We start from the raw sequence: 139,510 nt of genomic DNA on the forward strand, positions 1-139,510 counted from the left end.
GCCTCCCGTGGCAGCTCATCTGGAGGCCACAGGGCCCCAGCAGCAGAGAAATGAGAGAAGTCTGTCCCCAGACACCAGGGCCCAGTGGTCAGGGACACCGCCTCCGCTCTGGCGGGCACCAGCTCTGGCAAGGAAGGGGGACCTTGGCAGGCGTCTGGGCCGGGTTTCCTGACCTTGTCCCAGTGACAGCTGCACTTGTTAATTCCAAACGAGAACACGCAAAAAAGTTATGAGCGAGGGCCATGCTTTTTTTTTTCTTTTTTTTTACTTATTTAAAAAGGCCTTGGTGGCAGGAATATAGTGTAAAAATCATTGGAAAAACTAAAAGGCATCGATACATATCCGAATATACACTTTGTACATAAATTACATTTCCTTTAGTCTTTCTGAGTGAGGTCCTGATTCAGCACTGAGGTCTAGTAATTCAGAGGTCCCGGGAGCTGCACGTTCAAGCCGGCGTAGTCCACCATGTACATTGGCCACTGCTAGAGACAGGGGGACAAAGGGTCTGCGTTAGGACTCCAGGTGACGTGGAAAGACCGCCAGACCTCTTAGCAATGCTTTCTGAAGGGCCTTGTCAGATGCTATTCGTCTGGAGGCAGCTGAAGGTCCAGCTGAAGGTCCAGAGAGGGGACGTGACCTGTCCAAGGTCACAGAGTTCACCAGGGGCCAGGGAGCCCGGGCTGTGGCCTTCCGACCTGTTCCTACCTGTGTCCCAGGGGCTGTTTCTGTGGACCGGACGAAACTGAGGAGTGGCTCAGAACAGGTTGTCGGCTCTCCAGGCCTTATGCCCCAAAGAGTCTGTCCCTCTCCCTCCAGGCCGCCTCTGCTTGGCCCCCAAGACCTTCCACACAAGGATCTGGGATGTGGGAAGAGCTGGGGACCCTGTGCAGGCTCCCCTAGGTGGGGAGAATGGGATAGCCTGAATTTGGGGGGTTTTTCCCCAGGAAGGGGTTAAAGGGAGGCACGGTCAAACGATAAATCCCCACATAATTTTTTAAGGCGTCCCACTATTCTCCCCGCTGGACTCAGGATTTCAAAGCCGGTATTTTGAAGTCAGAAAGACCTCCCAAGCGTGTGTGCCCCTTGCGAAGTTTTCCTCGTGGAGGGGAGACAACCCAAGCCAAGCCCCCGGCGGGATGGGAGGAGGAGGAAGCTGTGGGTGGCGTCCTCCATCCACCGCTGACCACAGCGAGGCCGCAGTCAACCAGCGCTGACCCCCGCTTGCCTCCTCCACACCCTGCGGGTAACACCTGCACCTCACAGGGCTGTGGTGAGGCCCGGGGCCCGTGAGGGGAGCACAGAGATGAACCCAGCCTCTGACGGCCTGGGAACCTCGAGTCTGCGTTGGGTCCTGCTCTGGCACCACCCAGGGGAGTCCCCTACCCTCTCCAGGGGGGGCTCTCACCCGCCCACCTGCCCCAGGGGGTGTGACATCCTGCCTGGGGCGGGGGCATGAGCAGCCGGTGACAGGGTTGGGCTCTGTCTTGAGTAGATCAGGCGGACGTGTCTACAGCCCTGAGGCTGTGGAGCCCCACTCAGGGCCCAGCATCTCCCTGCATCCCAAACGCACGCCCCAGAGGAGACAGCCATGCCCGCGTGCGGCGGGGAGGTCAGGATCGGTGCCACCTTACCACGAGTGAGATCTGGTTGGTGGACGCCACGGACTCCGGGTTAGAGGACGAGGAGGAGGAAGATGAGGAGGACGAGGAGAAGGAGTTCCCTTCTGAGACCCGCTTTCTCTTGCGCTTGGGAATGCTACTGTCTTTGGCTGGTGGGAGAAAAGGGGCGCTGGGTCTCGGCGTTGAACCCCTCTGGAGAAGGCTTTTGTTTTCAGGTTTCAAGCCCCCTTCTCGGCATTCAAGGCTCCAGAACCCCCCAGGCCCCTGAGGCGCATCCCTCCAACCTCCCACCTTAACCAGGCCCCACAGCCCCTTGGGTCCCCTGCCTTTGCTAACACGAGCCTCACGCCCCGGGTATGCCTCCCCGAGTGGGTTCAGTTCAGGCCCAGGTCCCCCTTGTACCATCCCCAGACCATCCAGCCTTGGCGGGGGAGGGGCTGGCCGCCCCAGAACTCCCAGGGCCCAGCATCCTGCAATGAAGGGCTTGGCCTCAGGTCCTGGAGAATAGAACTTCAAGTCACTTGGCCCTGTGCCTTCATTTCCTCTGTTAACTGTGGACGTGTGATGACGCCGACCTGAGACTGCTGGGACAGGTGACATTGGTTTCCAGTCAGACGTCCCAGATTCCAATTCTCATTACTGCCAGCACTGGCTGTGTGACCCTGGGCAGATCGATTAACCTCTCTGAGCCAAATGGGGAAAACCGTGTGATGTGAGAGTCAGAGGAGATTACTGTGTATCAAAGAGCCCAGCATCCAGCCCAGCACGGGGCAGGACTCAGCTGGGGCCCTGCTGCTGCAGAATGAAATTGGTAGGAATACGTGAGACTTAGAAAATAGATTTGCAACTGCGTGTCACACAAGGAGGGTTTGGTGCTAGATTGAGCGGACAGTTCACGGAGTAGAAACCAGCGGGGCCCTAATAACAGCCTGAGGGCTGGCTGGGCCGAGGAGGTGGCTGTTTGTCCAGCTGGTGAAGACAAATCAGAGGCTGGGGGTCTGTGACTAGGGCGTAGACAGACATCCTGGGAAACCGAAGATACTGGAGGCGGAAGGAGCTCAGGGAATGGGCCGGAGGAAAGGGGTTTTGGTAGGGGGCCCCACATGAACAGGAAGGCAGAGGTGCTGGCCCAGGGTCACGGCCAACCGGGGTGCCTGGAAAACCCTAAAGATGGCCATGGTGGGGTAGGGGGAGTGGTGGACGCAAGTCATGGCATCTGCCCTGGGAGCACGTGGCCCCGGCTCTCCTCCGTGGGGCCTTCTGCATCTCTGCCTTCGACCTGGGAACAGCTCCCAAACCCGTCACCTCCCCACCCAAGAGTCTGGTGCCCCGCCCAGCCCCTGTGATCAGCGCAGGTCAGAGGGAGGCTGGCTCCTGGCCGGGCTGTGCCACCCTAGGCCGTGGCGTTCCAGTTGGACCCAGCTGGAGATGGGGCTTCGGGTCTCAGGCCAGGATGGGGGGCCCATCACAGTCCCCACTGGGCACCTGCTGGACCTGCAGTTCGGGCGGATGGCTCGAGGGGGCCACCAAGTCCCCCACATGGGCCCGCCAAGCTCCTTCCCCTCTCTGGGCCTCAGCTTTCCAGCAGCACACTGTGGCCAGAGCCGTGCCTCCCAGTCACCCCCGGGAACACAGCCCCGTTCCCGTAGTGCATCTTCTCAGGCGGAACCATTGTCTGCTGGACGGTCTCCCAGCTTCCTGTGTGCTCAAGGGTTCTAGGGGAGTTTCTGGTGCAGATGTGTGTTCTGCAAATGCAGGAAGGACAGTGGGGTGCCCCCAACCACCAACCCGCAGCCAGTCTCGGCCACGCGGCTGCCTCCCCCTGTGGGTCACCTCCCTGCATTTGTCTCCTCCCCAGGGGGGTTCCATGATCCCACCAGCACTCCTTCCCCACCCCACCCCCCCGTTCCAACCTGCCCATCATTATCTCCGGCTCATATGACATGCTCAGCCGGGCCGTGGCTGGGCACCTGTCCCCCACCCCTGGCGGGCACCTGCACCCAATCTGCCCACAGACCCTGGTCCCCGAGAGGCAGAGAGGTGGCCTTTCCAGCCTCTGCCTTACCTGGCACCTTGGCGTCATTACAGATTTCTGCAAAAGGTCTGAAAGAGAAAGAAATGAGGTGGCGGTTAGAAAAATGGGGTTTTCCCTCTTCCTTCGACCTGCCCCTGAAAAGAGGCTACACCTCTCATGAGAGGAGATGCTCCAGGTCTCAGGACCCCGAGATTAAGAGTCACATGCTCTACCGACGGAGCCAGCCAGGTGCCCCACAAAATCTTTCTTGTGACGAGGACTTTTAAGATCTACTCTCTTAGCAATTTCCAAATATGCAATCAACTATTTTTAACTATAGCCATATAGTGACTATGTGGTAATTTATTTGTAGTCTTGACTTTTTCTGATTTTTAATTTTTTTTTTAAATAACTGACTTTTTTTTTTTTTTTAAAGATTTTATTTATTTCACAGAGAGAGAGAGAGAGAGAGAGAGATCACAAGTAGGCAGAGAGGCAGGCAGAGAGAGGAGGATAGCAGGCTCCCTGCTCAGCAGGGAGCCCGATGTGGGGCTCGATCCCAGAACCCTGAGATCATGACCTGAGCCGAAACCAAGAGTTGGATGCTGAAGCGAAATGAGCCCCCCAGGCGCCCCGAGAAGATGGGTCATCCGGAAACTAGGAAGCGGGTCCTCACCGGACCCTGAACCTGCCACCACCTTCATCTCGGACTTCCCAGCCCTGAGGAACCGTGAAAACGTGTGTCGTACTGAGTTCCAGTGAGCTGGATGGAGTGGGAGAGCCTGGTTTGCCTCCCAGCTGACCCACCAGGACTGACCCCCGCCCTTTCCTCGCTCTGGGGAGTGGTTTCCTTTCGTTGAAGATGAGAGTGTTAAGCTACCTGTCTCCCGGATTCTGGGCAAGGAAGAGGCATCTGTGCGTCTATCTCTGCCTCTCTTGTCCCCCGGCTGCGACAGCTTTGGGAATCTCTCCACCCTTTCCCCCCCTCGGTCCCTGCTCTTTCTGCCCCCTCCACCCTGCCCTGAGTGTGGGGGCGGGGGGGCACTCACTGGAGCTGATTGATGATGACCATTCGCACGTGCTCACGGGCCTTCAGGATCTTCTCCAGCCGGTGGATGTCGTACGTGTTGGGGTTCCGGAACGGGATGTCGTCGGGCAGGCCCGTGACCTCCACGGCATCCGGGCTGTCCCGGATCAGTTTGTAAGGGACCAGCACAGGCCGGTTCAGGCCCAGGGCCTCGCCTACAAGACACGGTGGGTCAGCGCCAGGGGAAGATGTCCCCCGTGGGAGGCCACGTCCCCCGTGGGAGGCCACGCCCTCCGAGGACAGGGCTGGATCCCAGCGTGGTCCAGCTCCGTGGCCACCGCACTACAGAGTTTAAAAAATCAATACACACCCTTTTTAAAAATCTGCTTAGCAAGACCATAAATCTAATACCCAGCACTGACAATGAAACAGGCACTTGAGCGCGCCCACCTGGTACAACAGGTGTGTGTACCCACGGCAGAAAAACTACAAAGTCCTTCCTTATTATTTATACTTATATTAATCTATCATAAATTATTTATGAGTGATAGGATGGGGTGTCTTGGGTGTGTTTTCCAAGATTCTGAAGCGCGTTTGAGGACGCAGAGGAAGTCAGGTTGGCCAACGGCTGGCGATCACACGGGCTGGCTCTAGGTGACCGGGCGGGTCACCAGTGCCGTTCTCCCCGCCTTCATCCCTGTTCAAATTTTGATGTCACGATGACAAGTGACAGAGATGACCCCAACAACGGCCAGCAGAGTCGCTTGTCACTTTCAGGACGAAACCCCAACTCCTTGGTAGGCCTGCCTGCCTCTCCCCGCGCATTGGGGCCTCCCCCAGCTGCTTACTCCAGGTCCTCTGGCCTCCTTGCTGGTCCCCAGTCACCCAGCTGTCCCCGCCGCCCCGTAAGCTTTTCCTGGAACGCGTGTCCTCTCCTGACATTTGAGCATCAGCTAACTCATCCCATCCTCCCAGGGGCTTTCCTGCCCCACCCCCCAGGCCCGCGACCCTTTATCCTGCTCCTGTTTTGTCTTCTCTGTTATCACTCTCCTAAACTCTACTTAAAAATATTTTTTATTACTGTCTCCCTGCTACAGTGCAAAATGGAAATGATACTGAATTTATCACAAGTAAAGCATCTAGCACAGCTTGGCACTCAGTGACCTAAAAATCTCGACTATAACCATACTATTATTATTATTTTAAGAATTTATTTTATTTTTAAGAATTTACTTTTTAAGTATTCTCTACACCCAATGTGGGGCTCGAGCCTACGACCCTGGACCGAGAGTCGCACACTCCCCCCACCCACTGAGCCAGCTGGGTGCCCAGGAACCGTATTATTAACTGCCCCATATGGGCTGTGCCCTGGCACCCTGGATGCCTTCCCCCTAGCATGGCACGGCCCTAACCCACTCCGTGACCACCTCCCTGCACAGATTCAGAGCCCCAGGATGGCAGGGATTGGACCCCTTGCCCTGGAGTCCTCAGAGCTAAACGTGTGTTGGGCAGGTGCGCTCACCAGCACTTGGCCGTGGACCATGGCCTCTGCCGCATGACCCAGCCCTAGAGCAGTGGAATCACTGACTGCCACCACCGCCCTGGGCGTCCCAGATGGGCTCTTTCCCCTTCCTCCGACGGGGAAGTGAGGGGTCAGCTCCCACCAGTCATGGGCAGGGCAGCTGGCAGGGGCGGGGGGGGGGTGGTGGGCGGGACTGGAGGCGGCAGGGCTGGCTGTAGAGGGAGGCCGGCCCCGCAGAACCGACCTGGCCCACAGACCCGGCCCTGCAGACCCCACTCCTCAGGCACTGACCGTATTTCTCGTTGAAGAGCTCCTTCACCTGCTCGCGGAGGATCACCTTCTCCCCGAGTCTGTTCGCGTCATCTTCATCTACGAGAGGAAGACAAGGGGGCCGTGAAGGTCGGCCCGGGCCAGCCCCTGGACGGGCTCCCGGCGGTCAACACCCCCACTCTGCCCCGCCCACGGAGCTTAGTATCAGGCACCCTTGTTTCTGGCTTCAGTCGTCTGTTTTCCAATCCATCCGTTCCCCCTGCCCAGAACAGCTTCCCCGGCGCGGCCCCCGTGTCCGACCCGGAGCACCCGGAGGCCGGGGAGGCAGGGGACCTGCTTGGAGGAAGGAACTCCCAGCATAGTGTGGGTGGTACACACTCACAGTGCCCACCCTCAAGTGAGACGGGAGACCCGGGGCAGGAGTCAGGGTGCCCACCCCCATCTGCAAATCTGGGCGGGCTCCCTGGAGGAGCAGGCTGTTGGAATCTTCTCTCGGAAGGCAGGCAGGGGACTTGGGATGGATGGATGGGGTGAGGTGGGGTGGGAAGAACTGGCCCAGGCCGGTCTGCTGGACGTGGCTGGAGCATGGGGGCTAGACTGAGCTGGGCTGTCGGAAACTTGCCCTGATTGCTGGGGGATCCTGAGTCAGAGGCTCCTGAGCAGGGAGACAGGTGCGCTGCCAGAGCAGGGGGTCTGCACACGCTCCCCACCCAGGGCCCAGGGCAGACCTCCATAGGGACCTGCTGTTGGACCCTCGGCTCCCCTCACCCCTGTTCTGGGTCTAAAGGAGCAGCTGGGAGAGTCCTGAGACAGGGCCCAGGGGGCCAGCTGGCTGGGGGACGTGGAGGATGGGGATGGGACTCAAGGGTCCTGGGACAGAGGGGCCTGCGGGCTTGTGTCCGGGGCTGGATATCCAGGAGGGGTGCCCTGAGCAGGCAGGGCCTCCAGCAGACAGGGGTGGGGGCAGAGGGTGGAGCGGAAGCAGGCAGGGAGCCAGGGCCTGGGAGATGCGGGCTAGAGCAGACAGAATGGGTTTGTGGAGAAAAACAATTCCTATTTTAATCCGGAAAATCTCACAGAACTTAGTTCAAGTTCAGAGGCCAACGCAGGCACTGCGCCTGGCAGGCCGGGCCTCCCTCCCCAGTCTGCCTGCTGTCCCTGCCGCCCCGGCCTCCCGATGCCCCTCCCTCCCCCACCACCCTGTGCCCTGTGCGGTCCCGGTCATGCCTACGCTCCAGACTCTGGAACGAGATCTGCCATATCTCTGAGTTTCTACATGTGTCTCTTCAACCATGACCTTCCAGCCACCTGGGTGTCCCTGAGACCCTGCAGACGTCAGGCATCCCAGATAACAACACCCTTTTCCTGTGTCCCCCTCCCTGGGAATCACAGTCCCATCAGTCAGGCCAAGGCACTGAACTCAGCCCCCCTGAGAGCCCCCCTCCTCCCCATATCCCCCCAACACGGCCTTTTTAGATAGTCTTCAGGACCTCACAGTGGCAAGAGTCAATGTGACCCTTCTCCAGGTCCTGAGTGGACAACGTGACAGACTCCTGGGCCCAAGGGCCACCCAGAGCCTGTGGGGGAGTGGGCAGATGCTGTCCATTTCCCTCCTTCCCCCCCTGGCATTTCCCTGGGGCCAGGATTCCTCACAGACCCGGCGGCACCCATGGGGTAGGGAAGGATGGCCTGGTCTAAAGCAGGGGATTGGGAGGGACACTGGGTGGCCAGTGACCCACTGGTCTTGATGACTACCAGTGCAGGGCATGCGGTGGGGGGATCCTAACCCAGCTGAGAATCAGGGAGGGCTTCCCAGAGGAGGTGCTGCTGCTGGGTGTTCAGCACCTCCTATGTGCACAGTGCCAGGCCTCAGAAAGGATGCCTCTTGGCTCCTCCCTGCTCTTTGTTTTTATTCATTTTTTAATTAAAAAAATTTTTTTTGGTTTTTATTTAATTTGGAGGAAGGAAGTTCCATGTTTTCTTAAAGGGTACATTTTGGAGTAAAACAGGTGAGGGTAATTCTGTCGTGGGCTGGAGTGGGGGAACCCCTGCCCGGTCTGGGTGCTCAGAGGAGACCAGAGGCAGTTCCTCGAGGAGTGTGGGCAAAGGAAACCACAGGCGGAGCGAGGACCCCACTGTGTCCCTGCCAGCCCTGACGGGGAGAGCCAGGCTCCCTGCTGGACTGGGTGGCCCAGCCAGGTGACCCTCCAGGTCGGCCATAGGCAGGTCACGAGACCCCTCTGTGACAGAGCCAGGCTCTTGCCACCATGGTCGCACAGGTTGTACACTCACCGTTGGGAGAGGCTGTGGCCAGGCCTGCTGGTCCCCAGGGACTGTCCCCAGAACTGTTGGGGGGAGCAGCTGCCCTTGCTAGCCGGGGCTGGGGCAGGACAGGCCCCCGGGAACCGTCCCCTCTGAGTCTGGTCTGCATGTGGGCAACACAAACCCAGGAAACTGTCCCCGGGAACACAGGGTAGGGCAGGGAGCACAGCCACTGTGGGGCCGTGTGGGGCCTTGGCCATAAACCCAGTCTGAAGGGCAAGCCCTGCGCCCGGGAGGTAAGAGTGTTTATTTACTCCGCTATCGGACCGCTGGGGTTCAAACCCTCTGTTATTAGCTTGTGACCTTGAACGATTCTCCAAACCGCTGGATTTCCTCGTGTGGAAAGGTTTGGCACCAAACCTGTTCTGGGGGGAGCGGTCTGAGCTCCCCTGAACCCAGACTGACTATAAAGGACGCCAGAGTCTGCAGACATTTCAGAACATTCTCCACTTGGAGATGTCACACTTAGGGACCCACGTGGAGTGTGGGTCCCCCAGGGCACCTGTCTGAATGCCTACATGCATTGGGGAGGAAGGGGGTCCCCAAGGGCCTGTGACGGGGGGGGGGTCCCTGGCTGGGCAGACCGCAGGCAATCTTGGTTCTACCCCTAATGCTATGTGATGTTTGGAAAGTCACTCAACCTCTCTGGGCCTGTTCCCACATCCCTCAGCCGGGAAACCTTGGGGATCCCCTGATGTCACGTATAAAAAGCCAAAGGCCCCGTCACCAGAATCAGGTTGTCGCTGACGCTATTCGTAGGTCAATGCTTTCGTTATCCTGGGGTATCAGGGAATTAAACGTCACACAGGAGACTTCCGGATAACGGATGCTTATTCTCTCCAGTCCCCCGGGTTTGTCGTACCCATTCTGGGCAGGCCACTTACTAAAATGCATCGAGTACCCCTTTCTTAGGTAGCACGTGGTGGGGTAGAGTGGGGCGGGGAGGACCAGAGGTCCCCCTTGGGATCTCCCGGGCCAGAAAGTGCTGCACCTGCACCTGCCCCCGCAGAGCAGAGACCTGGACCCCCTCCACCCCTCTCCCCCGGCAGGGACCCCCTTCGAGGACAGGCCCACCCTGTCAGCATTTCTGCCCCCTCCCCCACCCCTGCTCCTTCCAGCTTATTGATCTCCGTCACTCCCGCAGCCCCAGTAGCTCTCATCTGGCTGTTTCTAATCTGCGGTCTGTTAGCCTGAGGATTAACTGAATTTTGCCCGGGGGAAGAACGCAACCAGGCTTATTAGATCACGGGCAAGCTGGGTCCACAATCAGAGACCAGCAGGCTCCGGGTGCCCACTGCAGGGGCCCCACAGTCCTCTGCCCGGGAGCAAAGTACGAGAACCCCGAACACGGGGGCCTCCCCGCACTGGCTGGAGGTCCGCAGCTCGGACTGATGTCTGTACACGGACCGTCAGGATTGTGCGGGGCCAGGAGGAGCCCGCCTTGAGGGACAAGCTGCTCAGAGGGACACGACTCCTCCCTCCCCTCTCCCAGCGCTTCCATGAGACCCCTCCTCTCTGCGAGGCCTGGGCTGGGCGATGCAGGCGTCACGCAGACCCTCAAGAGAACTGAGGGGGATATCCACGGGGCTCCCCACGTTGACGGGACAGCTGCCCCCGCATGCCCCCCACCCGGGCCCTGCGGCTTGCACACCTCCCTTTCCTGGCTCCAGACCTTCACCAGAAAGGGAAGGCACGCTCAGCTTCACCTGTCCACCCCTCTCAGCCCGGTGTGCAGGTGCAGCGGGAGTTCCATCGGTGGCTCCGAGAGGCCACGCGTCCACGGCAGTGGGGAGGGGACCCTTGCCCCCGTGCCCACTCTCCCACACCCCCGAGAAACTTCTTACACGTGCCAAAGGAAATAGGGTCCAGAGCGCTAGCGGCACTCATATTAACGGGAAAACCACCAAGCGCCCCGAGTGGCCGAGGACCACAGAGGTGCGGGGTCGCCGGCTGGAACCACACGAAGCAGTGGACACGAGCCGGAGCGGTGTCACACGTCAGTGTCGCCTTACGTAAGGCCGAGCGAGGAAAGCGAGTCCAGACTTGACACGCAAGGGCACACCTCGCTCATATAAGTAAAAAGCGGGGCGCCCGGGGGCGGGGGAGCTCAGTCAGTTAATCGGCTGACTCTCGGTTTTGGCTCAGCTCGTGATCTTGAGGTCGTGAGATCGAGCCCCACGTCGGGCTCTGCGCTCAGTGTGGCATCTGCTTGACAATTCTCCCTCCCTCGCCCTCTCCTTCCGTCCCCTCCCGGCCCCTCTCTGAAATAAATACATCTTCAGAAAAGAAAAAAAAGTAAAAAGCATGCAAAAGGAACAATTTTAGATTCGGCAAATATTACACATCACAGAGCCCCTTCAGGGGTCAGCCTGTGAGCCGTGAGCGAACCTTAGATACGCTGGACGTTTTCTTACACATACATACGGACTGTAAAGTCTAATTTAGAAACCGGGCACAGTAAAGAGATGAACAACGATGATGGTAAAACCGAATTATGACAACGTACGGTATTGTAATGAAAGTCACGCGAATGTGGTCTATTTCTCTCTGTGAACATCTAATTGTATTGTGATTCCCCTTCTTGTGATGATGTAAGAGGATAAGACGCCCACTGGGGGAGGAGCCTGACCCAGGGCAGCCAAACCGGGCAAAGGGAGGATAAGGGGAGTGGCTGTATTTGTTCCCGGGAGAGAGGAGGGCCGGATGAGGGAGTACATGGGGGTGGGGGCATGTTATCCACCCTGTTTTTTTTTTTTTTTAAAGATTATTTATTTATTTATTTGACACACACAGATCACAAGTAGGTAGAGAGAGAGGGGGAAGCAGCCTCCCCGCTGAGCAGAGAGCCCGATGTGGGGCTCAATCCCAGGACCCTGAGATCATGACCTGAGCTGAAGGCAGAGTTGCTTAACCCACTGAGCCACCCAGGCGCCCCTACCTGCCCTGTTTTAATTCTCTGATGGCAACGGGCTCACCGGGGTTCACTGCCAGTATCGCTGACCAAGCAGACACATGAGCAGGAATAGGAACGAAAAGAATTAAAAAAAAAAAAAAAAGAAGGTGTGCTACCTGCACTCTGGTATGTAAAAATCACTAGTGGAGGATCTCAAGACATCTAAACAGAAAGCCTGTGGTTTAGTTAAGCGTATGGTATCCACCAGGGTTGAATTCTTAGTGTTGACAAAGGTACGCGGTTCTGCCGACCCTGGGTGGGTCAAAGAGTCTATCTGGGGAGTCTAGGCTATCTTTGCAACGCTTTGGCGATGAAAAATGATCTCAGAAGAAAAAACGTAAGCGAACCATCGTCACATGCAGGGATGACCGATGGTAGAGCGGGTCCTGGACCCGGGATCAGGACTGATCTGGTCAGTGCTCGAGGTCCAGTGGGGATGGGGACAAGGGTTGCCTTCTTCCCTAGTCTCCTCGGACAGGGCTCTGCACCCACATCCGTCCATCTCCCTTCCCTGGTCGGGTGCTCCCTGCCCCTCCCTGGAGCCCAGCTTTGAGACCTCTAGCTGTACGGAAGGTCTAGAACAGAGGGTTCTCTGGCTGGAGCCTCCCCTGCTGGGGCTGGAGATTTGCCCTTCACGCCTCACGACAAGCCTGACCTCCAGCACACGGTCCCATTTTACAGATAAGGATGCTGAGGCTCATAGGAGTCAAGGTGCTCACTCAGCATCACGAAGGCCACAAGGTCTGTGATCGGCAGCACTAACACTAAAACCCAGTCCCTCTGACCCCTGGGTACTGCTTTCCCCTTGGAGAGCGGCCCAGCACCTTCTCTGGGTCCTTCGTACCAACCTGCCAGCCAGGCTTGGCAAACACCAGGTCTTCTTGTGGGGGTTCATCTGGGATCCTGGCTCTAGCCATGCACATGGCCCTTCCCAGGGGAAATCACCTCCTTCTCCCTCCTCTCCCGTTCCTTCCTCCCAGGTCCCAGCTATGCGCGCCAGACATCACTGACGTCACTGACCCAAGGCCGGGCAGGCCCTGGGCTGACCTGGGGCCGGGACCGGCCAGGTACACCGTGCCCTGAGTACCAGGAGCAGGACACCAGCGCCCCTCCTGGGAGAGACAGACAGATCTGGCCCCTCGGCTGCAGAAGCCAGGACACAGGGAACGCATTTCTGTGGCATCACCTGGGGTGCGGGGGCTGATTCCCAGGATGTGACCAGTGTTTGTACAACAGCAGCTCAGGCTGCCGCCAAACACGGGAGCACAGTCGCTCCCTGTCGCACGCACGCTGAAACGTGTCGGCTCTCACCCGTGTGTCCAAGAGATTAAAGCCCTAGTGCCCGCGACCATGCCCAACGCCAAGCGACTGAGAGAGAAATCAAGGTCTCGCGCGCGGCTGGGCACTGTTCTCACAGCTCCGCCTGGGTCCATCCCCTTAATCCTTCCAACAACCCTCTGTGGCTGGCCCTGGGACTACCTCCGCTTTACAGACAGGGAAACTGAGGCACGGAGCGATAAGCTACCTGGCCCAGTGACACAGCGAGTAAGCGGGGGCCGGGAATGGCCCCCAACTTCCAACCAGCTGGCATGAAGACAGAGTGTCCCAAACCCAGGCTTGTGGCCGTGCTGACTGCTGCTCAGGACCTTGTTTCCACGCATGGGGGAAGGAAGGAAGAGCATCCGTCTCCCCGTCTCTGCAGCCCCAACCCCCAACCCACATTTCCCACTGCCTCTCGGAACGCCTTTGATTCTGCACGTCCCCAAGCGGCCTCTCCGCGGCTCCCTCAAACCGGTCCCTCTTCTCTGGGCTTCCTTCCCTGGGGTCCCCCTCCTGGTCGCCCAGGAGAGACATCTCGGCTGCTTCCAACCTCGGAGCAGGCGAAGTCGTGGCCCCCCCCAAGCTGTCCCCGTCCCAGTCCCCGGAAGCCCGGGACTACGTTTCTTTACACGACAGAAGACACTGGCTGGTTCAGGTAAAGGTCTCGAGATGCGGGGGTCATGCTGAATTATCTAAGTGGGCCCTAACTGTGATCATGAGTCCTTCCGAGGAGGCAAGAAGGTCAAAGGCAGGAGGAGTTGGGCCAACAGAAGCAGAGGTCAGCGTGAGAGCTTCGGAGCTGGAGGAGGGGTTTCTAGAAGGTGGGAAAGACCAGAGCCTCCAGAGGGACCTGCCCGTCCACTCATCTCGGATTCCTTACCTCTGCAACTCATGGGGAAAAATACCCGTGTTGCTTCAAGCCACCATGTTGGGGTGATCTAGCCCAGCAGCCACGGGTTTCCCGTGCCAACCCCATGTGTCCCCGTCATCCACCGATGCAGGCGGTCACCATGATGGGCCACTTTCCCAGAGAAACCTCTGGCAAGCCCAGCCCATGGCGAGTTGGGCCTCAGAACTGCTCCTCTCATGACGGGAGAACTTCCCACTTGGCCTCCCCAAGACTATTCTCGGCTCTGCAAGTTACATCGATTGTTCTCAAGAGTCTAGGGGACCCCGTCCTTCCTTTGCTTGAAGCCTGCTGAGGACTCTGGTGTTGTTGTCCATGGGGCAAACCCCTCCTCCCTCCCCTGGCAACCGAGACCCTCTGCTGGGGCCACTCTTCCTGTTTCCCACCCCAGAGACGGCACCCTGGGAACTCGGGGCTCCCCTACATCACAGAGCGTGCAAGGGGACCTTTATCTCCTCCTCCACCTTGCGTGGCATCTGTAATCCTGTGGGGGGCAGGGGGCTGGGTCCTGCTGAGGAGCCACCACCGCTCGATCCCAGGACCCCGAGATCATGACCTGAGCCAAAATCGAGTCGGACACTTAACTGACTGCGCCTGCCCAGGGCGCCCCAAAAGTCAACGTTCTCATCCAGCCTCCCGCAGTCTGCCTCCTCTCCCCATTTCCACCTCATCTCCTACGACTTCCCCCACCTGCTTCCTCCGACACCCTGGCAGGTGACCCCAGGGCCTTTGCAGTCGCTCTCTCTGCCTGCACTACCCTTCCCTGGCCACTCTCCGGTTCACAACCTCCCCCTTTGAGTACTCCCCAGACGCCCTCCCTGAGGGCCCAGCACCTAGTTCATGTTGCAACCCCCTGAAAATAACCGCAACTTCCCCCCATCTGCTTCCCTGCCTCCCCTGAGCGCACATCTGACACACTTTAACACTTGGTGCGTGATTCCCCGCAGCTACACCAGAACGGCGTCTCCGTGAGGCAGGGTTTTCTTTTTTTTAAAAACTCGTGTTGAGCAAAAGCCCCGCACCCAGCCCAGCGGAGTGCCCAGCACCTGAGCTCCCAAAGAGGAATGTCCTGCTCTCTGTGCCTGAGGCGGGCTTCAGGAAAGGGCTGCCTGTCCCCTACTCCCACCTCCTACCGCAAGGCCTCTTTTGTCCCCAGAGCTGTCCTTAGCAGGCCAGGAAGACGGAGTCCCCCCCCTCCCCCCGTCAACGACGTGCGCTGAGCCCCCCCCACGCCTGTGGCCCAGAGACGCGTTTATCGGCCATCGAGAACTTCTGATCTGCACCCGGGACCCTCGGAGCCCATCTCAGTCCAGCCCCAATGTTCCTGTGAGCTTGGGTGGTCCCAGCTTGGGAACCAGTTTCAGTGTGGCTTTCTGGAATGTTGCAGAAAAGTCTGAAGCCTCCCCCCCACCCCCCTGCCTTCAAGGGGAGCCCTCAGCCTAAGGAGCTCTAGGAACCACAGGGTCCCCCTTCCCAACTGGCAGGGCTCCGGGAGGACAGGGCCTGGGGACGACTAGCCCAGTCAGGGGCGGGATGGGACTGCGGGGACCCAGCGAGGTCCTCACGGGCCAGGAAAGGGTAGGGGCCTCCCGACCCGACAGCGTTCCGCCCTCCCCTACGCCGCTGGGCCTGGAAGAAAGGAGGCAGCGGGCCAAGAGCGCGGGGGCCTGGCAGCCCCGCCGGGCGTCTGCCCACAAAGGCCTCCGGGCCCCGCCCTGCAGATGCCAGCTCTCCCCGGGAAGGCAGCGGGGAGGCTGTTCCTGGAGCCTAATTAACAAAGAAAAGCAGAGATAATTAAGTGGAGAAACATGTGGCTGGCGCTGGGACGGGGATATCTTTAGAAACGCGAGAAAGGACGGCTTTATTTTGAGCTCTCAAGAGTGGGACAGCATCGGAAGCAGAGAGAGGGGGTGTGGGGGCCCCAGGGAAGGGGCGGTGGAGCCAGAGGAGCAGGTGTGTGTGTGTGCACGTGCGTGTGTATGTGAGTGTGCGTGTGTGTCCACCCCGAGGAGGAAATGACCCTCGGGGGCTAAAGGGAGGAGGCAGGGGACCGAGGAGGGGTCTGGAGACCCGGGGTCACTTATCCACCATCACGCAGCTCAGAAGTGGTGGCACCGGTTCCTGAGGGGGCCGGAGGGGACTCTGCACTGCCCCCCGCTTTGTCCCCGTCCCCCTCCAACCTGTGCTGAGAGCAGCCCCATGCCGGCCCCCTTTTCTAGGAAGCCCACGCGGCACAGCGGCTGCTGCGCGGCAGGAAGCCCCCTTCCCCACCCGCGAACAGGACCCCAGCCCTCTGCCTGAGAGGCCCTGGGCCCACCCCGCCGCCGCGCTTCTCGGGCCGAGCCGGGAGCGTGTGGTGGGCCAAGCGGGCTGACTCCTTTCCCTCAGCGGAAGGCGGCCGACACCGCTGCTCCTTCTAAGGGCAGAGTTTAGGGAGCAGACGGTGTGGGGACTTCCGAGGTAGAGCGAGGACCCCCCCCCCAGCCCTTGGAAACCTCAGCCCTGCCCTGCAGGGGTGCTGGGCTCCGGCCGCGGGGACGTCAGCGGAAGAGCTTGCCAAGGCCGGGTCTGCAGGGCCTAGTCCACGCTGCAAAGCCAGGCCTTCCAGGCCCTCCACGCTCCGCCTGGCCGGCCTCTCCGCCTCGCGCCGCCTCCCGCGCGCCCCCGCCCGGGCCACCCGCTCCTCCCCGCCCTGCCCTGGCTGTCCGCGTGGGACCTTTCCGCTTTACAAGGAGGGAAACCGAGGCCCAGGCAGGCGAACCTGACTTCCTGGAGTCACACAGGAAGTCGGCAGCTCTGCTCTGTCTCCGGGACCCGGAGCCCCTGCTCTGGGGTTGGGGGGGGAGTGGGGAAAACGGGGAGCTGCTGCTTGGTTCCTGGCTGAGGGTCCCCTGGAGCCGGCAGGGAGGGCCGCGCCGCTGGGGGGGCGGGGACCGGAGCAGAGGACATGGGCCTGGGTCCCCGGGACCCTGCGTTTGCCCAGGAGGGTGCTGGGGTTGGGCGGCTGGGTCTGTCCCTCGCTCATGGTTCCCGAACACCAGAGCTGGGAGGCCCGGGAAGTGATGGGGTGGGTGACCACCTTGCCTCTGAGCCCTTCCAGGGCTCCCTCTCACCAGGCAGGGGACAGTGAAGCCAAAGGCGGCTCCTGCTGGGACATGGCGGCTCCAATCTCCACTCAAATGCCCCCAGTGACGGGGAGTTCACTACCCAACAAGGCGCCCCCCGCTCCCCGTTTTTGCCACTGCAATTCGAGAATAGTTCTAAAATGTTATTTTCTTGATCCCTCTTGTGTCTCCCAGAAGGGCCCGGCTCTCAGCTCTTCTTACCAGCAAATTCTTCCACTTCCTCCCCCCACCCCACCCTGTTCCTTCACAGGCTCTTCTGCAAGGTCTCCTAGTGGTCAGTGTGCCCCCTGGCCCATCTCCGCGGGCGACTCACTGGCCTGAGTGGTGGCAGCAAGTGCCACTTCCGCGTGGACCGTGCCCAGCCCCGTCGCCACCTTGCGCTAAAACACCGACCGGGTCCCACCAAGTGCGACGGGCCCCTGGATGTCTCTCCCGGGGCCAGAGACCCAGCGTCGGGCCTGGGTACCACCAGGGCTCTTCCAGAACTTTCCGCCCGGCCTCCCTCCCACACTTCGGACACCTCTAGATCCTAGCACCACCCACCTCTGGGGCCTGCTGCCTCCCGCCTGGGGTCAGCCTCCTCAGCCCTCCACGGGCTTCACCACCCCAGTTTTGCTTTTCCTATCCACCCCTGGTGGGCGGCAGCCTGGTTACCACGGTAACCCTAAGACAATGTGAGGCTGATCCTATCATTTCGTTGACTCAGAAAGCAAGCCTCCAGTGCCACCAGAGAGAGCCTGAATCACCAGTGAAGTTTCTGGTCCAGGCCTCTTCTAATTCTGGCCTCACTCTTTGGCCCCCCCTGCCCCCGCACCGCCCAGTATTTCCTGCTGAGGCTCCACAAGAGCCCAGACCTGGGTATGACTTGGGCCCCGGGTTAACCCAGGCTGCCGCCTGCAGCCTCAGTGTGCTCAGCTGTGAAATGGGCACGACCACAGCATCGACCTGACAGGCTTGAGAAGGGCTCCTTGCAGCCGTGTTGAGAGGCCTTGCCCGGCCTCCTGGCGGGAAGCTAGGTCTCCAAGGGGAGAAGGGCTGGTCTTTGCCGCAGGTGACACTGAGCTCATGACCTGGAGCTCAGGGACACCCACCCCGCTCCCATCACATTTCCTGGGGAGCAACGCATAGGCAGACGCACCTTCCGAGCCCCCGGCCCTCCCTGCCTTGACGGCCATGTCTGAACCTCTTGATCACCCATAGTGGCAGCCCCTCCATGGCAGCCCACGTCAGGATGGACGGGACTGTCCCCTCCCATCTTTCTAGCCGTTGCCTCTAGGACCTGACTCCGCCAGTCTCTCATCGGCGCTGGGACCCACAGCGCCGCCCCATCATTTTCCTGTCTCCCTAGGAGGAGTTAGCAGGGGCTCGGGCACCGGCTCTCAGCTCCCCTCTTCCACCCACCCTGTTTCTCCGGGGGGAGGGGGGCGGCAGAGTCCCTCCTTTTGCCCCTCCCCACTCCCCCATCACTCATTTCTCTAGAATTGTGCTGTGGCTCTTCTTACCTCTAAAACCCACTCCTATCCCACTGCAGCCGGCAGACCAGATCTCTCTCCTGCCCCTGGTGCGATCTATTTCTCTGCTCTCCAACCCTCCCGAGCCGGCCGCATCACCCAGGTGCCCTCCCTGGAATGGCTGCTAACTCCGCTGCCCACGACCTCTGGGGGTTGCTCAACCCCATGGGCCGGTCTCAGGTCTCCCGTACGTGACCTCACACACAGCATGGCTCAGGCACTTGGCTTCGGGCCGCCTGTCTCTCCTCATCACTCCAACACCTGAATGTGGGAGGGCCCAGGGCTCACCCTTGGGCCCCTCCAAACCATCCACACTCATTCCCATGGTGATCCAACTTCACGACCAAAACACACTGCATGTGGAATCGTCCCCACCCGCATGTCTCCAGCAGGATGCTCTCTCTGATTTACAGATCTGCCTGTCCAACCCGGCCACTTGGGTGTCTCATGTGCCTGACAGACCCTGACCCCTCTTGCCCTCCAGCTGCTCAGGACGAAATCTTTGGCTCATACCCCACACTTAACTGCATCAGCAATCCTGCTAGCCTTACTTCCAAAGTATGCCCAGGGCCTCAGGGCCTTTGCACTGACTCCCTCCCTAGACACTTCCGCTAGGATTTCTACATGGCTCAGACCCTCATTTCTTCCAGGTCTTAACTCCTGCTGGTCTATCTAAAACTGTCCTTTTGACAATCCTACCTGTGTTGTATGTCCCCATGGCATTCGTCACTATCAAATATGGTGCTCTTTTTCCTTATTTATCTTCCCCATTAAAAAACAACCTCCACCAAGGGAGAGACTTTTTTTTGTCTATTTTGTATTTCTAGATTCTGCTTGCCACAAGGCAGGCCATATATACAAATATTTAATATACATATGTATTTTACATATATATTTAAAGTTTGAGAGAGAGAGAGCGTGCGCGCACACAAGCAGGGGACAGGAGCAGAAGAGGGAGAAGCAGACTCCCTGCTGAGCTGGGAGCTCGCTGTGCACCGCAAGATCATGATCTGAAAAGAAGGCAGACGTGCGCCCTCATATATAATTTTTTTAAAGTAATATCTACATCCGACGTGGGGCTCGAACGCACAACCCCGAGACCAAGGGCCGCACGCTCTTCTGACAATATATTTTTGTCGTACGTATACAAAAACCCAAAGGATTAATTGTGAACCTGAAGGGTGAGAGGCAGGGCCCCTGTTATGGACGCTGGCAGCCAGAAGGGGGCAGCAAAGAGCCACCCAGCGCAGCTGAAAGCCTGGGGAGGCACCGGCACAAGCTGTGTGACCTTTAGCAGGTTTCTTAACCTCTCTGAAACTCGCGTTCTTCCTGTAAGATTGGTTACTGGGGGAGACCCCGTGTGCTGCTACGGGAAGGCTTTGTGACTGGCTGGATCATGCGCATGATGTAGAGGTCAGGTGTCCACAGTATGAGGAGCTGTCCGATGTCCCCGGCTGGGGGACGGCGCAGTAACTATGATGCAGCCTGACCAGGGAATGTCATCAGGCGCTTTAAAAAACATCAGAAAGTGGTTATGTTTCCAGCGTGTGTGTACGTAAATTTACAGAAAGAACAACAGCGAGATGTAAAGTTAATAAGCTTGGGAAAAATCCAGAAGAAATGTATCATCCTAAAACTGAACAGCCATCTGGGCACTTAGATTTCTGTATGTTCCAAACTTCCACCATGGACACATACTCGGCATTTCCCTTCAGGTTTTTATGACCTCCTAGAATGTTCTGTGGTTGTTCCTACACCAGCCCCCTTGGCGGAGGGCCTCTCCTTCCTGGGTCACCACTGCTGCTTCCCAGCATTACCCCAAAGAGCCTCTGCTGCTGTGCTGGTGTCCACGGCCGGGGGCCCCTCTGGGTCTGGCTCCAGGGTCACCCAGATCCCCTCCACAGCAAACACGCCCTCTGTGCTCTGTGGGGAACAGTGGCCTGTGGCTCCTGGTGCACATCTGTGCCCAAGAGCTCGATGCCGGGGGCTTTGCGGGACTCTGAGCGACTCCTAGTGCTGTTTCCAGGCACCTGCCTCCCAGCCCCGCTGGCCCGGCCTCCCTGCTTTAACGCAGTTCAAGCCCACTGAGGCAGCCAGCAGCTCCAACAGTGTGGACCTCTCCTGTTCTCACTCGCGACGGCTCCTGAGCTCACGCCTGGGTCACCCGGGCCCACTGAAAGGCAGGACTGGAGTTCACACTGGTATGAGCAGAGGGCCCAGCCCTACCTGCCCTCTGCAGTCCCAGGTCTCTCCACCAGGCCCCTCCAGCCAGCATGCCGACCCCCTAGGGATCTGTCAAGCGGCTGGCCCTCGGCTCCCCTCTCCACCAGAGGCCCAAAATCTCACCCACTGTCCTCTGAGACTCAGTCCAAGTCCATCATTAGCCAGGCGTCTGACCAATACTCAGAAGAAGGGCTACCAGACACTGGGGGAGGGGGAAACTGAGGCCCGGATGGCAGATGTGATGTACCCAGTTGGGATAACACTAAAGGCCTCTGGTATCGTCTCTTTTGCCCCAGAACAAAGCTGGCTCAGAAACGGCCATACCCTTGCCCCACTCTGGCCCAGCCCACGACTCTAGGAAGCATCATGAATGCCCCAGGTCTAACGACCCATTTATCTTCAAAGCATCATTTTCTTTAGAATTCACTTGTCTCGGAAGGTTCTTGGTAGGAAAGGCTTCTACGGGAGCCTTTGCTAAATCACCTAGAAAATCTCAGAGCTAACCTTAACAGGCCTCCCCTTCCAGGAAAGCCTCCCCTTCCCAAGCCCCACAGACCTGCACCTCTGCATGGCACCCGATCTGCCCCCTTCAACCCTGTCCCACCCATGGTCCAGGCCCTTCCCCAGTCACTGGTCTGCTCACACTCAAACTCTCTGTAGTAGGAAGTTGCTACACGGGTGGGCTTCCTAGAAGGTTCCAGGCCCTGGGGGACCTCAACAGGGAGGAGCAAGGGGCATCTCTCCAACCTTCTGCATGGACAATTGTCCATGACGTCTTGTAGGCGCCAACGTGGACACATGATAGTCAAGACTTGGTGGCCCCATGACCCTAACTCCTTGGCACTGTGAAGCCTTCTGAAACCTGGACACGAGCCCAGGGAAAAGGGGAGGAAAACGGACTCAGATTCTCCCGCTATGCAATGCGGCCTTTCCGTAGAAATCTGGTTTAATTTTACATGTCTTGCGCTTCTGAGTTTCTGGTTCCATATTTCTGGAAGAGGACGGAAGGAATAGGAAAGTGTCTTGACGGCTCCACTGTGCCCAGGAAAAGGCCTGTGTCTTTGCCATGACATGCCACACCCTCCTGGCCACGCTGGTTTCAACTCTGCTCCTGCCCTAGGCATGGCCCCCGATGTCCCCTGTGTGCCTTCACTTGGGCTGGGCCCTGCGTCTGGACCACACACTGTTCTCCTCGTCTCTGAGGCCCGGCTCAATGCCACCTCCTCCAGGAAGCCTTCCTAAACCCCAGGAACAACCGTTGCCACCACCACCCTGGCTGAGCACTTCCCATCACTGCCAGCCCGCGCTGAATGATGCACCAACGTCTCACTCAAGCGTCAGGATGAAGCCCCCAGGACAGCAGGGGGAAAACAGTCCTCTACAGCCCGCCGGTCATTGCCCACCATTTACCCAATTCTGATCACCTAAGGAGGCAGGTACGCCTTTCCCCATCACAGAGAGGAGCAAGCAGAGGCTTGCGGATGTGAAATAAGGCGCCCAGAGTCACATGGGTAGTAAGGGGGGTGGGGCAGGGATTTGAACCCAGGTCTGAGCACCAGGCTGGGCTTTCCTACAGTCTACGCGGTCCACGTGCCGCCACCGACCCACAACCCATGCCTGCCATCCATATGCCCTTGGGCACCCGTGTCCGGTTCAGCCCACCTTCCTCCAGACTACGGCACCTGCCAACGTCCCACCTCCCCCAGACACCTGAGCTCCCTCTCTGGTTCACCTGGGGACCCCAGGAGCTGCCCTGTGTCAGGCTTCGGCGACTGTCTGCTGGAGGGCTTGGGGACAGGCTGTGACCTCTAGTGAGCTCTCGGAGGCCCCCGTGAGCCTGGACACCTTCCCTGTGCAGCGTGACATGTGGCATGAGTAAGATGTCCCGGCCCTACCCAGGGGCCACCTAGCCTGGGATGCCAATGCCTGGAAAGGCACCGGCAGGTCCATCCCTGAGGGCTGGGCCAAGGGCTACTTTCCCATCTCCTCTTCCAGGCAGCCTGCCACCCTCGTCCATACCACATGGGCAGAAAAAGCATTTCCCAGGGCTCTCTCTGTGCACAGAGGAAGGAGCACAGGCCAAATGGTCCAGAGATGTCAGGAAGCTCCTCTAACTGCCAGTGGGCCACCGGGCTCCCTGGGCTGGAGGGGCTTGTCAGCGGGATGGCCCAGCCCTGTGGTCTGCAGGAAGGTCACCAGCGGAACTTCTGCCCCACAAAGCCTGACTTTACTCAACGGCTGCTGAGTTACGGACCACCCACATCATGGGGCCTGCCTGCCTGGAGCCAGGATTGGGACCCAACCGTCCCTTCACGAGACGTGGGCATCTGGGCGAGTCACTGATGTTCCCTTGGCCTCCGTTTCCTCCTCCGTATACAGGTCACAGGGCAAAGCCTTGTAGCCCGGGTCAGGTGTCAGAACTGAATTCCTTTCCTGCTCGGCAAGTTCATTAACGATTGTGTCTGCCCTCCACCCCAGGGTCCCTACACGCTCAGGCCCCCACAAGGACCCTGCCTTCTGGAAGGAGGGGCTGGGAGCACACAGACGCTCGCTGCATTTCTGCTCTCCCTCTGCAGGGATGGGGCCTGGGCCTGGGCAAGGCTGCAAGGCTTCCCGTCTCTCCATGCACAGGCTCTGGGGTCAAGAACTCAGCATAGGCAGCGTCAGCCCTGGAGACCTCGGGCAGCCCAGAGGGCTCCCGAGGCAGTCATGTTGCCCCCACAGGGACAGGGACAGTCTCTGCTCATTCCGGGTTTTCTGGTCTTTTTTTTTTTTTTGTAATCTCCATGTCCAATATGGGGTTTGAACTCACAACCCCAAGATCAAGGGTCACGTGCTCTACCGACGGAGCCGGCCAGTCGCCCCTCTCCTTCAGGCCTTGGGAGGGCCAGGACACAGCCCACGGAGGAAACGGAAGCGGCAGGGGCCTTGAAAGTCGGTCAGGAGAGACAGCTTGCCATCTGAGGCTGAGGAAGCACTCACCCAAGTCTGGGGGTCCTTATGCAGAAACCCCTCCCTCTGCGATTACGAACCACCCACCACCAAGCTCACCCACACACTGAGGTCAACCAGGTCCCTTCATCAGGAGCGGAGGGCACGGACCCGGCCCAGCCCCTCCCTCCTGAACCCTGGCCGGGTGAACACGCGAGTCACCGTGCCCCGCCGTCCCCCTTTTCTCGGCCCGAGGCTCCGCTGGGGCCTTCCTCGTCCCACCTGGGGCCGGTGCCCAGAGGAGGTGGGAGAGGAGAAGGGCAGGGCCTGGCGTCCCACAGTAAGCCGGGGCTCCGGCCTCTGGCCCCCAGCACGGCGGCCGGCCTCCCACGCCAAGCGGCCCCCCCACAGCCAGTGCCTCTTACCAGGCTTTGGGATGAGTCCTTGAAAAGGCCTGGAAGAGAAACAGAGATGGGAGTATCAGGGAGGAACCGGGGAGCTCTGCAGAAATGTCTGGGGCCCACACCACACGGGCTGTCTCAGGCCGGCATTTGAACAAGCTGCCCAGGGACTCGCCGCTCGGCCAGATACAGGGACAACGTGGCAGTGTGCTGTGCGGGAGGGGGACCGGGGCCTCCTGCTGGCTCCAGGACCCCAGGCGAATCACCTGCCTCCCTGTCCGCCCCTCTGAAGGGGGCTGACGGCCTCTCCCAGGGGCTGGGAGGGCAGTGAGTGGGAGCTGCAGGCAGGTAGGGTGGGAGGTGACAGGAAGGCCGCCGCTCTGCTGTGGGGGCTGACGTGGCGTTCCCTGCACCCTGGCTGGCCTGCAGTCACCCTTCTGCACCCCCTCCCCCAACCCGGGACCCAGGATGGCACCGGAGAGCGGAACAAGGCAGGACCAGATCACATGAAAGGCTCAGGGCCCCGCTCATACTGGTCTGGCCTCTTCACCCTTCCCCTGAGTACCTGGTGACCGTGAACTTGATCTTGTCAGCCACGGCGAGGATCCTCTCCAGGTTCTGGGAGCCAAAGGTGCAGGGCTTTCGAAACGGGATTCCCGGGGGGAGCCCCTCGATGATCACCGAGCCAGGGTTACTCTTGATCCGCTTGTAGGGGACCTGGACGGGGTACTTGATGCCCAGGGCTTCTCCTGTGGAAGAGGGACGGAGTGTGTGTCGTCAGGAGCCAGAGCAGGGCTGGTGTGTGGACGTGGGGGTGCAAACGTGATGGGAAGGCGTGCGTGTGGGGTTGGGGGGGTAAGCGGGCTGGCGTGTAGCCCCGTGGGAAGGGACGATCGGTGTGGGGCCAGGAGTTAGGGGGCGGGTCGTGCAGGGGTGCCGAGTGTGTCCACACAGGGCTGAGGAACAGGCAGGCACATGAGGCTTTGGCCACGGGGAGGACAGTGGCTTAGGTTCCTTGGTCTCTCCGGGTGGAGGATGGGACCTGTGGGCGTGGCTGGCCCTTCCCTACAACGCCTGACCCTCCGTCAGCACCCCCGGGACCTGCCCCGCCTGAGGACAGACTGCGTTCGGGGTCCCTCCTGGTCAGAGGGAAGGGACTCCCTGCCATCCGTCCAAGGGGCTCACTGAGAGCGTCATCCCCCGCGTTGGCAGGGGGGATGACGTGTCTTCTTTATGAGGACATGATGCAGAAATCTCCCGCTGTCTCAGCGTGAGGAGCTGAGCCTTCTCTGGGCAAGAAACTGGTTTTTATCTCAAGGACACCGGGACTGGTAACACCGGACTCATTTCCCTTTTTGCTCTGGCTCCCAGGAAACTCAGAGCCTCATCTGTCATCTGTATCCACCACTTACAGAATCTCGGTGGTTTCCTAGGACCCCTGACTTATGGCCATCATTCCAGCCTGGTTTTGTTTTTTTTTTTCATTGAGATATAATTTCAAAACCATAAAGCTGATCATTTTAAAGTGTATGATCCGGGGGGTTCCAGAGCACACACGAGGTTGTTCAAGTCTCACCACTAGCTAGTTCCAGGACACATTCATCACTCCGGGGAGAAACCCTGTGGCCATCAGCGGTCTCTCCCCGAGCCCTGGTGACTGTTCCTACTCCATCTTGATGGATTTGCAGCCTGTTTTTAATTCTTTATCCTGACTGTGCTGCTGACGAGGTCATAGGCGATGGCTAAGAGATCCTTTTTGAGAAGAAAAAATAATTGGACATACAGGAAATTTTATACCCGTGATCCATCAATGGGAGCACCGCTGTCTCCACTTCTTACCTCTCTGCTGGCCCTTGCTACAATGACAGATGGCCTCCGTGTGGCCAAATCCAGTAGACACCCGCCCTTCTCTCGACATAGTTCGGCACAGATGACCACGCTCCCCTCCCTGAAACCCTCTCCTTGATGTCCATGACCCCGTACTTTCCAGATTTCCACTCTTTCCGGTCACTCTGCTCCGCCTGGACCTGACCTCTAAACACCAGGGCTCCTTGGCCTTGGTCTGGGTCCTCTTTTTGACTCCTCTGCCCCCCTGGCCTAAACAGTAGACTGGATCCCCACTTGCCTATGGGTCTTTGCAAGACATCCAAGATGGCACCCATCCTCTCCCCGTCAACTTTCCCCCCCCCTTGGTGAGGGCACTGCCCCTTCTCTCTAGCTGACTGTTTGGGTGTCCACCTGTCAGGCGCATGCTCCATCCCTACCTCTCTCCCTTGTCACGGTGATAGGTCACGATCACCCAGTGAGCATGTGGTGTTTCTCTGCCACAGGGATTGGATGAGGAATAGACATGTGACTCAGTGGGGGCCAATGAGAAACAAGGGAGGGGCTCAAGGAATTCCAGGGAAAACAAACCCTACTCTCTGGAGAAAGCCTGTGAGACAGCCAGCCCTCTCCTTCCTTCCTCAGGGTGTAGGTGGGATAGCACAACCTGCTGTGGCCATTTTGCCACCAAGAGGGAAGCCAGCCTGAGACTGATGTCCACCTGGTGGAAAGACACCAAGGAGATCTCGGAACTGCTGGATCAAGCTGATCCTGAAGGCGTATCTACTGCTGGAATTTCCAGGCTGTGAGCTCTGGCTGATGATACTGCCCAGAGACAGCTGTACGAACATTCCTCCCAACCCACAGGCTCCTTTTAGTGTCGTCGACACTCCCCATGGAGAACTGGACCTATGTCCCCTCCTCTTGACCCCAGGCAGGACTTTGTAATCACCTCCACCAACAGAGGACTGCAGAGGCTCTCAAAGGTGACGGCTCCCACCTGGCTGGCAAATCCAGCCACCTTGGAGTTGCTGGGCTGGGGCTGGGGAGTCCACATGGGGAGATGGCATGGAAACAGGGACAGAGGCCTGAGCAGCCCTGCTCTTCCCGTGCCAGCTCTTTCCCTGGTCCAGCGATCCCATGTGAGCGAGGAGCCATCAAGGTGACCCCAGCTTCAGCCACCTTCCGACTACAACCCCAGGACAGACTCTGAAGGACAGAACCGCTCCCAGAGACTCCTGACTCACGGACACCACGAGGAAGAATAATGGCCTCTGTTCTTTAGGCAGCTAGGTTTGGCCTGGTCTGGTCTATGGTCCTAGGAGCTGAGCCAGGAGCCAACCAACACCCTTGTCTGGGGCAGCTGGAGTATTTGTTTTTGTTACTTGAGGCTGTAAAGCACCTGAACCACACAAGCCTGTTTTCTTCAAGTCAGACTCAATGGGAGGCCTCAGCCCCCTTCGCCGTCCTGCTCCCCACCAGCTGGGCACCTCCAAATCGACCTCCGTAGCTTGCCTCCATTCCATCCACCATCCTCTGGCACCCCTGCCGGGGCCCGGCCAGCCTGTCGTCGCTCAGGCTCCGAGCCAGTCGCCCAGCCCTGCCCTCTTGCCCCTGTTCACCTTCCTCGTGGGCAGCCAGGAAGACACTTTAAAACTAGAGTGCCTTCCGTCGCTTCAGTCCTCCCAACAAAACACAAAAGCGAGACCAAGGTTCCTTTGCAGGGCCTAGGGGACGGGTCTGTGTCCCGGCCACCGCTACAGGGCCCCGTCCCTCCAGCCCCATGTCCCCACTTCAGCTTCCGGTCCCTTCCTAGGACAAGCCCCAGGGCCTTTGCACATGCTATTACCTTAGCAGGCCTGCCCTTCCTTCTCCGCGAGATGAACTCCTTACCCATCCTTCAGTTCTTTCTTTAAAGAGGCCTCCCTGTCTCCCTCCCTAATCCAAGTTAGTCTCTCCTGAGCAGCTTTGCTCTTTTCCTGTGAAATGGTGGAACAGGCCCTTGTCGTTATCAGATTCTGTGTGTGGTGACTGAAGGACTGTCTCACCTCCCTGGCCTATGGGGCCCAAGAGGGCAGGGCCTCCGTGTCCTTCACTGCTGTTTCCCCAGCACATAGTAGGTGCACAGGAAATGTCCGTCAGTGAGTCCCTGTTTTTCCCAGAAGTGACCACGGCTACGAGCAGGAAGTTCCCACCTCTCCTCCCATGGTGGGCACCTCCCTGCCACCCGGGCACCGCGGGGCTCACCGTATTTCTTATTGAACAGATCCTGGACTTGCTCCCTCAGTGTGTTGGCGATGTCGATGCGCGACAGTCGAGCGTCATAATTTTCTGCAAAGGGAGAAACGATTATGGGTCGGGGCTGTTAAATTAAAAGGCACTTGGGGACTTTTAAGGGAGGTGATTTTCTAAGGGTGGGGAGGTCCCTCTCGGGCAATTATCAGACCCTTGGAGTGGGCCCCTCAGAGTCCCTCAGAAGGACTGTCTAGATGGAGATGTGTTTTCTGGAAGGACGCACACAGTTGTGCCAACAGCCGTGAGTGGGGAAATGAAGTTAACTGTCGGCATTTGAAAACCACCAAAGCAGTGAATAAGCCTGGGAGATGAGAGGCCCCATGAGCGGGGAGCAGGTTCTGGGGCTTGGGGGGGCCAGTGGGGAGGGCCACCCCAGGTCACTCCCCCAGCCGGGGGCATTGTCTAAGGAGCCCACGTGCCAGCCATGCCATGGGGGCCCCAGAAGGGCCCCTGACCTCAAGAGACTGCAGCCCGGCACTGCCTGGGGAGACAGAAAGGGGAGGGAAGGAGGGAGGGTCCCCAAGGCAGCTAGGGTGGGCGGGTGTGGTGAGGACCCCAGTCTGCTGTGAGGCTATGAGGAGCCGCGGGTGGGTTGGAAGCCAGGGGGTCCCTCATGGCAGCCACTTCCAGCTACCCGGGAGGCAACAGAGAGAGCGACAGGGCAAGGAGCAGCCACCCCTCCAGGATCTGGGTACCATCTCTGGGCGCCCCGCTCTCTGGGCTGACCCTTCCTGTCGCTGGTCTTGCTGACCTCTCTCCCCCTCCTCAGAGCCCAGGGACCAGCCAGGGGCCACCTGGGGAACGACCTGGCCTCGGGGACGTGTGGCCACCCCCTGGAGCTGTCCCCCGCCACACATGGACCTCCTGCTTCTGTCTCTCCTGCCTGCCCAGCCGCCTGCACTGCTGCAAGCTTCTCCTACCTTCCACCCATCCTTCTCCCTGCCTCTCGGCCCTTCTTGGCCGGCGATGTTCTCCTCCACAGAGCCCCGCCCTCGGGGCCCTCGCCGGCCTTTGGCTTCCGCCATCCAGGAGATGCTGACAGCCCGATACAGAGCGGGCCAGACGGACAGTGGGCCAAGTCCTGCGCCCTGCCGGCCACCCCCACGTCCTCCTGGAGCCTCTTCCTCCTGCCCCACCTGCCAGCCGGCCTCATTCAGACCCCCAGGCCCCAGTGTCGGGGGCCAGCCCCCCAACCCCCAGTCTGGCCCTCCAAACCCAAGCCAGGTCGAGGTCATGGCGCTGGGACAGCTGACCCCATCCTGAGCTGCAACCTTACCTTGAAAACCCTGTCTCTTCAGGCTCTCGTCCACAAGAGGGTCCCCGGAATCCCTCTCTGGGGGCGGGGGGAGGGGGAGAGAAGCCAGGGTGAGCAGCCAGCTCCTGGGACCCCCGGAGGGAGATGGTATCCGTGGGTGGGGTAACCCGACAGGGACGGCGGCGGGGGGGCGCCGGGAGGCGGGACTAGGCTAGAGGAAGGATGAGGGATGGGGGCAGAGCTGGGACCCCTTCCACAGCCGGCTGGCGCCTCGGCCCGTGACTCTGCCCGGGGTACCTTGGCTGTCCGTGATGGGCTCTTTGACTCCCTCGGTGAGCAGCTCGGGCCTGGAAAACACCACGAAGGGACAATCGCTCAGGTCCCTCTGGGCCTCCCTGTACAGGCCCTCCCAGCTCTGGGGTCCCCTCATCCCTTCCCCCCTCCACCTGAGCCCCCACACCTGTCCTGCAGACCCACGCTTGAGATTGGGGGGCTCTGAGGATCGAGCCCAGAGGGACGGCGGCCCGACCCAGACCAAGGGGACGCTGCCCACGGGGCCAGTGTGAAGCAGCCGGGGCTGACCATGTGGCAAGATCTCGGAGGGGCAGGCAAGGTCCGGGGTTTCTGGGGGACACCTCAGAGCTGCCGTGTCACTCGGGAGTCAGGGCCTTGGAGACCAACCCCCGCTTTCCACTCACATCTGTATCTCAAGACCACACAAAGCCCTTCCCAGATTTCTGGTGCCCTCTTGACATGCTGGAGGCGTGAACTGTTTCCATCGCCGCATTTACTGGGTGAGGACGCAGGCGTTGAGGAGGTGAGCAAGGTGCCCAAGGCCATGCAGCAGGAAGGGGCAGGGGTCCCTCAAGGCCTGTTCTGCTCCTGACTCGTGCAGGGGACAGTGGGGATGCCAGTCTCCACTTTCTGGGCCTCAGTTTCCCCACCAGGAGAAGGGGGAGAGGGAGTGTGTATGTGGAGGGTTCTACACGCAGTCTGAGGCCTTTTCCAGCTCCTGAGGCCATGCTCCAGGCCGGGGCTGTGCCTCCTCCCTCCTTTCTCCGGCCCTGTGAGCCCAGCTCTGGGCAGATACCCAGGTGCCAGGTGCCCGCTGCCAGGAGAGGCACCAAGTCCTCATCCACTGGCCCCCTTGTCTGGGGGAGGCATATGCCCTCAGAGTCCGGCCTTTGGTCTCCCTTTCAGGCCCGGTCTCCTCTGTGCCACTGCTCGGCTACCCCTGTGACGGGAAGCTCATTACCTGTCCAACAGCCTCACCCACAGACCCTAGTCCAGCACCCCTGTCTGGCGACACCCTTCAGGAGATCTGAAGGAGTGGTTCCACTACCTGTCCCACCCCATCGTCCCCTGTCCGCCTTCCTCTGGTCTGCGTGGCCCCCCCAATGCCCTCAGCCTGCCACAGATTCCAGACCATGCCTCCCTCTCTTAGAGCGGACAGGCCTACCCTAGCTCAACAAGTCTGCAGGGAAAACAGGGCACTTAGAGTCAGTACTATATAGTACTATATATAATAAAGAGTTTCGTCCTTGTCCCTGCGTCCTGGGACATAACCTCTCACCTTTGGTATTTCTCGAGGGGGCAGGAGTATCCGAGTTCTTATTCCTGGTGGGACCCTGGGATCACAGCTAAGTTTATGCTAATGAGGTGACTCGGGATTCTGGAACCCAGACCCTGCGATCAGAGGATGGGGGCTTTAGGTCACCCGATGTCCGCCCACCCTCCTGATTTCTGGGGTGGGGAGGGGGCCGCAGACGGAGCTCAGTCACATAGCCAATGACCCGAGCAAGCACGAATCCCAATAAAGACCGTGGGCACGGAAGCTCGGTGCTCGAGGGTGACATGTCCTGATACCGTGGGGACCTTGACTTTCACGTGTCTGTCTGGCTTGTCTTGATTACAGAATCCTTGATATAAAACTGTAACAGTAATACAACGCTTTCCTGAGTTCTATGAAGTGTTTTAGCTAATTACTGAGCCCCGGGAAGGATTCTGAGACCGCTGCTCAGAAGCGTGGGCGGCCCAGGGAACCTTGAACTTGCAGCCGGGGCCTGCTAACACCCGGTGGTCGTTATCAGAATGCACGGCAGCACCGCACGAGCCAGAACCTTCCACCACGACTTCCCTGGGTAGCCGTCCCCTGTCTGTGTGAATCCACATGTGATTTTCAACTTCCAAAGGGTTTCTTAACTTCAGAGAACTGAATGAAAGCAAGGGCCCATCTCCCCAGGAGGCACAGAAGATGAGAACTTGGCATTCAGGTTCAAGGACTGGGGTAAAGAACGCTTTTCGACCGGAGGTTTAGAAGGTTTAAATTGACTTTGTGCCACCCGTAACTGGCCGTGGTTGTCTGGAATATTGTTTAGAAGGAGGCGGAACTCAGAAAGAGTGAAAATCAAGGACGCCTGGGAGGCTCAGTGGGTTAAAGCCTCTACCTTCGGCTCAGATCATGATCCCCGGGTCCTGGGATCGAGCCCCGCATCAGGCTCTCTGCTCGTGGGGAGCCTGCTTCCCTCCTCTCTCTCTCCCTGCCTCTCTGCCTGCTTGTGATCTCTGTCTGTCAAGTAAATAAAGAAAATATTAAAAGAAAGAAAGAAAGAAAGAAAGTGACAATCAGGGAGTGATGTCTCCCGTAGGAGTTTCTCACACACATAAACACGCAGCTGACCGTTCAACACGGGTTGCGTGAGCCGACGTACAGTCATGGTTTCCTCGATACAGGACTGTAAATACCTTTTCTCTTCTTTGTAGTTTCTTCTCACATTTCCTTTTTCCTAGTTTACTTTATTGTAATAATACAGTACGTTACACATGTAACATATAAAAGACATGTCAATCGACTGTGTTATCGTTAAGGCTTTTGGGCAACAGTAGGTTATCAGGAGTTAAGAGTTTTTTTCCCTTCTTTGAAAATTGATTTATTTATTTTAGAGAGAAGGGAAGGGGCAGGGGGAGAAGGAATCTCAAGCAGGCCCACTATCAAGCATGGAGCCTGACACGGGGCTCGATCCCAGGACCCCAAGATCATGACCTGAGCCGAAGGCAGACGCTCAACCCACTGAGCCACCCAGGCGCCCCTAATCTGCTTACAGTGGACACAGAATGTTATGTTCGTTTCAGGTCTAAAGAGCTAGGTTTGTGGGGAGTGAGAAGTTATACGTGAATTTTCAACTACAAAGTGGTGCAGGGGGGCAGCACTCCTAACCCCCATATGGTTCCAGGGTAGATTTTATTTATTTGTTTGACAGAGAGAGACACAGTGAGAGAGTGAACACAAGCAGGGGGAGAGGGAGAGGGAGAAGCAGGCTTCCTGCTGAGCAGGGAGCCTGATGCGGTGCTCGATCCCAGGACTCTGGGATCATGACCTGAGCAGAAGGCCGATGCTTAACGACTAAACCACCCAGGCACCCTGGGTCAATTCTATATTTTTACAGGCTGAACTGTGTCTCCTCCAAATTTCATATGTCAAAGCCCTGACCGTCCAGGACCTCGGAATGTGCCTGCATCTGGAGATGGGGTCTTTAAACAGGTGGTTAAAATTCAATGAGGCCAACAGAGGGGCTCTCATTCCGGGCCGGGTGCCCTTCTAAGAAGAGGAGATTAGGTCCCATGGAAAGAGACACCAGGAATGTGTGCACGCGGAGAAAAGGCCACTTGGGAGGCACAGTGAAGGGGACCGGCGTCGGGAGAGGCCAAACCTGCCAGCACCTTGACCTTGGACTTCCAGCCCCCAGAACGGTAAGAAATACGTTTCCGTTGTGTAAGCCGCTCCCATCCGTGGCGCCTCGTTACAGAAGCCCCGTTAGGCCAGTATGCACGTGCACACGTGTATCCAGGAGATCGACGCGCATCCCTATTGAAATGGAACTCACGTGCCCCAACATTCAGTCTCAAAGTAAGCCCATTCCTGGTTTTCGGTACACTCAGGCACTAGTGGACACAGCTGTGCTTCTACCTGATCCCAGAACACTTACGTCACCCCTGCCCAAAGGCGCCCTTCTCTACGGTAGGATCAGTGACAAGCAGCTCTTTGGTGCCAAATATCCATTTAATGGTATTTTCTGCTGGTTTTTATTTTATTTTTTTAATTAATTTTTTTTACGATTTTATTTATTTATTTGACTGACAGAGATCACAAGCAGGCAGAGAGGCAGGCAGAGAGAGAGGAGGAAGCAGGCTCCCTGCTGAGCAGAGAGCCCGATGCAGGGCTCGACCCCAGGACCCCGAGATCATGACCTGAGCCGAAGGCAGAGGTTTTAACCCACTGAGCCACCCAGGTGCCCCATGGTTTTTATTTTTTTAATTCAATTTCATTTTTGTGCTGGACTTTAAAATGAGAAATAACAAAACACACGAAGGACCCAAATCTCTCAGAATCACCCAGCGAGGCCACCCCCTTCCCCCACCGAACACCGCGCCCGGCAAAGCTCATCGCGTTCTCCTATGTGAGCCCTCGTCCTTGCCTGGCTTTCTGGAGGCTGAAGTCGGTGAAACTTACTCCTTAAAACGGATCTATTTTTAAAGACACGAGATCCTCATCCAGGCAACCACACGAATGAATCTCAAAAGCTAAGTGAGAGAAGCCAACTCAAAAGGCAGCAGCCGAGTCATGGCACCTGTAGAACGTTCTGGAAAAGGCAAAGCGACGGCAGAGGAGAGAGCGGCGGTCGCCAAGGGACACAAGGGAAGGTTTTGGGGAGGACAGGGCTGTCCCGTCTCTTTTCTTCTTTTTTAAATTAAATTTTTATTGATTTATTTTTGATCATGTTACGTTAGTCACCATACAGTACACCATGAGAGCGGCCCCTATCTTCAGGGCGGTGGCGGTTATAGGACGCGTGAGCTCATCAACGTTCAAACGGGTACGTGTACACCTAAAACTGGGGAGTTTTACTGAATGTCATTAAATAAACCCGATGTTAGGGAAAAAAAAAAAAAAAAGCCGTCTCGATGGGGAACTTCAAGCGTGCCAGGCCCTTTGCTGAGCCGTGACCCCCACGGTCACTCCGGGACATGCTACGGTGCTTCCTGGTTAACAGGCCCTGAGAGCAAGCTGCCCAAGGTCACGGGGAAGAGCGGGAGGTCTGGCCAGGAGGCGGCCTCTCAAGTCCGCCAGAGAGTCACCGGGCTAACCCGCCTCCCTTTCTAAGTATAAAGTGGTGTGAAAAATGCTCGTGAGCACAGGAGAGGGAAGCCGCGTCTTCACTGATCGATGAGAGAAAGGTCAGCCCATGAGGCTATGCGTGAACTGGGCTCCTGCCGCCGGCTGCCCGAGTGCTCCTGATTCTTGGTTCGGAGGACAGATGAGGCAGGCGGCCCCCGTGTGGCATGTCCCCCCTGAATATGGATGTTCACATTCCGCTCCCCATGTCCTGTCCCCGCCCCAGCCTCTCCCCTGAGCGGGGTGGGGGGTGGTGAGTCCCATTATCCACCTGCCATCCCCTGCCGCCCCCACTCCAGATCGCGGCCTTCTCCTGCACCCGCCATCTCAGAGAATGGCATCACTGCCGCCCCAGGTGCTCAGCCTCGACCCCGAGCCATTCAGAACCCCCTTTCTTGCACACCCCATATCCGATGTATCAGCGAATTCTGACAGCCCATCTTCAGAACATGGCCTGAAAGTGACTTCTCACCAAGCTGCCAGCCTATCCCTGGGGCCAGCGCAAAGCCTCGTCCTTGGTCCTTGCTTCCGCGCTGCCCACAACCCCAAGGTCCCCTTCTATCTCACAGCAAGAGAAAAAAAAAAGACCAGATCATGTCATAGTCTCCTTGGAATCTTTCAGTGAGTTCTCATTAAATGTAAAATAAAATCCAAACTCTTTCAGCCAGGCCGAGACCCTCCGTGATCCGAACCCTGCTCCCTCCTGGGCTTTACCACCCTTTCCTCACTCACTGTGCACAGCCATACCAGTGTATCACGGGCCTTCGAACACGCAACCATGCCCTGCCCCAGGGCCTTTGCGCCTGCTCTTCCCGCTGCCTAAATGCTCTCTCACCAGATATCAGCATGCCTCACGACCTTAGGTTCCTCCTGCCCCTCTCTGTCCCCAGACCCCAAGTTCTAGCATTTATCTCTCCCTGACATTATATGATAGTCTTAGCCCACAAAACAGGCCAACTCAAGACATGTTTGCTGCAGGAAGGAACCCCAGGTGCATTATTTGAGTCTCTTGGAGCACCCTGGTCCCTGTTTCTCCTGGTGCAAACCAGGGCCTCGGGGAACAGCACCCTGCCCCATGCCCCATCACCCGCCATGAAGGTATGCCACAAATCTCCCAATTTGGGGGCCATCGCCGTCAGCAGCACCCCGATGCCCCCGGCCCTGGATCCCCACACACGCCCAGAGAACGTGCAGAATGGTCCAGGAGAGGTAGCTGGCGGGCAGATTCCCATTCCACGTGGAGACAAACGGGCGGGTTGCTTTGGGTCCGGCAGGCCCAGGCAGGGTCCGGGCAACCTCCCACTGGCCCAAGTGGGGCCAAACCCTACCTAACACCCCACTGTTCTAAAACACCAAAAAAGCCTGCCCCGATGTGAAGACAAAGATGGCGCTCTGGCACTCCTCCCCGGCACTGGACCCGCCCCCCACCGCGGACACCGCCGGGCCTCACCTCTTGATGACGAACTGGATGCTGTTGCTCGCCTCCAGGATCTTCCGGAGCTTGGCGATCCCAAAGCAGTTGGGCCTACGGAGGGAGATGCCTTCAGGCAGCCCCACCACAAACAGCTCCTCGGGGTACATCAGGAACTTGGAGTAGGGCACCTTGACGGGCTCCGAGATGCCAATGGCCTTGGCTGCGGAGACACGGCTGCTGTAGGGCCATCTGGGACTACGGGGGCCACAAGCCCCGGCTCCAGCCGCCCGCGTCTGTGCGGGGGTGGGGGTGGGGAAGCAGGTGGCAGGGCTCCCTCGAGAGTCAGTGCTGAGTTGACCCCCCCCAACCCTGAGAGGTGGGTACCGTGACCCCAGCCTGTGGGTAAGAGACCGGGAGTTCAGGGGGGATGGGACACAAGGACGCAGGAGTTTCGTAAGATGGGAGAACGTGTGTGAAGCCTCCGGCCAGTGCCCAGCAGACCACTGGGGCCTAATAAAAGAACAGCCTCCCCTGCCTGCCCCACCCCCATCCTCTTTCCCGGACTCTCGAGTGGGAAAGGTCTTGCTGGCATGTGTCCTCCTGAGGACCCCGAAGGAGGGTGTCCATGAGGACGGAGAGGCAGCTACGGCAGTGGACAGAACAGGTTCTCCAACTCGAGGCCAAGGCCGACTGGGAGCGTGCAGGTGGCAAAGGCCAGGGGCCACGTGGCAGGAGGAATGGTTTCCCTGGGTGTCCCCATCCCCTTCCCAGTGGGCCCTGGCTCCTCGGTCTCCTCCCCACCTTGTCCCAGGACAGGGAGCAGGAGGGACCCGAAGTCCCTCGGCAAACAGGGCCGCTGCAGGGAGGGTGCGCTGCCCGGGGCCCCGGCCGGCTCCTGGCTCACCGTATCGCGTGTTGAAAAGCAGTTCCACCTGCTTCCGTAAGGGCCGGATCACGTCACCGTGGCTGTCTGGAAGGCAAAAGGCAGCCTGCTGGGCCTCCCCGGGGGCAGCAGGACCCCGCTTCGCAGCTCATGTCCCAGCTCTGCCGGCACCAAGAATGACCCTGCATTGGGACCTTGGAATGGGGGAAGGCAGGGGTCGTGGTGGTAGCAGGAAAGCTATTTCCTCAGAAATGGCACCCCCAGATGGGTCCACAATTTCTGAACTCAGATGTCTGCTTCTAAAATCAGGTCTAAGGTGTAAAGATTTGGAAGATTCTGCTGCCTAAGCAGAACCACAGATCTTTCGAAGCCTGTGTCATTCTAGACCGGCTCAGGAAGTGACTTAGCTAGTGGGTGAATGGCAAGCCGGCACACTGAGTACGCTGCCACCAGGTGGCGGTGGACTTTTCAACCTCCCCCACACGGAGGTCAGGCTGGGTTTAGGGAAAAGACCCTTCTCTCCTCGCACACCCACTCCCATTCCGTTCCAGGGGCAGGTACTCCCAAGAGGAAAGAGACCCATCCCCACTTTGATCTCTCTTCCTGCTCAACTCTCACTCAGCAGGAAGGGAAGGAGTGCTATTCTGAGAATGAGCAGGGCTGTTGGACACAAAGCCAATTTTGTGCTTTCCGGCCTCAATACAACTTGCTCGGACTCCAGACTTAAAACTTTTGTGAAGCGGGTGCGTGTCTAAAAATAAAGATGGAAAATGCTCTGTATTTCCCTTACCAGAAAGAGCTACGTGTGCCTCTGACCAGGTATCTCCTCGTTCTAGAACACGGGTCTATAAACCTCCTCCCACTTTAGGCAGCCCATAGGACTCCCACCTCCAAACGGGGGGCTGGGGAGTGATGGTGTGGACAGAACCAGAAACACTGGGGAGAAGAAAAGCGGGGGAGGGGAGGAGAGATGGGGTGATGGGGTGGAAGGAGGTGGACGGCGGCTCACCCTCCACAGGCCTCTCCTCGGGCCGCGGGTCCTCGCTGGGGCCTTTCTCTGAAAGAGAACAGAGGATGCCAGGAAGCCACGGGCATTGTCTCCCGAGCCCTGTGCTGCAAAGGTCAGGCCGAACCTTGGGGTGCAGCAGGCTGACTCTGGGGCAGAGCACAGTGGCCCCCTGGATGAGGTCAGGGACCTTGATCCTGTACAGGCATCCCCACCCCTGTTTCCACACAAAGAGGCCAAGTTCAGAGCCACGTGTCCAAGCACGTTCGGTTCATACCCTCTGGAGACCAGACCCGTGTCGGTCGGTCCTTCTTTCCGTGTGCAAGGTTCTGCCCTCAACATGAGGACATGCAGGGACAAGGCAAAGCCCTATTCTCCTGCTGCGACACCAGATCGAACACGGAAGGCCAGTCAGCAGGGATGCCGCGAAGAAAGACGGTTCGATAAGGGAAGAGCAAATGGGGGCAGGGGCATGAAGGTACCCCAGGTCAGGGGGTCCGCGGGGCTCTCTGATGCGATGGCACTGACTTTTGCCTGAGCTCACAGCAACAGACCCATCCTTGTCCCCAGACAGCCAGGACGTGGCACGTCAACAAGGAAGGGGAGTACTGAAGCTGTATGGGGGTGGGGACCTCTGCTGGCCTGTTGTTGGGGGAGCAGAGAGAAGGCTTCCTGGAGGAGGGGAGCACCTGGGCTGGAGATGAGGGTCTAGGAAAAGCAGCGGGGGAGAGGGACGCAGGCAGGGAGGGAGGAGTAACGTAGGGGGGGCCGTGGCAACAGCCACGCTACACGGCTTCCCTCCGCAGCAGCCCTTTATGTCCAGGGCTGGGCCCAGGAAGGCCTCGAGGGCTGGTCAGCACTTGAAACCACCAGGAGGAGGCTCTAACTGGGAAAGCTCGCTGTCACTGTGTCTAAGTGCCTCCAAGGGCCTGTTTCAGCCCAGGACGTGCAGCGGAGCTAGAGGGTGGCAGGACAGTAGAGCCCAGGTCTGCCAGACAACCGGTCGCTGGCCCGCGCCCATGTGCTCTCCTGCTACCTCCTGGAGGGCGCACGTGGGGACAAGGGAGACAAGGCACAGTCCCCTGTCCTGGGCCGGACCATGAGCTGGAAGGAAAGGCGCTGATCCCGGAAGAGCTGCCAGGAGTCCAAATTCGCTCGGGACGGAGGGAAAAATGAGCCTGTACCTGGGATCCCCAGACAAGCCTGAGGCTTGGGGCTCAATGTAGAAGGCGCTGGAAGGTTCTGGAGGGCAGGAGAGGACCTGCCCCCGCCATCCCCCCCCAATCTGGGTATCCTCAGCCCCGCGAAGGAGGGGCTTCTGTAGGACTGAGGCCACTCCTGGGTGGGGGGCTGTGACCCATGTGCTTTGGGGTCCCAAATTCCAAACGTGGGGAACCTGCCAGATTTTTCACCCAGACGCGGGGGCTGGGTTATTGACCGGCTCGCCGCGCCCCCCATTTTCCACTGTGAGTAAGTGGCGACACCCTCCAGACACGATCGAGGGCACGCCGAGTATCCCTGTGCTCTAGAGATGTCCACGGCCTCTGGGAAGGGAGGGAGGGACAATGTGTGCACAATGGTAGCCACATGCATCTGCACACGTGCAGAAAAAGGACACGGGAAGGACAAAGGACACGAAATGGGCAGCGGCTCCAGGAGGGGGCGGGGAGCACCTCCTGGCTGGGTCGTCGAGCCCTGCATCATTTATTTCATAATGCACACGTGTCAGCAGAAAAAGCACACGCACGGGCACACGGACACACACACACACCCCGTTCTAAGGCACGGTGGTTCAGCATCTTCCTACTCCGTCGGTTTTGAGTGCGGTGCTGGGAAAGGCACCTCACACGGGCAGTCAGCAAACCTGAGCTCCAGCCCAAGGCTGGGTGCCACTGGGGAGGTGGACTGGCCACACGGGACCTCAGGCTCCCACTCTCTGTCACGCCAAAGAGGAGAAGCCATTCCCGTAGGTCTGCTGGTCCGCGGCCACCCAGCCCCCTGCGGTCCGGATGGAGATGGACACGCGCGATCCTCTCTAAGGGGCACTGCGACCTGGGCGGCCAGGCCCCTCTGTCAGCTCATGCCAAGCCTTGGGTCACCTGAACGTCCCCCACCCCCACCCCACTGCTCCACAGACTGTTGTCGAGTCCGGTCCCGTCCAGCCCAACAAGAACAATCTTTCTTCACGACCACAGTATCAGAAGCCCATCCCGACCCACGGAGCAGACGAAGAGACACGCCCCTTCACCTCCCAGAGGACCGTTCCAGCACTTTCTTCCCTCTTCCTATGCTTTCCACAGCTGCGAGAACAGCCCAGCGCCTTCACTGGCGCCCCCATCGCTGCCGATTTTGGGGGGCTGCTGGCAGTCCATCAGGGGGATGCCACCAACAGGTCCCCGTTCTTTGTTACCAGTGACATGGTCATGAACTCCTTCGTGCAGAAGACGCTGTCCGGGTTTCAGATCATTTCCAAGGACCGGACCGCGGGGACTCCCAGGGGTGCTCATTCTGACACCTCGTCACGTTGACCAATTTCTCGAAAAAACAACTCGGCACACTGCCTCCTCACCAGCACCAGAAGGGCATCCCTTTCCCAACACACACAGCAGAGGTCCCGCCCGATTCAGGGGTGCAGAAGAGGTGTTCTCCTTTCCATTCCCGAGGCTGCGCGTCGTCACGATGCCCGCTGTCTCTTCTGCGTGCGATTATCCATCCGTGTTGCAGCGGACACTGGGTTGCCCGACTCGGGTCCCCTTCTGGGGCGACTCCCGTCCCACGACCGATCGAAGATATCCCAGGTCAACTCTGAACACCACCAAGGGCCCGTTCTGGCCGCAGAGCTTCCCACGGGGTCGGCAGAGGCTGTCGGTGGGGCCGGGTCATGCCTCTGCCTCCCTCTCGGCCCCCCAAGCACCCATCCCCTATTACGTAGATGCTGAGCCCAAGGGCAGCCCCTGGGAACCCTCCACCTCTTAAATGCCAGCTCTGAGTCTGTTCCCTGGGGAGCATTACCTATGCGACATGTGTCCTCGGGCTGTGAATTTTCCCTGCGGGTTCCACACCAGCGTTCTGGTCTCTGAAGGCCACGGGAAACGTCATTCCTGGGTGCACCGCCTGTCCTCTCCCGGGGCACCTGCCAGTGCGGAATCTTGGGGCCTGAACTACCTCTCCCCGAATGACTAATCCATACAAGAGGAAGGACTGAGTCCCCTCCTGGGACACCATGGGAAAGCCCCCGAGAGGAGGCTGGGATCCCCGTGGCACCCCGCTCCTCCAGCTGGCCTGCCATTGGCTCCAGATCCTGGGGTCCCACGAGCCGACTAGGTCCCGATGAATGAGTCTCTTCTCGCGGTTTGGTCGTCCGTGTGGACACTGAATCCGGAACCGAACCTGGAACGGGCACAGGCTCTGCCTGTCTGCAGTTTGGACAAACCCTCCTCCGGAAGTCGGTTTTCCACGGTCGTCGGCTCAGACTCTGTCCCCGACCTCTCCGGTGCTGCAGGTGGGGGACCACAGCCCACAGACCCCACACGTCGCCTCACTGGGCGGGACTCCCGGGTCCTCTTCCTGCTCTTGTTTCCAGAACATTCCCCCAACAAAGACGGGAGCAGAGGAGGAGCAGAGACGTTCTGCTTTTACTCCGCCGCCAGTGAACACGGCGCCACTGGCCTGGGCCGGCAGAAAACCTTCTGTTTTTCCAGTCATGAGTCTATTTTTGGTGTGTGTGTGGGGGGTATGGATTTCCCAAGTGCAGCAAAGCACGCAGAAGACTATGGTAATAAACACCCGGGAGCCCACCGGCCGGAAGGAGTGTGTTACTAGCGTCTGGTCATTTCTGCACCTGATTTCTTAATGAAACATGCGACAACACTCTTTTGCGGTTTCCAAACTTCCGTCAATGCTGTCACTCCTGCCCTTCTGCAGGTGCGTTTCACGCTGAAAACCCTGTTTCTGAGACCTCTTTGCCCTGTTTAATTCTACTGTTTTCAGGGTAATCTCTATGCTCACGTGGGGCTCAAACGCACGGCCCCGAGATCAGGAGTCCCACACTCCACGAACTGAGCCAGCCAGGCGCCCCTGCGCTGCTCATTTAAATGCCACCCGCTGTATGCTTCTGAATGCTATCCCCGGGCACCCCCGTCTTCCGCCCCCAGTCGGGCCCACGCCGGATACTGTGCACACGGGAAACAAACAGAAGCCAGTCCAGTCCCCTTCTTTGAGTGTCGTGGCCTGGCCCTGCCGGCATCCCGTATTTACAAAGCTTTCCAGGTTTTAATTATTTGAGTACTAACGTCATTTTCTAGCCTCTCTGTGAACCTTGTGTCCCATACATAACATACCATCCGTCTTCCGGATAACCAACTTCTAAGAACTATCACCTAAGGGCGCCCAGATGGCTCAGTCAATTGTGTGCCCAACTTTTTGATTTTCGGTTCAGATCAGGAGCTCAGGGTCGTGGGATTGAGCCCCGTGTCGGGCTCCGCGCTCAGCATGGCGTCTGCTCGAGATTCTCTCTCTCCCCCCCCCCTCTCCCCACATGCTGGTTCACACTCTCTCTCAAAAAATCTAATTTTTTTTTTTTTTAAGATTTTACTTATTTGTTTGATAGAGAGAGAGGGAACACAAGCAGAGGGAGTGGGAGAGGGAGAAGCAGGCTTCCCGCTGAGCAGGGAGCCCAACATCGGGCTCAATCCCAGGATCCCGTCTGAGCTACCAGGTGCTGCTCAAAGAAATAATCTTTAAAAAAAAAAAAAACCTTTACCTATCATTCTTTTATTATCCATGATAAATACAGAACATCTGTTGACAATGGCTGGAGATGGCAGCTGGGTGCATGAAAGCTACTGGTTTCAATTTTGCGTGTTTTTGAACATTTCCAAAATGAATTTAAAAACACAAGACCTAGAGAAGCCCACACCTCCCCTGCCACCATCTACCTGCTGGGCCAGTCCTCTTGGCTAGGACACTGCAATAGTCTGTTCCTGTCTTTGTCCTCTGTCCCCTGCGGTTTATCCTGAACCCCATGATCAGAGTAAACATGGTTAAAATGTCACTCATTAGCTCCAACCACCATCCACCCCATGAGGAGGCTTCTGTCTCCGCGGAGTCATGCCCCCATTCTTTCCTTTGACATACTTACCCTGCATAACCCACACCATCACCTACCGCCTCCCCTGACCTCACTCTCCCCTGACCTGCACTAGCCACCCTGGCCACCTTGCTTCTCTTCGGACATGCCGGGCACAACCCACCACAGGGCCTTTGCACATGCTATTCCTGCCGCCTGCAAAGCTCTTTCCTGACATCCAATGGCTCCCACCACCTTCAGGTCTTTGCTCCAAAGTCACTTTCTCAGTGAGGTCCTCTCTGACCACCTAAGTCCTATAATAACAACTGTACCCCTGGCCCTCACACCTCCCCCTTCTGGCTTTGTGTCCCCCACTGCACTTACCACCCTTTCTCTTTCACCTCTTGATTTGCTTACTCTCTCTCCCTGCACTAGAAGCACATGGACCTTGGTTGTCTGGATACTTCTCTGGCCCCAGCACCTCGGACAGGACCTCCTGGGACACAGTAGGTGCTCAGCAAACAGTCACTGACTAATAGAACAAGTTAATTCACGTGGGGGTTCCTGGGGAAGATGCAGAAGCCAGACTTCATATAAACCAAGGCCGACTTCAAGTTTCCAGAGAGGAAACCAGCCTGCGCGGGGAGTCAGGCACACACTGGGTTTTCCCTGGGGGTGTCCTGGCCCACCCCTCTCCCTGTGGTGCCCCCGGGAGGTGGGCCCCAGTCCCTTACCAGTCAGCATCTCCATCCCGTAACCAGAATCTTCCGAGGGCAGATGCCCAGGCATTGAGTCTGTCATCTCCTCAGAGGTGGGTGAAGGGTCTGGAGACAAAATAACACCAGCATCCTCTGCCTGTCCTGCCCCGTCATGGTCCCTTGGGGACCCCCAGCCCTGTGCCCGCAGAGGGGGACCCTTCAGGAAGCCATGCCCCCGGAACTCTGGGAGGACAGCTTTAGTGACCAGCTATGTCCGAGGCCTGGCGGGGGCCCAAGGGGTGTGGGACCCCATACTGAGCCTCCAGGGACCACGTACACCCTGTTTTTCACAGACGTGGACACTGAGGCTCCCGGGCCTTCAAGTCTGACTCTCCTATTCCCATACCTCTCCTCCTCCCTCCTGCCTTATAAATCCCAGGGGAGCCAGGCCCGAGAGAGCAGGCTGTGCATGTAGGGGGCACCTTTAAGAAGGCTGGAGCCAAGAGACGGGACTGTCAGTGCAGAGGGGAGACCCAGCTGCGGAGAGGGCATGCCGGACCCCACCGCTCTCAGGACTGACTAGAGACCCCTTCTTGGCCCCAGGGAGACAGAGGTGATAGCCCAGGAGGGGACATGGTGGTTCCGGTGAGCCTGGGGGCGGGAGTTGCTTGGTTCCTGGGGGTCCATGGAGGGCACCCTTCAGACACCTGTCCCTTACCTGGGACGGTGACCTGAATAATATCTAGATCCTCTGGCTCAATTTTAATGGGCCTCAGCCCACTCAGCTCCCCAGAAGTTCCTGCGAGGAGGGAATGAGGGATCCAGTTAGGTGCAGGCATACGCTTGGCTGGGCAAAGCAAACCATTCTAGAACATTCTTCCATCCTCAACTTATTAGTAACGCCCCAGGAAGTCATGCCGGCCCCGAGTTCCTGCCCAGCCCAGGAGTGGAGGCTCATCAGGCAGGCCCTGAGTCCCACAGAGGAAACAACACTGTCAAAGAGTGGTGATGCTGGAATCCAGGTGTCCCGACTCCCCCACAATGCCACCCACACCCTGCCTGGCCCTCCACCCCCCCGGTGAGCTCCCAGCATGCTCAGAGGCCTGGGGCGTGGGGGGCAGGGATGGACAGTGTAACTCATTGGTACTGTGGCACATGGTCTGAGCTTGCCTCTCTCCTCCCCAAGGCTGCTGGGAGGGGAGACAGAGGGTGCTGGTGGACGCCCTCTCACCCCAGGACACACACAGCGGGGTCCTGTTCCTCCTCACCTGGCCCACAGTCTTCAGAGACACCGTTCTTGTCTGACCTGTGGGAAGGAAGGAGGCCAAGAAACGACCCAGCATCAGCCCTAGCCCCCTCCTCCAGGCAGTCGGGAGCCCACAGGGGCTGCCAGCTCCACAGCAACCCCCCGGACCATGTTCATGCCCCTGGTCCCCACACGACAGTCCTCCCTACGGGTAAGATGCCCAGGGTGGGGGTCTCCCAGGCCAGCAGTCACCCGCTGCCCCAGCTGAGATGCTCCGTATCCTGGGGTACACAGTCTGGGTGTCCACCTTCCCCACCAGCTGGAAGCGCCTGAGTCCTGGCTTGGGCCAGAGTGGGAGCCCCACAGCTGAGCACAGTGCGGTGCGATCGGTGCTTGCTGGGGGCGGATTGAGAGCGTAGGGGGTATAGCCTGGAGGGGCTACAGAAGCCTGGGAGGAGGGGTGGGGAGCAAAGGGGGGCAGGGCCCCCAGACAAATGATCCAATGAATTCACAGAGCACTGCTGGGGAGGCCCGGGCTGAGCTTGGTGCTTCTGGAATAAATGGCCGTCCCCAGCCCCCAGGAGCCCAGAGCCTGGGTGGGGGGCACTGGCGAACAGTGGTGACCAGGCCACGAGCGGAGTGCAAAGCCTTGTCAACTCACAGTGCAGACACCCGACCTAGTCCGGGGGCCAGAGAAGGCCTCCAAGACACGAGGCAACATCTGGCGAGATCCTGAGCGGGGACAGATCTCTCCAGGTGGGAAAAAAGTTAGCAGAGACTCTGTTCTCCTGTCCCTTTGGGTTCTCCTTGGCCCGCAGCGGGTGAGGACACAAGGGTGTGTATGTCGGGGGGAGGGGGTGTGTGTCTGTGCGGAATGACCCTGTGCTTACACATGGTGAGTGGGTGTCAGGAGCCGCTGGGCATGGCACCCTCTAGCCAGCCCCAGGCCTTGCTCCTCCCGCAGGTCACACCACCAGCCCCGAGTGGCGGAGGCAGTAGGCCAGGGGCTGGGGCGGGGGGCCTCACCGAGCAGTCCCGGGCAGCTCGAGGACAGCAGCACGCGAGATCTCTGCAGAGGTATCCTCTGGGGGGCTGGCTGGCTCCAGCTTCGTGGGGTCTTTGGTAAACCTGTTCCCTGGGTGGAGATGCGGGGGAGGGGAAAGTCAGGGCCAAGGGCTTCCAGCTGACCGTCCGCCTTCAGGGCACCTGGACAGCGGACTGTGGGAGGCTCTTGGGGTATAGTCTGGGCTCTGCCAAGCCAGGAATGGGTCCTGGGCAGAGAAGGAATGCAGGCCCCAGTGCCAGAGGAGGCCAGGGATCTGGGAGGACTGCAGGACAAAGCAGCAGTCAGAAATGACTGTCCTGACCTCATGTTCACTAGGAATGCTGAGGGCGCCCTCGGAAAAGAGGCCAAGTTGCCCCCGAAGGCTAAACTACGAAGCCGTCCTCTCATGTAATTATCCCAGGAACTCGGAGGAAAATGCATCTTGTTACCATCCCCATTTCACAGATGTGGAAACTGAGGCCCGGAGGACCCTGGCCAATGTCACAAAGCTGGGGGGATGGAAGGCCGGAACCGCGACCCAGTCACACTCCAAGATCTGTGCTCCCTTTGCTGCATCAGGCAGAGCCCGAGTCTTCCTCCTGGCGGGGGTGTGCTGCCCACTGGTGGGGGCCCCCGAGCCCTGGGTGTGCGGCCAGGCCTCACCCCGGACTAGCTGGGCTTCAGGGAAAAGAGCAGAACCCACTTCACAGTATAGCACATGTTAGCTTCGTTATTCCCAAGGGGCTGTCTCCACCAGGAAGCTGGGGGCTGCGTCCCCCCAGAGGTGAAAGCCACACCCAGGTGCCCTCCCTGCCCCAGGCTCCCGTCTGATAGTACAACTTACTCGGCCACTTCAGAATGGACTGGCTGCTCCCCACATACCTGTGAAAATTCGCTCATCAAACATCCTGGGGAGAGAGGAGAGACTGGCGTGAGGGCAATGCAGGCCTGGGGGACCCCCAAGCTCGGGAACAGGCCTCCACACCCCTTGGGGATGCTCACTTGAGTCCCACAACACACGACTACCGCTAGAGAGCTGGGTCCCGGGCTGGTCACACATGGGGGCAGAAGACGGCATGTTCCAGAACAGCCGGGAACCCCAAACCACTTCTCTGTAGTCCCCGGCTGGTCCTGGAGGCTCCAACCTGTTCATCGTGGGGCCCTGGGGGCTCTCTGTGGCCCACCCTGAGCACTCTGTGGCCACCGCTGGAAGATGGTCCGGGGGCCGACCTCGCTCCCAAGAAGCTCTCTGTTATCTGTGCAAGCCAGGCCTGTCACCAGATCACAGCCACTGCGGGGGAATCCACGGGACATGTGGATTGGGAGTCAACGGAACCCAGGCAGGGAGGCCGTCGGGCAAGTGGGCAACAGGGGAGCCCCTGAGGGCCATGCCATCAGCACGCAGACTGTAGACTGGAGGGACGGCTGGGGGCCTGTGGCCATTCGGGACCCCTGCATCGCCCTGCCAAGATGCCTGGAAGTCTGGGCCAGGAACGGGGTGGCAGAGGGAAGGTTGGCGAGGAAGCTGGGGTCACCCACCCCTCCACCTCCAGGGGCGGTTCTGCGGCAGGCCCCCCCCCCGGACCGGCCTGGACTCAAGAACCAAATGGTCCCCAAGGCGGGCCCAGTGGGAAATGTAAAGAGGGGCCACAGAGTCAGCGTGGGAGGCAGAGGTGGGGTCCCCTGCTGCTCCTGGGGGCCCCCGTTTATCCGGGCCCCCGAGGCTGAACAGCAGTCACAGGACCAACTCTAGGGAAAACTGACTCTCTCTCTGAGGCCCGCTTCCCCTGCGGGGGACGAGGAACTGCCAGCCTCGACTCTGGTTTGACGATCAGGTCACCTACGTATTGCCGAGCCCGAGGGCCAGGGGCTCAAGACAGCGAGTGATCTGCCCGGTTTCCTGGGGGACAGGGAGGTCTGACGTGGCTCCAGGCCTGTGACAGACACCCTCACGGGTTGCCCGGCCTGGAAGGCCCATTTGACGGGCGCAGACGGGGGTTTGCTGTCCCTCTCCCAAACCCACCCCAGGCTTCTAGAATCCCCTCCGGACACTCGTCCCCCTTAAGTCCTGCCTTAGCTAGAAGCTGCGTGTCCGCTCCTCAGGTAGAAACTTGGATCCTCTCGCTGGGGGCTGGTGTCCTGGCAGGAACTGGGGTTTTGGGGGCCGGGCAGCTCGCCGGCCACTGCTGACACCCTCAGGCCTCATCGAGCGGCTTCTCCCCTTGACCTCCCCCCACCCCCCAGACACGTGGGTCGGGGCAGAGACTCCACCCGCTGGCTGCTCCTAAGCCCTTCCTCCCGACTCATTTCTGCCTGGACCACCTCACAGGCTCGGCTGACCAGGCCGGGCCGAGTAACAGCTGAAAACGTCTGGAGGGACCGACGGAGCAGCCGCTGTTCCGTGAGCGTCAGTCACGTCCAGTCCTCTGGTCTCCCGTCAGCGGTGTGAGGTGTGGGCAACCAGGAGCCCCGTTTCACAGAGGCGGAAAGGGAGGCACAGAGCAGTTAAGTCACTTGCCCGAGGACACACAGCTGGTGGGGGGAGGGCCAGGACTTGAACTCAGGCTGTCAGCACTTTACCGGTCTTTTACCCACGAGGGGGAAGAGGTCAAGGGAAAGGACTAGGGTTTACTGAGCATGAGGTGTGTTACGTCTGCCTCATTTTATGTCGAGAAAAACTTGGGGGGGGTGCATGGGTGTGAATACATCATTGTCCTTATTTTTACAAATGAGGGCACAGGCTCAGAAGAGAGGCGCTATTCAAGGTAATCATGCTGAGAGTGACTTTAGGCCCAATTTGCCTGATGCCAAGGCCGCCTCCTCCAGGAAGCCCCATAGGCTTGCTGCTCAGATGCCTACTGACTCGACAACCGGAAATCTGCTGTCCTCTCATGCCCTGGACTCATCACAGGAGTGAAACCCTCGCCCCTCCCCCCCACCAATGACTGGTAGTGGCCTCTGGGGACCGGTGGGGACTCTGCCCGCTGATTGTGAGGTCCTCGGGGGAGCCCAGTGAAGGGCGGGGCCTGTAGGAGCCACAGGCAAATACTAGTGAAGAATTGAATACAGTACGGTTTAGACTGAGGGCGGTCAAGGTCAGCCATGGTGAGGACCCAAATACCATGGTCAGGCACATACGGGGACACCAAGGTGTCCCTGCAACTTTCTTCTCACCTAGGCCCCCGTCCCCCTCCCAAGAGTCAACTGAAGGAAACACACTTAGGCAGCAGCAAGAGAGAGTTAAGCTAGACAACAGTGGGCACTGCCTGACACTGACTTCAGCTCACTCCAGAATGATCTGTCAAGTGGGACCCCACAGTCGGGGTCGTGAGGGCACAGGAGACGGCGCAGAGGCGGTCCCACTGCCACAAGGGAGCAGGGGAGAAGTTCCTCCTCCTGTCAGTGGGGACCCCCTTTCCCACTGCTGTGTCCTCCCTGGTGAGCCCTTCCCGGCCCAGGCTGACAACGCTCAGATCCCATCTCTGGAGCATCTCCAAGTCAGCACACCCCGCGTGGACTTCCCACCGCACCCCTGCTTCCCCAATCGTACACTCAGACACACGGGGTGATCCCGGCCTCCGTGCTCCCCTCCACGCTCCCACATTTAGCCGGCAAACCCGGCTCAGCTCGGATTCCAGCCCAAATGCAGCCACCTCGTTCCCTCCGCCCACCACGCCAGCCCCCACCTATGCCAGGCCTCCTCCTGAGTCTCCCCACCCCTGGGGCTTGCTGCTCACCCCCCAACCCCCGCAACCCCGCTCTGGCCTCCAGCAACCCCACAGAGGTCCTTCCCATGGCTGGAGAACAGCGCTGTGCTCTCAGAGCAGATCCCCAGCCCCCACCCGGCCTCCTTGCATTAGCCCCGCACGCACACACTGGGCATCTACGGTATCCTGGGGGCCGTTCAGGGCACTGGGGATTCAGCGATGAGACCAACAGTCCTTGCCCTCAGTTCCGGCCATTAGTCTAACGAGCACACACGTGAGCACACGCACACGCCGGGAGCGCACCCTCACGGGGCTCCGGACACATGCCTGTGAGGGGGCCGGGGCGGCGCTGCCCGGAGGCAGGGGTCTGGCCACCCCTCCGTCTCTAAGCAATTAGGAGGAAGCGTCCCGGGCAGTCTGGGCATTGCCCGGAGGCCCTGATGCTTCCTGGATGGTGGGTCCAACCAGTAAACTCCCCTGTCAGAGTCCGGAGCAGAGGCTGGGGGATGGGCGGTAGCGGCCTCCCTCCCCCACACTCACCCCACCCCCCGCTTCTCCCCGCCCCCCACACCAAACTCAGCCACCCTGGAGGGCTGCTGCTCCGGAGAGCATCCTGTCTGCCCTCTCCCACCCACCCACCGCTGCGTCAGGGGAGCCGGCTGCCTGGGAGGGCGGGGAGGGCGTCCAGCCCCCAGCAGGGAGGGCAGCCCCATGTGGGTGTGAAGGGGAGAAGCCGACCTGCCCCACCTGAGCTCAGGAGAGCCCCTTTCCAATGGCAGTAAGTTCAAAGGCCTCAGGTCTTCATTAGGGAGAGGAAAACACCTCTTACAAAGAACCGATGGGGTGCCTGCTTGGGCCAGGCTCTGTGCCTCTGTTTCCCGTTCAGGCCTCAGAAGGGGCCAGGAAGTGGGGGGGCCCCGCACAGCTGCCAGGTTAAGGAGCCGGAAACCCCCTCCCAGACCTGCCTGTTCTGTTGGCTGGGTCTGAACCCCTTCACTCCAGCCCTGCGCAGCCATCGCCTCCTGGGAGCCCCTGCCCCCTCCTCACCCCTGTCACACCCCCCCACCCAGACACCCCGGCACCCCAAACTCGGGCCCCACCCCCCACCCCGTACCTCTTAATGACGAAGTGGATGCTGTGTCGCTCCTCCAGGATCCGCTTCAGCTTGGGGACCCCATAGGTGCAGGGGCGCTTGAAGGGGATCTTGTCCGGGATCCCCACGATCTCCACAGCCTCCGGGTCGCAAGCGATCTTCCTGTAGGGGACGGGGACCATGTGGTCCAGGCCCAGGGCTTCCGCTGGAAGGGCAATGGCAAGGCTGAGCATGGGACAGAAGCGGCGGGACATGCGGGGCCCCAGGGCCGTGGGCACCGTGACCTTCCCCCGCCCCCTTCCTTGCACCAAGGGGGCCATGCAGCAGCATGTCACTTCCTCTTGGAAACTGCCCACAGGCTCCCATCCCCCTCAGCGACAGCCAGAGTCCCACCTGGGCTTATGAGGCCCCATGTGACCAGGACGCCATCACCTCTGATCTGAGGTCCCTCCTTTCACCTCTCAGCTTACCCTGCTCTCTCCAGCCTCCTTGTTGCTTCCCTAACAGGCCAGACACACACCTGTCCCAGGGCCTTTGCACATGCTTTTCCGGCTACTGAGATACTCTTCTCCCAGATCACCATTCACTTCTCTCCCTCCCTTTCCCCATTCAAGCGTCCCCTCCAATGTCCCCTCATCAGCCGACAACAGCCCTTCCATCTCTCTGCCATACCCTGCTCTGTTTTCTATACCCCATTTACTGTGACCCGACACCATAAACATATTCATCTGTACGCTTGTCCACTGTCCGGAACGTCAGCTCCACGGGAGCAGGGGGCGGTCGCTGCTCCACGCCTGGGATCCAGATAGGATGGGACACAGGCTAGCTGCTCCCTGTACCCCATGAGTGAAAAAAAGGCTGGAGGAAGCTTCTCAGCAGGACCCCTCCAGCCCCCCAGATATGCTCTTTCCTCCAGGGAGGCGTCTGGCTTTCCTCTCACTCATCACAGACAGAAACGAGACACTGACAACTTTGCCAACGGCAGTGTAGACAGAATCCGGGCTTAGGAAGTGGTGACTCGTTCCTTTCTTCCTTCCAGACCTGGCCAGGCTCCCCACTGCCTCGTCCCTCCCGATTCCTGCAAGGGTCCTGCGTCCCCGGGGCCCTTCCTCGGGCCCCTCCCCATCCTGGCCTCACTCCTCCGTCCACACGACGCGTTGCCTGTGTTCCGGCAAGTGCCAGCCCCGAGCTGGCCTCCCTCGTGGCCACACCCTGGCCGGGACGGGGCAGAGCTGCCCAGGGCCCTCCCTGGCGTGTCGTCAAGACTGTTTTCCTGTTAATGCAGCCAGGTCTGCGTTGGTGGCTTTGGCAGCCAGATCCTACTGTGAAGCCACACTTAGCTCGTTGTCAAATTAAACCCTCGAAGTCTCAACAGCTGTCAAACCACTTCTCCCCCCACCCCCCAGCCCCAGCCCCAGCCCCGAGCGATGGCTCCGGTGAGTCTGCGTGCACTCGTCTCCACTCGGGCTCATGTCACTTGCTGGGCCTGTCTCTTCCGCCGCGAGGATGCCTGGTGGACAGAAGGTGACCCCGCCTGACCCCCACCCTCTGCTCCCTGGGAAGGTGAAGTTGCAGCCGCCAGGCAGGAGCCTCCGTCCCTCATAGTCTCAACCTCCTCCCAGGTGACAGTGTTCCGGAGGCCTCCTAAAGGCGGCGGATCCCCCGTTTCTTCCCTGTTTCATCCCCCACCCCCGCTGCACCCCCAGCCGCACTGCTGGCCCCTTCACCCAGAGCTGGTGACCAGAAGGGCAGAGCCGGGAGCAGCCTCCATTAGTCTAGGGTGTGCGGGATGCTGCTGGCTGCCACTCGAGGTCCTCACCCCCAGGGACATCCCCAGGCCTCCGGGGAACTTCCTTCTCCCCAGCGCAGCTGCAGGGGAAGTTCTGGCCCAAGAAGGGGCAAGGCCTCAGCCACTCGAGTCCAGTGCTCCTCCCTGGATTTGGACGGGGTGAGGCCAGGGCTGGCATGGCAAAAGGCTCAGCGTTCTGGACACATCCAGAGTACGCAATAGGCAAGAAGACGGGCGGCTGCTGTGCCAATTTGGCTGGGGCAGAACGCTCCCAAGGCAGCCGCAGCCAGCCCTCCCCAGATTCCCATCCAGCTCACACCTGCCTAGACGAGACGGGGAGGGGAGGATTGGGTCCCTGGAGAGACCACATCAAAGGTAATCAAAGGTGCTCAGCCCATCCCAGACTCCTCACGAGGCCTCCGGAGCCTACCTCCTGCTCAACCCCACCCCAACCCACAAGGCACAGCTTGCCAAAGCCCCACGGCGGATCAAAGGGCACCTCCTCCAGGAAGGCATCCCTGACTCCTCAAGTCTGGGGAGACCTCACTTTCTTTTGAGCTGCCCTGTCTTTCCGAGGGCCCCCACCCCTGTGTATTACTGTACACTACTCCGTCCTACTGCAAGCGGCTGCACACACCTGTAGACACCTCTCCTGACACCTGCCAAGCACCTTGAGATCAGCGGCGGCCTCTGGGCCTGGCACAAGGTAAGGAGCGGGATGCTTAAAATTTGTGACTGATAAGTGAGCGAACCAGTAAATGCGTGAGAAGAGAAAAGAGGGGAGGGGGAAAGGGTGACAGGTGACCTAAGAAGTCGCATGGTCTTCAGTGTTCCCAAACTCCCGGTTATTTCCTTGAGTGATACAGCTGAGGAGAGAGTCCTGTTTTTCCCAATAAGCCCCTTTCAGCCCACCAGAATTTATGATAAGGAGGGGCGGGCCCCCAGAGCCCTCAGGATGGGGACCAGTTGCAAGGGCAACCAACCACCTGATGAGAGGGTGGGCACTTCCGGCCCCATCCCTATCTCCTGGGAGGGGCGAAGACTGAGCTAATCATGGAGGGGGGGCATTTTAATCAATCCTGCCTATTTCATGGGACCTCTATAAAAACCCTAAACGAGGGGCTTCAGAGAGCTTCTGGGTTGGTCTGCCCCTGTGCCAGGAGGGTGCACCTCAAACCCCACCAGGACAGAAGCTCTGGTGCTTGAGACCCTTCTGGACCTCACCCTATGTGTCCCATCATCTCCCTGCTCATCTGTATCCTTTATAATAAACTGCTAAAGACAGATAAAGCGTGTCCAGGTTCTAGCTGCTGTTCCAGCAGACCGTCCGAACCTGGTGCGGGGGGTTGTCGTGGGAACCGTGGATGTGGAGCCAAGTGGGACAGCAGTGCAAATGCCCTGGGGTCATCTTGTGGGACCGAGTCCTTAACCTGCAGGCTCTGCGTCATTCCGGTGTCGTGACCGAACTGTAGAGGCCACCCAGACAGAGCACTGCTTGCCGTGGAAAACCCCCTTTGGGTGTCAGAAGCATTAGAGAGAGGGTTTTCCTTTAGCAAGGCAGGAGGGGAGGGAGGAAGAGGAGGAGAGGAGAGAAGGACGGAAGGAGAGAGAAGGAAGGGAAGAGGCAAAAGCCCCACCCTGTCCTTTCTGCTTAAGGCGAGAAGGCCAAGGCTAGAGAGGGAGGCAGCCCACTCCTCTTGGTCACCTGGGGCAAGCGGCTGTGGACTCCCAGCACAGTGCTCCTCCCAGACCATGCATGTTCAGGGAGCTCCCAGGGTCCCTGCCCCTCCTCTCCGTTGGCAGGCCTGGGTGGCATCCGTCCCTGCCCTCCCTTCGCCCCATGGGCAGAGAGGGCTGACATGCGCTCTGAGCCTGGCGCTGTCCTGGGTGCTGGGGACACACAGAGGGGCCGGCGAGGACACAGGAAGACACAGACAAGGCACGTCAAACGGGGACACGTACAGGGAAGGGCCCACTGGGGCTCTGGGAGCCCCATGGCCCGGGCCGAGCCTCGAGGAACCAGTGGCAGTCTGCTCCCCAGACACGCAAAGGGCACGCCAGGCAAGGGGGGCCCGGCACAAAGGCAAGGGAGGCAAGGAACGGCGCAGTCTGTGGGGGACTTGTGAGCATGAGGCCGCGGCCACTCTCCTGGGTCTCCTCTGCAGGGTGTCATCCCCCCCAGCCCCCCAACCAGCGACCTGCAGGTGAGTCCAGCTTGGGGCTCTGCCATCAGTCCCGCCCCCTGGAAAAGTCTGGAAGGGAAATATTGACACAACCGCCCCCTCCCCAGACGCCGGTACCAGCATATGGCTCCCGCTGTCATGTTAGGGAACACGAGTGATTGCCACGTAATGAGATGCTCAACACGCTGCTGGGGGCCACACGGCGGGCCGCGCCGCCCACTCACCATATCTGCTGTTGAACAGGATCTGCACGCACTCCCGGAGCGTGTTGATGTCCTCGGTTTCCTTTATGAAGGCGTCCCACTTCTCTATCAAAACACAGGAGGTACGAGGGAGGGTGGGTCCGGGCAGGGACGGCACGGCCCCGCCGCCTCCCCCTCCCCTCCCCCACAGGATCCTCCTAGCAGGGGTTGGGCCCCGGAGACGGCCACACTGGAGGCCCCCAGAGTCCCACGGAGTTCTTCTTCTGTTCACTGCCGCCTCAGACACCCAGCCTCCTCCGGCAGGCAACCCTGCCCAGATCCAGGGTGCTCGGAGGGCCTCCCCCACCCCTCCGGCTCTCTTCTCTTGCCTCTGTTGGGCCCTGGGGTCGGTGCGTACGATGTGGGCTCAGCCTGTCCCTCCTGGGTGTCTCCTGCCCCACACAGGCAGGGGGTCTGAGGGGGTGCTCCCTGAGAGGAGTCGCCGAGTCCTGCCCTCGAAGGCACTAACCCTCAGGCTTTGCACTTCCTGGGTCTTCCCCGGCCTTGGCCCGGTGGCCTCCCTCAAACCCTCAGCTCTGCTGGTCTCTTGCCCGGAAACAAAGCCTCTGCCTCCACTTACTATTAATAACTAGAGCTATCATTTGGTTCATTGTAACACCATTATAAATGCCACCTTTAATTTATTTATTATTTTTGCTTTTTAAGAGATTTTATTTATCTGTCAGAAAGCGAGCACAAACAAGGGGAGCGGCAGGCAGAGGGGGAAGCAGGCTCCCCGCTGAGCAGAGAGCCCGATGCGGGGCTCGATCCTAGGACCCTGGGATCATGACCTGAGCTGAAGGCAGATGTTTCACTGAGCTACCTAGGCGTTCCCCATCTTTAATTTATTAAGGGCTTATCTGTGATGAATACTTTATATATTACATCCCAGTTCGTCCCTCATGACAGCTTTGAAGCACAGACAATATTCCCACTTCTCAGGCCGGAAAACCAGGCTCAGAGAGGCTGAGCATTTCGCCTGAGATCACCCAGCAAGCACCCAGCACGCGGCTGGTACCCCTTGCCCACCACAGCCTCCCGTGATGCTACTGCACCAGGGATGGACCCCGCGTGGGGCCGCGGGGGTCTCCATTCTGATCTCAGGGGGTGACATCTTCTTAAAGAGCCTCTCACGGAAGGTGAGGCCGAGATCCCCACCATGTGTCACTGCCAGGCAATCTTGCTTCATCCCCATCCACGAATCCCAAATAACAGGGTGGTATTTGTAAAACCCGTCCACATAGTTCTGTGGCCCTCCCGTCTTCAGGAGGTGGAGTTCAGATGGCCTTCAGCAGCCGCTGCCAGCACCCCGAGTCCAACCTCGTGACACAGAAATCCTGAGCCAGAAGCACCCAGCTAAGCTGTTTCCGAATTCCAGACCCGCCCAAACGACAACGTGTAAACGCTTGCCGGTGTAAGCTAAGTCCTGGGGCAGTTTGTTACACAGCAACACCTAACTGTTACACCCTGGTTTCACTCCCAAGCCACTGGTGCAGAGCCGTCCCTCCCTTCTCTCGCAAAGGCCCAGCAGACACATCTCCATTTCGGGAAGCAGCACCCTCAGCCCCGGACCCCCACTCTGGTCACGGCGCTGCTGTAGGCACCATCCTACCTGACTTGTCGTGGACGATGGAGAAGAGGATGCGCTTCGAGGCATGGACGTTCTGGATGAGAGGACCACCAGGCCCGGGGGGCTTCTGTCCTGGACAAGGGAGAGGAAAGGCGCACGTTCGAGGGGGGGCCCCCCCACCCCGATCTGGCCTGGATGCAAAGATGCTGGCTCTGGGGTAACAGTCTCATCCATCAAGGAGAACTCAGAGCTCTGACCTAGGGTCGTAAGCTCAGGGCAAGTTCCCTGCCCGGAGGCCTGAGGCATTCTTCAGCAGAGTTTGCTGTCCGAAGGGCAGATCAGGGAGGCCAGAGTCAGGATGCCCGACGATACGTGGGACCCCAGTTTAGGCGTGTAAGTCCCATCGCGCTGCTCAACGCGCCGTTTGGCCGGGGGTGGGGAGGAGGGGAGGGAAGTCCTTTTTTCTCCTTCTCCTAACAGTAAGTGCAACTTATAAGCACCTACTGTGTACCAAGCACTGGGCTGTGCCTTAACACAGCAGCTGTCAAGCCCGAGCACCCGCTGGAGCCACTTGGCAGATTTAAATACACAGACACTTGGGCCCCCAGCTGCCCCCAAAGCTTCAGATCTAGCAGGATGGCGGCAGGGCCTGGGAACATGCATTTCAAACTTGCCCTGTCATTTGACCACAATAATAACCTTCGGAGGGGTCCTGCTGGCATCTCGACTTTAAGGCCGAGGAAACAGAGGCTCAGGGAGGTAGAGATTTGCTGTGGGGCACAGCCGCTAAGCAGAGGAGCCAGGGTAGAAGAGAAATATTCCTCACACCCAGCTGTCCCTTCTCTTATGCTTTCGGGACCCCTAATCCAGGCCAGGTCTTTCCCAGGCGCTCGTTAAACGCTTGTGACCGGTTTGACTGTTTACTCCCTCCATAGGCTCCTCTGTAGGGGCCCCTCAAACATCTCCTGGTCTCAGCCCCTTGTCCCGACATGTCTCCTTCCTCCTGGGGTGTGCCTGAGCACCCCCATCTGCCCAGGGAGGGATCCACCCCCCGCAGGAGTGACTCCTGTCCCACCCCCCGGACACAGGGTCCCAGCAGCAGCTTACCACAGCAGTCGGGGAAGTCCTGGGCCCCAGCGGCCTTGGGCTCAGGCCCAGGCCGGCCAAGGCCCAGGTCACTGGGGGCAAGTGGGCAGGCGGGCGCCTCCTGCTTGAGCTCTCTGGTGGTGTGGTTAGGGAGTGCGGGGCTGTACAGGAAGCTGGCCACAGAGGAGGTGGCGGTGGGGGGAAGGTCCTGGGGTGGCCCCTTGGGGGCCTGGCCGTGCAGGCCGCAGTCCCGAGAGGCCTTGGCTATCAGGGAGACACCGTTCAGCTCCACGAGGGCCTTCGAGTCCCGTCCACCATCCTCAAGAGGCCTGGGGGATGGAGAGGACACGGGTCAGGTTCCCACACCTGGCCCTCTGAACAACAGGACGGCCTACGAGGTACACCGTGGGGAGCCGGTCCCCATTCTATAGGCGGGGTGCAGACCCAGGGCAGGGATGTGATGTGGCCACGGGCACAAGGCTGGGCCACTGGAGGCGCCCGGCCCTGCCCCTCGGCCCCTACCTCCCTCATAACCCCCACCCGGGGGAGCATGCCTCACCTCCATCGCCAGACTGGGAGTTTGCCAACCGGGGTCCCTCATGGGTGTCTGAAGTCCCCTCCCATGACGGGGTAAGTGGCCTCAGGTGGCTAAGCCAGCACGGAAGCAGGTCAACCCCCAACCCCACCGCCTGCGCTGGCCCGCCCTGGCCTGGCCCTCACGGTCCAGCAACCAGGCTCTGGGCCTACTCCCAGGCTGACGGCTCACTTACCTCTTTTTTTTTTTTTTTTTAAAGATTTTATTTATTTATTTGACAGACAGAGATCACAAGCAGGCAGAGAGGCAGGCAGAGAGAGAGAGGTGGAAGCAGGCTCCCCGCTGAGCAGAGAGCCCGATGCGGGGCTCGATCCCAGGGCCCTGGGATCATGACCTGAGCTGAAGGCAGAGGCTTTAACCCACTGAGCCACCCAGGCGCCCCGCTCACTTACCTCTTGAGCTTGAAGCGGATCCGGTGGCTGTGCTCCAGGATGGCCATGAGGGCCTTGGGGTCGTAGTCGGCTGGCCTCCGGAAGGCCAGGCCCTCGGGCAGCCCCTGCACGGCCAGCAGCCCCGGCTCCCTGAGCAGCCTCTCATAGGGCAGGGGTACCACGCTGGCCCTTCCCAGGGCCTCGCCTGTGGGGGAGGGGGTCGAGGAGAGGGTCTAGTATGAGAGGGCAGCCAGGCTGGCGCGGGGGCCAGGTGCGCCCCGGAGCTGGGGCCATGTGGAGTCCCTCCCTGCGGCGCCGGGTTCCCGGGAAACTGGATCCCACGGGCCCCTTCCCTGCGGACTTCACACAGAACAAGGAAGGCTCTGTAGGCCAAGTGGGGCAGGCGGGTGCTGGGGATGGGCCCCTCTGTGTGCCCTGAGGCTGGGGCCCCCCCACCATGTCCGGGGTTCCTGGCTTCTCTCGCCATTCTGTCCTCTCTGGGCACCCGGGCGGAGGGGAGAGCGGGGCTCAGGGCTGCGGGCGGGAGCTCAGGAGGAAACCCGGTAGAGAGAAAGGAGGGCAGCGCAGAGATCGCAGGGGAGAAAGCCACAGGGAGGAAGGGAGGAGGGAGAAAACCGGAGAAAGAGGGGAAGCGGACAGGTAGGGATGAGGAAGGGCTGAGTGGAGGGGAGACTCCCTGGGGACTGAGCGGGAGGGGGGGACACAGCCAAGGGGCCTGGGCTCAGGAACACCTGCCGTCACTCCCACACTGCAGCCCTCCCGGAGCCAGAAAGAGGCCGTTCACCTCAGATGCCGCCCGAGGTGGGCAACTGGGGGGCGGGGGCGGGGCAGAGCGGGCAGTGGTGTGTGTGTGGGGGGGGGTTTGAGGGCACGAACCCTGTAGCTGGCAAAGCCAACCACATGTGACAAGTCCTCCCATCCCGGGGTGGCCGGCGTGCCCGCGCCGGGCCTCTGGGCATCCGTCCCACCTGGGCCTCCCCTTCCTCCTGACGGCAGGAGCTCGCTCAGACCTGTGCTCCACACAGAGCCCAAGGTCACCGGGAGGCCGTGACAGCTACCACTGGGCCAGAGGCCAGGCCTGCCCACCTCCCCCAAGCCCCAGAGGAAGGACTTGGCTAACGAGTTAAGTTAGCGCTCACTCAGTCATTCAACAAACACCCTGCGGGCCTCAGCCCATCGCCTGAGCTGCGGAGGGGGCAGGCACAGACCCCAGCCCCAGAGGGCACTGGGCTGGTGAGAGGTCACAACACAGTGGGTCCCCAAAGGGGGCACGAAGCCAGCAGCAGGGGCTTCCCAGATCTGAGCCTTAGAGAACAAGGCAGGGTCCGCCGGACAGAGGCGTAGCGAGAGGCATAGCGGCGCGGAGGTGAGGTGTGAGATGGAGCCAGAGTGGGCTGGGGAAGGGGAAGTGGCTTCTCGAGGCAGGGCAGCAGGGCAGCAGGGCTGGGGTCGGGGCAGAGCCCAGCTGCGGCAGGGAGGGTGACAGGGAGCCCCCGAGGCCATGGTCAGAAGATGCCCTTGGTCACAGGACAGGTGGGCACAGCAGGGAGCTGGCAAGAGCAGGCCAGGGCGGGCCCGGGGAGGTGTGGACGGCAGGGGGCTGGGAGGGGCCTGCTCCGCGGGATGGGGACTGGGGCTCCCACCCACCTGGGGGCCCCAAATGGAATGAGGAAGGATCTTACTATAAAGAACATCAAACACCTCCTCTACCATCTTGCGCAGAAGGTACACGTCCGAGCCGTGCTCCAGGGAAGCCCGAGGGATGCTCCGGCCGCCACCGTCGCCCCGCGACACCTTCTTGGGCTGCTCTGCCTCCGGCTCCTTCCAGGGGGCCCCGCCTGTGGGACACAGAGCAGCCGGGCCAGGATGAGCACCTGTCTTTCCCCCCTGCCCGGCAAGCTGAGGTGTCCCTGCCCCACGCGGAACCCTGTGGCGGACACTCAACGTGGAGTGGAAATGAATGAAGGAAGGAAGGAAGGAATGAATGAGGGACGAGTGAGCGGGCCCGGCCCCAACCCCCTGCCCAGGGCCGAGGCTGCTCATCTGGGAGCTCCCGGAGCCTAACACGGGGCTTGGGTCTCAGCCTGGTCACCTCCAACTCACTGTGTGACCTTGGGCAAGTCCCTTGCCTCTCTGGGCCTCAGGGTGTCAGCTCTCACAGAAGACCAGCTGGCCCGGCTCAGAACTGGGGTTCAAACACTGCCGGTTCCACGCACCCCTCTCTGTCCTCGGACACTGACGCCGCCTTAAATAGTCAAGGCCCCGGTCTGCTGCTCTGCCCCGTGAGGAGATGATGGGGACCCCACCAGGAGGCCAAGGGGGCTACAAAGAGGCAGGGTCGTGCCAGGCTGAGCCAGGGAGTGTCCGTGGACCCCTGGAAAGGGAGATGATGGAAACTTCATGGGAAAGGGGACGAGATGGGGCCCTGAAGGCCCCCTTGCAGTCGGGAGCCTGATTCCCTCCCGGGATCTGCGGAGCCTGAAATAAACCGGCCGAGCTCCCGGGACTAAAAATAGTAGCTCTGCCAGGCTTGGGAAGCCAGGTGCATCTTCCCCGGCCCCCGCCTGGCAAACTGGGGGCCACAGAAGCCTGCCACTGTCTATTCTACCCTGGGCCATTCCCCTCCCACCCGTCGAGAGGGGACAGGCTCTGAGAGCTGAGTGGGGGTGGGGCTGGGGCGGCTGGGGAAGCCTCTGGACCCCAGTGATGACCTGCCTGGTGCTGGGGGGCCAGCCTTCCCCGAAATGCCTGATCTAGGCTCCAGACCCCAGGGGCCCTCCCCTTTCACAGACAAGGAGGTTGAGACCCAGTAGCTGGCAGGTGGCAGAGCCAGGACAGAGCCTGGGGGACAGCCCCGAACCCTGTAGGACCTAACCCACCAAAAACATGAAGCTAACGCGCTCACCGGGGGCACAGATGGAAATTCAGGGCACGAGAAGCTGGCACAGCGTGGGGAGTAACCACAGGGGCTGGGCCGGTCCGGGGAGAGGGCTGGCGTCTAGGGGTGGGGGGCGCAGATAGGGCCCCAGGAGGGAGGAACGTGGACACGGAGGCTGGGGAGACGTCTGCCGGCCGAGGAAAGGAGGGAGGGCCTCCCGGGTCGGGGGACAGCGGGCACAGAGGCAGAGGGGAGAACGTGTACAGAGCCGGTGAGCTGGCACTTGGGCCGGTGCCGCCTGCCGTCAGGGTGAAGGGTGCCGGAGGGGTGACGCAGACGGAGGGGCTGGGTTAGGCGGGTCTACAGGCCCCAGCAGAGTGTTGAGGAGTTGGGGGCTTCCGAACGACCCCCCCGCTTCGGGGCTCCCGGCTCCCAGCTCTGAGTGCTGCTCTCCTTTTCAAGTGACCAGGACCCCCCCCAGCCCATCCCCGGCAGGGCTCCCGGCAGGTGGGGGGCGGGGGCAGGAAGGATCCTGCTGCACCCGCCCCCCTTCCCCCCCGATTCTGAAGGAGTGCGGCAGGAAGAGCACGGGTTTCAGAACAGAAGCCTGGCCTCCATCACCTGGGGGCTCTGCCTCCCTGGGCACGCGGCTTAGGCTCACTGTGCCTCAGTTTCTCCCTCGTACACTAGTGTGGCTTCTGGAACCTGCTGGGGAAGCGAACAGAGCACGCGGCCTCGCCCAAAGCTCTACTGATCACCACTAACCACTCATTCTGCCGGTGTCCTCAGTCCCTTTGTCCCCAAGAGCCACCACGGGCCGCACACAGCCCGGGCTCAACAAGTGTCAGTTGAACAAGGACACCTGGGCACTGCATCAGAGACGCACAGGAGCCGGGCAACACTGGGCCTCAGGGTCCCCTTCTGTCAACGAGCAGATGGACGTGTCTGGGTCTGGCCCGCCCCGCGGTGGAGTCACCCGGTCTCTGGGGACCGAGGGTTGCTGGAAGAGTCATGCCCCGATGGTGCCCCGTTGGGAAGCCTGCACAGCCCCGGACACAGGGCACCCTGGCATTGCTCTGGGGACCCAGAGACACGCCGGGGCTCCCGCCCTCGGGGACCGCAGACCCACTGCCGTGAGTACCCACTGGAGCCCCGGGGTACTCACGGCAGAACCTGAGGAAATCGGACTGCAGCTCCTTCCGTGCGTTCAGGAACATCCTCCCCTTCTCGGTGCCCACCACGAAGGCACTCTCATCGTGCACGGCGACACAGGCCACCTCTGCGTTCAGCTTGGACAGCGCTGAGCACTGCGGGAGGGAGCAGGGTGTGTGAGCCTGGGGGAGGTCCCCCCACCACGGTTCTCAGTCGGAGCCTGCAGGAGGAAGGACTGAATGCCTCCCACCCCCCCAAAGCTTGGCCAAGGTCAAGGGAGAAGCCACGTCAGGGAGCCCCGAGAAGAACACAGACACAAGACCTCTGCTTTTCCCTCCTTCCTGGTCCTCCTAGCTCTAATGGGGCTTCCTGCTCGGGACTGGGCCACAATCCTGTCTTTGGTTTTTATAAAGTCCTAAATGAGGAGAGGTTGTGGGGCGGGGGGCAGGAGAACCAAGGCTCGGACAGACACAGGTTTCAATCCCCCATCAGCCGCTTCTTGCTGTGGGACTGACGCATGCCCGTCCCCTTCTGGGCCCAATCTGCAGAACAGGGACCAGCAGTGCAGCTCCCTTTCAGGGGGCTTGGTTGTGGGGACTCAGCGAGGCCCAGCAGGCAGGAAGGATCTCTAACCCGGGGTATCGCATGTGGGTCCACAAACAGAGAGGTCATTCCAGCAGCCCGAGTTGAGGGGTTGGCAGGCCTGCTGCACAGGAAGCCCGACCACGGGGGCCTTGCAACCAAGACCACCAGCATTTCAGCCCTCCAGACCTGTCGGCGGAAGCTCTCTGCCTGCCAAGCTCCCAGCATGTACTCAGCGCCCCCTAAATGCTGGGTTTCATGTGAGTTTAGTAGCGCTCGGCTGGTAGGCACGAAGTCTGGCTTCTCATCCTAGTTTTGCTGCTGTGTGACCTAGGACAGGTTCCTCAACCTCTCTGGACAATAATCATGCTCCCTGGCTCCAGCCCAGAGTCCCTGCGCTGAGGAAGCTGGGGACATCGTAGAGCCGACCTGCCTGTCCCCTGGGATCCCCTACAGTGAGGGGTGTGTGCTGATTTCCCGCTAAGATTAAAATAAAAACCTGCTGCTCGCTTCCCCCGTGGCAGTGCCACAGAATGTCACAAGCAAAGGGGACAAAGAGTCACTCGCTCCCCACACGGGAGGGCCCATCAGAGCTGGAGGGCTTCCCGCTAGATGGGGAGCCTGCTTCTCCCTCTGCCTTCTGCCCCTCCCTCCCTGCTCATGCCCTCTGTCTCTCCTTCTTTTTCTCTTAAAAAACAAAACAAAACAAAAAACTGGTCATGCTGTGTGACTCCAGGCAAGGTGCTGCCCTCTCTGAACTCAACTTCACCATCCTAACAGGCAGGGGTGCAGCTAGCAGACGCCATACAGCTTCCAACACCCCCCTACTCACTGTCCCAGAACCTACCCCCAGGGAAAGGCTACAGTAAAAATGACATTATCATTTCCTCATCCGGGAGAAACCATTACCAGCTTCGGTACGTAGGCAACGGTGCCAAAGGGATTACGAGGCCCCATTCCTCTCTCCTGGCCCTGAGATGCTATAACATCGGGGGTGACAGCTTCCTCATGAGTCACTGACCACACAGATCCTGTCCTCGGGGGGCCCTGCTGGGGGTCGGAGACCTGGGACCTTCCCAGTGATGGGACCAGAATGGCAAAAGGTGATGAAATGAGGACGAGGGGTCAGGGGACCAGGGGACCAGGGGACCAGGGGACCAGGGCCAGCGTTGATTTCCAGGGCTACATTTTCACATCCTTGGCTGCACCCAAGCCTCTCGCTCCCCCACCCTGCCCCCGATGTTGGCAGATGGGGACAGTGAAGGCCCCCTGCAGTGGCAGAGGTGGGACTCGAGCTCCCGCGTCTGCTGGCAAAGGCCAGGACTCCCGCCAGGCCGGGGCAGACCAGGGCACTCACCATGGAATCTAACGCGGACACCAGACTGGTGATGATCTCGTCCTTGCGGGTAAAGGCCGAGCTCCAGCGGTCCGGCCCGCAGCCGTTGGCGGGAATGTCGCAGCGCTTCCCCAACAAGGCCATGGTCACCTGGATGGAAGGAGGAAGTGGAGGTGGGCGAGTGCTCCCCCCAACCCTGCCAGGGCCCCAGACCCCTAGGGCCGCCTCTACTTCCCAGGTGGGACGAATCAGGGGCCGGCCCCCCGTTCCCCGAGGGCTCATGCGCATGAAGGCGTTAGACCCCCAGCAGGCCTAGACCAGGAGAAGCCTGCACACAGCTCCAGACAAGCACGGGCGCACGCGACAGGCAGCCGGGGAGTGTGGTCCATGGTGTGTCCCCCAGATCTGCAACTCCACGGCTGAGCCCAGTACCATGGCCAGTCTGCCTGGCCTACCTCGACCGCCAACTCTCCCCAGCACGTCGCTCTGGCCACGGCTCTCCCTCCCCCTTGCTCACACACCCTCCATGGCTCCCTACTCCTCACGTGAGCTCTGGACTCCTGTCCCCTAACTCCCCCTTTGCGGCCCACACTCCGGGTCCCCCAAGCATACCCACGTCCTTCACAGCCCCCAGCTGTGGAAGGTTCCACCCTCCCTGACCCGAGTGGCCTGCTGGCCCCTCTGTAGTGTGCCGACCGCCCACTCAGCTTTTAAGGATCACCTCTGCTAGGAGGGTGCCCTCAACGGCCCCACCTCTTCCTGCCCCTTCCCACCCTGCCTGGGCCAAGGGTCCTGGCTGGCCTCCCACCTGTCGCCAGGCTCCCCGGTCACAGCTTTCAAACAGGCTATGGTGGGCAAGGCCACTGCCCTGAGGCCCGGGAGCCCGTCCCAGAGGTTCAGAAATACAATGGAGGCCACTTCATCTCAGGACAGGGTTTCCCCAAGACAGGACTTTGTCCCCTTGTCACGAGGCTCCTGGAGGACAGAGGTGCACCCTCCCCTTGCTGGAATGCCCGCAGACTGGGGCCCAACGTCAGGGCTCCCCCAGGCAGGGGACAGGCCTACTGCCCGTGCACCACCTAGCCCAGGCCGTGCACCCATGAGATGAGACACAAAGGTCACCCTCCCCCTCTTCCAGTTCCATCCTGCCCCTCCCCAGCAGAACCCCAGGAGTCAGGTCCAGGGGCTGCCCCAGTGCCAGAGCTTTCCCCTTGCCAATCCCAAGCAAAGGTGAGCAAAGAGGCAGGGACCCTCAGTTTTCCTCTCGGGGTTTGGCTCCCCTAATGCTCTGTGTATGGACCCCAGGCCAGGTCAGAGGCACAAGCAGGGAACAGGGCTGCAGGGCCTCAGAGGGAGCCTGGGGATCCTGGCCTCCCGGCTTCCTGCAGACGGGGTCCCCGGGCAGGCTGACGGTGCCAAAGCCGGAGCGTCTTCTGCCACCACAGCTGCCCGCACCCCCCAGCCTGGACCATAAGCTCTCTGAGGGCAGAGACCAGCTTGCCTGTCACTGCCACACCCCTGGGTCCTGTTCAGGGCCCGCCGCGCACGACCACCGGTGAGTCATGAAACCGGCCGTACGGAATGAGTGTCAGAGAGCATCACACACGACCAGGTAAGGAATGTCCCAGCTACAGCTGTGGGAACGTGCGGAGGCATTGGGAACGCAGTCGGGCCTGGCTCCCGCCTCCCGTCTGGCCCGAGTCTACTATTTGGCTGTGAATAAATATTGATTTTAACAGCTGGCCGGTCAGCAATTGGCCAGCATGGGAATTGGGTTCACTCCGAAGTATTACAAAATGTATTTCTTCAACCGGGCTGCGACTTTATAATGTCTGAAGTCCACGGTATTAGGGGACGCGGAGAGCATGACAGGCCACGTCGGGGACACCCTCATGGGAGCCGCAGGCAGCCGCTGGCCAGAGCCTGAGGCCTTGTGCGGTTCGAAGCCCACTGGAGGGTCCGACGTGCGACCCGCTGCGACGTTTGCCTGCCCGGGGCAAGGGAAGGCTCCTCCCCCCTAGAGCCATTCCCAGAAAGACCTCAGCCCGCCAGCCTCCCAGCCCAAATTGAATCAGGGCAAAGCTGCAGGCACCAGACAGCCCTGGCCTCCGGGTCGCCCCAGACAGCTGGTGGCTCCTTCCTGCACAGTCCTAATCCACTTAGGAAGGAACAAGGGATGCAGGCAGGGAAGGACGGAGGGAGGGAGGGAAGGCGGGCTCCGTGTCCGGGGGAAGGTGGGTGCACTCTGGGAGACGCGAGGGAGCAGACCCTCCTACGAATGCCCTGGGCCTCTGGGAGAGGGGCAGGCCTCACGTGGCAAGAGGCAAGAGAGCACGGGGACCGGGGAGAAAACCACCTGATAAAGGCAACAAACGTTTCAGAGTAGAGAACGAGAAGACGAGAGCAGTAAACCAGGAGGTGAGGGGACAGCACTAACAGGATAGCGTCCCGGGGGCCAGTGGGGGTGGTGGTGCAGGGGGAGGGCAGTGAGGACAGGAGCCACGGCTGAAGCCCCCGTGCACCGCAGCCCAGAGGCCAGGGCTGGGCAAGGCCGGGGGCACCCAAGCCCTGCTCCGGGGCCCCCAGGGGAGGACACCAGAAGCGTCACATCAGGGGACAGGCAGCTAGCTGGCTCCTGAAGCAGGGGACAGGTCGGGAGGGACTGCCAGCTGCCCTCAGGTTCCTAGGTGGACAGGCCTGCAAGGGTCAGGAGGCAAGTACCATGCAGCCTCTCTTCCCTGACAGATGCTTCTCCTGAGGCTGCCAGGAGGCCGCCCATCTGGTTTACCTCCCACCTCCCGGCCACTCGCCCTGCTGGCACCGACCGCCAACCCTACCGCCAGCGCTGATCGCCAACCCGACTACTGGCACTGACCTCTCATCCAACCGCCGGCAATGACCGCCAACCCAACCACCAGCACTGATCGCCAACCCCACCGCCGGCACTGACCGCTAACCCGACTGCCGGCAGGCTGCGGCTCCATCCTGGCCCCTCCTCTTCCCCGTTCAATTCTTGGCTAATGTCACCTGGAGGCTGGTGACTCTAGTTCTCTCTCTCTCCCCGTCCTTGACCACCACCTCCTCCTCTTCAACATCTAAGAGGCCACTCGACCAGAGCAGGCCCCCCTATTTCCTGCTCAGGCCGGCTCCTCCCCAGCCAGCCACTTGGGTGCTCAGGCTCCAACCAGGGCCTCGTCCCCGGCTCCCTTCTCCCTTGCGTCTAGAACGATGTGGGGAGAACGCCGCTTGTGCGGCTCCAGAAAGCAGCCAGATCTGTCCACCTCTCGTCACCGCCAGGGCCACCTTCCCACCCAGGCCACCATCCTTGCTCGCTCACGCCATGGCCGGGCCTCCCTGCCCTTCTCTTGTCGCCACAGTCCCCTCCTGCCAAGAACAGCCACATCAGTCTCATGCCCCTTACCTGGAAGAGTCCAGACAACAGCTCCCCGAGCATAGGTGCTGTGTGAGCCGGGCCCACCGGCCTTCTCTGGTCCATCGGCCTTCTCCCGTACGTGCCGGGCTCTGGCTCCATTCCCCTCTTGTCCCTCACGTGCCACCTAGGCTCCCCTCTCTGGGCACTATGACTGCAGCTCCCCCGTGCAGCGGGCTCTCCCAGGCCTGCCCCTCCTGCCGCCGCTGTCCCCTCCCCCATCACCGGCTCCCCAGCACCCCACCCCTGACCGCATGGCAGGCCCACCCGCACGCCGGCTTCCCAATCTCTTCCGCACAGAACCTGCTGCCATTCGAAGGGACCTGTTCATGGGCTTCTCGCCCGACTTCCCCAGCAGGAATGGGAGCCCTGGGGGTCCGGGGCTGTGCCGCCTGCCAGGGTCACGGGACGCCCGCTGCCTTGAACGCCTGCTTGGGTTTTCACGGGCGCGCGACAAATATTCGGGGAACCAGCCAGTGCGATGGGTGGCGGAACCGGGACGGCCACAAGCTATACACAGAGCGACAAGTTTGGGCTTGGAAGGCTCTCAAAAAATAAAAATTTTTTTAAAAAAGAGAGAGGCAGTGCGCGACATGGCAAGTGTGGCTGCTGTTGGATCACGGAGGAATAGTCCAGGAACTGAAAGCAACGGAGGCTGCTGGGTCAGGGGTCCTGGACGGGCGCCCCTCTGCACGGCCCAGGACCCCCGCACCAGAGCCCGCGGACACCTGTCTGGACGGGGAGGGGGGGCACCAGCGTGTGAGATGGGCTGGTTGGCTCCCGGGGGAGGGGACAGGACTTCCTTCTCCACAGAGATCTCAAGGCAGGGGGGGACGCTGCTCTCTTGACCTGTCTGGAGACCAGATGTAAGCCAGGGTCTTGTTTCATGAAGCACTAAAAGGCAGAGCTGGGGCGGGTGAAGACGCCGGGTCCCCGGTCTGCGGGAGCCCTCCTGTGTGACGTCGGCCCCGTCCCTCTGTACCTGGTAGCAAGAAGGCAGGTACCCCTGCTGGCTGCCGAAACCAGCCTCCAACTCCCAGCTTCTGGGGGCCCTGCCCCCTAGAAGCCCAGAGGTGACAGGTCAGCAGCAGGGCCCGGGACACTGTATCTCCAAGTTCCCGGGGGTGAGCCTTACACACAGCCAGACACAGCTGGGAGGATCTCTGGGCACGGGTCCAGCCCCAGCATCCTGACTCCCGTTTCCGAGCAGCTCTGCTCTGCTCTTCCTGCCCGCGACCCACCTCCCCCCACCCGGCTGGGGACTCCTTGCCCAGAGAGCGGCAGCCTTGCTGGCCACCGCGATTGGAGGCCAGCCCAGTATCTGAGCCAAAGATTAGCCAAGTGCTTGTGTGCCCGTCTGAGTCACTAGGGCTCTGACCCAGGGCAGACCTGACCCCAGTGGGAAGGCACCCCTGTGGGCCAGGCACAGAAAGCCCACTCTCCAGCGACCCTGGGGCCAGCCCACCAGCAGACAGCACCTCAGCGGGGTTCTCGAATCCCAAACGCCATACACTGGGCACTCCGGGCCAGCTGGGAGGCTCAGCGGGGGGTGTCCCTGTTCCTGTCCTCTCTGCCGCCCGTGGGCTGCATGCCTGGGGAGACAGGTGCTGGCCCTGGCGGGTACTTGATCCCTAGCAGTGACGTGTGGCCCAGCAGGACAAGGGAACGGGGCTGATGGGATCAGAGGTGGGAGACGGGTGTGCAAACAAAAACGTCGGGGCTGCAGAGGAACCTCTCGGCCCAGAGCATCTCAGACTCCCCTTCTCTGCCAGCTTCTGGCTGGCCCGTCATCCAAGGGTTCAACCTCCTTTCTCCTCCTCCTCCCCTCCTTGCCCTGCTTCTACGGGCAGCTCCTTCCTCCTCTCCCAGGCTGAAGAGCAGGCCTCATGGCCACCAACCACGGCTGTCCACTGGGGTCCCCTTGGACACTACTGGCCCACTCACGAGCACCCTGACGTCTGGGACCTCTGTCCAGGGAGCGGGCAGGATGGAGGGGACTTCGCCCATTTCAAGGGTGAAGAAACCAAGACCCACAGGACCTTCCTGCTCAAAGGGAGTGACAAAGGCAGGATGACCTATGGGACATCTGATACAACCAGGCCTTTTTGCTCCCACTTGGGGTAAGACTCCTCGCTCTGAGGCACGGGGCTCATGGCCGAAGGCCGGGCGTGGTGAGACCCCCCGGAGGCCTTCAGAGAGAGACTGAGGCAGAGCTTGGACATTCGATGACAGGAGTCCAGGAGCCAGTCCTCCACACCGTGGGCCCCGGGGCTCAGGGTGACATGGAAACCCAAAAGGGCCCAGGCCTCAAACAGCAAGTGCCAAGGAGGTGGGCTCAGGCAGCCATCCAGGGACCCGGCTGCCCCTCTCCCTGCCCGGGGCTCAGCAGAGGGGAGTGAAGGAGGGAGCAACATGGCCGTTTCCCAAGGACCCAGGCCTGGTGAACCCCGATGTCTGGCGAATTCCCCCAACCACCCTCACTTTCCAGAGCAGGACTTCAAGCCTCGAGCACCTTAACCGTAAACCCTAGAACCAGCATGTGGAAAAGGTGGGATCTCGGCCCAGATCACCCCGATGGAACCGGGGTCCCTCCTGATGTGGCTTTACGTCCCTCTGGGATGCCAACTGATCGGCAGGCTTGGCCTGGCCGGCAGGGAAAGGGGAACCCACCCAGCACTCGGCTTCCTTGCCCATGGGGCCCAGGCGGGTGCAGGTAAGGAGACCCCAGGAGGCCCTGCAGCAGTGGGCCTGTCCCCCAAGCCTGGGGCCACTGCTGGCAGGTGCCTTTCCTGGCCAGGGGCCTCCCTGGGAAACCAGGGCCCACCCCTCCTTTTCCCTGCATGTCTACTAAAGCCTGACACGTACGTGCTTAAGGAGGCGGGCGTGTCAGGGCATCTGTGCGTGTGTCCACTGAGTGTGCAGATGTGACCGTACGTGCATCTGAGACGGCAAGCACCGTGACAGAAGGCAAGGGGATGGGTAAGAAACGGGAGAGTGTGTGCACGATCCACAAAGAACAAGAGCAGGCCCCCTCCCCCACCATAGTGACAGCACGTGGCCTGGTCCACCAGGCTGGGGAGGGTCCCTTGTCCCCATGGCTTTGGGACTGAACCATGAACCCAAGGCTGCCAGCTCTCCTAGGACCAGCATGCTAGGGAAGGGCGAGCTGGGGGCCACCCATGAGCTAGGTCTGCTCCGCCCCCTCCGTAGCAGGGGCGGGGACACCCCTCCCTCCCTCCTTCCTTCCACACACTTGTTGATCCCCGAGGGCTACACTGGGTGTTCATCGGCCACCCAGCTGGGCTGCGCTGGAAGACAGCAGACCTCCACCTGGCCATCGGCTGGGTCCCGGTCCCCAGGCAGGGAGCTCCGCAGAAGCGGAGGCCAGAATACTTCTCAGGTCTCAGGCAGGAGGCTTCCCGTGCCTCCCTTCACCCCAACCTGTGTATCCAATCCTCCTGGGGAGCCTGTCCCGGGCCAGGCAGACTTGGAAAAGACTCAGATGACCCCGCCGGTCCACAGAGAATGATTGGACCGTGAAATGAGGATAAGCAGGGAAGCGTGCCTGAGTTACAGAGCCTGACACCAGGGAAAGGGGTTCCTCGCATCTTCTGTGTCTTTAGCTCTGGGGGAGCAGGGATCTCCAAACCAGGTTTCCCGGAGTTGATGGATATGGAGATGGGCTCTGAAGGGTGAAGAGGAGTTCTCTGGGGGGCACACATGGAAAGGTGGCTTCTGGGGGACAGCGGAGACGCTTGGCTTGCGGATACACAACCTTCACTCTGTAAGCAAAGAGAAGTGCTTGGTGGTACTCGCCCAGTGTTCCCTCTGGAGTGTCAGTCCTAGAGTTAGAATGGATGCTTGGTGGCCTCTGAGGAATGAAGCAAGGGACAGAGGTGGGGGAGGGTAGTACCTGACAAGCCCTATCTCTGACCCAGAAATGAGTGTGAGCATTAGGAATGCAAACATGCTTACACGTTTACACATATGCACAGGTGTACACACAACTGTGGTCAGTGCAAGTCTTCCCGAGGCCAGTCCCCAGGCACGGTCACTCATGAGTGTGAGGGGACCCTCACAGAGACTTCTCACAGAGAAGATGCCAGCCCAAGCCCAGCCAGGACAACCTGCTGGCACACAGATGAACAGGAAACACGCCACAGTCCTGTCCGGCTGACCTGCCTCTGCTGCTGGCTCCCTCCAGGGCCCCCCACCCCAGCCTACAGGGCTCTGGACACGCCTGTCCACTGGCTTCTGGAAGCCGGCACCTCCATGTCCACTGTAAGAGACACCCTCCCCTTTTCCTGGCTTGCTCTTAGTGTCAACGTGTCAGGCACGTTGGTGCCTCTGATCCTGACCCCCCTGGCCAGCCCGCTGCCCCCTGGCTAGACACCCACAGCTCCTTCCTCCTGCCCTGCGACTCTCCCTCTGCCAGGACGCAGAGGCATCTGGGACCTCATGAAAGTACCAGCTCTTATGCACCCCCCAGACCTGCCAAGAACCAGCCTTGTACACAGAGCTGGACCAGCAAAGTGTTCGGTGGGGAGAGGCCGCTTACGCAGGTTTGAAGGAATCGGGAGGCAAGAAGAAAGTGGGGGGGGGGTGGAGGGGGAGTATTCTGGACAGGGAGCAGCACTAGCAAAGGCCCTGAGGTACCAGCCAGCAGGGAGTGGTATGGGGTCCTCGTGGAGGCTAGAAGGGAAGCTGGGGCAGATCCCTGAGCCCTGACAACAGAGACCGAGGTCAGATTCTGAGACTGTCTGTGCTCCATCCCACCCTCAGCCCTGGAGCCTGGGCCTGCACGTCAGGGAGCCCTGTTCCAGCCCCCCTCCAAGGGACAGTAGTTTTCAGGCCTACAAGGACACACTCCACTCAGAGCATGAATCTGCCCCCAGAATACCTCCTGGGTGCTCAGGGCCCTGGGGTCCACTGGGCAAAGAAATCCCGGTTCTGGGCCCCCGGGGTCCCCTTCTCTGGTGTGTCCTCCCCTGTGGCTCTCAGTATGACAACAAATTACTGGACACATCTCTCCACAAGTGGAGGCATCCAGTTGCCCTCCTCTTGAACATGGGACTTCATAACCCACTTCTAACCCACACACAGCGCTGGCATCACCACCACATGACCTCCGAGGCCTGGTCCCCAAAAGGCACTGGGCTCCTCCCGGCCTCTCATTCTGTCCCCGAGACACTCGGCATGGAAGATCTGAGCTGACACGTCAGCGGTCCAGCTATCTCGAAGCCACAGTGATAGACGGGGCAGGGGGCAGGGATCTAGTGATGCCCGGGGAGCCCCAGCTCTTTCCCGGGCCAGTGGCCAGCAAGAAAGAAGTCTCTGAGACAGCCCCAACCCCAATCTTCTGACTGCCCGTGCAAGAGATCCTGAGCAAGAACCATCAGGCCGAGGCCAGCCAAGCCCCAAACTGAGAGACTAAAGCAGGAAATGACTGTTGTTGCATAGTTCTGAGTCTGGGGCTACTTGTTACACAGCGATTGGTGACCGATACACCCCCGGGGGCAGATCGTGCAGAGCAGGGGCACCTCCAATGGGCACCTGTTTGGGAGGGGTGCTAGAGCCTGGAAAGATGTTTGGGGTGTCCCATCCACGCACTCGAGGGCCCCGCAGCGCAGACACAGCTGGGTCGGGCAGAGGAGCGGAACCCCCACGCGCCTGCCTCTTCCTAGACAGCACGTACTATGCGAGCCCGTGTCTGAGAACAGCTGCTCTAATTGCCCTTAGAGACTCGTGGGAGGCCCCAAAGTGGCCCCCAGAAGACACTCCTGCCCCAACCGCAGCAGCCTGTAAACGTCACCTTATACGGGAAAGAATCCCTTTCACAGAGGCGGCAACTGAATGAATGACCACGAGATGGAGAGATTATCCTGGATTATCAAGGGGGGCCCTGAATGCCATCACACAGATCCCCGTAAGGGGACGGGTTTGACACGCCGGGAGGAGAAGGTCACGTGAAGCAGAGCACAGAGAATCTGCTGGCCTTGGGGAGTGGAGCGGCGCAGCCGCAAGCTGAAGGATGCCGGCAGCCACAGGAGCCGGAAGAGGCAAGAGGAGGCGGATTCTCCCCAGCAGCCCCCGAGGGCGCCTGGCTCTGCTGACTCCTGGATTTCCAGCCGGCGGCCCCGATCTGGGTTCCGGCCTCCAGAACCGGGGAGAAAAAGTTTTGGTGGCTTTAAAGCGCCATGTTTCTGCAATTTGTTACAGAAAATGAATCCTGGACACCGTCACGCCTCACACCCCCACTCCCGAGTGGCGGTCCACGTCCTCAATCCCCTGGACCCACATTCTTCAGCTCAGACCTCACAAGAGCTCAGACCTGGGTCTGCCGGGATGTTCTCCGATCCCCTCATCGGAAACCCCAGAACCACCCCTGGAAATCGCTGGATTTCTCTGGATGCCAGGGGGACGCCTCTGATTCAAGTCTCCGTGCCCTAAGAACCAGCTGGGCTCAAGAGCTCGTTTAAAAAAAAAAAATGCACTCAACCACGCAAAAGGCAAAGGCAAAAGCACACACCACCCAAACACGGCCCCCGCACCATCCGCCGCCATATGCTTGTGTTTCTGGAAAAAGAAGCTCGAGAGAACAAACAAAATTTTTCCCCGTGGGAGAATTTTCTCCTCCCCAGCAGCCCTTCCCCCCACTGGATACTGCCTCTCCTCTCCCGGGGGCTCCCCAGTGGGGATGGAGACACCCGGGGCCCTGAATTCCTGCCCCCTCCCACTGTTTACCATCACGGCCACTGGCAGAAAAGACACCAGGCCGAAGCCCTGAGTTCCACTTCTGTCTGCCTGGGAAGGATCCAGGCAGGGTGGCTTGGGTGGGGGTGTCTTACACTAGCCGCAGTCTGGACCCTGAGTGCCATCCTGGGCCCTGGGCTCTTTTCCCTGCTAACAGAGCCCTCTCTGTGTCCTGGCATCTCACGGCAGGTGCCTGGGGCAGTGAATCTTGGTGATTCTCTACTGCTTAGATCCAGGCAATCCTGGTCCCTAACCTGGGGTTGCTTTCAAGAGAACCATATGACCCAATCCTGGCTACTCCGACTCGAGGGGCTCCTCGGGAAGTTCTCCTTGGTCTTCAAATGTGACTGAAACCAGGGATGTCCTCCCTCTTCTGCATGGGGCTCCCGCAACCATGGCAGCCACGTGGGGACCACAAGAGGAGCCCGCCCAGGAGGTGACGTGGAGGACACCCTGTGGAGGAACCTGGCCCTTCGTGACTTGGAATCTGGGTTTCCAAGCCCACCTCTGGGCTTCGGGTCAGATAGTCAATGTCCACATTGCTTAAGCCACCTTTTCTTCTTCTTCTTCTTTTTTTTTTTTTTTTTAAGATTTTAAGTAATCTCCGAACCCAACGTGGGGCTCGAACTCACAACCCGAGATCAAGAGCCGTTTGTTCCACCGACGGAGCCAGGCCCACTTAAGCGACATTTAACGGAGGTTTCTTTTCCCTGCGGCTGTCCACACAGGTGAAAACTCACCACACTGGACACTGCACCTTTTTTAAAGGTTAAAAACGAAGCATCCCAGGAAGTCAGCATTTACTGGTTATAAAGTCACCTATTTACTGTTGTGGCCTGGTCTATGTTGTAACAGACCAGGGTTCCCTTTCCAGGGGCGCCTGCGTGGTTCAGTTAAGCGTCTGCCTTCGGCTCAGGTCATGATCTCAGGGTCCTGGGATGGAGCCCCGCATCGGGCTCTCTGCTCAGCGGGGAGTTGGCTTCTCCCTCTCCCTCTGCCTGCCACTCCCCCTGCTTGTGCTCTCTCCCTGACAAATAAGTGAAAACTTTAAAAAAAAAAAAAAAAAAGAAAAGATTCCCTTTCCAGTTGATGGGTAGAGAGCGCAGGTCCCGTCTGGAATTCCACGGCAAGAATCTAGGCGTCTGTAGCAGGCCCCCATGTGACCCTCTTCTCCCCTGCCCACGGAGCAAGTGCCCACTGCCCCTTTAGGCCAAAGGGACCAAAGTCACCACTCAGGACGGAGCACCAGAAGACAGGTGTCGGTCCCTCTGAAGGGCTGAGCAAGTGCCCAGGCCTGGGCCACCCACATCCAGATATCCTGTCACTTAATTTCCCTGAACCCTGCTCTTGTCCTCTGTAAAATGCGGCAAGAGTACAGACCTACCACAACGCACTGGGGAAGGGAGCGGAGTAAATAACACTAGTTGAAACAGACTGTTCGAGGCCAGAAGTCTCAGCTGGCTGCTGAATGAACGGATTCAAGCCCTAGGTAAGGAGTAGAAGAGGTGACCTATTAGAAGCCTTCCCGGCTGGAGATCTTAGAGCAGTGTTGATGGTAATAAAATAATAGTCTCAAAGAGGTATTTCTATACCCGTGTTCATGGCAGCGTCGTTTGCAATAACCAGAAGGTGGGAGGACACCCAGCGTCCACTGATACAGGGATGGATATACAAGATGTGGTCTTGGGGCGCCTGGGTGGCTCAGGGGGTTAAAACCTCTGCCTTCGGCTCAGGCTGTGATCTCAGGGTCCTGGGATCGAGCCCTGCATCGGGATCTCTGCTCAGCAGGGAGCCTGCTTCCTCCTCTCTCTCTGCCTGCCTCTCGGCCTACTTGTGATCTCTGTCCGTCAAATAAATAAATAAAAGCTTAAAAAAAAAAAAGATGTGGTTTAGACATACAACAGAATATTATTCAGAATATTTATTTTATTTATTTATTCCAGGGAGGGTGAGGAGCAGAGAGAGGAGACAAGCAGATACCACGCTGAGTGTGGAACCCAACACAGGGCTCGATCCCACGGCCCTGAGATCAGGACCTGAGCTGAAATCAAGAGTCAGATGCTCAACTGACTGAACCCCTCAGGCGCCCCCCGAGAATAGTATTACTTTTAAGCGGGAAGGGAATTCTGGAATATTCTACAACATGGATGAACCATAAGGACACAATGCTGAGTAAGATGCGCCAGCGGCAAAAAGGCAGCTAGCGTATATTTCCAGGAGGTCCCTAGAGCAGTCACACGCACATGGACAGGAAGGAGGGGCCGGGGCCTCAGGGGGAGGGGGAGGGGGACCTTGAGTTTTCTGGGGAGAGAGTTTCAGTACGGGCAAGTGAGAAAGTTCCGGAAATGGGTTGCATTGCAACGTCAATGTATCTAACGCTACTGGGCATGTAACGACTGGTGTGATGGTCAGTCCAATGGCATGGGTGTTTTACCCCAACTAAGTAGTAACAGCCATTGACTGAGTGTTATCATGGGACCCCCCCCGGCACTAGGTCTGGTGATGTGCATGGCCTCCCCAAGCCTTGAGCCCGTAACAGGCTCTGAAGTCCCACACTAGCCCCAGGCTCACTGGCGTCACAGGACAGAAGTCACAGGGATACGGGCTTTGGTTCGACCCAAGGAAACACCTCCCAGTAGGGAGGGCTGTCCCCGGTGGGCAGAAGAGGAGCTCCCTGTCCCTGGAGGTCTGCAAGGGGAAACTGCCCATTTATCAAGACCTTTTGAAGAAGGAGTGTGCATGTTTCTTGAAGGAGAAACTTCCACAAGTCACCTGGCAGGGAGTCACAGGGGCAGAGGTCAAGGACAGCTCACCTTTGCTTTGGGTAGAAACTGAGGCCAGACAGAAGGAGGACACAGCAAGAGGAAGCTCCAACCACTTCAGATAATAAGCTCTGGGTGCTTCTAAAGACACAAAGTCAGGGTGTGCAGAGCTGGACAGGCCCCTTGCCCAACCACCTCCCAGCATGTGGGGAAACTGAGGCCCAGAGAGGCTGGCCGGCGGCCCAGATATCCGGACACCCAGTGCACATTCATGCCATAATGCGACACAATGCCACCCCCCCAACTGTGCGTAACTGCTACGCCATTGCAAATTCTCTCCGATTCACTGGCACGGGTCTTCCAGGAACAAACTTGATTTCTCTGTACCCGGGCAACCGTGGCAACGGTAGGCATCCTGGTTTTAGCACCGTGCCCACATGAGCTTGCTTCCTGGGCCTCCTCCCCGGCCCCTGGTCCATTGAAAAAGACATCAGACACGAACACAGCACAATGACACGCAGCAACACGGCCGAGTCTCTCCAGCGTGATGAAAGCACCCAGAAGCCCAAGGTCACACCATAGGATTCCATTGATGTGCGGCTCAAACACATCTGAACTCCGACGTTCGAAGTCAGGATGCTGGTCCTCCGGCTGGAAGGGCGTGAATGGGGCTTCTGGGGGCTGGGAACATTCTGTTCTCCATCTGGGTTGCAACTTGGGTAATTCTGTTTCTGAAAACTTACCGAGCTGCTGACTTATAATGACTAGCTTTCCCCTCCCCCACCTCAATAAAAAAGTTTTAAAAAGACGTCAGATGCTGGGATCCCCGGGCAGGCAGCAGACACCAGCAGAGCTGGCCGAGACAGACCCCCAGAGGGGGAACCGGGTTCCCACCCTGGGACCAGCCCTTTCAGAACCATCACTTTATAAACCTGAGAAAATTCTCCGCAAGTTGGTGATTTATGTGCAAAGGCATCTCGCCAAAGCGTGTCACACACCCACAAGAACACACAGCATCCAACACACCAAAGGGAAGCAGGAGACCATCCAAGAGCCCCCAGGGGGCTGGAAGCCGCGTCGTGAGAGTCATGACCGGCCCCCGGGACACGTGGACAAAGCCAGCAAGGACACCGCACAGGCCCTTCACCTTGCTGGGGGCGGTGGGGCTCCGTGAGTGACTCACCTTCCCGCTGCTTTTTGGTCTTTTGCACGTTCTCTGAGCTAAGGACGTTATCACTTTTCACTTTTGCGACGGGGCAAGAAAGAATAGAAAACTCCCTCCTTACCGCCTCCCCGTCCCGGGGCAGGAAAGCAGGCCCAGGGGCCGGGCAAAGGGCAGGCCCAGGGAAGCACATGCCTCCTGCCCTCCTGCCGCTTTCCTGGAAAACGAGGGAGGCCTCCCGCCTTCTCTGCGGAGGGGGTGCTGGGGGAAGGGGCAGCTCAGTGGCCCAGGCCGTGGGAAGCCCGCCTCCTCTCGGTCCAGGGTTCCAGAAGGTATGGCTTTATGTCTCCAGGGTAGAGAGCAGTTCGTGAAGCGGGGCGGACGCCTCCCGGACGGGGCTCCCCAGGGCCAGGCTGGGGCCAGGCCTGCATTCTGGGAACAAGACAACAAGGGGAGCCCCTGTGTGTCAGCCGTGTGTCTGCGCCCCTGCAGAAGATAGGGTGCTGCGGGGGCGATGGGGTGGCCGGTGGCCCTGTGCCTGCCTTGCCAGGAGGGGAGCCCGGGCTCCGGCGGACAGACGGCTCTCCAGGGTCAGGTTTCTGCCCCGTTATTTAAAGCCCGGCTCCTGGCTTCTGGCTCCTGGCGGGCGGGCGCCGCCTGCATGACTAGGATGAGAAATCGCGATCCTGACTGGGGCCGCGCGCCTGTGGCAACTGGCGGGGTAGCCTTGGAGACTAATCTCCAGGCTGCCAGGCCGCAGGGGCCTCCCCAGGCAGGGCCCCAGCTCCCCGGAGAGGCCCTTGGCTGGGAAGGACCGGGACCAAGCCCTGTCCCAGCAGAGGACGGGGCGTCTGACCTTGCAGGGCCACAGCCCCGGCCACAAGCCCCCTCGTGGTCACACGCGTGGGCTGTGGCCACCACACACTTCGTTGGACACCCCAAGACACCCACGGCAGGCGCTCCTGTCCCTGAGAGTCCCAGGTGGGGGAAGGGGGGGGCTTGGACAACGACAATAAAATAGGCTCTTAAGAAAAAAAGATTAAAACACTGTGATACATCTTAATTGAAATGGCGGTTGGGGGGTGTCTACGCAGGCAGAAACCCGTCACGCTAGACACTTGCGATGTCCGCGTTTCACGGTAAGTTACACGTCAGTTAAAGGTAAAAATAAGGAACTTGCAAGAAGCCCAGGCTAGCGCGTGGGGAAGTCAGGGGAGGCTCCTTGGAAGAGGTGACACCTGAGCCGAGCAGGACGTCACGCCACAGGGGAGCCGGGCCCAGGGAGAACGACCACCCTGCCCACCCCCCACCCCGGCGCCCCTGCCCAGGCAAGAGATGCTGAGCAAACACGGCGAGACCCGTCTGAAGGCTGCCAAATTACTGGCTGCCCGGGAAGCCCAAGCAGCAGCCCAGCCACCCACGTGTGTCTCGGTTAGGCCAGACCGGGGGTGGGGGGTGTCGGAGGGGGGCTGACCCCGCGTGGCTGGAAGGGCCGGGAAGGAGCAGGAAGTGGTGGGCAGAGAGCCAGCCTCTGCCATGGGCGCCAGGTCAGGGACTTCAGAAGGTTGTCACTGAGGGGACAGGAATCACTGCAGAGTTTGGAGCAAGGGCAAGATGTGGTCAGTTTTTTTGCGGGGGAGGGTCCTGGCAGGTCTGGGGAGACGCGGATCCACACCCGGGGAGCAGGAAGTTCTGAAGCTTCTGCAGTGGTCCGGGCTAGAGATGGGCAGGTCTGAGGCCGAGGGCAGCAGCAGGATGGAGGAGAGCGGGTCTGCGACCAAGGAAAGGGCACAGGTTTGTGTCAGTGTGGACAGAGGAGCCCCAAGGGGGGGGGGCACCTGGAATGACGTTTCTGGGCTTCTGGTTCTGACGATGGGGTGGGTGACGGTGCCCCCGGCTCAGCAGGGGACAAAAAGGGGGGCCAAGAGGCAGCGTCTCCATCAGGAGGGCCACCTGTAACCTGATCGGGGCTGGGGGCTAGGTGGGGGGCTCTGGGCTCAAGGCTTGAAATCTGAGAGATGCGGGAGCAGCAGAGGCCCGGGAACAACGCAGCGGAGAAGTCAGAGGGCAAGTGAGGACGAGGGAAGGTCAAAGATCTGGGCCTCTCCGCCCAGGCCCTCTGGTGGTCTAGGACGGTGGAGGGTCCCTGCCCCACGGTGGCTTCCTTCCCTGGACAGGGAGGTGTGCACAGGACAGGAGAGGGAAACCACAAGCCAGCCCAGGGAGAGGGTGGTCTCACCCGGAGGACATGCCCACGTGGGCTGTGCTCCAGGACCACAGCACCCGCCGCACATGTCCTTGCTCGGTGGACGAACAAGGAGCTCAGAGGAAGTCAGCGCGGGGACCACAAAATGAAACGGCGCCAAACCAGATCATCCTGGGCCTCCACGGCCCTCCCCGGGCACTTCCAGCCCCACTACGTGGGGTCCCCCTGCCGCCCTGTCTGCCCCAGGCTGACCAGCGGCTTGTGACGTCAAGGGAGGCCGACGCGTCATGCCTCAGTTTCCTTGTGAGCGAACCGTGCCACCAACTCTGCTGCCCTCAGCATTTCCAGGACGGCACGCTGATGTGAGAGGAGCGTCTGGCACGGAGCCCGGAGACCACAGGCACTCATTAAAGGCACGGCGGCGGCGCTGCTGTCCCGCCCTGACATCACTGGGTCCCGTGCACTCCGGGTGAGCTCACGCAGCCCGACCGACCGGCAGCACAGGGGTGCCTCTGTTCCCCCGTGTGAGGGGGCCTGGGGGCGGGGAATGCAGGCCCGGCACCAGGCTGGGAAGCAGGGGACCCCGGCACCTGTCCCCCCACCCCCGCCCTGCCCCAGTTCAGGCTGACCCTTGGCCATGCACGCAGTGAAAGCATGTTTGGGTTCTTAAGCAGCCCGAGTGCTTGGGGGCTGGGTGTCATGAGATGGTGGGAAGGAGCCAGCACTGGGGTGGTGCCAGCCCCTGGGGCGATCGCGTCTCCCGAGAGCCCCCTTTGCCAGACGTAAACAGGCCTTCTGAGAAGGATGAGCAACGTGGATGCGAGCATCAGGCCCTTTCTTGTCGGGAAAAGGCCGGGCGGAAAAAAGCTAATCACGGTGGGTGATCTAATCCCAGGGCTCCGGCTCCCAGGTTCCCACCCCAGCCAGCCAGCTCCCTCCCCCCTCCTGCAGCTGGCTAGCCCCTCAGCCCAGGCGGCCGCGGGTGCAGGGCAGGGGTCCCAGGGAAGGCTGGCGGGGGGAGGCTTCTAACACCAGACACCACCCCAAAACAGGGCTCAACTGGCCCTTTGGGAATTTCTCCGAGGACCTTCTTACCCTCCACCCCAGGTGAAGGGACCATCCCGCCCCCTCCCCTGGCATCTGGCCCCCACACCTGGGCAGCCCCCGGCAGTCATCACAGCCGCCCTGCCCCCAACTCCAATGCCCCCAGCCCCCATGCCCTCCGACCCCACACCTCTTGCTCCTGGCTCCTTTAAATCCCAACACCACAGCCTGCAGGACCCCTTCCTCCCACGCTCCCCATTCCAGGAGCTCCCCTGCCGGTGCCAGTCCCGGGCCAGTCCCGGGCCCATGCGTCCCCGGGGGCGAGGACCGCATACCCATCTGTCGGACGCGGGGGCACCCACTCATCACACGGACCCATTGGGCACCTGTATGCCCCAGGCCCGATCCCGGCCCCAGAGCTCCCAGGTGGGGAAAAAGAAGCTGGAAGTTGTAAGTGGTGGTGGCCCTTGAGCGAGGAAGCTGTCCGGGATCGGAGGTATTTGTCAGATGTACCTGCTGCCTGGACCCCCTCCAGGCCCATGGGCTGGCTGTGCGCATGCGTCACATCTCCTGCCCACCTGCGCCCCGCCCCGCCCCGCCCCTTCCACAAATACTTCAGTATCCGAGGAGGCCCACCAGGTCTGTCCCGGGGGCATCCTACTGAAGTCCCCGTGCCCACCTGCTGGGTCGGTGGCTGGCTCCCCGTTAATGACCTGGTCCCTGGGGGATGACACACCTTACTTTGTGGCTGGAGGGTCTCGGACACAGACACGGACACGCAAGTGCACCGACACCCCCATCCATCACAGCTTTCACACTCCATCACATCAGTCGCCCCAGGATCCCCAGGAGAGATGCAGGACAGGGCAGGGACCATCATCCCTCCCGCGCTGGACGTCAGAGGTGCGGTACATAAGTGACCTTCCTGTGATTACAGAAGAACCCCAGTGGGGGAGCAGGTGCCGTGGCCATGTTCACGCCGTCTCCCCGGCCTCCCACCCCAAAGCCTACATGCTCATGTGTAAACACTCACTACGGCCCTGCTCTGTGCTCACCACTCCCTTATGTGGGTGAGGAGAGCCTGACCACCTCGATCCACCGGGCCAACCCAGGCCCGCCGGAAGCTCTGGCCAGGTGGTGGGATTCTGCAGAGCCCTCCCTGGGGAGGGGAAAATCTGGAGGAGCCCAGCCCAGGCCACGCCATCTCCTCCCTAGAACCCGGAGACCCAGGACAGAGCAGCCCCTCACCGAAGCCCAAGGGTGCAGGCCAGTCCTTGTGAGATGTGGGTCTAGTCAAGGCTCTGCCAACCCAGGGGCTGTGTGATACTGGGCAACCTGCCTCCCATCTCTGGGCCTCAGTCTGTGCCTGCAATAAGGACGGACATCCACAGCTCCCTGCCGCTTTCTCCCTCACAGAGCAGTGGTGGGAGGTGAAAGCAAGGCCCAGCAGAGACTTTCTATCCAAATCCTACCTTGGCCTTGGGCGGAGCTGAGACGCCACGGCACGTTAGGCTCACATCACCATCAGCAGCCACATGAATGCCCAGTGCTGCGCTGTGAGCATCCTTTCAGGCCTCCGCAGCAAACCTAGAGCCCAGTGGCTTTCTTGCCGTTTGAGGGGATGTTCAGAGAGGCTGAGTAACTTGCCCCAGGTCACACAGCCAAAAGAGTCAAAGCCAAGTCTGCCAGAAGGAGCAACATCGCACCCAACCCATGACAACACCCCCAAAGCAGCACCCCCAGACCCCCCTCACTGCCCCACAACGGCACGCAGATATTCTCAGAAGGCCTACTTAACACAAACTCCTTTTTTGCCTCCCCCGGAGGGTGAGGAGCTGCAGGAAAGGGGCCAGGCTTCCTGTCTGGGGGTAAAGGCCTTCCGCAAGCCCTGGGAGTCCTAAACCAGAAGGGACCCCAAAGTATGGAGACCTCATTTTCCGAGCCACAAACAGGGCTGAGGGCCCAGGAAAGGGTCCTGTGCTGCCCAGATCATGGGCCTTCCAAGACGGTGGGGTGGTTATAGACACGGCTTGGCAGGATTCCAGGAACTGCCTGCCCACAACACAGACCCCAAACCCTCAGGTCACCCACCACCCATCTGCTGCAGCAGCACAGAGCCCCACGCGTGGGAGCAGGGAGTCCCTGGTTTCCTGCCCCCAAAGGACCCCCATCGAAGCCTGGGATCAGAGAGCCAGTCCTCTTCCAAAGCTGTGGCCCCCGCAGAGGTGCAGCTGGGTGGGGAGGGGTCTCAGGCCTTACTCCTGGCATCCTCATGTCCCCTTCCAAGGCAGCTGCTGGCTTTCCAAGGCCTGCAGCGTGAGAACCCTCCTCGTGGGGCCAACACAGCTCTGAGCTGGCTGAGGCGGGTGACACGAACCTGGCTAGGAGCCAGCTCCAGCTCCCTGTGGCAGGCCAACCTGCCTGTCCCCTCCCCTGGGCCCACCCTCCCAATAGCCTCCAGACCTCTCAGCCGCACATCGAGGGGGGGTACATGGCCCACACAGCAGGGACTCAACATCAACGCCAGGAGAAACCTGGGGCCTGCCTCTCTGAGACCAGGCCCACCCACTGGAGGAGGGCCACCACCCACGACATCCCACCTGCTCCCTGTCAGGGTCTCCTGGGCTCTCTCCACTGTCAGCCTCACCCTGCCAGTCCCAGGGACCAGGGCTGCTGGATTTACCTAGACCCATAATGGGGCTTCGGGGTTACCCCGATGCCATGGGTTTCCAGGGCAGAAGCCAGCTCCCCTGTCTGTTGCCTGTCCCTGGGGGCCACCCGCCAGTCCTACACGTCACCGTTCCAGCTCCAGCCACCCTGTGCGACACTCCCTTCTCTCCTCATCTGGGGTGTCTTAGAGGCCCTGACCCACCCCCCAGCCCTGCCTTCAGCCACGCGCTGCCCCAAAGCCTCCCGCCAGCCGTCTGGCTCGATGTGCCCGCCCAGTCTCCAGGAACCAGCAGACAAGGGAGGCTCCAGGCGCACCCCCCAGGAGGGCAAGGAGTCCCAGCCCAGGAGTCATGAGATGTGGTTTTGGATCCTGACTCTCGTAATCCTGGAATCGGCCCAATGCCTTCCCAGCCCTGGCCTCCACTCCCCCATCCAAAAAGGAGAGGTCGTTCACCTATTCTGAAGTCCCTTCCAGTTCTAATGGTTCGTGGATCAAAGGCACAGGGCATGGCAGATGCCATCCAGGGGGCTCGTGAGCAGCAGAGGTAGAAGGGGGCCCGAGGACGGCGGCGGGAGGGGGCGCTGGACATAAGTTCCGTGAGCCAATCTGAAAGCCCCAGACCCAACAGTCACGTGTCTACGGAGGATCGGCACCGCTAACGTAGATGGAAGGGCTCACCCTGCATGGCGGTGAACCGGGAAAGGCCAGATCAGGTTCAGGCTGGCTTTCTGAAACTGAGCAGGTAACATACACACACTGAAATCCACACTCTGGCGGAGTTGGGTGAGTTTTTACGGATGCGACCTCTTGTAACGGCCACCACAATCAAGACACAGGGCAGCCCCAACAGCGCCCCAAGTTCCTCCATGCCCCCCGTCAACCTGCCCCTACGCAGCTCCGGGTCTCTTAGTTTTGGATCTTCCCAGCTGTCACGCAAACACCACAGGGCCTGGCTTTCTGGGTCTGCCACCTGTCGGCACCCGTGCTGTGTGTTGCTTTTTAATGCTGACTCGTACCTCACAGGGTGAAGTCGGAGTTTGCTTATCCACACACCCCCCACCGGACACTGAGATTGTCCCCCGTGTGGGGCAATGATGAAGAAAGGTGCTTCCGGATATATTTTTCTTCAGGTTCTTATGTAAACCTTAGTTTTCATTTCCCTTGGGTAAATCCCAAGGCCCAGAACTGCCGGGTCCTATGGCGAGCCGTATGTTTTAACTTCACAAACAGGTGCCCCCAAATCCACGGAGACACCAGCAGGGGTTGCTAAGGGGCTGGGAGTGGGGGGGGGAGAGTGGGGAGGAACTGCTAATGGGTCGGGGGTTTCTTTTGGGGGTGATAAAAGTTCTTCTGGAATGAGACAATGGTGACAGTCATACAACTTGTGACTACGAAAAACCCTGGGTAGAATACTGTAAGATGGTGAATTTTATGATGTGATTTTATGTCCACGAAAATAATAAATAGACTGTTTTCCAAAAATGGCCATGCTACCTTACTCCCACCAGCCGTGTCTGGGGTCTAGCCCAGGCCAGATATTCCATAGCTGGATGCAGGGAGGGGAGGAGCAAAGGCCCTGAGGCAGATTCGAGTGAGCCCTGGGCTACAGGCCTCCTGGGCTAAGCAGAAAGGAGGTCTCTGGGGTGAGGGCACCCACTGCCCTCCACAAAGTGGGATCCCCATAAGCCCCCAGATGGGTTGTGGTAACTCTGGGCTGCATAAGGGCCAAGCGCCCATGATCTAAGTCCCTGCCCTAATTGTTGGGGGCAGGGGGTGCTCCATATCCCTCTTCATGTTCCTGGAGAAATGCAGATGTCCACACTGGTCTGGGCCATGATGGGCAAAGAGGGGCAATGCCTGCCCACTGGCATTCCCAATCCCCTTCCTCCCCAACAGGCACGTCTCTATTTTCCCAGTTCCCTTGTAGTTAGGGGGAACCACAGGACCAAAGTCTGACCTGTGGAAAACTGGAGATGCCCCGAGGAGAGCATGCGTGAAGGCAAAGCTTTGAGAGAAGCATTCTGCCCTCACTCCTTCTCTCCATCTGGACCATGGGTGTGAGGGCTGGAAGGGATGCAGCCATTCTGTGATAAAGAGGCATACGCATAAGGACAAAATCCAACAAGCTAAATCAAAATCACATGAGAGAGCAATTCATCCTTCCTCGAACAGCTAGAATCAAAATGACAATACCAAGTGTTAGCAAGGACGCGGAGGAACCGGAGCCCACATTCACTGCCAGTGGGAATGAAAAACGGTGCAGCCACTTCGGAAAGCAGCTGGGCAGTTCCTCAGTATGTTAAACACGACACTGCCATCATCACCCAGCGAGTCCACTCACAGGAGTTTAGCCAGGGGAACAGAGCAGACAGTTCCCACAAAAGCTGGTACACAACCGCTGGCAGCAGCACTGTTCACAACAGCCAGAAAGGGAAACAACCCCGATGTCCCTCAAACAATGAATGGAGAAGCAAGAGGTGGCCCAGCCTCACAAGGGAATATTACTCGGCCACAAAAAAGGAACAGACCTCTGACACCGGCCACAACACGGATGAACCTCAAAACCGTGATGCGAAGGGAAAGGAGCCGGACACCGAGGCCACGTGTCACGGTATTCCACGGACATGAAACGTCCAGAAGAGGCAAGTCTGCAGGGACAGAACGTGAGTCAGTGGTTGCCAGGGGTGGGAGGGGGCGAGGGGAGCAGAGGGCTGACTCCTCCGTGGGTGGGGATTTCTTTTCTGGGTGATGAAATGCCCTGAAATGAGCGGTGGAAAGCAGACGACTGGGAAAGCGCACTTCAGCGCATGCTTCTAAGACAATCATGTTTAACGGCGCTTTGACAACCCAACAAGCTAAGGGAGGAAAAGAACGGAGGCCCTCGCAGCATCTCTGAGCTCCCATCCCAGCCTCCGGCTGCCTCGCCACAGGCTTTCCCTTGGGGTGGGGTGGGGGGGATAAATAAAGGCCCCGTCAAAGCTGATCAGGTGAGGTTTTTGATTACCTGGAGCCAGGCGTGCTCCTAAGCAGCAGCCTCGTCCCCCAGTGCCACCTGCCGGGACTCGAGGGGCTTTGCACATGGGCAGCACCCGTGCCGGGCTGGTGGTCGGGACTCAGCGAAACGCCAGGTTATTCCAGTCACCCAAGTGCACACGCACATACACACCCACGTGCACGCACACAAGCGTGTGTGTCTAAATAGCCCAGGGGATTAACTGTCCTGACGCTCCACACTTGTGCTCCCTCCACACACACACACACACGCACACACACACACCAGCTGCCCTTCGCAGAAGGGACCCTCCCCCGCCCAAGACTGGGCTGCACCTGGCCCCAGGAGACACCGTGTCGTCCCCCGCAGGGAGGTGGAGGGACAAGGCACCAAGGCACGGACCCAACAGAGGGTGACAGGCAAGTCCAAGGACGGCCGGAACACAGGGCGTGAGGAGGGCCACGCTGGGGGATGTTCGGGGACTGCAGGAACCCAGAGGAGGGGCACCTGGCACAGCCCTGGAAGGGGGCACAGGGAAGGCTCCCAGTTGAAAAGGGCCACCCGAGCTGAGACCCGCGAGTAACAATCAGCCTGACGAAATGGACAGGGAGCACCACGTCCGTTCCCGGGAGGAGCACCACCACATGGGCAAGCCAGACGGAAGCACCGTGTGTTCTAGAAACCCAGGGAAGCTCACTGGGCTGGCACGGAAATGGGCCAGGGCCTGGCCATGCCCAGTCTGGGAGTGAGGCAGCCAGAGGAAGGTCTTTGCCTGGACCCCACACAATGCCCCGAGCCGGGCCCCGCCGGGGAAACGGCCACCTGGCCACAGCGCCATCACTGACACTCCTGCCTCTAGACCCGTATGCTGTTGCGCCCCCCAAACTCCCCGCTCCCACCCCCCCCAACACCTGCACTTGCGATGCCCATCCCAGACTCCGACCCATCCTCCAGGGGCCAGTGAAAAGTCACCTCTTACAGGCTGCCCTCAGGCATATCCCAAAGGGAAAGGAGGGCTCTCCAAAAACCCGCCACAGGGCTGCTGGCCCTGCGTAGCCCCAGCCCCAGGGATTGAACCAGGTCCACCCTGGGGTTCAGGGCACCCAGCTTCCCCCGGAGCACCGCAACACAAGGAGAAACCCCCTCATTCTTTCTGTTGAGGCTCAGAGAGGTCAAGTCACTCGCCTGAGATCACACAGCACAAAGGCAGTCAGAACTGGGACTTGAACCCATGTCTGTCTGGCTTCAAAGGCCCTGCCAGTTCCCTGGCGTCCCTGGTGGCAAGTAGGGAAGGCCTGAGGCAGGTAAAGGAGCCCCAAGGCAGGGCACTGGCCTCTGACCCGGGGCAAGGAACAGCATCCATCCCTGGGATGGGCAGGACGATGGACCAGGACCGGAGAGAGGAGGTGGTCAGCTCACCAGCCCAGAGGGCTGCACCCCCAGCCGGAAGCCAGGCGCACACACACCCCTTCTCAAACTGGGGAGAGGGGCAACCACCCCCCTTCCCAAAGGCCCTAGCTCTCCCCACCTGGGCCTCTGCCAAAAGCCGGCACACCTGAAAAACCAGCTCCTGGATAAACACGAGAGAGACATCAGACCGGCCCAGTCATAAGACTCCCCTGGAGCCCGCGGGGACCACCTTGGAGCTGGGTGGGTGGGCGGGCAGGACCAGAGAGCCACCCAGGAGCACCCGCGTCTGGGCCTCGCCCGCTCCAGTCCTCCCAGGCGTCCCACCACGGACAGCCCAAGGGTCGGACTGAGGGGTGCAAGCCTCGAGACCAGGCCAGGGGAGTCAGGGGCAGGCTGGGGAGGGGGAGGGAGGGGTTCCTGGGGGCTGTCGAGCTCCCCAGGAAAAACAAATGACTTATTTACCAAAAACAAAGTTAAAAGACCTTCGTCTCTCCAGACACCCATGCGGGCCACGTTCGCACCCCAGGGACTCCCTCTCCTGCGGGGCACACGTGCCCTGGGGGGCCGCCAAGCTCCTGGTGGGAGACGCCACCGTTCAGGCCGCCTACCCACGACCCCGCAAGGTACTGCTGTCCTCCCCCTTCTCAGATGGTCAAAATGAGGCTCAGCCGACCCAGCAGCTGTCCACCTCACACGCAGCGGGCACGCCGCAGAGCTGGGATCGGCCAGACTAGAAGCTTCTGTGACCAACCGGAATCTCAGCGACGCCTGCGGAAATGTTCAGAACGGCCGCTGTCCATGCCACGCGGACCACGGGCAGAGGTCGACGGCAAATGTCTTTACTTAGAACCTTAACAGGTAAAGTGGCTACAAGTGGCCCTACTCCGGCTCCAAGAGCCACACAGGGAACAGAAGGCCTGCCTGTCCCCACCCCTCCCAGTCAGCAGCCCTCCCGCATGCCCTGCAGGCTTCGTGGAGGCCCACCGGCCTGTGTGACCACAGCTGAGTCCCTCGCTGGCCCCACTCTCCCATTTACAGATGAGCAAACCCAAGCACAGAGATCAGACGTCACTTGCCCGATGTCACACAGCCCCCTTCTAGGGGACCCTAATCACGCTCCTGACTGGGATGCCGGCCTCAATGTCCCCTCCTGCCCACCTCCTCTCCCCAAACATGCCCTGGCCTTGTTTCAGGCAGAGACGTTCTACCCCAAGCTAAAAGAATGCAGAAGTGGAGATCAGGGACACACAGCCAGGAAACCCGGACGCCCGGAGATGGGCTGCCCTCGCCCGCCCCCCAGCTGTCCCCGGCCTCAGAGCATCATTGTCCCGGGAGCCCACCTGTACGGCGGAGGGCTGTGTGGAGGGGAGCGCGGCCTCGGGCAGGCTGTAATTTCATCGGGGGCTTGCTGACCGGCTGCATCACCAGACCCGGAGGATGAAATTCTAGCTCGGCAGACAGAGGGGTGCACCTCTCCTGGCTCCAGGTTAGCGCTCAGTGGGGGTGGGGACGGGGCACAGGCCGTGCCTTTGCAAACATAAGCCAAAGGTACCCCTGCCTCTGGGTTGGTCCCCCGTGGGGTTCTGCTAACCGGGTGTCGCTGACCCCCACCACCGCTGCCACCACAGAGCAGGCAGAGCTATGAGGCACGGCCCAAAAAGTGGGACCTTACTCAGCCACCGAAAGGTTGATGAAGCCAGACACAGGCTACATTCTGTGTGACTGCATTTAGGTGACATTCTGGAAAATGCAAAAACTGCAGGGACAGAAATGCACAGCGGTTTAAAAAAAGAGAGAGAAAGAAGAGCGCCTGTTGGCTCCATGGGTTAAGCCTCTGTCTTCGGCTCAGGTCATGATCCCAGGGGCCTGGGATCGAGCCCCGCATCGGGCTCCCGGCTCAGTGGGGAGTCTGCTTGTCCCTGTCCCTCTGCCTCTCCCGCTGCTGGTACTCACTCTCTCTATTTCAAATAAATAAATAAATAGAAAAAAAAAAAAAAACAAAACAAAAAAACAGAGAGAGAGAGAGAAAGAAAAGGAAAATAGAAAACACACGGTGGTTGCCAGGCGGCTGGGGAAGGGTAGGAGGCCGGCTGCAAAGGAGCTCAAGGGGACTTTCAGGAGTGATGGAATGTCCCATGTCTTGACAGGGGCCGGGCTGCCTGAATGCGGACAATGGTCAAACCCCTTGGAAAGCACACTGATGAAAACTTGGGCTTTTCCCTGGCTATCCCTCATCCCTTGACGAAACACAGAACAATGTGTGGGGTGAGCCCCTCCTATGTGCGGCCCGGGGCCGGATGCCAGGACCTGAGACCCTGCAGAGCTGGGGGGCAGGGTGGCATCTGTAAATTTCCCACTGGCTGGTGGAGTGACAGACAGACGGATGGACAGATAGGGACTCCCCTCTATACTGCTTCTGCCAGAAGCCAGAAAATGTACCTTGAACCCCCCAGGCCCCCGCCTTAGACCCTAATCGGCAAACAGGTCTGGCCCCGTCCAGGAAAAAGGCCGCCTGAGGACTATCTCCAGCTTCTGGCCTCCAGCTATGGGTTCAGGCCCTCCATCTCCAACTACACAGCCCTGCTGGGCACCTGTAGGGGCTGCCCAGGACCCCAAGCCCCTGAGCCAGGACCACTCACCTCTCTGGCTCCCCGCACCATCTCTGCACCCCTGCACTGGGGTGACCCACATTTCCACGTTCTGGAGACCCCCCCCCCAATCACAGTCCCTGAGGCTCAGACAGGATGATGGGGATATCCTCCTCATTTTACGTGTGAGCACATATCCTGGACTTGGGGGCAGGGGACATGGCCCACAAGACCCTGACCCTTACTTCCTGGCTATAGTCAGTCCACACTCCCGAGGCCTCAGCACCGTCCGGAGGCTGGTGTCACACCAAAGAGGCAGCCCCCCAAGGGGACAGGCCCTCACGCCTGTGACACAACCCAGCAGAGACCCTCCCCCGCCAGGCCCCCACTGCCCAAGGCAGGATCTCCAAGCCTTGCAGGGGGGAGAACATCAGACCAACGGCCTCCCGGTGCTCAGGGCTGGATCCGCATATCTTGATTGCAAATCCTAACTTGGGTGTCTAATGTAGTGTACCCCACAACTTCCCTGCCCCCTCCTCCTCCTGCGATAGCGGCAGAGAAATCTCTGAAAACCGGGGCTTCCCAGACTGGGGATCCCTGAGTCCCCCCACAGCACCCAAGCCTAACAGGGGATCCGGACTAGAGAAAGCCCAACCAAGGAAACTAGATTCGGCGCTACCTGATTCGAACTCACCCAGACCATCCCTGAAGCTTTAGGTCGAGCCCTGACCCCCGAGCTCTAGGCCCAAACCCGCCCTGAGCCTCTCCCCAGCCCACAACGGTCCCATGGCCTGGAGGTCACGGCTGTAGGGTTGCCAGATAAAATACAAGACCCCGGTTCAGCTTCAGAGAAACAAACAAGTAAGTCTTCAGTGTAAGTTACATCCTCAATCCTGCATTATCCGTGGCTTATCCGAAATCCAAATTTAACCGGGCATCCCTATTTTTATTAGCCAGATCTGGCAACCAGAAGCAGGTGGTCCTGAGGGAGGGAGACAGGTGGGGCACGCATAGCTCTGGGTTGGCCAGGCCCAGCTCCGGACCCAGAGGAAGGGGGTCAGGAGCAAGAGCTCCGCCTGAGACACACCCCCATCCCCACCCGTCCTCCCAAGCCCGGGAAGGGACAAAGTACCACCTCACTCAGCTCACGTAGCAAGTCACCGTGAAGGAGGGCTCAGCGCCCCCGCCAACCCTCTCCCCGGGGCTCTGTGCCCCTTGCCCATCATCAACCAGGACGCCCGAGCACTGGGTGTGAAATGACAGAGCAAACTCCTTGCTGAGCACAAGAATCACACAGCCCCAGCCAGACAAGCCTGCCAACGAGGGAGCCGAGAGGGGGAGCCGGCCCCCCTGGGGCCCCGCCTGGACACCCCTACCACCCGCACACAGAAGTCACCGCAGAATGGGGGGCATCTCACTGCCTTCAACCATTTTCATCTCTTCCTGCTGGGAATGCCCTTGCAGCTGCCCCACGGGTCCATCTCTCCCGGACCCCACACCCTTCCAGAAGGTTCCATGAGTCCCTGGCCCCAAGTCCTGCTCCACACGCCGGTGTTTGTGAATTAACCCTGTAGGTCTCTTTCCCGGGGGGCCGCTTGAGGCCCCTGGAGGCCCGTGCAGCTGGGCACCCTTTCCTGCTCGTCTCATAGAACCTGGCTGCGAGGCAACACAGAGGTGCCCACAGACAGCCAAGGGACGGAGGGCTGAGAGCAGCAGGACAGAGGACATCAAGGGAGCAGAGCCCCAGGCTCGTGGTGTGAGGGGAAGACACAGGCTGGGGTCATGGGGAGAGGGGGGCCCTGGGAGGGTGGGGAGCAGGAAGCTCAGGGGAAGACCCTGGCATTCTCCCCACTGCGTGTGGGGGGCCTTCCCTGGAGACAGGGATTCGGGATCACAGGAGGAACCGCTCAGCCACGTGGGCCAAGGCCCTGAAGTCAGACTCCATTCATTCCCTCAAGCAGCTACTCGACAAGTACTTGGGGACCAGCCCCAGGACACCAGGGAATCCAAAGCAAGCGCTGATCTCTGCCCTGTCCCTAGTGCACTTGGGGGAAAGATGTGGAACTTTTGAGCGAGATCCCCATTGGGACAGAGGAAGGACAGGACATCATGGGGGGACACAGAGGTAGCACCGTGGCCGGCCCTGGGATTCCGGCCCGAGGACACGACAGCCAGAGAAGACTTCCCAGAGAGGAGACGAGAGGGACAAATCCTGCCACCCCTACCCCTCACGCTAGCCCGGTCGGGCCATCAGAGGAAGTCCCCCACTCCCTCAGCGGAAAGATGGGAAGAACCCTCCAGGGAGGAGGGACAGCCCGTGCAAAGGCCATTCAGGAAAACTGCGGGATTCAAGGCGCCAGGCGAGAAGCGGGGAAAGCTGGAGCCGAGGAACCCCAATCCAGGACAGGGACGGCCTGGGAGATGCGGTCTGTGCCTCCAAGGTCACCCTTGGGATGCGAACGCCCCAGGGTATCGTCACCCGCCACTTGGCCGTGAGATCCTCACCTGGGGCTTCCAACCATCCGACTGCCACCAAACTGTGCAGGCCCTGGCTGCTGGAGACAGGCTTCTAGAACAGCTGCCTCCGAGACCCCTATCATTACGCCTGCCTTCCCGACTATTTCCAAGCATCCAGTGCTAACAACCACTGCCGTGTCGGCAGGCTAGCCTGGCTCTGGGAGACTGCCTTCACAGAACACGTAAGAAGTATTTGCGATTAACGCGCTGCACGGGAAATGACCCCTCCTCCAGCACCTAGAGGACAGTGCCCTTAAGTGGGTTAAGCCCACCCCTACAACGCCGTCTTCAGAGACCCAGCTGCCCGACCTCCCGCCCCAGGTCTCCCGCATTTTCAATGTGCGGGCATCAAGTGGCCGCAGAGTTCCCACCTTTGCTTGGTTCCTCTGCAGGGGTCCTCTGGGACCCTCTGAGTCAGAGCCTCAACTTTCTAGGTCACTGGCAGAGCCGGCGAGGGAATGGGGTGTGGTCTGACGCCTCTCATATCCCAAAAGCAGGCCAGGGATTCCGACATCCTGTCACCTTGGAGCCTGGTCTGTCCCTTGGTCCAGCAGTCCCTGTTCAGAAGAGGTCAGAGTCTACCTCGCAGCCTTCTGAGCCCCTTCCCGCCATGGGTGGCTCGTGATGGGCACCGGACCACCCCCATCGCTGCCACCTCTGTACCCAGACCTTCCCTGCCAGCAGCCACCAGCAGCCACCAGCCTCCCAGTCACTGCCACCTCCTGCTCCGAATAAATAATCGATGACCATGCCCTTTCCCTTTGGGAATGACAATGCTGAAATAAATGGCTGCTTGGAAAGGCACCTCCCAAGCCCCGAGGACCCGGGCAGTGCCAAGAAGTACGCAGTCCTAGCCATGGGGCAACTAAATCCCGCAGGAGGAGGTCAGAGCAGCTTCTGGCCGCCCCTTCCTCCCCCTGCGCACAAACGCCCACTCCTCTAGATGTCCAGGCCTGCCCCTCCCCGCCGCTCCCTGGCCGGGGCAATCCCAGGGCAGTCCCATGCCCCACACCCCCAGTACCACACTCCATCCAAGGCCGACGCTTCCCCCGAGGGCCTGGCACTGAGACCCCCTCACTTGGGCTGTGGTGGGGTGACAGGAGCCTCCCACCCCAGGCCTGGTGTCCTGGGAGGCTGGGTCACACGGCCAGATGTCCAGGGCTCCAGCACTGCCAGGAGGGCAGAACTCTGGGCTGCAAGGTCCCCCCTCTGCCCTGGGCCCAGGCCAGGGCATGGTTCCTCTAGCTGGCGGCAGGCCGGGGCTGGAGCCCAGGACAGGCATCAAGCCCATCCTTTCCAGGGACTCAGGATGGGGGGGGGGTGGGCATCAAGCACCCTGGGGCGCTCCACAGGCCTCCCTGCCCAAGTGCAGGAACTCAGAGACCACCCACATGCGGGGCACCCCCAACTTGCTCTCCTGGAAGCTTCGGGGCCCCCATGGCTGCCCTCTGAGAATCCTCCCCACCCTCCTCCAGAGGTTCAGCGGCCACCACTCAGGCCGGCCCCCTCCCAGGGGACCGCCGCCAGAAACCACTGTGCCGGGGCAGTCCGCGCAGTGTTGGACTCAGCCCGCGAGCGGGGGGCGCCGGCCAGGAGAAGGCCCAGCCCGAGGGAGGCAGAGGTTGGGGGGGCGGGGACCCGCGGCCTTCCCAGCCCCCCTCCGCTCCCACACTGGCACCCGCCGCCGCGGGCAGCACGACTGACCTCATTCGCCAACTGCAGCAGCCTGCGGGCGCCCGCCGCCCGCCCCGGGGCGCCCCCCACCTCCGGGAGGGCCGGGGGTGGGGGGCTGACAGCTCCCGGCTCCCACCCCCTCCCGGCAGGTGGGGGCGGCCGGCCCTTCCCTCCCACCCCCACCCCCCCTCCCCGGCCCGAATTATAATCCCAGTCACGTGCCTCCCCGGGCACCCAAAAGCCGGACCCGGATTCTGGAACACCTTGAGGGGGAGGGGCGGGGGCCACGGGGGTGGGAGGGGAAGGGGAGAAGGGCCTGGGCGCCCGCCCCCCGCAAAAGTTTCTCCTACCTTGGAGGATCCCCAAGCGCTCCTGCCAGCGGCGCCCCGGCCCCGGCCCGCGGCCAGGACTCAGCCTCCTGCCGCTGCCTCCTTAATTAATCCGGGAGAATGGGGGAAGGCGCGGCGGAGGGAGGCGCGGCGCGGCGCGGCGCGGCGGGGGGGCGGGGGGCGCGGGGCGCGGGGCGCCGGCCGGGGAGGGGCCGCGGCGGGGGCTCTCGGGCCGGCCGGGGGGCTGGCGCTCGGCGGCCCCCACCCCCGGCGCGGGCTGCGGCGGAGGGCGGGGCGCGGCGCGGGGAGCGGAGCCGAGAGCGGGAGCGCAGGGAGGCTCTTTGTTCTGTAATCCCAGTAAGATTGCCAGCCATTCGCCCCGGCCCTAATCCCAGCCCCGCGCAACACCACCCTCCATTGGCTGCCATTTACATACGGGATTAGCCCGCCCGGCCCGCCCCGCGCCCCGGCCTGGGCACCGCGGGGGGAGCGCCGCGCCCCCCGCCCCGCCCCCGGCGCCCAGAGCGCGCGCCGCCGCCCCAGCGCCCGCCGCCAGGGGGGCCTGCGGGAGGGGCGCCCGCGGCCTCGGCGCCCCCTGGCTGCCGGGCGACGCCCCTCCGCCTCCCCAGCGCGCGTCGGGGGCCGGATTAGGAAGCCGGGGCGCGGGAGTGGGCCCCTCGGGCGCGGGGTCAAGGTCACCCGGCAGGGCACGGGAGGCCCCCCCGGGAGCAGAGGCCGGCGCCAGGCGCGGTGGCGGCGGCAGCGGCTGGAGGACTGAAGGCGGCGGGCTGGTCACTCCCACCTTGCCCAGGTTAGCTTCCGGTGGCTGGTCCAGGCACCTCTCCCAGCCTTTGTCCCCGGGGTTGGGAGGGAAGGCAGGGGCATGCCCAAGGTCGCCGCAGACCCAGCCGGAGGCTCCCAGGCCCATCTTGTCCGGGCATCCCTCCTGCTGATCGCGGGACTCGGACTTCGGCCACCCGCTTCTCTACCATACCAGCCAGTCCTCTGGAATCCGGGATCGCGCTCCCCATCCTCTCCAGAGCCAGGCATCTAAACTCGGCACAAGGAGTGGTGCGCCACGTCCTGCGCCGGGCCCCTGCCATGCTGGGCACTCCTGGGAGGGACAGAAGCCAGGCAGGCCCCAACCCCAGGGAGCTCCTGGCCTAGATGGAGAGAGCCAGAGACTGAGAATCTTCCAGGTCCCAGCAAAACCCACGAGGTCCTTGCCCAGCCTCCTGCCACCCTGCTGGGCACACAGCGGGCACTTGGTAAAGGATAAACTTCGGGGCCCAGGTCTAGCCCACAAGCCCATCAGACAGAGCTCCTTCCGGGCAGGGCAGGTCCACAGTGCACAGCCCAAAGCCAAGCCCAGAGGGGCTCGGTTGCCCCCCGAATGCCTTGCCCACAGCATTGGCCAGAGCAGTGGGGACTGGGAATGAAGCCATGATGCCACCCCACCCCACACTGTCCTTTGCCCTCTTGGGAGTACCTCCCCAACCCCGCCATCACCAGGAGGCCTGCGGACACCTTGACAGGGTGTTGTGCAGCCCGCCTGAGACCCACATTCCCACCTGCCAACCCACATCCCCACCTGCCCTCTGCTGGCCTTGGTGTGGCAGCATCACCGAGGGGGAGGAGCTAGGACCTAGAGACTGTGGGTTCAAATCCTGACTCTTCTTCTTAGCGCCATGTGTCCTTGGGCAAGGTACTTCACCTCCCTGCACCTCCATTTCCCCCTTTTTTTTTGCAGCCTCTCAGTAAACCACAGCGTGGCCCCTCAGTGGATGATGGTGATGACATCACTGAACCTGTGGGGGTGTCTTGTATTGGCCTTATACGATGAAGGGAACTGACTTGCTTAGGGACATACACCATGGGCATGACGTGGCTGGCCCTGTATCCATAGCCCTGGTTCATCCCACTGGCCTACCATGCCTCCCTCCATCCCACCTGCCGCCGCCCATCTGGGGAGGTAAGACGTGCCCTCTGTATGCCCAGCTGGGGTACGCTGGTCCCCGGAAGGGCCAGCTGGTTGGGCTGTTGGTTTCTAAGGAGAATGCTTTCCAGACCCCAAGTCCTGGGGCAGAGAACCCAAAGCCTCTGCAGCCCAGGGCCACCACCCCCTTCCCCCTGGATCTGAGCCCTGGCAGGGTGGGAGCACCTTTGGGTGCTCAGTACTGCCCTCTGCAGGCAGAATCCAGAGCAGCAATAAAGCGAGAAGAGTGTTGGGGGTGGGAGCTCCCTTCCAGCCTCTGGGGTGCTCTTCTAGTCCAGAACAGCCAGCCTGAACCCCACCTCGCCCAGGCAGACTGGGGACAGTGTGGTGCAGTAGAAGGCCTTGGCCCGGCGTGTCTAGGCCCCGCCCCACTACGTGGGACGAAGGTAAGACACCTGGGCTTGACCTTCACAGTATCTTCCCGGCCAGTGGACTGACCTCTCTGGGCCTGAGCTTCCTCATCCATAATATGGAGACAAGATAGTCCTTTCTCTGTAGGGTGGCTGTGGGGGCTGAAGGCCATATGGCACTGGAGAAATGCTTGGTGTAGTGCCTGGTGCACAGTAGGAGCGCGACGAAGGGTGGTGCTCAATTGCTTAATCTGTCAGCTTCATCTAGGGGCACAGTCCCAGTCACCGTCTTTGCTTGAACTGACCCTCCTGAGGAGGAGAGAATTCTAAGCACAAGGTCATGGGCATTCCGTTGTTGTCAAGTTCAATTCCGTCCCCTGGGAAGGGCAGCAGAAGCTCCCTCAGCTGGAGGGGAGTTTAGAGGAGGAGTCCTTGATGGTGGCTACTCCCCACCTGTTGGGGTTTCTACCATTCGCAGGCGCCTGGGTGGCTCAGTCGGTTAAGCGTCTGTTTTTGGCTCAGGTCATGATCCTGCGGTCCTGGGATCGAGCCCCGAGTCAGGCTCCCTGCTCAGCCGGGAGTCTGCTTCTCCCTCTCCCTCTGCACCTCCACTTGCTTGTGCTCTTTCCGTCTCTCTCTCAAATAAATAAATGAGATCTTTAATAAAAAAAAAAAAAAAAAGCACATTTGCACGGCCCTTCCCTCTTCCCTCATCCTCCCTCAGGCCTGACTGCAACCCACATATTGCACAGACCTGGAAACAGCCTCTGCTCACCGCCTCCCCTTATCAACCTGGAAGCCAGAGGACTCCCTCCATCACAAAGCCTCTTCCATGCTTGCCTTCTTCCCGAGGACCCTCCTGGCAGGTGGGTCTGCCAATCCCCATTTCACAGATGGGGATCAAGAATGCCAGGGATTTGTGGAAGTGAGTGTGTCCCCAGGGCATCCTGTATCCCCATCCATCCAGAGACTCCCTGGCAGGAGCTGGTCTCTCCCTCCTGGCCAGTGCGTGTGTTCCACTGTCTCCAACCAGCAGACCGGCCAGCAGGGAGAGCTGCCCACAGGGACTCGGCCTCCATATCCCCCTGGGGTTGGAGCCCAGTCCTGGGTCCCTGACCTCCCGAGTGCATCATTTCCTTTTCCGTGATTCTGATTCCACTTCTCCTGGCTTCTTGCTCCTTGGAGGTAAGGCTCGAGGGGATCGGGGAACAGATGGAGGGACAGTCCCGCTGCCCCCAACAAGGTAACCCTTAGCTGGGGGCAAGCCTCCAGGGAACCTGGGACTAGGCTACCCTAGACGTGACCCCAGGGGCCAAGGGTGAGGACAGTGAGCCCAAGCACTTCCTCTTACAGGTAAGCAGCCCGATTATGGAGAAGGAAGGACGGACTCAGCAGCCTCACGGTGCGTGTCGGGGTGGACCTCAGGACTCCCGATCCCCAACCTGCCACGCCTTTGTGCCATCTCCGTGGCTTTCCTTGGCTTTTCAGGAAGTGATTTTCTCTGATAATTAGTATTCATCCTTTAAAAATAAGACTTGAACAGCTTCTGGAATGAGCTACCCCTGTTTCTCTTCAGAGACGGTCTCCTGCTCCATCATGGAGAGCAAAGGGAAAATAAGATTCAGTGTATGGAAATGGGCTCTGAAGGTGGCCAGCTGGGTCCCTACAATAAGGGCAGACAAGGCGGGTGTAGAGTCTGGAACTTAGCTGGGGCGCTCAGGCAATGTGGGGGCCATGTAGCCCCTAAGGGTAGGTGATGGGCTCATTGGGGGCGGGGTGGAGGGGCCTCTTGAGTCAGTGACCCAGACCCCCCCTCCCGCCACAGATGGGCCATTCCCCAGGCCACCAGCAACTCTTTGCATTCCCAGATCTGTTTCCGTGGCCACTAAGGACAAAATCATTTCTGTCACTGGGGTGTCTGATCTGCAGAGGAACCTCTTAGAGTCCTCCGAGCCTTCGGGACCCAACAACATAAAGCCCTCGCTCTGGGATTTTGGGCCCCGCAGCCGGCCAGCCCAGCCGAGGCAGGAAGCAAGGAGGTCTGCCATCGGGGCACGGGCAGACCTGTGGCCTCCGTCTCTCGGGTCCCAGGGTTTGGCCCTGGCGAGTCGTCTAGGGCACCGCTGGCCCACAGAAGTAGAACGTGAGCCACAAAATTCACGCCACAGAGGGAATTTTAAATTTCCTAGTAGCTGCATTAAAAAAAAAAAAAGTGAAGAAGAAACAGGTGAAATTCACTTCAACGATACATGTAATTCACCCCAGCCTTGCAGTCAATGTATGCAGTCCAAACGGTATTCGTTTCAACGCATAATAGTATTTTCTTTTATATGGAAATATTCTCTATTTTGTAGTCCCTGCCTTAGACGGAGTCTCTGATATCCAGTGTCTGTAGTACACTTAGAACACCTTCCAGTTCGCCCGAGACAGACTTTTCAGATGTGGCTAGTGGCTAAGGGTCCCATGGGAGCAACTTCTAGTTCAGCTCACTGCTGACTTTGGGGAGCCCGGGACTCAGTTTCCCCACCTTGGGAGCTTGTTAAAGGTGCGGGCCCAGGCCCTTCCAGGAGACAGGTTGGCTTGACCCTGGAGCACTGGGAGGGAGGCCCGGGACTCGGCCCTACAGAACACAGTCCCTAGCTTTTCGGACACACACTCAAGTTGAGGGAGTAGCGTTCAAATTCTGGGGCTCTCGATGTTGGCCCCCGAGATGGGAGGGCCTGGGAACCTCACCAAAGTGCCCTGTCTGTCCCGGGTGTCACACAGACCTGGGGGCCCTGGGCCAGCTGCTGTGGCGTGTGCAGGAGTGAGCCGGACGGTGTATCCACCTAAGCTGAGACCATGCCCCTGTCCCTGCGCCCCCACCACAGTGGGGAATGGGGAACCCACTGGGTGGCCCTCTCTGGCCTCCATGCCTAAGGCCCCCCTGGACCAGGGTCTCAGCGCTCCCTAAAATATTTATCTCCTGTCCTGGGATTTTCTGGGATCCCAGGGCCCTCCTGCAGCCCCTCACCCCCAGGGGAAGAGTCCCCCCTTCCCTCTACCAGCCTGCCCTGCCCCCACCCCGCCAAGGAGGGATTGCCCAGACCTTGGAGTCAGAGCTTTTGCTCTTGCATCGTGGAAGGAAAGCCAGGCTTGGCACGGTGTCCTGCCGGCCTGCCCCCTACCCTGCCCCCGGCCAGGCCAGCCCCTCATCCTCTAGGTCTCAGCTTTCCCCACCTCCCTGGCTCCCAGAGCCCTAGCGCACTCTTGAATCTGCTGGTCGGTCGGTTTCACATGGAGTGAGTGAGGACTTGATCCCCATTTGACTCACCCACTAAATTCAGGGGAGGCCCCCAGGGCTAGCACACAGAACAAGCGTTTGCTGAGTGATCGGAGGAAGGAAGGAAGGAATGGACGGACGCGGGCCTCCTCCGTCTGCCGTCAGGTGCATCGCCCAGCTCTGCTTTCTTGCGCCGTGTTCCCTCGGTCTGTCGGTGGCCGCCTTTGTAAGCAGCTCTCTTGAGCAGGACCCCCCCGGCTCTGTGCGTGCACCTCCCTGCCTCGCGCCCCCTCTCCGTGGGGCCTCCTCCCCCGACTTTCCTCCGCGGGAATCTGTCAAGAACAGAGAGAGGCATGTAATTGAGTTGGGGCCGTCTCCATGGCTGCAGCCCGGGAGTAACTAGAAGATCAATTTGGAAAGACTATCTCGGTAATAATTGCGCCTTAATAGTTTCTGCGAGGCCCAGCACGGCTTGGTGCGCGGCGGCGGTCAGGACAATCCCGGGACCCTGGCTGGAAGAGGCGCCCCCCCCCAGGCCCCCCGGGGCTCTGGAGGAGACTTGGCCTTGGCCAGAAACAGGAGGGGAGTGGAAGCCGGGGTGGGGAAGGGGAGCTGGGGGCCGGCCAGTTTCTCTCTCACCCTCACATACACACGCACACGCACACCCACTCACACCCACGCACACGCCTCCCAGAGGTAGCCCCGCCCCCGCTCTCCTGGTACCCGCTGCGGCCCGCTCCTGTTTATAATTTATGCTTATGATCGGAATTATCAGCAATAATGATAACGTGATTATAATTGCCAAGCTGCCAGGCTCAATTGCAGCACTGTTGGTAAATATTATGATAGAGAGTGGCGTGAGGTCACTGCCTCCCGGAGCTTGAGGGGCGGACTGGGGGATGGGAGGGTCACGAGGCGTGGCGGGGGTCCCTCCCCCGCCCCCGGCCAAGCCCGCTCCCCCCCCTCCAGAGAACTTGGCGCTGCTTGACCATTCCGTCATCCATTCCCCCAACAGCCCTCCCTGCTTGAATGGAGCGGAAATCACTCCTTTAGGCCCCACTGCAAGCGCTTGGAAGCCCGTGGGGTGCGGGAGATGCCATCTGTCGCCCCACCAACAGAGGGCACTCCAAGGCGTGACTCCCGCCCAGGAGGTGAGGAGGCTCGAGGACGTCCCTTCACACCCAGGTTAGTGTGACTGGTGACTAAGTCCTGCAGGACCTCAGAGGTGGCCCCGGGGGTCTTAGCGGGGGGCTAAGGGACAAGGCACACAGTTCCTGGGGGACAGGCGACGTTTCTGGCATCCAGAGGCCTTCCTTTCTGTTCAGGAGAATCGAGTCTAGAGCCCAGGGTAGGAAAAAGGATGGCTGCTGCCTTGGATGTAAAAAATGGCCCCTTTGAGAAACCCACTAAGATAACTCGGGGATGGGGGCGAGAGGTGCCCTGAGCAGCCGCCGGACGGCCGCGCTGTGGGCTGAACCGGCTTGCATCCCCGTGGAAACAGGCCCTACCTCAGCCTGTGCCCTCCAGCCTCGGTCCCTGCTCCTGTCCACTGTCGACGGGTTCAGGGACGTGTCCACAAAGGCTCGTGGCACTGAGAGCCAGACAAAGGCCATGAGCTAGGACAGCAATGCCCAAGGCGATGAGGATGGGATCCACGGGCCCGCCCGTGGCGAGGAGAGGCTCAGCAGCCCCATTTATAGCTCGGGGCTCCGAGGCCCCGAGAATCTCCCCCAGGCTCACCAAGCAGCAGGTGGCGGGGTAGGATTCCGCTGGGCCCTTGTGTGGCGGCTTCTGGGACAGGACCAAGCCCTGCCCCCAGCCCCCCCAGTCCCTGGCTTGCTGCATTATTCATAAGCCCGACATTCCCCCAGGGGTAAACATTCAGGAGGAGCGTTTCAAATCCACTTTCCTGCTCTGAAAATAAATAAATGAGCAGAGAATGCCAGCACACTTGGACAGGTTCGGCAGAGCCCTGGGAAAGCTCACAGATGGCCTATTTCTGTCCCCCCCCACCCCGCCCGGGGGCCCCTGAGTGGCAGGCCCGAAACCCACGAGGTGGGCCAGCCTAGTGCGGGCCAGATTGCAGCCCCCGTCTGTCGCCTTGGGACCAACCACCCAATCACCACCGAGGCATCACCTGCCAGGTCCCCTGAGGCTGCCACTGGGGACCCATCAAGATCTCAGAAGGGGAGTGTCCTTCAGGTGACAGAGTCGGGACTATGTGCTCCCCTAGGAGACTCCTCTCTCCAGCGGAGGGAGTCAGGAGTTGCTGTTCGACCCAGGCAAATCTCTGCCCCTCTCTGGGTTCTCATTTTTATTTTTATTTTTATTTTTTTTTTAAAGATTTTATTTATTTATTTGAGAGCGAGACAGTGAGAGAGAGCATGAGCGAGGAGAAGGTCAGAGGGAGAAGCAGACTCCCCATGGAGCTGGGAGCCCGATGTGGGACTCGATCCCGGGATTCCGGGATCATGACCTGAGCTGAAGGCAGTCGTCCAACCAACTGAGCCACCCAGGCGTCCCATCTGGGTTCTCATTTTTAAATGAGAGGGGTCCTTTTTTTTTTTTAAGATTTTAATTATTTATTTATTTGACAAAGAGACACAGCGAGAGAAGGAACACAAGCAGGGGGAACGGGAGAGGGAGAAGCAGGCTTCCTGCCAAGCAGGGAGCCTGATTCGGGGCTCGATCCCAGGATCCTGGGATCATGACCCGAGCCGAAGGCTGACGCTTAACTGACTGAGCCACCTAGGCGCCCTCTTCTAACATCCTAATGAATTCCCCCTCGGCTACATCCTAAATGGTGGCCATCTGCTCCAGAACCAAAGAGAACCAAGCGATCAAGAAGAAAGAGGTTGTTCAGCCCTAGTGGCTAAGAGTGCAAGTTCCAGAGCCATGGGTGGTTCAGTCGTTGATTGTCTGCCTTCAGCTCAGGTTCTGATCCCCGGGGTCCTGGGATCAAGTCCCATACAGGGTTCCGCACTCAGCGGGGAATCTGTTTCACCCTCTCCCTCCGACCCTCTCCCTCCATTGAAATAAATAAATAAAAACTTTATTTAAAAAATAATAAAGGAATAAAGAGAACCACACTAGACACACTTCTCTTCCTCCTGGCCCTTGAATTGTTCACACCCAGGGCCCAGACCAGCTCTATAATTGCAAAGTGAAAACGGGGTGTGTGTTGTTCAAAAAGCAGGAAAGAGCGCCTGGGTGGCTCAGTGGGTTAAGCCTCTGCCTTCAGCTTGGGTCACGATCTCAGGGTCTCTGGGATCGAGCCCCGCATCGGGCTCTCTGCTCAGCGGGGAGCCTGCTTCCCCCTCTCTCTCTGCCTGCCTCTCTGCCTACCTGTGGTCTCTTTCTCTATCAAATAAATAAATAAAATCTTAAAAAAAAAAGGCAGGAAAAATGTGTCTTTAAAGGTATTAAACTCTTTTCTTTCTTTTAAGGTCTCCCTACACTTCGTGGTTTCTTAACAATTTGCTACTGAATATCATTCCAAGTAAAGCAAAATTAAAATTTATGATGACCCCTTACGATCTCTTCTTTACCATTCTTTATATTGCTCGAGGTCAGGGTTTTTTTTTTTTTTTAAGTTTTTATTTTCCTAAGTCATCTCTGCACCCAACATGGGGTTCGAACTCCTGACCCCGAGATCAAGAGTCGTATGTTCTTCCAACTGAGCCAGCCAGGTGCCCCTGAATACCAGTTTTAAGCAAAGCTATGAGAGTATCTGACCTCTACGTGGAAATCCCCGAATTTACGTAGTTTATATCATGCCTCGTACGTGCACATGAACAGGGGCCCCTCGGAAACACTGCGGGTTCGGTTCCCGACCACCGCAGTAAAGGGAACGTTGCCACGGAGCGAGTATGGAGATAGAGCCGGTCAAATGACTATTTTGGTTTCCCGGTGCACAGGAAAGTTACATGGATTCAATACTGTAGTTTAAGTGCAATAGCATTATGTCTCAACAAACGGGCATACCTTAATTTTAGAATACTTTATTGCTAAAAAAAAAAATGCTAAGCATTATCTGAGCTTTCAGTGACTCATAATACTGATCACAGATTGTCGTGACAAATATAATAACAATGAAAAAGTTCGAAATATTGTGGGAGACAGAGCCCCAAACTGACTCAACTCTATTTCAGGGTTTTTTGTTTTGTTTTAAGATTTTATTTATTTATTTGAGAGCGAGAGAGAGTGAGCATGAGCCGGGGTAAGAGCAGAGAGAGGGAAAGAGAGACTCTCCAACAGACGCCCTGCGGAGCGCAGAGCCCAACGTGGGACTCGATCCCACGACCCTGAGATCATGACCTGAGCCGAAACCAAGAGTTGGCCGCTTAAAGACTGAGCCACCCAGGTGCTCTTCTATTTCATTTTTTGCTACATACCCATTCAACCAGCTTCCTCTGCCTTTGGCTTATGACATACAGGTGACCCTTGGATGCTCGCTGAGAAGGTCACTGCCTTCCTTCTGTGTTCAGAACAAGCTTGAACAGGACTCCCGGCTTCTCAAGGCCGTCCGCGGCCCCTGGATAGGACATGCGTGCCTTTTACTTGCTTCGATACCAGTTACCACCTGCAGGGCTGGCTCCTTTGGGTGACCAAAGGAGTCTGCTGTGAGCCTGGGGGTCCTGCCCAGGCCTGCTTGGGGACCCCCCATCCCAAAGCCAGTCAAAGCCATCACCTCCAGCTTCTCTCCCTGATTAATGGACCCAAACTTCCGCTTCAGCTGCCCCCCAGTCTCCTAGCTCTTCATCCCACGCAGAAACCAGAGACCTGCCTCCCCACACCTGCTTCCCCCAAGCTGTGCAACCTCGAACAGGCACCTCCCCTCTCTGAGCCTCACTCTCTCTGGGTGATGGCGACGGCGGTGCGGTGGGCTGCCCGATTCTCCAGCTCAGGGGAGCAGTGGTCCTTCTGCCTGGCCCACCTCTGTCACACTGGAGACATTTAAGGGCACTCTCAGCGTTCACAGTCACCCAGCCTGGCCCCCTTGTTGGGGTGGGGGTGGGGGTGTTTGTGCAAAGTGCATGGGTTTCCGACGCAGTAGGAGTTTCTGCTGACACAGCTGTATTTTCAGCACGGGCATTGTGCTCGTATTTGGGTCAGACCTATTTTAACTCCGCTGGGACCAGAGCTGAGCTGAGACGGCCTTCTGGGGCCGACACAGAGAAGAAGTGGTTGGTTCAGCTCAGCTGGGCCACCAAGGGCCCACAGGGTTGGGGGGGAGGTGGTGGGGACGGCAGGGAGGAGGAGGGAGGTGTGAAGAGACACCACAAGGGGCAGAGAGCCTTGACCCCCAAACCCCGGCCCGTGTGGGGACCCTTCGCTCTCTCCCTTCCTGAGAGACCCCCGACACACACTCAGCTGGTAGGGGAGGGATCCCCGGATGGAGCCTCAGGGGACGGGGTTGACGTTCATCAGTGTGCAGGTGTGACTGTCCCCCCTCGATGTCCCCACCTGTGTGATGACGGGCCGCTTCGGGGATGCTAACCTCCACGTCCAGTTTCTCGTGTCCATGCGGTTAAGAGGGGCCCTGACTTGGGGCGCCTGGGTGGCTCAGTCGGCAAAGTGTCTGACCTGCCCTCCAGTCATGATCTCAGGGTCCTGGGATGGAATCCCACAGGGGGAATCCGCGCTCAGCAGGGAGTCTGCTTCTCCCTCTGCCTGCTGCTCCCCCTGCTTGTGCTCTCTGCCTCTCAAATAAATAAATAAATAAAGTCTTAAAAAAAAAAAAAAAGAGCAGTCCTGTCAGGCGTCCTGGTGTAGTCACCCTCTAGCTGTGTGACTTCTGTCCAGTTACAAACCCTCTCTGTGCCTGAAGATCCCCTGCAAAATGGGGATGAAAATAGGCGCGATCTCACGAGGGTGTTGGGAGTGGGGTGGCAGATGGTTCGTGAGAGGGGCAGGTGGCCCCCACGGGGCACGCGGTAACCGGTGGTGGTGGCGGTGGCTTTGCTTCCGTGACCGGTCGTCCCCGGCCGGGGGGCCTCTCACCTCCCACCCCTCCTCAGCCCTGGCCCGAGCCTCGGAGACCCGGGCTCATTGACATTCCAACCACCGGGGTCCTTACCCGGCCTGAGCAAACCTAACCCGCGTCTATCGCCCGATCTGGTAATTAATACCCTTGACGGTTTTTATGGGAATGAAGCGCGGCCTGCACATGACTTGCTTTTTAATTAATAAGCGGTCTCTCTCCCCACCCTCCTTCCCCCGCTGCTGCCCTTGAGGACAGGCTGGGGCGAGGGGCCCCGGAGCCACCCGGGCCAGTTCAGCCAGCTACGGAGGGAGGGGTGAGTGGTTGAGCACAGGAGGTAACCCCGTAGCCGTCCCCCTGACTACGTCCCGAGCATTCCCTGTGCTGGACGGGAGAGCCCAGGGGATGCCCCAGACGTGGCCCCCGACCCTGGGGAGCTTGTAGTCTGGGAGGGCCGGACCTGCAGGCGCATGAGCCCCAGAGCAGGGGCTGGAGAAATGTCTGAAAAGCACAGCCAGAAGCAACCAGAGTGGCCCAGAAGCTCCAGGAAAGCGGCCTGGAAAGATCTGGAAAGATGGCGTTGCTCTCCTGAATGGAAAAGAGGAGACACCGGCCGTCCCAGGCAGCGGGAGTCGTCTGTGCAGATGCCCAGATCAGAATGAGGCAGGAGCCCCGGGGAGCGCTAGGGATGGGGTTGGGCAGTGGGGAGAGGCGAGGGACCAGGCGCGACAGGTCTCAAGCGCAGGACTGAGACTTTTACCCTGGGGACAAAGGGCAGCCATAGCAGGTTATATACAGAGGAGTGGAGGGGTCAGATCTGATTTGTAGAACCATCGCCTGGGGGTCCACTGTGTGCAAGGGACTGGGGAGGTCCCGGAATGTGGACACCAGGGTCCGGGCTGAGGCTCTAAGGCCTGGCCACCACACCAGGGTCCCAGCAGTCTGGACCTTCTCTGCCATGGTGCCTGGCAGCCTCTTTCCAGCCCCAAACGTACCTCCTTGCTCCTGCTGGGTTTTTTTATTTATTTGAGAGAGAGAGAGGGAGATGGAGGGAACACAAGCCGGGAGGAGGGGCAGAGTGAGAGGGAGTGGGGAGCCTGATGCGGGCTTGATTCTAGGACCCTGAGATCATGACCTGAGCCAAAGGCAGACACTTAACTGATTGAGCCCCCCAGGCGCCCACTCCTGCTAATTCTGACGCAGGCACCTCCTTGGGATTCAAATGTGCATCTCTAAACTAGGCTCCTTAGTATAATTTCTCTCAGTTAACATTTCCAAGGTGCCGAGAAGATAGCACACATATAGCCCCAGGAGGGGACCCCCACCCCCACCCCTTGCTGCTCAGTGCCCCCTGCAGAGAGGGACCCGGGCTTCCCGGGAGGGAAGCACCCTCCCCTCGTCCTAAGAGCTGGGCCTCGGATGGGGACTGGAATGTACGTGCGCTTGGGTGGGCTCTTGGCTTCTCTGGCTCTCAGTTTCCCCATCTGAGAAGTGAGGCCGGGTGGTGTGATCCGTAAGGAGATTTGCTGACTCTTGGCTCCAAAACCACACACAGAGTCTCCTTTCCTCCTGGCAAACATGTGAGGGTATTGGGGATGATGAACCCATTTCACAGATGAGGAAAAGGAGACCAGAGAAAAGGAGGGATTTGTGGGGCACCTGGGTGGCTCAGTGGGTTAAAGCCTCTGCCTTCGGCTCAGGCTGGGTTCTGGGATCGAGCCCCGCATCGGGCTCTCTGCTCGGCGGGGAACCTGCTTCCTCCTTTCTCTCTGCCTACCTCTCTGCCTCCTTGTGATTTCTGTCTGTCAAATAACTAAATAAATTCTTTAAAAAAAAAAAAGGAGGGATTTGCCTGTGGTCCCTCAGGGCTTCAGTGGTGGAATTAGACCAGTGCTTTCATGTCACCAAGTAGGGTCTCCTGTGCACTGTGGGCTTCCTCGGTATTTGGGGAGACCACACACTCATGGGAAAACCTTGTAAGCAAAAGCAAGGCAGGTGAGCTGTGGCCATCGTCTCTGAGGGCTGAAGCAGCCAGGAAACCTTTCCTTTCATTCTCTGGGTCTCAGCTCCGATTTGCCTCCTCCAAGAAGTCTTCCCAGAACTCTGGCTCGTCTGAGCTACTTTCTCCCCCATTCTCCACGTTGCCCACTGTCACCTGAAGCTCTCCGGTGGTCCTCTTCTCCCAGGATGCTCCGGTGTCCACGCTGGACCACGGCTTCACTGAGGACGGGGATGGAGTCCCCTTCCTTCATGGCCTTCCTTCCTCCTCATTCCACCTGGACAATCAGGATCGGCCGATCTCGAATGCCTGCGTTTCTAGCACATGGCAGGACACTCCACGCCCGCTGGACGTGTGAATGAGCCACGTTCCCAGATGGTTAGGACCACGCTGTCTCCTCTTCTTCTGCCAATGCTTCCCACCCCAGGATTTCCCTGGGCGGGCTGAGTTTCCAGTTGGTGCTCAATGAGGCGTTTGAGAATTTAGGTTGGTTTACTTCTCGTCTGCAAACTGAGAATGCTTGGGCATTTTACAGAGCCCCTGCTCCATATACAGTACAGCGGCAGACCCTGGGCCCTGCAGAAGATGCAGATCTGCCCACCCCTGTCTGCTCAGAGCCCAAGGCTAGCTGGGGAGACACCCAACACAGCTGGGAAAAAATGCTGGGTAATTAGAGAAAGAGAGAGGAGGACAGAGAGAGAGAGAGGGAGAGAGAGAAAAGAGGGAGACAGAGAGAGACACTAACGTCTGAACTGGTGGGAAAGGAGCGGGACACTGAGGGGTGGGAGCTGGTGACCCAGCCCCCACGGTCCCCCTCAGTGGGACAATCCTGTGGTCCCCAGCTTTCAGAGGGCCCCTAACAAGACCAAACCCCCAAACTCACCTGCTCCCTGGTCCATTCTTTTTTTTTTTTAATTTATTGACAGAGAGATCACAAGTAGGCAGAGAAGCAGGCAGAGAGAGGAGGGGAAGCAGGCTCCCCGCTGAGCAGAGAGTCCAACGCAGGGCTCGATCCCAGGACCCTGAGACCATGACACGAGCTGAAGGCAGAGGCTTTAACCCACTGAGCCCCCCAGGTGCCCCTCCCCGATCCATTCTTCACTGGCTCTCCTCCCTGTGCTCACAGACATCCCATGGTCACCTCCCGACCACTGGCCCCAAGTCCTTGGGGGATCCAAGTGAAGACAGCCAGAATTCTTTCTCTGAGATCAGCTCTGCCGGGAAGGAGAAGAGGCATTTCAGACAAGGAGGTAGAAGTAGCTCAGGGCAGAGCTGCAGAAGCCACAGGGAAGAGGGGGTGTTTGCAGTGGTAAGTAAGGAGCTATAGAAAATCCTTCTGTTTATTCAGTTGTCTGGATGGCACCTCATTTCAAAGACGATTGGAACCCACTTTGACCCACACATACATAACACTCATGGCAGTTGGGGTCCCCCTATTGCCTTGTATGAAGTCACATCCCATTGCTGGGGTTTGGTCCTTAAGGTCACGGGTTCACCTTTCTCTCTGCCCAGACAAAAACCAACCTCTGGTCTCTGTGGGGTGTATGAGAGTAAATTTCATGTACCGGGTTTTCACCCTTTTCTTATTGATTTGTAGGAATTCTTTATATATGATAGACCGCAAATTTTTGCAAGTTAATGCGCTCTGCAAATCTTTTCCCAAACTAAGATTTATCTTTCATTTTGTTTTTAACATTTATGTTTAGATTTGTTATTTATTAGAAGTTTTAGGGGCACCTGCATGGCTCAGTGGGTTAAATCCTTTGCTTTTGGCTCAGGTCATGATCTCAGGATCCTAGGATCGAGCCCCGCATCGGGCTCTCTGCTCCGCAGGCAGCCTGCTTCCCCCTCTCTCTCTGCCTGCCTCTCTGCCTACTTGTGATCTCTGTCTGTCAAATAAATAAATAAAATCTTTAAAAAAAAAAAAGGACTGGAAACTTCTTCCCTTTTTTTTTTTTTTTTTTTTTAAAAGACAGAGAGTGAGTGCATAGGAAAAGGACAAAGGGAGAGGGAGAAAGAGAATCAAGCGCAGAGAGGGACTCAATGCCATGACCTGGAGATCATGACCTGAGCCAAAATGAAGAGTCGGTTGCTTAAGCGACTAAGCCACCCAGGTGCCCCAGAAGCCTCGTTCTTGATATCCCTGTGAATTGGTCACATTTCTGGTTTTATTTTGTTTTGTTTTATTACCTGCCCCGGCGTGATTATACCTGAGATAAAGATGATCATAAATAAGAGAGTTTACTTGAGCCACCGTGGCTCTGGGTTTGTATCCAATCGAATACACCTCTCTAGCTTACATTTTTTTTTTATTTTATTTATTTGTCAGAGAGAGAGGGAGAAAGAGCGAGCACAGGCAGACAGAATGGCAGGCAGAGGCAGAGGGAGAAGCAGGCTCCCCGCCGAGCAAGGAGCCCAATGTGGGACTCGATCCCAGGACGCTGGGATCATGACCTGAGCCGAAGGCAGCCGCTTAACCAACTGAGCCACCCAGGCGTCCCTAGCTTACATTTTCTTTCAAAAGTTTACAACTTTCCTTTTCCCACATAGTTCTTTAATTCATCGGGAGCCGGGTTTTGCGTATGTAGGAGATGGAAATCTAATTTTATTTTTTTTCCATATGGACAGCTAATTGTCCCAGCATCGTTTATTAAACAGTCCAAAACAAAATAAAAGGTGTCTTGGAAGAAATTTAGTACGAGTTGCTCCAGACCTTTATAGAAAACGTTGTAAAATTAACGTACATTTTAAAAACACTTAGATAAATGGAAAGTCATACCGTGCTCGCGGATGGAAAGATAATTCCTGGTGTGCCCAGCGGGCTCAGTCTGTTAAGCGTCCTACTCTTGATCCCGGCTCAGGTCTTGATCTGGGGTTCGTGAGATCGAACCCTGTGTTGGGCTCCATGCTGAGTGTGAAGCCTACTTAAAGAAAGAAAGAAAGAAAGAAAGAAAGAAAGAAAGAAAGAAAGAAAGAAAGAAAGAAAGAAAAGATAATTCCTCCCAGAATTAATTTATAAATTCAATGCCATCTTACACAAATCCTGATGATGTGGGTTTTTCAAATTATATATGTGAAGATAAAATAAAAACGGGGCGCCTGGGTGGCTCAGTGGGTTAAGCCTCTGCCTTCAGCTCAGGTCATGATCTCAGGGTCCTGGGATCGAGTCCCGCATTGGGCTCTCTGCTCAGCGGGGAGCCTGCTTCCCTTCCTCTCTCTCTTCTTGCCTCTCTGTCTACTCGTGATCTCTCTCTCTGTTAAAAAAAAAAAATCTTAAAAAAAAAATAAAACAAAAACAAGCTAAGAAGTTAGGGAAAATAGGACAGAAAAATAAGAGGCTGGCCAGAGGTGAGGGCTCGTGAATTTGTCAGAGGCGGGAGCCACACATTTCGCTTTGAAATTTCTGGCAACCAGTACACAGGGAAACAATCTGTTTTTATCTAAAGTATTTTAAAAAAAGAAAAAAAAAAAGAGGTACCTCGTCACCAGGTAAACACGATTGTTCCTGGGAGTGGTGGTGGGACTGGAGGAGGCCTGCTAAGGGATATAGCGGGAGGGTTTCTTTTTGGGGAAATGTTCTAAGACCCAGCCATAATGGTTGAACACTCCACAAATATGCGAAAAGCCGTTGCATTGTGCACTTCAAGTGGGTGCGTTGTACAGCAGGCTAGTTATATCTCAAGAAAGCTGTTAAAAAAAATAAACGGGGAACAAAGAAGAGCTCCCAGTGAGGCATCCTAGATGTGTGGGTGGGAGCCATGTGGCTCGCTGGCAAACCCTCAGGGACGGACTGGCTCTGCACCAGGCCCGGGGGAACTCAGCGGGGGCGACTGGCTGAAATGAGTTATTACCTACACGTCTGTAAAAGGTTGGAGCATTTCCAAGCCCTGTGACCCCGGATGGAGGGTCTGATGGAGATCACGAACGGCCGGGCCAGATCGGGTCCAGGCCTGGGAAAGTCCTATCCTCTGCCTGAGGTACAATGCTTCCTTTTTCGTTTAAAAAAAAAAAAAATTTTTTTTTTAATTGAAGTATTACTTCCAGGAAAGTATATAATCATCTGTGTGCAGCATATTGGGTTTTATAAACTGAATGCTCCCATGCGACCAGCACCCAAGTGAAGAAATAGCATATGCCAGACCCCCAGAAGTCCCCTTATACCTCCTGCTGGTCATTACCTTGGAGGCAGATGACCCTGATTTTGATGACTGTTGTCTGTTTTATTCCTTATCCACAGGGAGCCCTCCAGGATGTGCTGTTTTAACTGGCATCTTTTATTTTGTTTTGTTTTTTTAAATATTTGACTTATTTATTTTTCAGAGAGAGAGCATGAGCGGTGGGGGGGGGCGGCAGGCAGAGGGAGAAGCAGGCTCCCCCCGTCCCCCGCTGAGCAGCCCGATGCAGGACTCGATCCCAGGACCCCAGGATCATGACCTGAGTCAAAGGCAGATGCTTGATGGACTGAACCACCCAGGCGCCTGTGTCATCTTTCATTCTGATGGACGAGTATTTTAAAAAGGAAAACCTGTCACCCAGTTACTTAAAAAATAAATAAAGGGGAAAAAATTTTTTTAAATGGGCAAAAAAAAAAAAAAAAGGAAAGGAAAAACCCTGTCTATGACTTTTCTGTTCTTTATCGCTGGGGGTGAGGGGCTCCTGGGTGGCTCAGGGGATTAAAGCCTCTGCCTTCAGCTCAGGTCATGATCTCAGGGTCCTGGGATCGAGCCCCGCATCGGGCTCTCTGCTCAGCGGGGAGCCTGCTTCCCCCTCTCTCTCTGCCTGCCTCTCTGCCTACTGGTGATCTGTCTGCTAAATAAATAAATACAATCTAAGCTGGGGGTGAGGGGTGGGAAGGAGGTGAGACAGCCTGAAAGGTGGATGTTCTAGGGCATCCTGGTGACAGGGCGGAAGTACTGGGGAGGGGTGTCCCACCCGCTGGCCTGAGCCATGAGCCCACATGGGAACCAATGCTGGCGCCCCCAAAGATGATCCCCGTTTGGGATAAACTCGACAGGGGTCCAGTGTTCCTTGACCCTCAGCCCGCTGGGAGGATCCTTGAGCAGGTGTCTCTGCAGGGACCCATGTGAATAGGGGCCCCTGGATTGGGCAGTATGGTGGCCCAGGTGTCACACCGTCTTCTGGAGGTCTTCCAGAAGGAAATTGGGACGTCAGGGCGGCCTGACAGCAAGCTGGGCCAAGGGTGGCCCGGTGGTGACCCTTTCTTGTCCTGTCCTCCCTCGTGCCAGGTATCAGCGCTGCAGCGTCTGATCCGACCAGTGTCCCGCCAGAGGGCAGCGACACAGAGCGGTGGCATGGGCTGGGCATCCTATCCTGCCAAGGCTCCCCTCCGGGTTGGTGTCCCGCTAGCGGCAGACTCTGTCCTGCCTCCCAAGGCGTGGGTATCAAAAGACCACAGATCGCAAGACACGCAGGTCTTTAAACAAAGCCCAGGTGGCATGAGGCTCCAGGCAGCCCCGTGCTTGGGCACCAGACACACGAAGGAGCCCGTGAGCCTCTTGAAATGAGGTTTTCAGGACAGGGCGGGGGAAAGCAGTTGAGAAAGGCAGGGAGATTCACAGGGCAGCCTGAGGGGCACCTGCAGGGACAGGGAGGGGGATGAGCCCCATCCCACCCCCCCCAGCCTCCTGGTGGGCATGGGAGCCGGGAAACAGCGGGTGAGAGTCTGGACCCAGCCACGTGGCCTGGCCTCGCCACGCCTCCCGCCACTCACTCGCCAGCCGCGTGACTTGGGCAAACGCTCACCCTCCTTGGGTCTCATCTGCTCAGCTGTAAAAAGGGATTGGCGACAACCCTTGAACCCTGATTGCAGGGGGGTGGAGCAGGGGGAGTTGAGAACTAGGAGGCTGGATGATTAGGGAGAAGAAATCACGGAGAAGATGGAGCCTTTTAAACGGAGCAAAATCAAAAGCCAGCAAAGGCTAAACATCGAGTTTTTGTGTTTTTTCTTTTTAAGTAATGAGAAAAATTTCAGGTGAAAAGAACTCAAAGATGGGCCCAATACGATGGCAACTGTGAAATAGAGTTGTGGGAGGTAAATGTCATCAAATTCACAATCAGCACATACGAAGCTAAAATGTAAAACCAGGAAGTCGGGCTAAAAAGTTACCCTGAACAAGAGACAGGAGTTAAGAGGTTTAAAATAATGGCAAAATAAAGCGACAAAGTGAATGTGATTTAAGGGGGAGATCAAAGCCTAAAGTCCGAGATTAAAAGCTTAAACATGTGAGCATGAAGACGTAAGAATTTAAGGAGATCCAGACGACCGCCCACGAGACGAACTGAGATTTTCCAGAGGACAGGACCGTGGATGAACCAACACTAAAGACGGAGATACTAGGGATGTTTATCTTCTAAACAAGAAGTGCACTTTATTTTTTTACTTATTTATTTGGGGAAGGAGAGGCGGAAAAAGAGGGAGAGAGAGAATCCCAAGCAGGTTCCATGCCCAGTGCAGAAGCGACACGGGGCTCGACCCCAGGACCCTGAGATCACCACCTGAGCCGACATCAAGAGTTGGACACAACAGACTGAGCCACCCAGGCGCCCACAAGATGTAAACTTTAAAGAAGACTAAAAGAAAACCTACTTTAGGGGCACCTGCATGGTCCAGTCATGAAGCGTCTGCCTTCGACTCCGGTCATGATCCCAGGGTCTTGGGATCAAGCCCCGCATCAAGTTCCCTGCTCAGCGGGAAGCTTGTTTCTTCCTCTCCCACTCCCCCTGCTTGTGTTCCCTCTCTCACTGTCTCTCTCTCTGTGTCAAATAAATAAATAAAATATTTAGGAGAAAAAAAAAGAGAAAATCTACTTTATAGGACACCATCGTCAAAAGCTCGGCAATCCCAGATATAGTTGGTTGAGTAAACTCAGATTGCAAATCAATGAGGACAAGCAGGTGACTTGGAAAGGGCCACCGGAGGAAGAATTTTATTTATTTACATATTTATTTATTTTTCAGTAGGCTCCATGCCCAACATGGTGCTCGAACTCATGACCTCGAGATCAAGAGTTGAACACTCCGCTGTCTGAGCTCGCCAGGTGCTCCTGCAAGAACATTTTTTTAAACCGGGGTTGAACCTGCCAAGGTTTGGAGCTCAGGGGAGTCAGCAAAGAGGAAGGCAACGTTGAAGATTTACGGTGTCTGGGAGGGTTGATCCATCGCACCGCTGTTTATTTTTTTAAAGATTTTATTTATTGACTTGAGAGAGAGAGAGAGATTGAGCAAGCATGAGCAGGGGCAGAGGTGGGCAGAGGGAGAGGCAGAAGCAGACTCCCTGACAAGCTGGGAGCCCAACGTGGGACTCAATCCCAGGACCCGGGGATTAGGACCTCAGCGGAAGGCAGATGCTTAATCAACTGAGCCACCCAGGTGCCCCCCCACTCAACAACTATTTACTGAGCACCTACTATGTTCCACGCCCTGGGCTAGGAGTTAGGGCTGTGTGTGAGCTCATGACCAGGCCTGCCCCCGGAGAGACACAGGTGTTAGACAAGTTCCCTCCAAGGATGTCCCTTCACACTGTGGTGTGCGCACGAGGGAGCAGAGGGAAGGCAGGGGGAGGAAAGGGTGTGTGTGGCGTCCCTTGGAATGACTCCTCGGAGGGTGTGGGGTCTGAGCCCGGATCTGAGGGCAGAGCCGAGAGAGGGGAGGAGGGTCCCCTGCGAGGGGGATGAGGGGCAGGAAGGGTTGAGCATACGCAAGCCCAGGTGTGTTTATCCGGTGACAGCGAACGACAATGTTCCTGGTAAATTTCAGACTCGTGACCCCTGGGAAATCGGAGGCAAAGTCGTCCATGAGGGTCAGAGGGTGGGAGGCCACCGCAGCTGGGAGAGGGAGGCTGTAAGGGGCGTCTGGGGCATCTCGACGGGTGTGGGGGAAGCCCTGGAGACAGCAGGCCCTTCTCTCTGCTGGTTCGCTTGAGGGCAAGGGCAGAACGTTTGCTCACGGTTCCAGAGAAGATTCTAGAACTTAGTCTCCTGGTTATTTGCCCCATCCCAGGCTGCCTCCCAAATTTACTCTGGGCCCCAGACTTCAGTCTTAAGACATTTTCCAGCCACTCGTGGGGAGTAGGAGAGGGACTGGGATGAGGGCCTGGAGCTGGGGTTGGTGCCGGGGAGTGGGGGGGTGCGGTGGTGACAGAGCTTGGGGCAGAGACTCCAGGCTCAGGAGGCAGCTCCGTGGATGGGGGCAGAGCCTGGAGTCAGGAGGGCAGATTGGTCCGGGATCCTGCAGGGATGGGGTGGGGGGAGAACCGTAATGGGAGGAAGGAGACTTTAAGTCCTGGCCGGTTGGGGTCCTGGTGATAGAGTAAACATCCACCCCCTACCGTCCCAGATGGACACTCATAAAGAAGCCAGAGCCACATCTGGGAGGCCACAGGGTCAGAGAACTCTCGGGCCAGTTGCTGAGACATCTGGGTCCCGGTTGGGCTCTGGCTGGGGATCTGTGCCATCTTCCCCCGAGCCTCCGGGACCCCTCCCAGGCGCGGATGGGGCTTGGGAGGGCTGAGGGTGACACCTGGTGGCGAGCAGGCGGCACCACAGGTGAGAGAGAGGGCCAGACCGGGCTTGCACAAAGCTGCGTGGGGGGTCCCGCTTTCTGGGTGAGGCGGGGGGCTTCAATCTCCTAACTGGGGCTAGGGGTGCAGGTGGCACCCGTCCTCCACCTCTCTCCCAAGTTCCCTCAGGAGGAGAAGGCCAGGGCCTCCCTGATGAAGTTCTCGAACCTGGGTGAGGTTCGGAGCCGACGGCTAAGAAAGAATTCTTAAGACGTCTCTGGTGCAAAAAGGTGGTTTATTGGAGCACGGGGACAGGACCCGTAGGCAGACGGAGATGCTGCCCCGGGGATGTGAGGAGTGGCTGGTTATATACACAGGAGTTGGGTAGGTGAGGACAAAGGGGTGTTCAGAAGGGCTACTGGGGTAAAGAAGACTGTCAGGATATTGAAGTCCTGGTTACTATCAAGCCAAGGCTGCTTTCCCTCTAATGAGGCACCAACATGAAGACAATTGGGGAGTCTCCTGGTGGGATGTTACCTTCCTGCTATCAAGCGTCCTTGTTAGTGAGATTTGGGTTTAGAAGAAATTTAACTTTATTTACTTTTCCTTCTACCTCAGCCTCCTTCAGTTTTTATGGAGGGCAGGGCGACATTAGGACTTGAGGAACTGAGTTATTTGCCTCTGGAAATTGTGCTATTGATAAGGTAACTTCTTTGTTGTAAATCTCAAGGACATTTGTAAACCAAGGGAGACTCCTGCCTTGCAGGATTGTGATCTCTGCAAGTTAACTATTTGTTTTTCTTTTAGGGCAGTCAGGGGTGCCTGAGGAATGTCACACACATTACCGAGGGGAGTGGGTGGAGAGGGGGTGCAAGGTGCCAGCTTTTGCTTTGTCCTCAGCCAGCCTCCTGCTCCCTCATCATCCCGACCTACCTGGATGGTCGGATCAGTGTCTCCCCAGGCAGGCAGAGCAAAGTGGGGGAGTGGGACCAGAATGGCAACAACCCCGTGCGATGTATTTCATTGTCCCGATCCTACTGGAGATGGGAAAGCGGGGGCCCAGGGACTTTGGGGGCTCTGGTGAAGATCATAACCAAGTGAGTGGCTGAACTGGGAATTCAAACTCAGACGGTCTCACTCTCAAGCCCCGCTCAGGTTCCTTTCATGTCTCAGGGGGACAGGGCCGTGTGCATCAGATGGAGGTGTCGTGGGGACCCCCGGTCCCTGCAGCAATCCACAGGAGCTCACCCCTGCACCTGGACACTGCTATTCCAAGTCCTACTGAATCCGCCCAAAATGGGACCAACAGGGCCACCTGACGCCATCCTAGGAGCAGTGACCCAGGGAAAGATGCTCCCCCCCACTCCTGCTCAACTCAAAATTGTCGCCATTTCCCTCTGTGACCCACCCCCCCAAGGCCTGGGGATTACACTCCTGACTTTATAGATAAGGAAACTGAGGCTTGGGGGGGTTCCCCAAGTCCAAAGACAGGTTAGGGCCTGCGTCAGAGGTGGAACCCCGGTCTCAGCCTCGTGGTGTGGTTTTGCAAACAGGACAAATGCGGAGCTCTGTGAGCTCTAAAGCACTGTTAGGTGACTCTGGCGCCATCAGGAATATAAAGGCGCGGGGTGCCTAGGTGGCACCTGGGGGGCTCTGGTGTCTGCTCTCGGATCAGGTCATGATCTCAGGGTCCTGGAATGGAGCCTGGCATCAGACTCCTTGCTCTGAGAAGAGCTCGCTTCTCTCTCTCCCTCTGCCCCTCTCTTTACTTGTGTGCTCTCTCTCTCTCTCTCTCTCTCTCACTTTCTCTCTCAAATGAATAAATAAAATCTTTAAAAGAAGAAGAAGAAGAAGACCTCAGGGAGAACTTTTGCTGTCCTCGAAGTTGGAGGACACCGTAGACGGGGGCCCAACATTTTAAGTTCTGACTCGAGATTGTGTTAGTAATCAAAGTGACCTTGGAACTCTCTTACCTGTGAGAGCCCCTTGGCGGGGGGGGGGGTGCCCCAGCTTTCGTGGAGTGTTGAAGAGGTTCCGTGACAAACTGGGAGACGAAAATGAAGTCGGGATCATATCCTGGGAGTCCCGCCTGGCTCTTGGTTTCGGGCATTCTGCACACGTAATCGAAGCTACGTGCAGATTTCTTTTCATTTATCATGCTCGGGAGACTTGGTATCTCACGTGCTTATCTTTCATCGATTCTGGAAATTTCTCAGCTGTTTCTTTGGATAATGCCTCCTGCCAGGCGCCTGGCTGGCGCCGTGGGAGGAAGAGCAGATGACTACTGATCTCGGGGTCATGAGTTCAAGCCCCGCACTCGGTGTCAAGAGTACTAAAAAAATTAAGATAAATCATGCCTCTCCACAATTCTGTTTTCTTTCGGAACCCAATTAGACAGGTATCAGCCTTTCTTCTTCTTCTTTTTGTCACTTGTTTATTTAGCAAACATTCACTGAGTGCTATGCCAGGGGTGACTTGGGGGGTGATTTGGCAAATGTGAGCTCCCTTGTGGGTCTTCTTTTTCTTCTTCTTTTCTTTTTTTAAATATTTTCAACTGCTGATTTAAGTGTTTTCCTTGAACTTTTCTATTTTATTTATTTATTTATTCAGAGAGAAAGAGAGAGGGATAGGGAGGGGCAGAGGGAGAATCTTAAGCTGACGCTCCTCCCGAGGTGGGACTTGAACTCAGGGCCCCGAGATCATGACCTGAGCCGAAGCCAGGAGTCAGACACTTTAACCTTCTTCAGAGGTTTGCTCTTGTGTCTGGACTCTCCCAACAGATGCTTGGCGGTAGGTTCTATGCTGGTGAGTATATCCCTTTGTCTTTCCTGACACCCTGGTCTGCAAAGTGCAGACCGACGGAAGGAGGGCTCTCTCTTTGTGCACTGGTTTGGTCCTGTCTGGATTCCCAGCTGGAGCCCGTGGGTGGGGGCCTCATCCGCCGTGGGACCCTCAGTGTGGGACTCTGCTTGGCCTCCTGTGGGGCCTCCATTGTGCCAACCCACACCCCCCAACCCTCCGTGCAGCTCCCGGAGGCCTGAGGCAGGGACGCAGGGGGTCAGTCAAAGGGGACAGATCTCCCAGACCCTGGCGTCGGGTTGTCTGTCCGTCCCCTTTTACCAGCAATGATTCTTTACGTGTCGTCATGGGTAGAGCATACATTCCTCAACCCACCTGTGCACCCAGAGAAGACAGGATAAAGGCAAATGCTGTATGATCTCACTTACATGCCGAATACGCTTTTTAAAGATTTTTTTAAAAATATTTTAAAGATTTTATTTATTTATTTGACAGACAGAGATCACAAGTAGGCAGAGAGGCAGATAGAGAGAGAGGAGGAAGCAGGCTCCCTGCTGAGCAGGGAGCCCGATGCGGGGCTCTATCCCAGGACCCCGAGATCAAGACCTGAGCCGAAGGCAGAGGCCTTAACCCACTGAGCCACCCAGGTGCCCCTAAAGACTTTTTAATTAAAAAAAAAATTTTTTTTTAATTTTTCAGAGAACCCTCATAGATACAGAGAACGGATGGGTGGTTGTCAGAGACAGGGGGATTTGGGGAAGGTCGGTGAAATGTGTGAAGGGGGTCAAAAGGCACAGACTTCCACTTATAACGTAAATAAGGGGTATCTGGGTGGCTCTGTCGGTTAAGCCTCTGCCTTTGGCTCAGCTCATGATCTCAGGGTCATGGGATGGAGCCCGGTATCAGCCTCTACACTTTGGGAGGAGCCTGACTTCTCCCTCTCCCTCTTCCCCTCCACTTGCTCATGCTCTCTCTGTCTCTCTCTCAAATAAATAAATAAAATCTTAAAAAAAAAAAAAAAGGAGGGGTGCCTGGGTGGCTCAGTGGGTTAAGCCTCTGCCTTCTGCTTGGGTCATAATCCCAGGGTCCTGGGATCGAGCCCCGCAGCAGGCTCTCTGCTCGGCGGGGAGCCTGCTTCCCGCCCCCATCTCTGCCTGCCTCTCTGCCTACTTGTGATCTCTGTCAAATAAATAAATGAAAAAATCTTTAAAAAAAAAAAAAGATGGTTAAGTCCTGGGGATATCGTGTGCAGCATGGAGAGCTACAGTTGATATCACTGTGTCCACTTTTGAAAGTTGCTTGGAGAGTAGATCTTGAAAGTTCTCATCAGGAGAAAAAAACATTTGTAACTGTGTGGTGACCCCATGTTAACTAAACTTATCCTGGAGATCATTTCCTGATGTATGCAAACAACTCACGATGTGGGACTCCTGAAATGAATGCAGTGTTATGTGCCCACTGTATCTCAATTTAAAAAATAATAATAATAAATAAATATTTTTTAAAAAGAGCAGAGTGGGTAAGTACATTGTGGTACATTGATGCAATGGCAGATTTAGCTAGCAATAAGAATGGACTTCGCAAAACAAAACAAAAAAACCAGGGTATTGGAAAGCACGAAAAAGAGTGAAATTCAAGTGTTCCTGAGAGCCAAAAACACCCTTCCAGAGCCGGGAAAGTGGATAGGAAAGCTCATCAGTGGTGACAAAGGTAGAAACCTGGGTGGTTTCTTGGGTGTGAGGGGGTGAGCCTGGGCTGGGAAGGGGCCCAGCAGAGCCTGCCTGGATTTGGGAATGTCCTGTATTTTGACCGGAGCGGTGATGACGGTGGCGTACACTCATGTAAAAAAATGCATCCATCTGGACACCGAAGATCTGGGCATTTTACCGCATGTAAATTACTCCTCAGGAGCAAAGAAAAACAAAAACTTATGATAAAATATTCCAAACACCCAAAACATTAAAAGGGATTGTATTTTATTTTTAAAGATTTTATTTATTTATTTGACAGAGAAAGAGAGGGAGCACAAGCAGGGGGAGTGAGAGACGGAGAAGCAGGCTCCCCGCTGAGCAGAGAGCCGCCCAACATGGGGCTTGATCCCAGCACCCTGGGATCAGCACCCAAGCTGAAGGCAGACGCCTAACGACTGAGCCACCCAGGTGCCCCAAAGGGATTATATTTTTAAAGAGCCCTTTACATGACACCAATTCAGTGACACCCACTGAAGTCTTTGGTGTTGACACATGCCTCTCTGGCTTGGTCCCTACCCCAGGTGAGATCGGGGGGCTCACTGCTGACCCCTACATTGGACTGTCGGGGGGCCCACCAAGAGGGCAGCTGGGGCCGCCACATGCCTGCGGATGGAGAAAGGGAGCCTCCCCCTCTCGGCCAGGAGAGGAGAAAGGACCAACGGAGACTTTAACCTAAGGACTTGTCCTGGGGTCACATTGAGATCCACTGTCACTCTCCCTGTGACAGTGTCTGTCTCTTCCCTTCTTCCTTCCTCTCTGCACCCAACTCCTTCATCCAACGACGAACACACAGGGCCACGCCGCCTGCTGGCTTGGAAGCCGGGAGTGAGGTGGGGGCTTTGCTCTTTTCTGACCACAGCACACGGTTTCCACGGCAGGCTACACGGGTCAAAGAAACACTTCCCCACCCCCCCCCAGGGTCAGGGCGATGCATTTAGTGCCCTGGGTCACCACCTTATCCGTCGGGGACTGGGCCTCAGGGACAATGAAAAGAAACCAGAAATCACAGTGGTGTTCGATCAGCCCCAGGAGGAAAGAATCTTGTTTGCAGAAGCTCTTTGAATTTCACCAAAATGCTGGGAAGGGCAGAGCCCGAGAGTGTTCGAGGCAGCGGAAGCCCAGAAACCAGGCGCTGTTGGGCTCTAGCCCAGAACCGTCTCTTTCTCTCTCTCTCTCTCTTTTTTTTTTGTAAAGACTTTATTTGACAGAGAGAGAGATCACAACTAGGCAGAGAGGCAGGCAGGGGGGGCGGGGAGCAGGCTCCCCACTGAGCAGAGAGCCCGATGTGGGGCTCGATCCCATGACCCTGAGATCGTGCCCTGAGCCGAAGGCAGAGGCTTGCCATTTATTCCCACCCCAGCCCCATTCTGCTGCCCCTCCGTCTGGGCTGGGTGTGCCCCGGGGGCTGCCGGCCTGGGCTCCAGGTTGGGTTCAGCCTCCGAAAGGGGCAGCTGGAGGAGGGCCGGAGAGAGCCGGGGTCATTGTCTCCTGATCCTTTCCGCCTGGAGTGGGGTCCTCCGCACAGCTCCAGTCCCAAGCACAGCGCCTTTGCTCTGCTCCTTTGGGGTAACAGTGCCCCCAGAGTCCCCTGTGGGCTCCCTTAGCCCACCTGTGCCCACGGCCCCCCTTCCCTAAACCTGTCACCCACGCACAGCCCCCACCGCCTCCTCCTTCTCTGCTGACACAGTACCTGGGAGCCAGCACGAAGCTTCCAGATGCATTCAGCTGTTAACCCCGAGAGCCTTGATGGTCTCTCAGAACAGCAACGTCAAGTGCAAAGCCTGTAGGATGACCACAGAACTTGCAAACTCTTACCGTTCATTTGATCTTGAGAGAACTGGCTGCAGGAGATAGAATTCCCTCCCTGAGGTTCCAAGTGTTCCCGCAGAACTCACTGAACTCGTTTTAGTTATTCTGCACATCAGGGAGAGGTTTCATTTTCTTCTTGTGGGCCCCCTCCTAACAGAGTCAAGTCCAAACCCCCAGCCCTCTTCTGGCAGCCTTGCCCGGCCTGCCCCCCTATGCCTGCTGTCTCTGGTCCTCAAACCGTCCCTGCTGGGTTCCTGCTCCTTGGACGAGCTCCAGTCCTGGTCTCCTGGGTCTCTTCAAGCCAGGCCCTGTGAAGCCCTCATCAGCTTTTCACAACTGAGTAAGAATTAGCCGGCAACAAGCAGGACAGGACTGACACCCACTCCGGGCACGTCCCAGCGGGCACGCAGAGAAAAGCAGACAAGGGTCCTGGACATCAGTCACAAGCTTTATTGTCTCGAGCACGGACTCGCCACACTTCAACAATTCCACTTCGGGGAGGACAAGGGTTGGGAGGGCTTGGGGATGGGGCACAGGCTGAACCCACACTGGGCAGGGGAGGCGCTCACAGGCAAAGGGTTTCTTGCCACCTGCCAGGCGCCCTGGGGACTCAGCCCCTCCTGGTGTGGGCCTTTGGCTGTTAGTAGACTAATCGGTGCCTTCTGTAGGCGGGGCGAGCTGCCGGATTTTGCTGGAAAGAGTAGTAGTTAACTCTGGGTTAGGCCACTAAAGCGTCGCTTCTAGACTGTTGTTAATAAAACCGCATGCGAGAGCTACCAGAAGCCAACGGGGAGGTGGCGGGCCGACGGGACGATCTGGCTAACCGCCCCCCGCCCCAAGGATGGGCTGCATTTGGGCAAGAATGGGGGCCCCCTGGGTTGCTCTCAGGGCACAGACTGCATACCCGTCCTGGTGCGTGGCAGGAACGCCTCCACGGGCCGTCAGGCTTCCCCCTTGAGCTCCTGGGAGGGGAGGGCCCCAGAGTGAAAACACTCCCTGAGCTGGGGGAGGCGGAGGAAGGCCTCCACGGGGACACTGAGGCAAAGGCAGTAACCTACGGGCCCTCCAGCTCTAGAGGTTTTTCTACTGGCTTTTCCCACTACCCACAGGCCTGGAGTAACCCAGACGGGCTCGCCGGGCATCGGGGAGAGGCTGTTAGTTCTTTCTTTTCTACAACGGCTCTTGGGCTCTTTTCTTGGCTGCGGGGACGGGGCTTCCAGAGCTCGGAGCAGGTGCCTGGTAAGCAAGGGGGCTGTTGGCAGGCGTGCCCTCCGACGAATGTACCCGGCACGCACGTCCTTAAACACTCACCCACGTGTACCCGGGTGTACACGCACACAGTGCGGCTGCAGAACCGTGTGCTGTGTGTCCGCGCACAGCCCTGCCAGGCCGGGGGTTCGACCCCAGGACCGCAGCGCCGGCATCTTCCGACCGCAAACGCCCCCGCCCACTCGGCTGCGCGTGCGTGCGAGACCCCCGGTGCGCAGGCCAGGGTCGGTGCGTGTCTGCGGGGGAGAGGCCCAGTTCTGGAACAGCTAGTCCACCCCGGGGACACCGCGTGGCGGACCAGTCAGAACGTGCCTGGAGCCCCGGGTCTGGGCTCTGCAGCGGCCCCGCTGCCCCAGCTCCCGGCCAGGTCCGAGAGGGGGATGAGGAGAGGGGCTTCCAAACTTTCCTAATACTGTGGCTCCGGGCCTTGTGGTGATCGTCTGGCCAGCAGCTTGGAGCTACATGTATGGTGTTGGGGGTGGGGAGGGGAGGACCTTGTCCCCACAACACCTTGAACTCGGGCCGAGCTGGGCAGAGGGGCTGAAGAGGGCTTGTACCACTGTTTGTTGGGACAAGAAGCCTGGGGGCTGCAGAAAAGGGGGTCCCCACCTGGCTCCCGAGGACCGGACTGCCCTCCTTGGTGCCTAGTGGGGCCTCCTCTGACCCTTTCCCGGGACAATGGCTCTCTGGGGTGTCAGGGGAACCCGGGAGAAGGAGGAGAAGGGAGGGGAGGGACACGCCCGGGGTGCCAAGATGGTGCTTAGGGCGGCTCCTTCTGGGGGTGGGGTGGGGGGCCTGGCCAGATCACCTCAGCCTCCCCCAAACAAATTCCAGAAACTGCTGGGGCATCCAGGCTGTCCAGGCTGAAGGTCCCGGGGGCCAGGCCGGGACTGTACCGCTCTCTGTGGGAGGTCGTGCTTGAGGAAGCCTCCTGGTCCCGCAGGGGGGTCGGGGATGGGGGATTGTCCGAGGCAGTGGGCACGTTATTGTTACAAACACTGTTCTTGTCTCCAAAGTGACAGTCCTGGCCCCTGCCTGGAGGGGGCGCCGCCGGGGCAGGCTGCAGGGGCTGTGGTGTGGATCCGGCTGCTCCACGGTGTCCCTCGGGGTCAGTGCTTCTCCTGGAGAGAGCAAGGGCCTGATCAGCAGGTGTCGGACCCTAACCCATCCCATCTCGCTCTCCGCCCCTCCCCCACAGGCCTCGGCCTGGCGGATTCTGTGGCCCAGGTTCTCCCATCTCTGGATGACACAGTGGCTGGGGGTGCTCCACGGCCCCAAGATGAAAAGAACAGAGTTCCTTCCCCTGCTCAGCCTCACCCCTGCACGTTCACTGAGCCTCCCAGGCTCCCCGAACATCTGACTCTTGATCTCAGCTCAGGTCTTGGTCTCAGGGTTGTGAGTTCAAGCCCTGCCTGGGGCTCTGCACTGGGCGTGGGGACTACTTAAAAAGAAAGAAATAACAGGGCGCCTGGGTGGCTCAGTCGGTTAAGCATCTGCCTTCAGCTCAGGTCATGATCTCAGGGTCAGGCTCCCTGCTCAGCGGGGAGCCTCCTCCTTCCTCTCCCTCTGCTGCTCCCCCTGCTTGTGTCCTCTCGCATGCTCTCTGACAAATAAATACAATCTTTTAGGAATAATAATAAAATAGTGCTCGCTTCGGCAGCCCATATACTAAGAGTAATAATAAAATAAAACAGTGAAAAACCAGGAGGGAAACTCGACCGTGGAGTATGCCACCTACTCTGTCACGGGCTGTCAGGGGCGCTACTGAGCAGTCACCCCAGGGAACACTGCTCAGGCAAAAGCCATCAACACATGCTCAGTCCGGGGTTGTTCCGGGAAGGCACAAGGAGTTTATGTGATCGTGAAGTCTCTCTCCCTAGACCGCCGATTAGAAAAAACCGGTAACTGTACAGCGGAAAAATCAGACAATGTCTTGACCCGGTGATCTCAATTCCCGTTGGAGGGAAGGGCAGGTGAACGCCACGCCTGGCCAGCTGGGGGGCCCAGAGGACACCATGCTGAGGACGTATTCTAGCCTGAGATGTGTAACGCGGCTCGAATCACAAGGAACCATCAGCCAAACCCCAAATGAGGACACTTTGCTTAAAGAAAAAAAGGAGGGTAAGGGCGCCTGGGTGGCTCAGTGGGTTAAAGCCTCTGCCTTCGGCTCCGGTCTTGATCCCAGGGTCCTGGGATCAAGCCCCGCATAGGGCTCTCTGCTCAGCAGGGAGCCTGTTTCCTCCCCATCTCTCTCTGCCTGCCTCTCTGCCTACTTGTGATGTCTCTCTGTCAAGTAAATAAATAAAATCTTAAAAAAAATAATTCTAAAGGTGAGGTCCAGCATTTAACAATTAAAAAAAAAAAAAAAAAGGAGGGCGGGAGCACCTGGGTGGCTCAGTCAGGTAAGCGTCTGATTTTGGCTCAGGTCGTGATCCTGGGGTCCTGGAATCAAGACCCCAGTGACACCCAACCTGGGGCTTGAACTCACAAGCCTGAGATCACGAGTCACACGCTCTTCCAACTGAGCCAGGCTGGAGCCCCCGGGGTCATTTTGAACAGCGAGATCACCAAGAAAAAGCATGAAAATGGGAGAAATATGGCACCAAACGGAGCGTGGAAAGGACGGTTATCGACTCAGAACTGGAACCGGTGGTGAGCATCGCCCTGTGCGGCCTCTGCTGGGACTGGGTGCAGCGGGTGACTTGAATTTCTCTCCATCCTGCGCATGCCCGAGAATGACCTAAAAGGGCCGTGAGTGCTGATTTTGGGGTCACAAATGTCATGAAGTAGGTCGGTTTGCAAATAAGGAATCAGCAAATAATAAGAATTCTGTACATGTACACACGCACAAGCACACAGAGGAAAGTTCCACAAAGAGATCATCTAAAAGTTGTCCACCTAGGTCATCTCTAAGAGTACGTTCTATTTTGTTTTTTTTTTTCCCCAGAAGTTTCCCAATAGGCACGTAGAACTTTTACTGTGTCAGTGTTTGGAAAAAGAGCAACAAGGTGGCAGGAGCGGATGACGGCCGGGTGGAGAGTGGCCGCCCTACCTGGGGAGACTCTGGCACCAGGCACCTTTGTAATTGGGGTGGCTTTTAGGGTTTTTTTTCTCCTGAGAAGTCAGCCCGTGTGGGAGGGCCGTGGGTGTGGCAGGGGGTCCCCCGGGGGGGCAGGGCGTCCCTTACCTCTTGTTTGTGGCCCTTGTCTTGCTGGTGGATGCCGTTTGCAGAACTGGAATTGCTGATGGCCTGCAAAGAGTCCCGGGCACGGGCTGAGTGAGGGTCACCAGGCGGCAGTTCCTGGTGCGGCCACTAGAGGCCACCAGTGGCTCTTCAGAAAGCGGCGGGGCCTAGGGGTCTCAGGACAAGGCCACGTCCCAGCTTAGTCTGAGCTCCCCAGGATCAAGCCGTGTACTCCCCTGGGCTGGGACTCTCGGAGGACAGGGCCGAGTCTCCCTGCTCACAGACCAGGGTTCCCAGGACAGGGCCATGCTTCCGACGACAGGGAGCGCCCCGCGGCCACCCGGTCCGCCCAGGCCCAGCCCGGGGCTCACCTGGGACTTGTCGGGGCAGCTCCTCATGGCCTCCATGAGCTTCTCCACCTGCTGAGCCTGGTCCAGGGCGTCCCGCAGCGTGTCCTCCGTGCTCACGAGCTGGCGCTGCAGCCGCTGGAGCTCGGGCGCGGAGGCCGGGTCAATAAGGGAATAGCGCCGCTGGTCCACCAGGGACTTCTCTTTGTCCTGCACGCAGCAAGGGAGATGGAGAGCGCGCGTGTGAGCCTGTGCGTGCTCGTCTGCACGTGTGCACGTGTGTGCTGGGAGAGGACGCGCCTGCCAGCCTCCTCGCTCCTGCACAAACCTGTATCCCACTGTATCACGCTGCCCCTGGCCTGGGTGCTTCCAGATCCTTCTGCTCTGCTCTGATCCTCCACTCAAACCTCCCTCACCGCGGGGACTTTCTAACCACCGAGCCCTTCCCTAGTTCTCCTGTGGCACTGGGGACAGTGCAGGGGGACACAGGAGAGGCTGCCCTGGGCGAGTTCCCCAGAGAAACTCGACCAGCCTGTGCCCCACGGAGATGAGCCAGGACAGGACTGCCCCTCTCCATGAGGCTCTGGGAAAGCCTCAGGGAATCGAAACTTTGAAGTCCCCACGGGCCCCAGGGCCTTAGCTTCTCCCGAGTTATGCCCAGATGCAGAGCCAAGGGCCCTGGAGTCCTGCCTGTGGGCTAGGCCTGCCAGGATTGGAAGAGTGTGCAGTGAGTGAGCCCCTGGCCCTTGACCCCGAGGGCCCCCAGCTGCAGGCAGGTCCTGTCCCTCTGCCCTGCCCTTGAGGCCTCCCTTCTTCCATCTCCTCCAATGGCTGAACCCGTGCAGCTGAGCGGGAGGGCACTGGGGGCTTTGGAGCCACAACCCACGGCAGCCGGCCTGTCTTCCCAGAACCTGTCCTGTCCAACCCTGGGACTGACAGGGCCCCATAGCTGGCCACAGGGGGACCAGTGGGGACAATTCTGTCCTGTGTTCCCAGCGTGGCCCACCTACTCCAAGCCCTGCATCTGGGGACTCAGCTCAGGCGGTTCCTGCTCCTGATGGAGGAGTCTTAGCTCCCAGCAGCTCGGGGTTAGAAAGAGCGCTGATAGGTCCCATCTCCTTCCTGAGACAGATGTGTGAATCCCCGTGGCAAAACCCCGAATTAGGAGCTGGTTTCTGGCTGATTACTTCCCTCGATGGTGAGCTCACCATCCTGCAGGAGCCCATCCTAGCTCTGAACAGCTTGGGGTCTTTGGAAATCTTCCCTCTCACTGTGTCACCCAGACTGCCACACGGCCAGCCACGATGTCTGCAAAGGGGTCGCCCGTGGCCCTTCCACAGCTACGTCGCTGACCCTGTCTGTGATTCTAGGGCCTCTCGAACCCTCCCTGTGACTTGGCTGTCCCTGGGGTGGCTCCAGGACATCACCAGCCTCCGCCCACCGCGGCATGCCCCTGTCCCCAGACTCCCCCTTGCCCACGCACCAGCCCGGTCAGCTTTTCTCGCAGACCCCGGATGTCGTCCTTGAGCTTCTGCTCCTTGATCCTCCACTCGGCCTTGTGGACCTCGCGGCTCAGGTCCCTCTCGGGCCCCGGGGAGTGGCGATTGGCCTCCAGCAGCAACACTCGAAGTTCGTTCAGGCTCCTGGCGGGATTCGGCGGGCGGGCACAGGAAAGCCCGTCAGCCCTGGCCCTCAGCTCCCACATCCCGGCGATCGGCCAGCTGCCTACGGGCTGGCCGCGCTAAGGGAGGGCGATGGCTGTGCAGACAGGCCAGGAGGGGCCACCATGAAAACGTGGGGCACGAAACTGTTCGGTAGCAGCCAGAGAGGGGCCAGGATTTGGGGATGGGATGGTCAAGAGGACGGGGCCTTTCCTAGAATGTTCTTCAAGTTTTAAAAACGGAGAACAGAATATCTGTTTGATTAAAAATTAAATAAAACAGGGGCACCTGGGTGGCTCAGTCGGTTAAGCATCTCCCTTCTGCTCAGGTCATGATCCCGGGGTCCTGGGATCGAGCCCCGCATCGGGCTCCCTGCTCAGCGGGGAGCCTGCTTCCCCCTCTGCCTCTGCTCCTTCTCCCTGCTCATGCCTTCTCTCTCTCTCTCTCTCTCAAATAAATAAAATCTTTAAAAAATATATAAAAATAAAAATCTTTTAAAAAGTTTAAATAAAACAAAACATTCATCCAAGAGAGCTCATGTGGCGAGACTTTCTATTTTTTTATTTATTTTTTAAAGACTTAATTTTTAAGTAACCTCCACATCCAACGCGGGGCTCCAGCTCACGACCCTGAGATTGAGAGTCTCGTGCTCTCCCGACTGAGCCGGCCAGGCACACCTAAGTGGTATATTAATAATACTCTGAAAAGGATATTAAAATACTCCTCTCTCTTTTCCAACTACATTATCTACGTAAGGTCAGATTTTCATAACATACTTCAAAATAACAACTGCAAAGACGGAAAGCAGAGGAAGATACGAGAATCCAGCTGTCTTTTACAAATTACGAGACCCAGAAAATTTGCAAAAATGTAACACGATGCCACTCTTTTCCTAAAACAATCTTTGTTTTGGAAAACGGTCACTTTTTTAAAAAATTAATTATTTATTTATAAGATTCTATTTATTTATTTGCAGAGAGAGACAGTTAGAGAGAGAACAAAAGCAGGGAGAAAGGGAGAGGGAGAAGCAGGCTTCCCGCCAAGCAGGGCGCCGGACGCAGGGCTCAAACCCAGGACCCCGGGATCATGATCTGAGCTGAAGGCAGACGCCCAATGACTGAGCCACCCAGGCGCCCCAGAAAAACAGTTACTTTTTATCAAAAGCATATTATTTACATGTGATGCAACTGGCTTGTTATAATTTTTAAGTGGATTTAGAAAGATTAGTAAACTTCTGTTTTAATTGATAATATGGTGATTACAGAATAAATAAACAAAAGCTTTTTGGGAATCCTCGGCCCTTGTTAAGAGTTTAAAGGGCTCCCAGAGACCAAGAAGTCTGGGAACCACCAGTGTTGCCTGCAGGCTCTGCTTGGAGATCTGTGTTGAGAAGGATTCTGAGGTTTCATCGGAGCAGAGGATGGCGATCGCCCATGATGCCAGGCACCTGTCTCACCCGCCCCACCCCTGCCCTGCCTCCGGAGAAGACTGGCTAATGTCCGGTGGAGTGGGGTCAGGGTCAGGGTCAGGACCGCTCTCAGTGGACTCACCGCTCCTTCCGGAGCAGCTCCTGGCTGATGAGGACCAGCTGGCCCGAGGCGTCGTGCGTCTTTCGGGACACGGCCTCCAGCTCTGCCTCCAAGCGCCGCTTCTCCTTCTGGAGGGCGTCCACCTTCTTCTCTCCCGACTTGCACTTTGTCTCCAGTGCTGAGGGTCAGACAGCAGGGAAAGCAAAGAGAGGGTCAAGCTCTCCATGAGTCTCCGCTAGGGGTCAGGGAGCCAAGTCTGGGCAGGGAGCTGGTTTTCATGGGGGACCAGGGTGACGCACTCCACAGAGCGGGTCTTTCTTGTCCTGGCGAGCCAGCAAGGGGCAGAGAGAACAGCCACACAGAGCAGGTCACAACCCCAAGTTCAGCCACACAGGCCCTTTGGTGTGGGGAGAAGCAGGCCACCCGTCCCGAGACAGGCCCTGGGCATCGACACTGCGACCTGGACAAGGTAAGGCTAAATCCTCCCCTTAGCCTTGGAGAGGTCTGAGGTCAACGACCCTTTGTGGGGACCAATGAGGCCACGTGAGCGTCATGGGAACTGGACAGAAGTGGAGGGTGGGGATCACTTCCCGGGACGGCGGCCGTCTCACGGACATCACCACTGGCATTCCAGGATGAGAAGCACGGCCAGTTCTCAGAATCACAAATTCCAGACCTGTACCTCTCTCCAGGCTCCCCTTCTGTCCTTGTGTCCCCTGTGTCTCGCTCCCTGCTGTGGCCAGCATCCTCCCTGACCCCCAAGTCCGAAGGCCTGTATTTCATCTAGAAAGGAGCCGGGGGCACATGCACTCTATATGCACGACCAACATTAAAGTCAAGACGAGAGATGGGGCACCCGAGCAGCTCAATCGGCTAAGTGTCTGCCTTCTGCTCAGGTCACGATCCTGTGGTCCCGGGATCGCGCCCCGCATCTATCAGTGGGGATCCTGCTTCTCCCTCTGCCTTGGCCGCTCCCCCTGCTTGTACGCTCTCTCTCAAATAAATATTTTTTAAAAAGAAGTCAAGAGGAGAGAGAAAGCTGATGGAACTTTAGAACACAGAGAACACAGACCTGGCTCTATGGGAAGAAGGCAGCGGGGCGCTTGGCCATCTCAGAGATGATGTGGGGGTCACACTCTTCCACTCTCCACTGCTCAGGTGGGAGTCTGAGTAGGGGGACTGGCCCACGTCGCCCTCTCAAGGCGGAGTGGGAGAGGGCGCCCGGACCCAGAAGCCAACCCAGTCCACGCCCCACTGGCTTGAGGCCCCCCCGTGAGAGCCCCCCGCATCTGCCCTGCGGGAGGGAGACTTACCACTTACTTGGGCCCTGAGCATCTCGGTCTGGGACATCAAGGCTGTCACCTCTTTGTCCCTCTTGTTCAGCTTGTCCTGCAGGCCTAGGGGAGAAAGGAGAGACAAGGGGCCATAATGTTGCAGGGGCAGTGGGTGAGGGCGTGGCCCTCCTGCAGGAACCTGAAAACGAGGCTACACTTGGCCTCCAGGGTCCACATCCTTCCCCACACCAGCCCTCTCACTGGGGGACCCACTCCAAAGAAGCCTCCAATACCACGCGGTCTCAGGCCATTTAACTCTTGGGGAGTCTGTTTCCCTGAGTGAAAAATGGGGACAGTCACGGTGCCCGTGTCACACAGCAGTGTGTTCGAGAGCCTCAGAATGGTCCCCAAAAGGACGATCTACGGATCGTGCTAGAAACACATCCACTTCCCATAAGTTAATAAATGTACGTAGGATACCCATAAAAATACCAACAAGATTTTCGCTCTTACGGAACTACGTTAGCTGATTCTGAAATCACTTGGAAGATAAGCAAGACCAGCCAAGAAGTTCTGGCAAATCCTTCCTCAGTGCGTTAAGACACAGAACTCACGGGCACACCCCCGAAAACGGGAACAGGACTCGCATGCGTCTCCTTGTGCGTGTGTACGGCAGCACCACTCCCAAGAGCCAGGAGGCAGAAACAGACCAGCCCTCCATCAAAAGGTGGAGGAGGAATAAGACAGGGGGACACGATGGCATATTACTCGGGCATGAACAGCTTGTGGGGAAATATACTTTCAACCTCAGCTGGTGGGAGTTGAAGTTTTGAGCCCCAAAGAGCAGAAGGGAATTTACTGAAGCAATGTAATAGGCAAAGACTGGAAACAACACACAATCCATCGGTAGGAAACTGGGTAAACACATGACAGGGCTCCAAGCAAAGGATTATTCTCCGTCATGGAAGAGACTGGAACAGTCTCCAAGAAGCACTGTAAAGTGGACAAGAGAAAGGGGTGGAACCGCACGGGAGGTGTGGCTGGGCGACCCCGGTGTTTGTGTTTGTGCATAAGCGTCTCTGGAAAGGAACCGTAAGTTGGCCAACGTGGTGCCTTTAGGGAGAGAACTCAGGCGACAGGGCACCCTTTTCCGGACGCTGCCCTTTGACCCACTGGAAGTTTATATATTTAAAAAAAAAAAAGTTAAAACCAAACAAGTAACAAGGGGTTTAGCCCAAGGCCCGGCACTTCATAAGCCCAAAAGCCCAGGGTCCCACCCAGTCCCATGGCCACTCACCCTCTATAGTCTCCTTCATCCTGATCTTCTCCCCTGAAATGTCGTTGGACTCAATCATCTGAAAGAAGAGCCTGGTAAGGGGGTCGCTCAGCCCCCACCCTTGACCCCCCCAGCACCCGCCCCCCCACCAGCAGAGCCAGCACCCCTCACCCCCTACAGGCTGGTTCTCAGGGACTTGATATGGGGGCAAGGAGCACAGATGTTCTCCATCCCACCCCCTGACAACAGAGGACCCCCCTTCCTGCTCCCAGTGCCCCCCAAGGCTGTTTGTGCAGCTTCCCCGAGAACGCTTCCCACCCCTTCCTTTGTTGCAAATGTCTATTATGTTAAACAGATGTCTCCTCCCCTGGGACACCCACAGAGATCAGTCCTGGAAATCTGTTTCCATCATTATCCAGAGCAAAATCCCCGGCTTGGTTTCTCATCCATAAAACAAGCATCAGCAGCCACAGGGCAGCTCCCAGAGGGACTTCAAGGAAAGCTACTTCCTCTCCCTCCAAGACTTCTTTTTAATAATAAACCCAGAAGCCAAAGAAGAAAAGATCCATTAAGAAAAACAAATCCTGATGGCAAACGTCAACAGGATGCCCGCGGCTCCTCGGAAGGAAAAAGTGTCCAGACTCTGCCCAGGCTGGCTGTCCTCTGGGCCTGCAGTTCGCCAATCTAACACTGAGGGGCAGCAGAGAGCCAAGCAGGCAGTCACCTCCATCAACCCGCCCCTCATACTTCTGTTCATACATCCCAAGCCCCCTTCTGAAGTCTCAGCCAATTGTCCCTACACTTAAACCTCTGCATCTGGGAGTCATGTGGGTCCAGACTGAAGCTCCATGTGTGTGAAAATCAAGAGATGGGCCTTCCTGAGGTCACTGCCCACTCCCTGGCCTAAGGTCTGTGACTGAGGGGAAGGGGGCCCTCCCCACAGCAGTCCCAAACCGCCTCTGCTAAGGGACTCTCCCTATTCTGAGCAGCCAACCAGGCCTCGGGCACACAAACGACTCTGAGGGCTGTTCCTTTCCCCTCTGCCCAGGATCCTGGGAAAACGCTTGCTAAAAATGGTCCCTCCCTAGGAGAAGAGGGCAGAAAGGCTGCCACAACAGACCTCCAGAGGGGACACAGGCAGAGGTCCCTCTACAAAACAGGCACCCATTTGTGAAATTCCTGAACACTTACAGCTAGAAGTTACTCTAGTGTAAACCCCCAAGGAGACTCGGACACCCAAGGAGGCCCAGGGCCTGTCTAAAGGCAGTGATCATGCCACTCGCTGTCCCTCATCTGGGATCTGACCCGTGTCATCCTGGGCACCCTCAGTCGGCCCTCCAGCAGCGGAGCTGGGCCTGACCTCCACCGCTGGTGGGCAGGAAACCCCGCCTCGGGCTTGCTTTGCTCATCTATGAGACAGAGCCAACACTAACCTTGCAAGGGTTAAGGTAAGAAAAGGCAACACAGATGCCGGCACAAGGGTTTGGTGGCCAGAGCCACCCGAAAGGCTCTTCCTGGAGGGCATGCTCACAGCCCACACCACCCAAGGCCTGGGCCTCCCCAGCATGCTGAGCTGAAGGAAGATGTACTAGATGTTTAGAGGATTTCTAGATTCAGACCAGAACGGATACTGTAGCAACGGCCGCTCTGGAACTATGCCCTTCCACCCTCCCACTGCCCACTCTGGAGACCCCACACTCTGGCCGTGACTGTTGTTCAGGCTCGGCAGGACTGGCAAAGGGGGCCGCCCTTAGGTCACCTAGGTTGGTGCCCGTGTTGGGAGATGGGCCCCCCGCCCCCCACACCACGGAGCTGCTGGTGCTGGCGCCTTGGGGAGATCCAGAAGCCCGCAGAGTGGGACACGTCTGGGAGAACCAGGGGCCTGGGGATGGGGAGGAACCCTGTGCCCTGGGCTGACGTACGCATCTCTCCGGGCCCAGCCAGGTCAGCTCTGCCCACCTTGGGTCCCACGGTCACCCTGTCCTACCAATGGAGGGATGGGGGGGTTCCTCTGGTCTCGCGTGGCCCCGTCCCCCCGCCCCAGCCATCCCGGCCCGAGAGGCGGCTGCCTACGTTGCTGTGCTGGGACGAGCACAGGGACTCGACGGCCTGCAGCCTGTTTTCAGCCACCAGAAGCCTCTCCCGCAGCCTCTCGGCCTCCTGCTTGCTCTGGGCTTCCGACCGCTGCAGCAACTCGTGGTCCAGCATCTTCTTCTCGGCCAGGGAGATCTGCTCCTTGAGGAACTCGATGGCCTGCGCCTGGCCCCGGTACTCCGCGTCCAGCTTCTCCAGCTCATGCACCCGCAGCTCAGCGTCGCGGCACCGGTCCTGGGCCTCCTGCAGCTCCAGCCGGTGCTGGCCGGCCTGCACCTCCAGCTGGGCCCGCCAGTGCTGCCGCAGCCCGGCCAGCTCCTCCTGGGCCTCCTGCAGCTTCTGCCGCAGCCCCTCCTTCTCCTTGACATGCACGGCCGTCTCGATGTCGTGCTTGGCCCGCAGGTTGCCCAGCTGCAGCTGGTGCTCCATCTTGATGCCCTCCATCACCGCCTTCAGCTCCCCGATCTCCTTCTGCTGGGCGCCCGGGCCCGAGTTCAGGGTGGCCTTGAGGTCCTCCAGGGACTTCTGGTGGTCCGAGGCCAGCGAGTCCAGCTTGGACTTCCAGTTGTCCATGAGGCCCATGTTCTCGCTGGTGGCCTGCTGCACCTTGGCCTTGAGGTCCGCCACCTCCTGCGCGTACTTCTCGTTGGCCGCCCGGAGCTTGTCCACCTCCGCCTGGCGGGCCCGCAGCGCCTTCTCGTAGGTGTCGCGCAGCGCGCCGCCGCTCTCCCGCGGGTGCTCCTGGCCGGCGGACAGCAGCCGCTCCCGCAGCCGCAGCGTCTCGGCCGCCTCGGGGTGGTCGGCTGGCGGCGGGCCCGAGTGCCGCAGGCACTGCTGCAGCTCCTGGATCTCGCCACGCCGCAGGCTCAGCTCCTCCTCCAGCTGCTGCACCCGCGACTGCTCGGCCACCGTGGTCAGCTGGCGGGAGAGAGGCAGGCGGAGGTCAGCGGGCGGCAGGGGGCGGGGGCAGGGGGCGGGGTCAAGGCCGGGGAGGGGGAGCTCTGTGGAAGGGAAGGGCGCCCCCCCCCCGCCCCCAGCACCTGACCCGAGCGCCACCTGTCCCCGGGGGCACCCCTGCCCCACTCCCGGCCACAGCCTCTGGAGAGACTCCCCTGGCCTGCAGTCCGGTGACCCAGGGACTAGACTGTCCCTGCGGCCCTGGGTGGCTCGGGACAAACTGGCGGTTAGAAGAAACCACCTGTTCGAGGTTCTGGCTTTCCTGAGGAGGGAGCGTGGCCTTATCTGGCTCGGGGAGGGTCCCCAGCCGGAAAGGGCGGGTTCACTAGGAGGGTCGTCCGGAGCGGGTGGCCCAGGAAAGGCAGGGCTTAATGCCTAAGGCAGAACAAAATTAGTGCTCCCAGACGCACCTCCTCATGGATAACTGAGACGAGAGGCTCATCCCCGCCCCCTCCCCCTCCAACCCCTGGATCACGACAGTCGAGGTCGTATTTGGAAACGATACATTTACAAGTTCTAAATCTCTTCCTAACTGGAAAAAAAAAATGTTGTTTCTGAAGGTGACCTTTAGTTCTGTAAATCCAGTTTTGTCTTTCTAATCAGGGTGACCCCCAGATCAAGACGCCTCGGGGTGGAGGGCTCCAGCCCGCCCCGGGTGACTGGGTCGTTTCTGCAAGCAGCCTCCTCGCACGCGTGCGCATCCTGCACAAACACACACGGTCGCCTAACCGCGGCCGGTGTGTGCAAAGGGACGCCCGTGTGTCTCCAGACACGCACACACACGCACACGCTCACTTGTGTGCCGAGACTGACCTGCAGAAACGGACCGCGGCTCGCCGCGGCCCGTACCCTGTCCAGATGGTCTGACCCGTCTCTGCTAGCAGGCTGTTTGGCTCCGTGGCCAGACCTGCAGCCGGGCTGGGCTGGCCAGCTGTGTGGATGTGTGCACCTGCTCAGGGGCCGGCCCTGGGGCAGGTTGGGGGGGCCGCAGAGGGGCGGGCAGGGCCCAGATGTACCCCCCACTAGAGGGTCTACTGTATCTCAACGGCCCCACCCCTGCGTCTGATACAGTCTTATGCCCGGGGGACACTCCCACACCAAAGCCCCAGGTCCTCCAGGCAAGCCCCTCCCACCACCAGAATTAAGACCCGCTAGGCTAGAGAAGCCGGGACCTGCACTCCCCGACCTCCCGCCTTCCTCAGCCTCCCGAGCCTGGGGAGAAGGGGAGAAGGGAGGCGTGGATAAGTTTCCCCT

General features: G+C 58.7%; 2 protein-coding genes across 5 annotated transcripts in view; both read right to left on the minus strand.

Annotated features, from left to right (window-relative positions):
* Positions 1–258: 258 nt before the first annotated feature.
* Positions 259–95,955, minus strand: GTF2IRD1 (GTF2I repeat domain containing 1). Of its 2 annotated transcripts, none has more exons than XM_032872411.1 (28): positions 95,900–95,955; positions 64,682–64,810; positions 62,756–62,897; positions 60,395–60,550; positions 58,713–58,896; positions 57,747–58,054; positions 56,682–56,771; positions 55,052–55,135; positions 50,877–51,060; positions 46,938–46,963; positions 46,037–46,145; positions 45,033–45,070; positions 44,483–44,563; positions 43,801–43,890; positions 38,002–38,049; positions 37,723–37,743; positions 37,014–37,079; positions 36,146–36,329; positions 29,820–29,869; positions 29,544–29,600; positions 28,220–28,303; positions 24,714–24,897; positions 24,173–24,201; positions 6,477–6,554; positions 4,686–4,878; positions 3,688–3,725; positions 1,635–1,771; positions 259–485 (listed from the first exon to the last, which is right to left on the minus strand). In XM_032872411.1, the coding sequence occupies exons 2-28, from the start codon at positions 64,802–64,804 to the stop codon at positions 417–419; spliced, it is 2,853 nt and encodes a 950-aa protein (XP_032728302.1). In that variant the 5' UTR covers positions 64,805–64,810; positions 95,900–95,955; the 3' UTR covers positions 259–416. The 2 variants fall into 2 exon arrangements, with proteins under 2 accessions (XP_032728302.1, XP_032728301.1); XM_032872410.1 differs by lacking the exon at positions 95,900–95,955 and adding an exon at positions 65,469–65,589.
* Positions 95,956–126,402: 30,447 nt separating this feature from the next.
* CLIP2 (CAP-Gly domain containing linker protein 2) overlaps positions 126,403–139,510 on the minus strand; it is a 66,267-nt gene continuing 53,159 nt past the window's right edge. For all 3 annotated transcript variants that reach the window (XM_032872413.1, XM_032872412.1, XM_032872414.1), the window contains 8 exons: positions 137,279–138,217; positions 135,227–135,284; positions 133,969–134,052; positions 132,677–132,833; positions 130,949–131,108; positions 129,490–129,675; positions 129,122–129,184; positions 126,403–127,055 (listed from right to left, as the gene is read on the minus strand). In XM_032872413.1, coding sequence (XP_032728304.1) covers positions 127,044–127,055; positions 129,122–129,184; positions 129,490–129,675; positions 130,949–131,108; positions 132,677–132,833; positions 133,969–134,052; positions 135,227–135,284; positions 137,279–138,217 — 1,659 coding nt within the window. In that variant the 3' untranslated portion in view covers positions 126,403–127,043. The remainder of the gene's footprint in view (positions 127,056–129,121; positions 129,185–129,489; positions 129,676–130,948; positions 131,109–132,676; positions 132,834–133,968; positions 134,053–135,226; positions 135,285–137,278; positions 138,218–139,510) is intronic.

The sequence above is a fragment of the Lontra canadensis genome, unplaced genomic scaffold (assembly GCF_010015895.1).
Source record: "Lontra canadensis isolate GAN:19392208 unplaced genomic scaffold, GSC_riverotter_1.0 scaffold45, whole genome shotgun sequence".
NCBI lineage: Eukaryota > Metazoa > Chordata > Mammalia > Carnivora > Mustelidae > Lontra > Lontra canadensis.

Bases quoted from the DNA above. Each gene is read 5' to 3' on its own strand.
- GTF2IRD1 (XM_032872411.1), bottom strand. From the start codon at position 64,804: ATGGCCTTGTTGGGGAAGCGCTGCGACATTCCCGCCAACGGCTGCGGG. The intron at 44,564-45,032 runs GTGAGGAGGAAC...CCCTCCTCGCAG, and splicing joins CTCTGAAGACTGTGGGCCAG to GAACTTCTGGGGAGCTGAGT. The intron at 1,772-3,687 runs GTAAGGCAGAGG...TTCTCCCACCAG, and splicing joins TAATGACGCCAAGGTGCCAG to CCAAAGACAGTAGCATTCCC.